The sequence below is a fragment of the Diadema antillarum genome, unplaced genomic scaffold (genome assembly GCF_040938485.1).
Source record: "Diadema antillarum isolate AM-2024a unplaced genomic scaffold, OU_Dant_1.0 seq00000546_RagTag, whole genome shotgun sequence".
NCBI lineage: Eukaryota > Metazoa > Echinodermata > Echinoidea > Diadematoida > Diadematidae > Diadema > Diadema antillarum.
Genome location: NW_027271492.1, coordinates 551,458 through 695,636, shown reverse-complemented (window position 1 = coordinate 695,636; position 144,179 = coordinate 551,458). Strand labels below are relative to the sequence as shown.

Below are 144,179 nucleotides of genomic sequence, written 5' to 3'. Positions count from 1 at the left end.
TTTTGCGGCCTGGCCTCTGTCATGCCTCGTCTTCTGTACGTACGTACGCCTGTACTGTATACGTGTACCACATGGTCACATCACGCACGTGGTTTTGCTGCAGATTCCACGGTCGACGGTCGATGCTACACTACAGTGAATGCGATTGAAGGATAGCGAGCTTCGCGATGCCGCGGGCTGTATGTGATGATTTTAATCACAAATCGTGTTTGGTAGTGTGGTTTTGGAGCAAATTTGTGCTCAAACTTTCTGAAAAGACCTTTAGTCTGACATCAGATAGAAAAAGAAGACATACGAGAATGAAGTGAGTATCAGTATGTTATAATAAAACTGAATGAAAATTGTGTCATTTTCGCGTTTTCAGGAGCCGGTGAATTCGGCCAGCTCGCGATCGCGAGTTTGTTTTATTCTGTTACGGAGGGATACCATGCAAGAAGCCTCGCAAAATTACATGACGGTCCTATTAACGAACCTGTTGACACACTCTGGTTAAATGACCGACTATGACGCACATAATGGGTCAGTATTGTGACGGACATTTTGCTCCCGTGACGGTACCACGCGTCATCAAATTGGTGGTACTTGACGCGACCATGACGCACATTTCCCGGGGGTCAAGAGGTGCGTCATACAAATGACAGCTGCATAACATTGTATCATTTTTCCCCTTGTTCTTGAAAAAGTTCTGTGTATTTTTTCTCCCTATAGTAATTGCGGTCCACCTCTATGATCCCGATCACTTCCTCATGGTCACACTGTGAGTGTGTGTTTGTGTGTGTGTGTGTGTGTGTGTGTGTGTGTGTGTGTGTGGGGGATCACATAATTTCGTTCTCATATACAGGCTTACATTATTGATCCCATTGCAGGAGTAGTTCTACCCGTATGAGTAATGCGTGTGGGTTGCAATGTAATCAGACAAAATGTTGCAGTGCACTTTTTTTCTTCCTTTTTTTTAGCTCACCTGAGCCAAAGGCTCAAGTGAGCTATTGCGATCGCCCTTCGTCCGGCGTCCGTCGTGCGTCGTGCGTCGTCCGTCGTCTGTCGTGCGTCGTGCGTAAACTTTTTACATTTTCATCTTCTTCTGGAAAACCCCAAGACTGATTTTCATCAAACTTGGCAGGTAGCATCCCTAGGGGGTTAGGAAGTCAATTTGTTAAAATGGGCACCATGCCCCACCCAGGGGGCCCCCAGGGGGCCCAAACCCCCCAAAATTAAGGAATCTGTCAAAATCTTCTTCTCTAGAACCAGAAGTGATAGAGCTAAGTTAGTACTATGGGTTAGTACATTGATGACTGTAGTTTCAAGTTTGTTCATGGCAGAATCAGGGGTGCCTCCCTTGGGACCCAGGGGAGGGGGTGAGGTGGGGTCCTAATAGGGCCTAAATTGTACATTTTCATCTTCTTCTTGAGAATCCCATGACCCATTTTCACCAAACTTGGCAGGTAGCATCCCTAGGGGGTTAGGAACTCAATTTGTTAAAATGGGCACCATGCCCCACCCAGGGGGCCCCAGGGGGCCCAAACGCCCCAAAATTAAGGAATCTGTCAAAATTTTCTTCTCTAGAACCAGAAGTGATAGAGCTAAGTTAATACTATGAGTTTGTACATTGATGACTGCAGTTTCAAGTTTGTTCATGGCAGAATCAGGGGTGCCTCCCTTGGGACCCAGGGGAGGAGGTGAGGTGGGGTCCTAATAGGGCCTAAATTGTACATTTTTATCTTCTTCTTGAGAACCCCATGACCCATTTTCACCAAACTTGGCAGGTAGCATCCCTAGGGGGTTAGGATCTCAATTTGTTCAAATGGGCACCATGCCCCACCCAGGGGGCCCCAAGGGGGGCCCAAACCTTCAAAATGAAGGAATCTTTAAAAATCTTCTCTAGAATCAGAAGTTATAGAGCTAAGATAATACTATGAGTGAGTACATTAATGACTGTAGTTTCAAGTTTGTTCATAGGAGATCCAGGGGTGCCCCTCTTGGGGGCAGGGGGGGGGGGGGTGGTTGGGAAGGTCCAAATGGGGGCCTGAATTGTACATTTTCATCTTTTCCTGAAAACCTCATGATGTATTTTCGTCAGACTTGGCAGGTAGCATCCCTAGGGGCTCAGGATCTCAATTTATGAAAATGGGCACAATGCCCCACCCAGAGGGCCCCAGGGGGCCTCAATCTCCCCAAATTAAGGAATCTTAAAAAACTTGGGCCCTTATTGTACATTTTCATCTTCTACTTGAGAATGCCTAGTCAAATTTTGGTAGAGCTGTGAATGATTCAGATTAGTGACTGCGTGAAAGGTGAACTTGCGATACTCAGGTGAGCGCTAGACCCGCGGGTCTCTTGTTTTTTATAGAGCTACTGTACCTCCTTTACTTGGCACCAAGACCTTCATGCTTAGTTCTATAAGGGTGACTCACTCCTGATATCTACCAGTCTGTAGAATGACCAAGAAATGAACACTGATCTTGTGCAGAACTCGTAATCAGAGAGGAGAGTGGCTATAGACTTTTTTTCAAGCATTCATCAAGGTAAATCTTTGAAGGAATTGTTAGGAAAAAGTGAGAGAAGACAAAAGCTGTCAAAAAAAAAAGGGAAGATGATTCAGGGAGGAATGAATGAAAAAGAAGTAACAAGTGAGTCAACAAAGAGAAGGAATGAAACAGTGAAAAATTACTGTAAATGAAGGAAAGGAGAATTACATGCAAGTCTGCATTCATCATCTCTCACATGTGTGAAACGCATTTCAATACTGTATAAGCTGTGATTTTCGGGTTCAGATATTTTCGCGAATTAGGAAGTCACAGACATTTTCATGTGATGTTTTCGTGAATCGACACCGAAGCTATCATAAATGCATTAATTGCTACCATAGAGTATGGCAACATTTTCGCATGTTATTAAATTCGCGATTGAATAGTGATTCGTGAAATTCACGAAGATTAAACCCTTGCAAAAATGACAGCTTATACAGTACCCACTATCAAAACATGTTTTCAAACGCCTTTTGGATAGCGTTTCTCCAGTTGTTGCATTTATCATCTTTATCGTGAGTCGAGTGGAAGGCCGTGTCACTGCTTAGCTCCATTGCGCTGTTTGACCCGAGGAGCAGAGATGTGTAGTTGGCAGTTAGTGGTAGGCAAAGGCAAATCCAAGCTACAAACGCTTTTCAAAATGACTTTGCGTTTATCATCTCCACAGAAATGCATTTCTGGCTCGAACGCGTATCGCACATTTATCGGCATTTCAGAAAGCCGTTTCTCACCCCAAAATGAAAAGAGCTTTGTGTTTATCATTTATCCAAATCTCCTTGAAAGTGTGTTTGGAAACATTAATTCTACATCCTGGAACTGAGTTCATAAATGCACCCTAAGAGACACACCCCCCTTGTTCAGACGCAAGCCACTTTATGCCAAAACTCGATAAATAAACAATGTGTAAAGAATCATTGTATGCATGTAGCGGACAGACCGCTCAGGCGCTAATCTAGACCGTTCTGGAAAACGTACTATAGATGTGCAGTTTCCCACCGCGCATGCTGTTATGGTCATGAGTGACAGCTATGGGGTCACCTTTCATGCGCGCTCCCATGAAGCCCCGCCCAGTTATACCATTCTGTGGTCGCCATACGTTCAGACGCACAATGGACACGATGGAATGCTAATTCATTATCCAGTTCTAGTTCAAAATGATGCTCTGACCTTCATTTTTATATACGTCGTTTCGTTGGTCAGTGTTCAGACATATGAATTCATCATATAGCTATACCGTTTTGGCTGTTTGCGTCTGAACACCTTGACAGGGAGATGAGTCAAATGGGCACCTGGAATGTAGACAGTCAACATCGCACATCATTAACACTGAAAAACACCATCATTCTAGTCACGTAGGAATACTCGCCAGTCACATTTATTTGTATTTGGTGTTTGTGATGAGAGAGAGAGCCATGCAAAATTTTGATAAGCTGGGAAATACAACATGTTGTATGTCAACATTCGTGGGGAAAGATCGATTACAATAACAACATGGAGTAATCCATGAATGTCATTATGAGCCACTGGTGAACAGCACGTTCATACACTTATTCATACTTGTCAGAAGTTTTATCAGCGACATGGGACCGAGGTGTCGTGAATAAACATTTAACAACTGCATATACTCCAAATTCTGTGTAGAGGCATTGTTTAAAATCAACATTTCCAGTTTGAAAAATCTAAGTGAAAATATTCATGGGCCTACATGCTACCAGTATCACTGATAATAAATCATGACCATGGTGTAAAAAAAAAAAGAAAAGAGAATAGATAAATATCATATGATGAATTATATGTAAGTTTACATATAAATATAGATGAGGTACATTGTACAATAAATAGGATCTGGTAAGTACTGATGGGAAATTGAATGTTGTAGGGTTAAAAATGAAAAAAAAAACCCAAAAAACCCACAACATTCTTTTACAGTAGTTACAGTGTACAATCTGTGATAGATTGAAATATCCATTCCCAATTTTGCTTATGCCTAGTGAAGTCCTGGCTAGAAAATGTGGAACAAACACTATGAATTTGCTAAAACAGGTACTATAGAGTAACACTAAAGGGTCTTGATGACAGACATGCCATATCAAATCGTCTCATATCTTGTCATGAATTTTGAGGGAGGGTGGGGTGAAAGAGAGAGAAAAAGATTGAAAAAGATAGAAGCCTTTGAGCATGAGATGTACATGTTCAGTTGTTAAGATGTACAGTAGTTCTTAGCCAGACAGCAAACAAAGCCAAGGTCAGCTCTATCCTGATTGGCTGGAGCTAAGCAAACACACCTCCCATAAGGGCTTTTTACACTTGTGTTTCTTAACCCCGGACTTTCTCTGACCCAGGACTATCGTTAGTCCCGTACCAATTTTTTCAGCTTTTTACACTCGCCAATTAGTCCCGTACTATCTCTTGTCCGGGGCTAAGGAGAAAACTGACCTTTTTACACTCGTATTTCTTAGCCCCGGACTTTCCAAACCACATGAATATTCATAATTACGCTGTGTACTGTACACGTACACGCACGCACCGGCAGCACTTGATTGCCTCGTTTCTGATTGGTCAGTGAGGGTCGGACTTCGTCTCCGTCGCTTAGCCCAGGATTATTTTTTCGTTCTGTTTACACTCACTTGCTTGGCACCGCAATTGCGGTGCTAACCCCTGCTATTTTGCAGGGCCAGATAGTACCGTACTATCGGTGGGGCTAGCCCACTTTGGCAAAAACGAGTGTAAACAGAAAGTGGGCTAAGGATAGTCCCATACCAACGGTGGGGCTAAGGCCCCCCCTTAGCCCCACCGATAGTCCGGGGCTAAGCAAAAATTTACAAGTGTAAAAAGCCCTATAGTGTATCAAAGTTTTAGATTGTAGAGTCCTCCCTAATGCCCTGTGCAAGCATCGGATAAGCCACTTAAGATATGGCTACCTGTTCTCCTTTTCTTTTCTTCTTTCTTTTTTTTTAGTAAAGTAACATTTGTATGTGTGTGTGTGTGTGTGTGTGTGTGTGTGTCTGTTTATCAGTGGAAATACATTCTTCAAAAGTCTGTGTGATTGATAGGTATGACCTGACATACATGTACATGATATACTTTTTTTAAAATGAAAAATGTGCAGATTTCTAGTATGTTGTGTTGCTGTACCACATTGTAGATTTTATTGCTGTTCTATTGATTGTTTTTATTCCTTATCTTTTCAAGTTAACCTCCCTCTACATTCTCATTGGTAATCAATTTGCTTGAATTGGATAACCACCTATTGGCATAATGATTTGTTACAGTTCTCCCATATTATCAACTGAAGGAACAAAACTCATTGACACAAAATTTAGTGACGTGAACTTCTGAATATTTTTAATATCATTTGACCGAGAAGGGCAACACGGGGAATATAACAAGACAGAAACAAAATTAAGGAACCAAAGTTGACACCGGAAGAGGAAAAAGTTGCGAGTAGATTTCTCTCCCTCCCACATATTTTGTTGTCATTTGACTGGAATACAATTCTTACTACAGAATTGTTTCTTTTGTAAATGATACAATTTAAGCGGTAAGACAATACAAAGTTTTAAAGAAATCCAAGCATTTTTTTTTTTCAAAGTATCATGGCATGTTTACAGCAGGCAGCTGGAAGGTCTTGGAAATATCTGGCAAAAAAAATTGTGAAGGTATATCAGTTTCAGTGTCAGTGCTTGTGTTGAGAGAAGTCTGACAAGTGGAGACAAAGGTACGTCAGTTTGCAGATCAGAAATTCATCTTCATGGCGTCTCTTGGGGACCTTAACATAATCCCTATTTCCTTTAACTTCGTTATTGTTTATTACATTATGACTTTAATATCCCTGTATGATCTCGCCCGCCCCGTGAATTTTCCTGGAAATTATTTGAAGGATTTTTAACTCCCATATATTGGCCTTAAAATGATGTTACATGACATTATGTCCAAGGTGCATCGTACGAGTTTATCGTGCCAGAAAACGTGACTTCTCAGGAAATGCTAAAAAAGGCCGAAAAGGGGCTGAAATTTGAGACGGGAAATGAATTGGGGGGTATTAATGTAATGAGTGATGTAACATTGATAAGACGATGCTGGCTCTTCTCAGCATGCCCATTGTCCGTCCTCTTTCATTATTACATCATCCAAACATTGAGAATGGAAAAATTATGTATATTTTCCAGATTCTGCTCATACACCGTGTAGCATCACCAATCTCTATCAAGCATGTTTAATTGCGTGTTTGTTTCATTCAGGAGATATATGGGGACAAAAAAAAAATCTTTATCTTACATTTTCCCTTAAAATTCAATTCCAACCAAGATTGAATGCAGTAAAATTAGATCGACAGGATTGCAGAAACTTCTTCAAATTGGATATGAAATCAAATAGTCCTGGAATTTTTGAGCTTTGTGGGGTGTTTTTTTTTTCATATTAGTTTCAACCACCTGCTCAGATTAAAAAAAAAGTTGATGACATAACCATGTACAAATGTAACTCTTTCATTAAAAACAAAATATTTATTTATAAAACTGACCTTCCTGTTGTTTGTCATTTGTAATGAAACCTCAGTCATTTTGTTTAAAATCAACTTAAACATGATTTTGAAATTGCACGTAAAGTGAGCTGGGGGTCAGGTGGGCAAGGGGATGATCTGTTTTCTATAATAATTGCTTTTGCAAGGAATTTAAGGACCTGCCATTTGTATGATAATATCCCTCACTTCGTTTATGCATCTCAGTGTTATAACAAAAACGAGTTAACTACCTCCTTACTCCCACCCCGCCCCCCTTTCAGTGCAGCTGAACTATGGGAATTTTGTGACCTCAAAATGTCAATTATGGTACAGGAAAATTCATCTAAAGAAACAGAGGCTGATGAGAAATCCATTAGTGTTTTGTGAGATTTTTTCCTGTACTTTGCAGGCTTCTCCTTGCATAGTCTACCATCTACAATTGTACTTGGCTAGGATAATGGAAGGTCAATGCACTTTTTGTAGTTACCTCATTGCCTGATGGTTGACCCTTAACCTTTGTCCTGAATATTTAAAGCATGTGTGTATCTTGATGGAATAGTACAGTATGTACTTTGTAAGCCTCTCCTTACAGCTAGTCTATCATCTACAAGTGTACTTGGCTAGGATGGTGGAAGGTCAATGCACTTTTTGTGGTTACCTCACTGCCTGGTGGTTAACCTTCAACCTTTGTCCTGAATATTTAGAGCATGTGTGTATCTTGATCGAATAGTATGTGATGGCAGGGAATTGTGAATAAACCGAAAAACAAAAATGAAGTTGGATTCTGATGAAAGGAGCCAGCTATATTTGATTTGATTTCATTTGATTTCATTGTTCCACATCTCTAATCGATTGAGCATAAGACTGGACATAGCATCATAATTACAAAGAATAGAGATGAAGACAGTTTTACAAACATGAAATATATACGGCTGTAACAGCAGAGCTGCTTTAAACATCTCCCTGATTCCACAAGAAGCTTAATTCCTAGAAACTTAAAGTATCTCTTCACATCCAGATAAGGCAATCCAATAATCTTCCTGATTCATAGATTTTTTATTTTTTTTACCCGTACAGTAAACTGCATATTAAAAAAAAAATGCACACAATTATCTCCCAGATTGATCATTGGTATCTCGCTGATTTTTGTGGGTAAATGTTGGCAGCCCTGTAATAGGTTTTTTATATTCTTGATGTTTTGCTTTTAAAACTTTGAATTCGATTTTAATTATGATAAAGATTTATCCCCTCACTTGTTTTTACTGCACGTACAATTAGGACATGATCCCTGTTTATTTTATTTATTTGTCTATTTGTGTGTGTGTGTTTTTTTTTTTTTGCTTTCGTGTCTTTCTAATGCATCAATTTCAAATCTATTTGCTCTTTGAATTAGAGTCAGTGGTTCTTGGACCTTTGAGTCCAAATTTACTCAAGCATGTTGGCTTTCAACAGGTGAATTCAAAATGATTCAAATTTGTAGCCGCAGTGATATATGAGTAAACATATATGCAACATATTTTCTTGTCTTCACCCAGGAAGCTGATGTGTTCAAGGCCTTCTGTCTCTGAATAAAGATGAAATGATTATTCTTTTTTTATTTTTGGCTTCATTTCATTTGTATCACCTGCTGTTGTATGTGGTTACCATAGATGGTGATGTAATCCACCCGCTGTTTCAGTGCTTCCTTTGTGGTTGGGTTGTGGGTTGTCAAATACAACCTTTACAGTAAGAGCAACACTTGCTCAGTGGCCCCTCAACAATTGATGCCAGGACTTCGAGATGCTATCATGTTTTAAGGACTAGAAGGGCATTGATGCAACACAATGCCTGTAATGACAGGAATGCCTTTTTGGCTTTAAATGGCAATAAGCATAGCATACGGAAGTGACCTGACAAAACAACAGAAATTAAGAAATATGTATGTAAAAGAGGGTATCTGATTTTCAATTTTTCGTTTTTCTGTTCTTTAAGATGGTAACAGTTTTACAATGTGCTTTCAGATTACCAGCATTGCATTCAACAGTTTGACACAGATAAATTTTGCTTGATGTGTCATTTGCACAGGTTCTTATTAGGTTATAAGTCCACATTTTATAAACTCTTCTTTTCAGTAGATCACTCTTTTCCACCATATAAATCACTTTCCTTTCAATTCAATCTTGCAAAGTATGCATTGTTTCTCTTTTTGTTTAATTCCTTTGTACATATACAATATTTCATAATTCACCCTGTACTGAATATATGTTACAAATTATTGAAACAAAATGATTTGTGAAATGTGTTCTTTGTATAACATTTCCCCTTTAGATGGAATAATTTTTTAAAGATTATTATTATGTCTCCGTTTTCTGTCACAATGATTTGCTTACCTTTTATGTGCAAAATCAGCCATGAATTATAATGAACCATGTGTATATTTCTGAAAGTGATCATCGTTGATTATATTGTACCATACAGAAACAATAAAATGAAAATGAAATGAAATGAAAGGTGACTATAATTGAGTCAAATAGAATTGAATATATTTGTTTGGTCATACATGAATACATACATACATACATATGTGACTACACGCAAACACACACACGCACGCACTCGTACATTATCTCTTCTATAAACATTTTAGAATTGAAGGAAGGTAGCTCTTTTCTGTCGTCACTAATTTAATAATGTGTATATGATATCCGGAATTATGAATTTGTAACTTGTCGCACTTGGAAAAACTTAGCTGTAAATGGTGCGAGAAATAATTTCCGAAGGTCTCATGCAATCTTGGCGGCTCACAGGTGTAGACCGATCCCCTCCCATGCTCCTATGACAGTGCAGCGACTTTGGCAACCGTCGTCCGAAACTGAAAATGGAGGTTGTATTAGGAGATGTGGAGTACGATCAGGAGTAGGGATTATGGCGAGGAATTAGTTCCGCTGATATGTGATACAGAGTGCAGATGTCCGCGTCTAGTCGCATGGGATAGAATGCTTGACTTAATTCAGAGCCAAGTAAGATGGAGAATGAGGGAAATAGAAATGGGGGGGGGGGGGGTTGGGGGTTTGGAAAGAGGTGATAGAGAGGGGATAGGTAGTTCAGTTTGCTCTTGTAATTTTATCACAACCCCTCCTCCACCTCCCCCTTATTCATTTCATTTTTTCAAATGAAGTTATCTGCCAGTAGCTCAGGTATGAAGACTCAGGAAGAGGGATTACTGTTAAATCCAAAGCGACTGATGAAACTCCTTGTTTTAATAACCTTTTCCCAATTTGTCCCACTTACCAGTCCGGATGTAGGTATGATAGCCTTCAGAGAGATTATGGCAACCTAGGAAAATTGTCAACTTTGTCACTCATCATAACTTTCATTAAAAAGAAAAAGAAAATTAAACCTTGAATGATACTGAGAAGCCTTTACATAATTGCTCTGTGTCCAAATTCATCACACGAAAGATGACTGAAGTTTTTTTCATTTAAAAAGAAAAAAAAACAGTATTAAAATGTACTTACATCTTGTGCTTTTCAATTCACTCATCCTTAAATACATTTATCTTTGCTGGCTTTGATAGCTTTGTAATTAGATGCTTCCTTTAGTAAATAGGCCCTAAGTATTTAAACAGGGAGCAGTTTTACATTCTTTAGACATTTCAGTTGATTTTTTAAAGCTCAGAGATGATGGGGCATTATGGATTACCTATTGTGTTTTCTGTTTATAAATCTATGTTTGATGTTGTATTACTGTGTGACAAGATGACTACGGGGAATGCTGATTTCTGAAACAGCTTTTTATCACACATGTTACTCTGAACTTTGCAATGAATGTAGATAGACACTTAAACATCCAAATATAGACTATGTAACTTTTCCTGAAATGATTAGTGCGATGTAGTCTATCATGCTGTTGCAGCCTTAGTTTTTTTCTATTCTGCTAATCAAAAAACACATACACCTTGCTTCAAACATTCACACATGTACTTGACTTTGTTTCCTTTTATCAGAGCGAGATTGATGATCATTTCTGAAAAGACTCAAAGTTTAGAGTGCTGTTCTAGTTCAAGCATTTTTCCATGCAAATTAAGAGCTACTGAGTAATGAATGTGTAGGATTCTATATAAAGTTGCTTCCTCAGTGACTCTGCATTCGCTGCCCTGAAAATTTGATGTGTCTATACTCTCTAAAAAAAAATCGAGTGAAAATATTCACTCTTAAAGGAGTGAATACAAAAAAGAGTGAATTTAGATCGAAATTGGAGTGAATTTCGAGTGAAAATGTTCATTTTCACTCATTTTGGAGTGACCTCAGGGATCACTCGAAGATTTTGGAGTGATCCCTGACGTCACTCTAAAACGAGTGAAAATGAACATTTTCTCTCCAATTTCACTCCAATTTCACTCTAAATTCACTCTTTTTTGTATTCACTCCTTCAAGAGTGAAAATTTTCACTCGATTTTTTTTAGAGAGTATAAGGCAGTTTGCCAGTAGCTTACTCAACGCAGGAGCACACTCATATAGATATCGTCAAAAATGGAGTTGGACCCCGAAAACATTTTCACAAGCTTCACCGATAATCCGACACAATTAGATTACTTGGCTCAGACCCCAGCAAGTTTTCTGAAAGGTCGACGGCCACCGCTCCTCGTCAACCACCCATACGAGTGCAGAGCAATCCTTATCTATAATCTGCGATGACAATTTGTGTTTCCAGAATGCAGACGATGCAAAATTTATGAGGATAAACTTTTTTTTTCTCAATTCTAAATACATTTTTATTGCTTTATTTGTAGGAAGTGAGTTGCGTTTAGCATGTAATGATGAACAATTAACTCTTCCTCTCAAAATGTTTCAGGTGCCATCACACTCTGTTCAATTTCCATCAGTTCTAGACCTTCAAAATTGCACATATAGCACAGTTTTTTGTTTTTGTTTTTGTAACAAATAGGCAATGTCTGCTTTAATCTATTGACTCTGCAATTCGTAGTTATTTCTTGTCATATAGGCCCATATAGACTCATGAAGTGTGAATGGAAATGACAAAAATGTATCCAAAATAGACCAGACATTGAAATGTGCCCATTTTAGGGTGGGGTGGGGGAATGTTTCATTTTATGTTTTTGTTTGCTTCAGAGAAAGATTATGTCTGTCATTTGATTGTCAACACATATAGGTCCTGGAATGTATCACACCAGACACAATTTGTAAATTTCTTCTATATTTCTCACGAATATGAAAAGAAAAGCACCACTACTCAACTACTTTGTTCATCCTTTTTCTTTTTGCATATCATACTTGCCATTCAAGGTATATTTTTTTTATTTAAATATAAAAAAAAAAAAAAATAGCCAAGCATTTTAGATTCAATTGCTATAGACTTTACCAGTGAACGAGAAGATCAGTTTTTCACTGTTAAAACACAGTGACCCCACTTATATTTCTGTTCTGGACACCCTGAGGCACTGTCCTTTTAGTAGCTAATGAAGACCAGTTTAAAACAAATTTGCCACCAGAGAAAACAAAAATTACTCTAATTTTGATTAGATCCCCACCTGGCACCTTCATTTTGCTTGATGGAGTCCAACTTGTCAAACTTTAGGTCACCTGGGCCCCGTTGCTAGAAACTTTGCGTTTAAACGCAACTTGCAACTGATTGTCACTGGCCAATCAAAATCATTGTTGCATGCATGTCTTCGTAATAGGGCAGACCCTGAGCCAATCAGAATGGTTGTTTCAAAGTTAGCAATTATTTGCAATTGATTGCAACTTTCTTGCAACACCCCCCTGGTCTACCCCCTGTCTTTCCTTTGTGAGATGAAAGAGAAGTAATTTTCATTGTAAAAGGCTTCATAATTTATTTCCTTGGATTAGCCTTGACCTGTTAAGAGCTGACAGCGTGATAACCCACTGGTATGTCTCCTTGTTTTATGAAAAACCGGCATTCCTGTCAAGAAGAATCATCAAATATTAATAAATCAAATTGACAGAGTTCCCTTGCCAGTTTTGCGAACCATGAGTGCAAAATTGAACACTTCTTTGAAGCACCCAATTCTCACGCAGCTTCTGACACATAATAAAGGTGAGATGTCGTTACATCACTTTGTAACAAAGAATAGGCATTTTCACATCAGCCTGATGTTTTGAAATAGCGCGCTATTTTCTGACTTGGGAAATTAACCCGATCACGAAATAGCTCGCTATTTGATAATGCGACACTGTTTGCGCATGCTCAGCTGTCAAATTAGCTCAAAAAAAAATTTGGGCTAATTCTCTTCGGGCTGATGTGAATAGGAAATGAAATAGCGCGCTAATTTGCGATCGCGAAAAATATCTCGAGCTTGGAATTTTATCAGGCTGATGTGAAAACGCCTAAAGAAGTCCGGGTTGAGGTCCTTTGGAAGTGTGGAATGCATTTAACATGTAGCCATGAATGTCTGAAAATTCTTTGGTAAACCTCTTCTCTGTATCTAGCATGTTTTCATAATGTAAACCCCCCTCCCCAACACATACACACACAAAAATATATCACATATCTGCCTGTGTACTGAGTCCATCTGCAGTATACTGGTACCCATTGATGACTTAAAAAAGTTGTAGATTAATTATATTGTTGTCCCCCTTTTTTTCCCACCACAGTAAATGAGGCCAAAGAATGGGTGAATAATCTGCATTGTTGTGTCCTCATTCTACAAATGTGGACACCAGACTACAAAGGCGAATTGAAGCATGTCACATGAAAAGATTTCTTTATGAATAAATGCAGATTCTATAGGCATCTCAGTTGGTAACATGTCATTGATCACTTTCAGAAATTAAGTGATATTTTTTCTCCTCCTCCTTCTCTTCTTCCTCCTCTTCCTCCGATCCTCTTCCTCCTACCTCTGATCCTCTTCTGTTTTTGTCTTCATCATCTTTCTATCTTCTTCCTCCTCTTCCATTTTTTTTGTCTTCTTAATCTTCACCTTCTTGTCCTCCTCTTTCTTTGCCTCGATCCTTCTCTTCTCCTTATTTCTCTCCCTTCTCTTTTACTTTTCTTTTCTGTTTCTGTTCTCCCTCTCTACCTTTTCTTCTTTGCCTTTTTTCCTCCTCCTCCTCCTCCTCCTCTCTTCTTCCTCCTCCTCCTCCTCCTCCTCCTCCTCCTCCTTTCTTCTTCTGCTACTCATCTTCATCTTCTGTCACCTCCTCCTACTTTCACATCTTCTTCTTTCATTCCTCAAGAGATGAATCAGTGTACACCACGCTGATTTCAAGTGACAGGTAGCTGGAAGATACTGAATATCCATCCATTCATCCATTGACGGCAAGCCTGGATTTCCCCTATTCTGATTGTATCTGGATGGTAGGAAGACATCATTCAGTGGATAGGGTCAAACATCTTCCTTCATGTCTTGTTTTGTACCATTTTTCTTAAAGTTTGTTTGTTTGTTTGTTTGTTTTTTTTTTTTTTTGGGGGGGGGTCTTTAAATCATATAAGGTTGTCAGATAAGATACTGTTTTCATGCCACGCTATTCTGAATTTCTCTGACATGAGTTCTTGAGATAAACAGCAGATAAATTAGAGGACTGCATTAGGAGCAAAGATGGGAGATTTGAAAGAGGAGACCAATATATCAAAATGTGGTATATGAACATATAGTCCTACCATTTATCTATCTATCTATCTATCTATCTATCTATCTATCTATCTATCTATCTATCTATCTATCTATCTGTCTATCTATCTACAGTTATATCTATCTATCTTTATCTATCTAACTATGTGTCTCTTTTTCTGTTTATGTATAAGAAGACATATATAGCATACACACTGTACATTGTACATGTGCATGTTCGTATCACATTGTACTTTAATTGAGTTTTTTCAATACCACCATTAGAACCAGTCACTTCTTTTGTTGTTGCTGCTGCTGTTGTTGCTGCTGGACAATGCAGGTATACATGAAAAGTGAAAACATGCTCTGAGATCAGAGTGGGGTAGGAATAATGTCATTTGGTGCCTTTGGTGATCTGAGGGCTATGATAGGTATTGCTTTTGGTGATTGACATCTCAGCTGGCACTCAAATGTTGTCTTCTTTTTTTTTTCTCTCAGTCTTGCTGTCCTATGATCTCTCCTTTGCTCCCTCATCATCTCCCTTTCCTGGCTGTAGTAGGGTTTGTGATGACATTCCATCATTCCGTCACCGCACCATTTGGCACATTGTTGGTGAACATGTCAAATTTTCTCTACCACAGAGTCATAGGCCTACATCGTACATGGCTGTGTGTCTTACCTGAGAGTTAACAAAGCAAAGCAAAGCAAAAAAAAAAAATCCTTTCTTGTTCCCTCAAGAAAGGTGTAATTGATGTATGGTAGAATTCACAGATAGAGGAATGATTCAGACAGATGCCAGTAGTGAGCTTCATTTTCAATTTCTTCTTGTTGTTTAACAGAGAGCAATTTGTATCAGAGAAAACTTTTCTCACATCTTCCAATGTAAGTGTTGACTGTCCAGACTTCCCTGACTTCAATCAATGTGCTTCTAAAAGGAAGCTATCTGTAACATCCACTCAGATACTTCTGTTTGTGAGGTCTTGGCATGTAGCTGCACTGTACAATGTATACCCAGAATTGTTTCCAAGCAAATGAAATCTGTTCAAAGAAACAGTTCCTCAGCGATGTAGTTCTTATTTCTGTCATTCGCATTATTTTCAGAGCATGTTTGTTTCTTGTTGTAGCCTTGGTGTAGAATGTAGAAAATTTGCCTGGTAATACCCTGGCAGTCTGGCCCCACCCATCTTTTTTTCTTTTTCTTTTTCTTTTTAACCAGTATGGTTTGATTTTATGATGTCATACAAACACTTCAAATGCCCGCTTTGTGTCGATTTAGATGAAAGATTATTTTTTTCCATCTTCTGAAGGTCATTGCATGGATATGGATGACATCCAGTGCAAGAGCTCTTCAAGCTTTCTTGAGAACATAATGCCAGCTCTAGGTTTGTTCTTTCGATTCCTCCATTCGACATCAAACCTAGCGTGTCTCAATTCTTCATGCCCCGGTGACCCGGGAGATGCCAAGATTGTGTGAAAATTGGAAGGATTTACGATTTGTGAAGACAAGCATAACACCCTGTCCGAGGAACGAGGGGACTGAAATGGCGCGAAATATGTTACAAGAGGAACGTCCCTAATGTCAGCCATCCCCCTGGATGCGGGGGATCACTCATTGTCTCCCCTGGATCCATCCGGATGTCTTCCTCCTGTCACAAACATTGGTGGAGCGAAATCCTCCGGCTGGTGTCTGGGAGCTTGAGAGAGATGTTTGGTAGGACGTGAGGGAATTTTGGAGACCGATCAATGATGATGAAGAAGTCCCATGTTTATTATGTGGCTGGCGTAGGTGTAGTTTGTGGATGCTTTGGACTTCGAGCTTTTGTGGGCTCTTTTTCTCCTTTTTTTTGGGGGGGGGGGTGGGGAGGGGAGGGAGGAGGGGGGTTACCCGTTGGCACAAGAGAGTGTGGGTGTTTTCATGATGACAGATGAAGTTCATGTGAAGCTTTGTTGAAGAAAAAAAAATGGGGTTTGGCCCTGGAACTTTTATCTTTTTCCATTATAGACACCACTTTTCTGACTCCCTGTAATTTGTTCTCCTTTCATGGTTCTTCTTCTCCAAATCTTTCTTGCTGTCTGATTATGTTGCTTTCTTTTTTCTGTCATCGTCTTGTCTGTGTTTCTTGAAATAAAGAATTTGTGAAATGGTGTGTATTACACTTCGAACAGTGGCATGTGCATGTATTGCCACTCACCTTTGTCCTGACTTTGTTACAGTGTTATATGAGAAGACACACACACATAGCTACTGTATGTGCACACATAACGAGAAAGGCAGGTGGGATATGTTATGTGTTTGTACATTTCTCTCTGTCTCTCTTAAACGTTTACTTTTAAAAACACGCACACACACACATACACTAGTGCGAACAGTTTTTTATTTGGTTAATAGTCCCAGCTGCTGAACCCCAAATTTAGAATTTCATCCTGTTTTCTAATCATTTCACAAATTGCTGTTCTCGGTTCTAATTTCTTCAATTTCATGCTTACTGCAACTGATTAACCTCTCTCCACTGCTCAGTTAATGTAGTTCCCCATATCAGCTGAATGCATAAAACACCTTTTTTTTTTGTTCCGATAGGCAGAAGATGGGTTAAATTAGACCTCCTCCTTCACAGCGTGACATTGAACTTCCCGTGAAAAGCCTTTCACAGCTAAAGAGAGGGCCATTATTTGCAGCACCCATGAAATTGCGAAAACGATCCTGAGATGGTAGAGATACGAGATGTTCCTCCGGACGACAAATACTGGACCGAAACTTTGGCGGAATTTCATTATAGCTTTTGTCTGAGAGGATGCGGAGCCGTCAGAATAATGTCGCTACCCAACTACATTAGTCTTTGACCCTGTTAACATTGGTCCTTCATCATCTTGATGAATGTGGTTGTGAAAGTTTTTTTTTCTTTCTAGGTATACCAAGTTTGTCGTGCCATGGAAGGTATCTGAGGCACGATTGTTTGTTCCTATTGGACTGTGATTTGTATTTTGTGACTTAATGGTGTTTGTCTGTATAATGCGAGTGCATAGTGGGTCTTTTCCTGGGGTACAGTAGTTTGCACATTTCATAACATGAGTTCCGTGCATACATCACAAAAGAAAGAACAACAACAAAACAGTCATAATCAGCAGTATCTCCTTATAGTAAGCGTTATGCATTAAAGGTAAAAGTGTTCTAGTAGACATTTTGTTGTTGTTTTCTTGTTCCTTCTGTTTTGATCTGAGAAATTAGTTCCATCGGGAGGAAAAGAAAATATGGTGTCAATCCAAAAATGACAAATAATGAGACAAAGGTACGTGTGATTCTTCAGAATAATGTACAATGTTTTGAAAAGTTTTATGATAGTCTTTTTTTAACTTGACTCCCTGCCAGCTTGTAAGCATGATAGCAACATCATATTTGGTGCATTCACATTGGCCAAGAAATGCTGTGGTATTTAGTAATGTGATTATTGCATATAAAAAATTCATTGCGCAATACCCCACCAAGTACATCACAAAATACCGTGATAATCAAGGTGGTAATTCAAACTTTGCACAAGGTATGCATGCGAGATTTGAGTGTGAATCATGTAGCGAAGTAAGCACCAATTGTACAGTGGTATATTTCCTCACAAGACCTGACATGTCTTCTCTCTCTCTCATGATAATGGTTCCGTGAAAATAGACCAGAGTGTGAATTTCCAGATATGTCTGTATGTCTGTAATGCTATGCATCAGCATACAACCTCTTCAGATGCATGAAAGATGTTTTGCATCTACATTTAATACAGGCGCCTGTCAGCAGGTATTATCGGAAAACACTACCGCCGAGCATGGGTTGAATTACTTCCGTCCGCGCCTGATTAGTCCCACATGTACATCTTAGTGTGTGGTTGTTCCCTCATGGGTCCTAAAAAGTTCACCTGGTGAGAACTTGACCATGAATAGTGTACTGCCTACAGACAAAATTGGGGGAGTGGGAACTGTAGAGAGATTCTGCCCCTTAGTTGTTGTTTTTTTTTTCTTCTTGCATTTTGTGGAAAGCAGCAACAGTGAGAGCGAATAATATCTCAGATTTTATTACTTCCCAATATCTGAAAGCGCTTGCCAGCAAATTCATTTTGAGGAGTCGACGCACACTGCATGAGCAGAGTTCTTTTCTGGGATCTAGAGATTTGTTTTTTGTTTTTTTGTTTTTTGTATTGAGAGACTTCATGAGATTTTTTCATGATAGATAATGTCGTGACAACACTTGGCAGCAATCTTGAGGGTATGTATAAGCTCTTATTGAAAGGGAGAAGTCAAATTTGTGCAACTGCAATGCCACGTTTTGGTTGCATATGACTGCAGGGTCTTCAAGAATTAAGACTCTCATGGGCATCCGCAGCTTGTTTGCATTACAAAGTCAGTGGCAGTCTGAGACAATTTTCTTGGGAGGGATAAAGGTAGTAGTGAGTGCCCCTTGTCAGCTGAACCGAAAATCCATCTCTCCATATTTCCACACTTCTACATTATTTTCTGTCACCGCATGAAGTGCTTATGATGCTTTAGCGTGTACAGTGTTTGTTAGTTTTTAGCAAGTGATGCTGGCCAAATCCTAACAGTTTTGTCAGATTTGCAACAAATCTCAAAATATTTCTCTGAAGACTGCTTCTTTAAATGCCTCCTCAACAGTGGAGGAAACAGTCTCTTTCAGGATGCAACCAAGATGTTCGTTTGTTTTTGTTGTTGTTGTTATTTTTTTTTTTGATGATATGCTTGTTGTGAGATAGCACCATTATTTGGAATCAACAGATTTCCAAAGAGGTGTGGACAAAACTCCCAAAGATGTTTTGTGAAGAGCACAAAACATGCAGTTGGCGATTTCCTGTGACAATACTCAAGGTCGTGTCCAATTATATGTGACAATCATATTTTCCCATCCAGTGACAGAGTGTTAGGTATCTTGGATAAAACCTACATAGATTCAGACTCTAAAAAAAAAAAAAGAAGAGGAAGAAAAAAAAAAAAAAAAAAAAAAATATATATATATATATATATATATGTGTGTGTGTGTGACATAAGGGCATAAGGAGGAAATGGCTTGAAACTCCTACAAAATGGTGAGTGCATAAGCGGCAGTTTGAGAAGCCTTGTGACAAATGTTTCATTTGAGTGACGTTCGTCATTCAGAAGGTTGGGTAATCTGAAAATGAAATAAGGTTCGTAATTCCAAAGTTTCATTAGCATGCACCCTCTTTACGTTTTCGGATTAATGAACCTTAAATCATTTTTGGATTAACAAACTTTTTGAATAAGGAACCTAATCATTTAATTTTTGGATTATCAAACTTTGGAATGATGTACTACCTAATTCAATTTTCAGATTAACAAATATATGGAGTACCGAAACTTATTTTATTTTCAGATGATTGAACCTTATTTCATTTTTGGATGAACGAACCTTCAGAATAAACGACTGTAACTGTTTCACTTCATGCCTATTTGTTCAAACCCAGGCTTAGGTGTGATGAAACATGGGACTTTGGAAAAAGAAAAAGGAATATTTGGAGAGCAATAACAAAAGTGTTTCTTTGTCATGAAAATTACAATTCTCTATTTAACAATTTACAAATGATGATCTCTCAACTCCATGTCCTTGAACAAAACATCCAAATCTACCTGTTCAAGGTATACAATGTGGGCCTGCTGTGTGATATGATATGATATGATAGGGTTGCATGTACCACGTGGCATGCTAGCTTGATACTGAGTGCTTAGAGTCTCACTCCAGTAAACATCTGAATTAACTTGGAATGAGGAAACTTGGGACGAGTAGAAAATAGAGCCTTGGAATGCAAGGAAAAACAAAAATTTACGGAATGCCAGCAGGGGCGGTCATAGAGGTCTTGTTGGCCAGCTAATTTTTGCTGACTCAAGGACTGACCAATCACCATTACCCTTTGAGAGAAGTTGGAAAACTTTTCTTTTTTTTTCAGATTCTACTCTGTCATCTCTATTCTTCTTTCTCCATTATTTTTAGGGGGGGGGGTGTGGAGTAGTTGAAACTCAATAAATTCATGAGCTTGAAGAGTAAGGGTGTGTTCATGCTCAATTTATGAAGACAGAATCAGCATTTTGAATCGCTGTTCAATAGCATATTTTAATTGTGGGGATTAATTTTTATACCAAATTTTTTTCGAGCTCGAGAAAGCCAATTTTGATAGCAAACATGCACTGTGCTTTGTTGAAGAACTATAAACCCCTATTGTACTGTAGCTTGCTGTTCAACACTCATTATTTTACATATTTATACTTTCCCAGTAAATGTACTTGGAGAGAATCGCAGTATCATAAAAATGCATCCCCAGTAAACGTGGTTAGAGAGAATGGTCAATTGTAAATGCATGTTTTTGTGTGTTTGAAAAGTTCATAGTAAAGTAAGTCAGGACACAACAGTGGTTTTGATTGTAAATGCATCTTTTTTTCCATTTTGAAACGTTCATATCAAAGTAAGTTGGGACGCAACAGTGTTTTGTACTAATCATGTTCCAAAACACTGATTATGGCCAAAAAAGGTTAAATATAACTACACCCCAAGTTTGTCATCATTTTTCCTCTCTTTTTTATTATAATTTTTCTCTTGTGGGGGTGAGGGGGGTGGAGGGGAGGGGGAGTTTTGGACTCTTTGGCCTGAAGACTAAAGTAGTGAAGTCTCCAAGGTAGAGCCCCCTGTAATGAAGTTTTCTCTCCCCATCCCACCTCATTCACCCTGACATCTTCCCCAAACCATCCTCAATCACGGGGTCAGAGGTCATGGGTGTCTCTCGCTAGATCTCTCTCTCTCTTTCCGATCTGTCTCTCCTGGGTGTCTTCCTTCACATCAATTCCATCCCAATCTATCTCCTTTACTAGGCCCACAATCATTGCACTTGAAAACTCGCAAAGTTAAGGTGAAAGTTGCCTTGCGGCATCACTGAATTCAAACTTGCAGACTCGCAAGTCAGGAGTTTAAACTTTATAACTTTACGTGGAACTTTGCAAGGTTTTCTGTACTCAGAATGCACAGAGCAGTGAATTACGCCACAAATTTATCAATGTAGCAAAAAAAGCTGCTGAGAACTGCTTATCCAATAAAGGCGAGCCAATGGAGTAAAATGGAGTCAAAGGGGGCCTGAGCTTTCGATCCTAGCAGAATCTTCGTCAGAGGCAAAATGAAAAATTTATCAATGTGACCTCAGCATGTTGACTGAGTAAACTGGGCATGCACAGTTCTTCCAGAAACATTCTGATTTCTTTCCTTGTTTTTCAGCTAACAGGAGTTTTTGAAGTAATGAAGGCAAGAGCATGAAATATCACGGGTTTTCATCTCACTTTTTTTAATGACAATAGCCCTTAAGCTGCAGTTTTCTCTAAGCTAAAAGTCCTTTCTGCTAGTTACAATTCTGTGGGCTAATTTACCTATGCTTTCAAATTTACATTCGTTTTATTTTTTTCCCTAAGGATGTAACAACAAGCTACAGCTGTACTCACAACCCATCTTGGGAAATGCGTGAAAATTTCCACACCGCAATAATTTTCTCTCGTTCAGTATTTGAAGCATTTTGTAATGAATGCTTTCGTCAAGATGAATTGTCGCGTCAGAACGTACTCGTCTAGAAGGCAAAGAAACTGAAAGAAAATCTGAATTGGGCCTTTTGCTTCGCTACCTTGAGCTCTTGAAGTCTATTGAATTCTGATAATGTACCTGCCATGCTTTTGGGGATAATGAAATACAATTTAGTGCCTGGAAGACAGACTAGATAGAATGTGAGTGTAATGCATTTTGATAACCCAGTGTTTTGAAAAGACAGGGGGCAGTATTCACACAGCGTGTGTTGAATGGTGTAACTGATTAGGTGTGTGGTGCTGTACGTCATTTGCAAGTGTGTCCCACAGTCTTGGCAAAACAAAGTTATGAAAGATCAGTCAAACTAAGCTATATTTGATATTATAGTTTCCTATCTTCTTCTTGGGGGGGGGGGGGGTGGGTGGGGGTGAGGGATATGGAGGATAGGGGGAAGGGTAGAGGTGGAGGTGATTGGGGTAGCCTCCACACTTTCATCTTTCACTTCAAGCAAAAATCGTTTTCAGCAATTTTTTTTTTTTTGGTTTCTTCTTACCCAATAACATATGAGAAAGAAAATATGATGGGAAGATAGTTAGTTCTGCTGGCTGTGATGCGTGTTAGAAACGAAGTATTTTGTCAACTAATCTGTTTGTAATTTACAATGAGAGTAAAAAAAAAACCTAAAGGGGGAATGCTACAACTTAGAACCTAGACATGAAATGGCACGTGACCAATGACCTCAATACACAATGTAATTACCGCAATTTTCCTTCTGTTGTTTTTAAAATGTAAGCAGAGGACGTTGAAATTTACAAAGTTTCCTTGGATGCCAATTATTTTGTATCGCATTGCAATGTTTGCCAGCACTTACAAGGTCCCTGCGGAGAACTATTCCCCCCCCCCCCACTTTATGTTTCTTTGTAAACATTTTCTGAATGGTACTGTAAAAGAGCAAAACTTAAAGGGATCGTATAGTTTTGGTTGAGACCTAATTTCAGGTTTCTAACATTTTTGGTGAAATAATGAGAAACCTCTCGTGAAATATGAAAGAGCGTGTAATTCCACGAGGAATTCAATGTTTATTTGATGAAAATTGGTTTTGAAATGGCTGAGATATCCAAAACAGAGCAATTCTAGTAAAGTGTGGGACCCACATTTTATTACGATCGCTTTGTTTTACTTTGTTTCTGGATGTTTCAGTCATTCCAAACCCGATTTTCATCGAATAAACTTTGAATTCCTCCTAAAATGGTATGCACTGTACTATTTTGTAAGTGTTTTCTTGGTATCTTGCAAAGCAAGCTCAAACTCTCAAGAACTGAATCATTGAAGTTTTTATTTTTTCATATTCACTTTCCGCTGAGACAAATTTTTCCTGTTTATAGTCTTTTCAAAATGAGTTTTCCTTTCCAAAGCCGCTTTGTGAGTCTAATGTCATCGAGGTCTCAATGGCATAATATCCATTTGTCGGGATGGCGGTTGCTTTATGGATCATTTTACAGGTGGGGGTCGTTGCCTGTTGTTGTAATTGGTAGGAAGGGGAGTTGATGCAGATTTTTGCTAGCCCTTTTTTTTTCATGTATTTTACAGGTGTACAGGCAGCAATTACTCCAGATAAGGCAACTTGTATTTGAAAATATCACCATGAAAACTGCACAAACAAAGTCATAAACATTCTCGGGTAAATGGCGTAAAGATGTGAAATTGGCTACTGTCACCATCAATTTTCCTGCTTTGCGTTGACAGAGGCAAAACACAAACTTTTGCCAGCTTTGTACAGGGAAATTTCAGTTAAAATAGAACATGAACATATACAAAAGAAATACAGTAATGATCACTGGTGCTGATTTGATACTTTTGTGTTTGTCTGCCACCAAGAGGTTGTTGTTGTTGCAGTAACTGTTAAAGTTTTTGTCTGAATAGCAAATTTAGAAGGACATGAGAGGGCCTCATGGTAACAAAAAGTTGTTACGACAGCATGATCCACACAACATAAACTAGATCCCTACTTCTCAACCAGTGGGTCCTGAAGCTCTTGCGGGTGGGTCGCAATGGCGGCCAAACATGAAATGAAATGAGATTCGTATTCAGTCTTGCTGGGCCTCGAAAAATTTTTTTAGGAGCCGAAGGGGGCCTCAGGTTGAAAAAGGTTGAGAAGCGCGGAACTAGATGATTCCATTTCTTATCTTTTCAAATTTTTTTGGAGTTTTTTGGTTGCATTTTGGCATTTTCATCATCGTATCATGCTCTGTGACTGTGGCGTTCATGACAGTAATCATCACAATCTTTGCCGACACCATCATATTGCAATCAGCCTCATCACTATGGTAGTCCATCATTTACAGCAATCATTAACAAAATTGACATCACCATCTTCTTTGCTATCGTCGTCATCTTTGTCATCAACATGTTCATTATTGTGGTCAGCATTATTGCAAATACATGTACCTACCAGAGCAGGGCTTGACAATAACTTTTTCACCTGGTGGCCTGTTTCAGCCATTTAAATCTTTAAGACTGAAATTTTGGCAGCCTGAAAAGATTTGCAGTGGCATGAAATAAAAGCAAAAGTAACTATCCATTTTAAATCTTAGTTGACCCATAGGACCCCCCAGATAGATTTGGTTTCCCCATACCAATTTTAGTGGCCATGGGCCAGCAGACCACTGCTCATGTTGAGCCCCGAAAGTGACACCACCACTACCAGCTCCATCATCACCCTTGTTCATCTATCTCCTCTATTCCACATCATGTGGCCATCATATCGCAAGTATCAAAAACACTGACATGCCTATCATTTATCATCATTATTGTTGGCATCACTGTCATATTTGTCATCATTATCATCATCATCATTATCGTCATCATCTTCATCATCATCATCTTCATCATCACTATCATCAGCATGACAGTCGACATCATCTCTGTCCTCTCCCTCCTCCTCCTCCTCCTCCTTCTCCTCCTCCTCTTCCTCCTCCTCCTCCTCCTCATCATCATCATCATCATCACCATCATCATCATCATCTTCATCATCTTCATCATCACTAGCTTCAGCATCACAGTCAATATCATCTCTGCCCTCTTCTTCTTCCTCCTCCTCCTCGTCATCAACATCAAACTCTGCTCATGTTTCATTGAAGGGCATCCTTTGCGATAGATGTTCCACAAGCGGGAACCTTTAGATCATACTCCGCCTATCACGGAAGGTGGTTCCTGTCTCCTCGAGCGCATCTCTATCTGTCACATGACCTTGAGGTAATGGAGGAATCTAGGCACTTTTTCAACAAGGATTGTCGGTGTTTGGAAACACCTGCTGGAGCCATTTGTGGGTGGACTGTGCATGAGAATGTGCAACATTTTAACCTAGGATGGTGATGGGTGTGGTACGGGTGTTAGCCACTTAACCTCTCTCCCTTGGAGGGCACGTACAACCATACCCACATTGTTCTCTTCAGTTACAGGATCGATAAAGGAGAAACATTGGACTCAATTCTTGCCAAAACATGAATGCTCCCCCGTGTGAAAATACAGAGTCCTGTGGGAGGATTGTTTTCCTGAACACAGAAAACAAGCGGAAATGTTTTGTCTGGGGGCCAATTAGTTCAAGTTGCGATCAACCCTGTCCCGATTGATCGAGCTAATCGAAACCCCCGCTCCATGATCACTCAGCTACCTGTTAGGGTGCATTCAAGAAGTCCTGATTCCATAACTCCATCCTCCAGGGAGGCAAAGTTGGGACTGGCTCTTAAACATATTACACCCTGAAATGATATTAGTCATCAGGTTAGGAGATTATGCACAAGGCAGATAATTCAGGGTCATCAAATAATGCCTGTATGTCTGCTGTGAAATCACAAGAAATTGAAGAAGAAATAGAGACTAACTGTTGAGGGATGTAATGTACAAACTGTCTGTCATCGTACATAAATTGTAAGGTCAGATCATAAGACTGGAAGTGGCAGATGGCTGAAAAGTTAGGAATGGACACCAGACGTCACCAAAAATGACAGAATTTAAGAAAAATATGTGACAGGATTATTTCAAATACAAGAGCTGCAACCTTTAAATTCAACAGCAATGTCACTGTCTGTCTGCTTGTACAAAGTTTGTATAACAAGATTTGATTCAATTAGTCGTGTGAGGGTTAACTGTATCCCATCAGAAAACATGAATCTACCTTGCAAACTTTTGTCCCCCATCCTGCAGATTTCATTTTACAGGAGGAGCAGTGAACATCTATTCCTTATCACTCACTCCTTGATTATGGTTGCCATAGAAACATTGAAATTGTAAAGGAAAGTGCCATGTTCTTTGATCTTCCCTTCTTGTTCTTCTTCTTCTTCTACTACTTCTTTTTCTTCTTTTGATTTTGGTAATACAGATAAGGCCTTGAAGCCCAAAAGTAGATGAGGAATTGATGATAGAATAATATGGGCTGCCTGAATATTAATGGAGTTCATTTGAGTAGTTGAATGTGGAGTTCAAACTAATTTCCAAAACAGGCCCAATTGAGTTAAAGTTTGAAATAGGAATTTCATGATATGAAACTATTAGTATATCCATTATGAATAACACTTCTTTTTTAAAAATCAGAATATATAAGATTGGGTGACTGCAAAAAAGAAAAAAGAAAAAAAAATAGCCCTCACATCATAAAGCCCATCTTACATTATCATGGTTTCTTTACTCTTACAGTTTTGCCCCCCCCCCCCAAAAAAAAAAGTTTTATGTTTTGAAAAATTCTATGAAACATACCTCAAACTGTGTGCAGTGTCTTATCACATTTTCCCCTTTTTTCAGGATTCGATGATGCAAAATTATAGCACTGATGTTTTTGATAATGATAACGAAATTATTGATGTTGATGATCATAATGAGAGTGATAGTGATTATCATTATGATTATGATTGTGCTAGTGAAAGTGAAAATGAAATGGATTGTGATCTGCTCATCCTCCATTTTTGATCCAGGTTTATCCCCGATAACGGGAATGACTAGAGTTCCATCACTCTCACAACGATCGCTCTCACACCTTCTTGCCATCTCGCCCAATTTGGGGCATCCTCCTTCCTCAAGCAAGCCTCCCCAAGCTGCTCCTCCACTCGGCTCTTCCACGTCCTCTTTGGTTGTGGTGGTGGCGATGATGATAATGATGATGATGAAGATTGCTATTTCATACACAGCTTTGTTTCATCACATTGCTTTACTAACAGCAGATAGGTTGACATATTAACCTGTTGAGGACGAGTCCTGAATATACTTGGACAAATGTCTCTGGGAAATGCGTGTTGTAGCGAAATCAAACCGTCCTCAACGGGTTAAAACCTTCCAAGGAAGGACAGCATCTTTTGTCGTCCCTCTCTCTTTTGATGAAAGGAAAAAACTAGGTCCAATGCCCAGCATCTCAAGGGCACAGGAAGCCATCCTATTAACCTTTCTGACTCTAACAAGGACACACGTGAAGAGTTTTAAAGACACTTTCCATATGTTGTTTTACTGGTGGTTGCTGCAAATTTTCCACCCTGCGCAATTTGTGGTTGCCTGGACGCGCACCCCATGGAGAATGGTGAAGACATGCAGGTTTATCCCGTAATGATGAGCAATACACGAAACTGGGCTTTGCTATTTTATGGTGGTATGGTAGGCCTATCTGATGTATTTGGTAGGTTGAATTTGAGTCACAGCCAGGGTGATAACCTCTTCATTGGATTTGTCTCCTTGTTTTCTTACAAGGTTAGACAGGATCACGGAATGGTCAAACCAGACCTTACTAGATATTATAAAAGCAAGGTTGATAAAATGATGATTTTAAAGTAAACTTCATCAAAATCCACATGGGAGATACTGTATACGCCATATATTTTAGGGAGTCTAAATTTTCGCGAATCAAGACTTTTCGCGAGTGGTTAAATTCGCAATCATAGAGGACTGTGCTGAATATAATGTTACGGGATCAGAGTCATTATTTCTGCGTGTCTTTAATTTCGCGAATAGCACCTGACTTGCGATATTCGCGAAAATAAAAACCTCGCGAAATATTCGGCGTATACAGTATTGCTTGCAGCAGGTACGTGTATACAGATCAGGGTTGCCCTCTCTTCATTGTTTGCATTGTATTTTATAGAATCTTCCAAACTCCTCATGGGGTAAATGACACACTTTGCAGTATTGTCTCATTAGAAGCGTTGTTTGTGTATCAGACAACACTGCCTGGTAGTGTCTGAAAACTACATGTACTGTATACTGCCATTTACAAATACCTATATTTCACTCTCTTTTCATGCAGTGTGTGTGTAGGATATTCAGAATGTGTCCTCATCAGGTCGCAGTCATGGGCTCCTGTAGTCTACAATTGCAGACTCTGTTTGAACTTTTGACAACTGCCCCAGTTTTAGCATAACAATCGACTAATTATGTAAAGAAAATGTAAAGAAATTAAAGATCTTTAATAGGACACAGTGCTGAGTGTGGACGTTGTTCGCACATCAACTGATTTTTATTTATTTATTCATTTTTTCAACTAGAATATTCTTACCTCAGTATTCTATTTCAATATCGACAGTTTGACAAATGCAATAATCTTGTACCAAGTGTTGGTGATGGCAAATACATGCACTCATCTATTCTCAACTGGTTCCCCATCATAAAGATGAAGTCTTTTGCATGAACCAGACATGGTGTTGCTGGGCAGAAAAAAAAAAATCATTCAACATAATTACTTGGACAGTAAATTGGTTTTGAAGGCACTGCAATGCTCGTATTGTTCCTCCTGGCCATTAGTGATTTACAAGTCCCCTATATTTTACACTGTACTTGTGGTAATGCCTTGTCTGGTATACGGTGTACTGTACGTCACCTCGGCATCTGACTTACCAAGTTGTGAGAGTCAAGCTGTTTGCTTCCAATTCCCTATATTCCCTAAAACTTTCCATACCCAAACCAAGTTTGGAAAAGTAGTAATGATGATCCTACTGACAAGCAGGGAACGCTAGTTTAGGAAATGTGCTGCATCCTGGCAGAGCATATCTGTGGAAGATATTCTACTGCACTCAGCGTAACAGGCAATAGTCAGCAAATGTTATCAACCGGACACATTGTACCACACATTTGCATGAAAGAAAGAAAGAATGAATGAATGAATGAATGAATGAATGAATGAATGAATGAATGAATGAATGAATGAATGAATGAATGAATGAATGAATGAATGAATGAATGAATGAATGAATGAATGAATGAATGAATGAATGAATGAATGAATGAATGAATGAATGAATGAATGAGTGAGTCAATGAATGAATGAATGAATGAATGCATGAATGAATGAATGCCATGCATGAATGAATGAATGAATGAATGAATGAATGAATGAATGAATGAATGAATGAATGAGTAGGCATTTTCACATCAGCCCGATGTTTCGAAATAGCGCGCTATTTTCTGACTTGGGGAAATTAAAAAATATCTCGAGCTTGGATTTTTATCGGGCTGATGTGAAAACGCCTAATGAGGAAAGATCTGCTTATGTTGAGTACAGCAGAATATTTTCCATAAGATGAAATGGAAAATAAAGGGGAAAAACGAGAAGGAGAGAAAAAAGAAATGCAGCTGGGCCTGAGGTAAGCTTGGCTTGTCCTGTGTTTGACAGCCATCCCTGCCATCCTCCCCCCCCCCCCCCCCCCCCCCCCCCATCGTAACCCAAGCATTCTTCCTGGTGTGCTGAAACGAAGAGGAAAATCCACTCCTTGGCATCCTACCAGCTCTTCCTCCGAAAGAGTACGCGATAATCAAGAGAACCAACTAATCGCTAATTCATGTTTATTACAGGAAGGAAATACATGATCTATGCTTAGACTCCCTACGGAGTGATTAAAAAACAGAAAAATCCTGAGACATGTTGTGGCAGCCTTTTCCTTTGTTTTTAGTGAGCAGGTACAGTGTAGTAGTTGAGCAAAAGGGAGCAGAAGTTCAAGAATTATTTCTTCCTATAATACCCAGTTTTCAATTTCACTCTTCACTGCTTGTTGATAGGCCCTTAAGGTTGCCATGGCGATATTTAGGGTTAGTTCATTGCCGCAAAATGTCAAAGAGCATGGTGACACTATGTGGCAAATATCATGGAGTTCCCTGGACAGTCCCCATCGCAATAATTCTTTTGAGAGAGAAATTAATTGCAGACGATTATGAAGGCAGACCATGAAATGGTCTACGAGCGAAGTTCACTGCGATGGAGCAGAGATATCAAGGAGTTTGGAATGTCCATTAGATGCTTTTCTGAATACAATGATTTAAATTAGATGCCATGCTCTGAAACATGTATTACATCTTAAACAACAAATTGAAAATGTCTTTTAATAGTTGTGACCAGTTCTGGCAAAAGCATTGCCCCAGAAAAAGACTCTCACAATCTAGTAAAGTATAAAGTATAAAGTAATGTAAACGCACTCAGAATTGAAAATAATCGAGGATTTTACATTTGCTTGTGTCCGAAAAAAAAGAAGAAGATATAAAAAAGCAACTGGAGTATAGTCCTATGACAGACCATGTTGCTCCATTGTAGACATTGTAGCATCTGGAAGTAAGGCGAGAGATTGTCTGCACATTCTTTCCATCTTCAAAGAACATTTCAATCCATTACACGGTGTGGGAGACCCTCCTAGTCTATAAATATCCATCCCAGGAAATGAACTTCATGATGTCACCCCAAGTGCCAATCTAGCAGAGCTACAGTTTGTAGATAAGACTTCCAGTTGGTCTTGGAATTTTTTTTTTTTTTCAAATACAGGGAAAGGACAACAGACAGAAAAGGAATATATTTGAAACAGAAAAAGGACAGGAATATCCTTTTTTTTAACAGATAAAAGTCCATATATCCGCATGCATAGAAACTTTGCCACTGTGATTTCAAAATGAGGTGTAATGTCAAATGCATCGGACCACAATCCAACATGTACATTGGCTGATTATCTGATAGGGATGTGGACTTGACATACATGTATTTCAGAATTCTGCTCTCTGAGAGGTACATGTAGAAATGCAGAAGCATACTGCCATGCCAATTACTAGCCAAATAAGATTGTAGTTCACTGCCTGAAAGAAAGTCTATGTGGTATACTTGATAATTAAGTTCAGTTTAATTTTGAGTGCCTGTGAGGGCAGTTTTGTTCTAACCTCAGAGCTCTGCCTTGTCAAACAAAACAAAATGCATTTGGGAAACTTTATTTTGTGGTGTAAATATTTATTATTGATTTATTTGTTGTCAATACTTGCCTGTCTCTTTGCTTACTATGCAAATATATAGAGGGATGATGGACCTAGGATATTATCAAAAAAAGGAAAACAGGCTTGAGTGTTTACAAATTATTTCTTTTATGTTTTATCACAATGGCAGAAATAATTCATTTCTATTCTTTCACTGCAATCAGCTTTCTGTGCTTTACAGCTCCTTTTGTCCACATACTTTAAAACACGATATATTCGCGGCATGAAAATTTTGCGAATTGGAGCCGACAGCCTTTCTTGTGGCATGAAATTTTCGCGAATTGCCACTGGCATCCAATACATATTGTGTGTAGGCAAGAACTTTCGCATGCAATTTATTTTCGCGAATGTTGGCGCTCGCGAAATTAAAATGCATGCGAACATTCCTCGTTTTAAAGTAATTCAAAATGTGAATTAGCTTGACACATTTTTTTTTTTTTCATTTGGTCACATTTGGTATAGATGGAAGACTCCACATTGAGGTTATTCTCACCAGCAATGAAAAATCACATCCTTTCAGTGACAGTTGCAGGGCAGCTGTGCCAAGAAGTCACCTGAAACATCGTCCAGATGGCTGTGATATTTTATGGTGAGGATTCTCACCGCAAAAAAAAAGCTAACAAAACAAAGCAAAACAAAAACAATTTTATTTGTGACAAGATTTCAACTCAATATTGAATTTCTCCATCCTGCTGTATGCAGAGTGTGGAGTAGCCCCTCAGGCTATCATGACATCATCGAACATGGACGTATTTGCATACAGCAGCATCTGAAGAGATGTGGCAATATTTCTGACTTCGGGACTTTTTATTGCCGTGTGAATGAAAAGCTCAACCACTTTTGATGTTTCAATGTTTTCCCCAGTGAGAACTGGCCTGCATGCACATTGACCTCTGTCTCCATTTCTATCAGTCAGATGACTAATGATAACCCACAAATAGAAGAGATGGTTCCAAGGAACCATCAAATACTAGTAAATCATCATTTGTCACCATGCCATAGCACAGAGACAGTTGGTGCTGATTCACATTTTGACCTTTATACCCTCATGTCATAGACATTAGTTGATGGTTCTTGCTTGAAAGGGGATCCCCAGTATGTGTTCTGCCCTCATTATTAATCATTCTCTTCTCTCAAAAGCTTGGACTGGCCCCATATATTCATGATGTCATAAAGGGACGCCATGCTGCCAATCCATCATATGGGCGTCGCCTCTCCCACCCCTATTCTGGAATATCAACAAGAGACTCATTTACCTCTGATGTACTTTGCAGTAACATAGAGACATAGCACCTTTTCAAGACACACCCCAGATCATAACACAAAGCTTTTTGTCAATTTTCTGTGACCTTTAATTTCAAACATCTTTTGCAGCTTCACTCAGTGTGACAGTTATTGAATTACGTTGCTGTATATGCACAAAATTTAATTGTAGTGAAATGTTGGTTGATGTAGCTCTTTTTCTTTATACTAACAGCATGCAACACTATCTTTACCTTTGCACCTTAAGATCTGAGCTGTCATTTTAGAATAGAGGAGCATTAATGACCCATCATGGACAGATTGTGAGCAGCCCTCTTTTTGGTCTTCAGTCCTGTGATGACATGTGTGTACATGTATCATTAAAAAAAAATCACCCATCTCTGGTGGAATCAAAAGTGCACCCATGTCAACTCTAGAGCAAAGATTTCAAACACTTTATTGAGAGATTGAGAGCCCAATACGAAGAATGTGAGGAAGAAACAATTGTCAGTTTAGGAAGAATCATATAGAACTTTTAAACTAAATATCAGGGTGACATACTGTAGGAGGAGTGCAATGAAGGTGAAATGCTATAAGTGCTAGGCTCACTAAAGGTCTTTTGTTTTATGCATTTTTTTTTTTTTGGGGGGGGAGGCACGTGGGGATGAGGGATTGCATTGTAAGAAAAACTAGAAATGTGTACTTCTTGTTCTTGGGATTTTTGCAACATTGCCAGGTGAGTTATCGCACTATTCAGTATGAATCGTGTGAGAGATTTTCGAATGTTGTCTTGCTTTACAACCTGGTTCCAGGACATAAGAAAGAATGACATTTCCAGCACAGCAGGTGCAAAGAGCTGTAACTATCATGTGTCCTGACTCAGTGGTTCGAAAGGGATCCTGGAAGCCTGGTCTTTCTGAAAAGAAAAGATGCCCCAGTTCTCTACCTCGCGAGAGGAGATGGTTCCGAAAGATAATGTTCGGCATCTGTCACTTCATCAAAGCCATCCTCAGATGTTTGAGAGGAAACTATCTGTCCGTGCCCCCAAATAAAGAGTGAAACTTGTTTCTACTTGTTCACTTTGTGTAGTAACCCACTTAGGAGGATTGGATGTCAGTGTGATAGCCTGTCATCAAATTAGCGATTGTGTCTCGAATTTGGGCACAAGTTGCACTGGGAGAGGGGCAGAAGAGTGACCCGCCCATCAGGTTTCTCCTTGATATAGGTAGGGAAAGTATCTGATTGGGCAGGTGATACAGAAGATGAACGGACTTGAGGATAGATAGAATTTGAGTGCAGTGGATGGACATTCTGTATCATGAATGATGTGAAGTAGATGCATAGATGAACAGATGGATGGATAGATAGATCAATAAATAGCTGGATGGCTAGATCAAAGGAGATAGATAGAGAGAGAGAGTGATGCAACAGCACACATACATACAATGTATCTATATAGATATAAATGGATGGACAGACAGACAATTATATTTCTTTTAAATATAAATACAATACATAAATGCTATTGACATAAATGGTACATGATGTTGAAAAAGGAAAGAGGGAATTTCGATACTGCAAGAACTGAAGGGGTACCATTAAATAGACAAAGTGGAAGTTGATAAACATACAAACAATATGAAAAATTTGCAAAGAAGGCCCTTGCCAAGTGTAAAACATATTCTGTTGTTATCTGAACACTGTTAACCCATCAAAGACTACTCCCTAGTATTCCCGGGCAGGTGACAGTAGGAAATATATGTTATCGCAAAATTACATTGTAGCTCATCCTCAGTGGGTTAAAGGGATGGTACAGTATTGGTGGAGATGAGAATTGGGCTTTTAACTTTTTGCGAGATACGAAGGAAAAAAATCTATGAAATAGTACAGAACATACCATTTTAAGAGGAATTCAAAGTTATTTGATCAAAATCGGGTTTAGAATGACTGAAACATCCAAAAACAAAGTAAAACAAAGCGATCGTAATAAAATGTGGGTCCCACACCTTATTAGAATCACTCTGTTTTGGATATCTCAGCCATTTCAAAACCAGTTTTCATCAAGTAAAAGTTGAATTCCTCATGGAATTACAAGCTCTTTCGTATTTCATAAGAGGTTTCTCATTATCTCACCAAAAAATGTTAAAAACCTGAAATTAGGTCTCAACCAAAATTTATACAATCCCTTTAAGTGCTACACTCTGTAGTTCTGAACACTCACATTCGTAATATAAAGAATGTCCATCAACATAAAATTAAACTATGATCACTGGCTTAATATACGTGTAGCCCCTGAATTAATAGCATACATGACGAGTGAATCTATTAGTTTATTGCTGATGGTGCCTGTCTGGGAAATCTTTCCAAGAATATCACATATCTAAACTGTCTCTTCTAAAATCATCAGTCTGCGCATTTGTCTTTGTCCTTAAATTAGCAGATGTCCGGGCACCAATGAGTCGCATAGCTCAACTATGTTCTCCAGCAACATGTTTTCAAGCCGAACAGTGATCATGTTGTATATGTGCAGATGGGTAGACCAGAAATAAACTTGTTGAAACTCCCAATGATTATAGGTTCGTCTCAGGGCCACACTCATCAGAACACGGAAGTGGAGCTACAGTCCTCTTGACATGCAAGCATTGGAGAATAATTAAAGGGGAATTTACTGCAAATAACACTAGTAGACTGAGTGAATGCAGAAATATTAAAGGTACACATTAGTGAAGAAGACAAAAATCAGAGGATCTGTTCTTAACTTATGAATTTTTGAAGTTTTAGGTAAATCCATGTGCATTAATTGCTGGATAAGAAGACTACAACAGTCTGTGATGTCTCAGTAATAAGTAGAAGGAATTTGTATTTTCAATTGAAAATGAATTCTGAAAAGAATTTTCTATGTTCTTTATCACATTACCTGACTGTAGCAAAACTATCATGACAGTTAGCGATGAAACAAATTTTGGGAGTGTATTACGAAGTTCTGTCTGATCATGTCATCAGGAATTATAAATAAGATGTACAGAGACATAGAATTGGTTGTTTAGATCAGCACTGTTTAAAAGTTAGGCATTTCCAGCACTGCCTATGGCATTTACAGTGATGCCAAGGTGCTTATTTTTTTCCTTCATCAAAGTATTGAGAGATTCAAAGACTTAGTTTGGAATGCCCCCCAAAACACATGCCAAGAACTCAGCATGGAATTATCAAAATTGTAATCTCAGTGTAGTTTACAAATTATACCGGCTGTCTGCTCTGAAATCGTTAATACGATTCCAAAAACAAACTGTGATGCTGTCATTGAGGTATGAACCAGCCTTAATGAGAACTTGATGCGCCATGTGTTTAATCTATGGAAAGCCAAACTATTTCTTGGAGTCAACATTAATGATGCCGAGTGTAGAAAGGCAATGACCTATCCAGACATATTGGCATGGCGAGTAGATAAAAGCAGTCCATGCGTTGTCACATACATCTACAGAGGTAGCTACGTACAATGTAGCATCTCCTTTGAAGTGTTTTCATCTGGTTGCCTGGAGACCAGAATATCATCCAGCCAGTCCTCAGGCCAGTCATGAGGTGGGCGTGTCTCTTGGCAAGAGGGAATCTGTCTTTATATCAGTGATGTTCATCGAGGGAGCGTCGTAATCCGGAAGGGGTTTAGGGCAGCCGAGGGCTGTGGAGCGTGGGCAGTGAATCGCCAGAGATATCCTTCATTTTCTCACTCTTTAATCAGTTACAAGTTTTGATCTACAATTCACCCTCCCTCCCCCCCCCCCCCCAAAAAAAAAAAAGAGTGGCAAGGTTATTAGTCAGTAGTTCTCTGGCTGTGCGTGAAATAATTGCCCACAATATTGCATCACATGTACTGTAAGTAGCAGTGATGCATTCTGGATTTGGAGAGGCAGTTTTATATTGATGCAGTATATTAAATTTACACAGTCTCCTTGGTAGACATGAATCAAAAGTACTTGCACTCCGCCCCCTCCTCTCCCTCTTACACTTGCGAGATATATCCTGAATCATTTTGGATTTCTCCTCACATACCCATTTCCTGATGGAAGCCTGATGACGTCAAACCTAGCAGCTGATGCTGGAAAGAGGAGCCACTGATGCTCAAACTCTCTTGAGGAATGCTGATGGGGGTACTGAGTGTAAATGACTTTGAATGAGGTGTCTGGGGCTAAGACATAGAAGTGAACTGATAGAAAAACCAAAGTGATATATCAAATGCATCAGCAAAGTGATGGAACAGTTTAGTCAGACAATCTGTAACATTTGACCCTGTAAGCATAATTTTCATTTCTTTTTCTTTTGTAAGTCTCTCTTTTTTTTGTGGGGGATGGGGGGATAAACATGGAGGAATGGGTTAACAAAGTCTCGACGTACATATCATATATTTTCAAATGTATGAACAATTGATGCTAACATTTCAAATATGTATAATATAAGCATCAGGTAATCACACATAGAATGATTCTACAATAGTGACAAAGATTCCCAATTGATTGCCATAAATTTCAGTAGAATGCAGAGTGAATGGATGCCACTCTGTCTGCAAAGACTGGAACTCCACTGGTGTATGGTAAGCCAAGTGTGCACATGCTATTTTCAAGCATGAAAGTTAGTAAAAACAACAAATGTAATCCTGTCTCTAGGTGAAAAAAAAAAGAAAGAATTCTGTGAAGGAGTTGACAACACATGGCTTTCCATAGACAATGAATGGCTGACCAATCCCTCTTTCAGGGGATTGAACTCGTGTTTATATCTCTTAGAAATCCAAACCTTGGAACATAATTTGTTTTGAAGCTCCTAGAGCTCACTTACAGGTGGACTTAATTGTTAATAATGACCCAGGGCCCCATCCCATAATCAGCAATTATAGTCAGTTGCAGTAATTTGCAGCGTTGCCATGACGACAGCCATGATACATCCAATTAGCTGTAAGCATGTACTGTGGTACCTGTCTTCATTGCAACTGGCAATGATTGCTGAGTTTTGTGTGAAACAGGTGCCACAAACACTGACCCAGCAGAAGAAACACAAGATGTGCCTCTGCCAGTGTGTTTGATTGATTTAAATCAGTTATTGTTGGAAAAAAAACCCTGAGATCCAATGGAATTTATTAAAAACAGTGAACCCATTTGCATATGTGGCAGTAACATGTAGACTCATGTAAGCACACCACATATATAGTGAACGTTTTAGCATGATGCTTGTCTGAGTAACCTAAAGTTTTCACTGAGTCCTCTGTTTTTCTTCTTTTCCTTTTCCTTTTTTTTTGTGCTTGAAGTGCTCATTTGCTTACATGAGCGATAATCTGCTGTCACAATTTACTTCGTGGCAGCATTCCTCAGATGACAGCACACGTGTGTGGATGCTGATAACCAACATCCACGTTGTCATCACGTATCATCTGGGTGTCAGTGCTAGCGTCCTTGCTTCCCCCTCTCCACACCAACACCGCGATGGAGGCCCTCTATTTGCCTGATCCCTTCCATGTCGTCTTCATTTCTGTCCCCATCTCACTCTAGCACTCTTGTTTTACCCAGTGTTCAAGGGACAGATTTTTTTTTTTTTTTTTTTTTTTTTTTTTTTTAAGGGGGTTAGTGATTAGATGATGTTCACACTCACCCTATTTTGCTTTGAAGAATTTTAAAGCAAAATATCCCTAATGGCTTTGCATCGCTGTAGTCCAGATCTCTTCATCTCATTATTCATCCAGTATTCTTTGCAACTTCACCCTCCCATTTCTTGAAGTGTATAAGCTGATTCCATCCAGTATTACAGAAAAGATATAAATAACAATCACATAATTCAATAATTCTGAGTTATCAGAGTTAAGCAGTTCATAAGTTATTTCCCAGGTACGTTGTAGGGGTCCTATATCCCAAAATACATGTAGGCCTACATGCAAAATTTTGTCACTGAATCTGAACAGGAACTGTCCACAATTACATAATTATGCTTGTGCCCTTGATATTCTCAGATGAGGTCAATCATTGCAACATTGCAGTACGTTGTACAATGTAATTTCAAAATAATGTCTTTGTTTCAGAGGGCCCATAGATTGCTTGGACTATTGAGTTATATACACAGAGACACTCATACACCCACACATACACACACATGTATACACACACAGAGTACCATAGCTGATTTTTGGCATTGTCTGCAGAGACAGTGTTATTAGCAAAAAAAAAAAAAAAAAAAAAAAAAAAAAAGAGAGAGAAAAAACACACACCACAAAATAACTTCTTGTGAGGGAAAATTTGCCCACACTTTAATATTAGTATTGGTGGAGATGAGAACTGGGCTTTTAACTTTTTGCGAGATACCAAGAAAACACTTATGAAATAGTACAGAGCATACCATTTTAAGAGGAATTCAAAGTTTATTTGATGAAAATCGGGTTTGGAATGACTGAAACATCCAAAAACAAAGTAAAACAAAGCGATCGTGATAAAGTGTGGGTCCCACACTTAATTGGAATTACTCTTTTTTGGATATCTCAGCCATTTCAAAACCAATTTTCATCAAATAAACGTTGAATTCCCCATAGAATTAAATGCTCTTTCATATTTCATAAGAGGTTTCTCATTATCTCACTAAAAAATGTTAGAAATCTGAAATTAGGTCACAACCAAAACTATACGATCCCTTTAAATGCAAAAAGCCCATTAAGTGTCACAGCTCATCTAGTAGGCCTCCCAATGATAAACTGTTTGCCTCATTATCTGAGCTCATGACCATGAGATGCAGCATGAAATGATCAAGTCAGAAATATGTGCAGTGGACCAAAGATTGTTTCGCAGTTACTCCAAGAACTCTAACCTTGATTGAAATGATCTCCTTTGCTCATTATTAAAACTATAGTGAAATTCTTTCCTTTCGTGTGCTTCCTGTTTTGTGGACTTTTGCATTGTGTGATGAATGACTTTGCTGACATTAGCCTTGGTGCCAAAATACTTGCCAGGTGCAGGTGTAGATAGTTTATTATTACATCTCTTTCCAGCCCAACTGGTTCAAATCAATTGATGTTGAGTTTTTGTCCATGAAATGTAAAGTCATCTGTCACGAGCAGAATTTTACTGGAATTCTCTAAAAGGCCATCACAGTCTTTATGGCAGTCATAAGATTAAAACCTGAAATTTGATGTTTCAGTGGAATATTAAACATCCTTCTGTTTCTGATTATGTTAATCAGTATGAGATGCATGCCAATGTGCTGATTTATGTACAAAATGTATATGGTAGTACAAATGTACCTTTGTGATTTATAGTTTTGTAGGCCTGCAACTGATGTATTTTCATCCGTTGTTGTTCATATTTATTCTCACCTCAAATGTACATACTTCTTCATCCTGAAAATCGATCAGGGAGCTCAAGAAGCTAGGCCTATATCCCAGTCATTCAAATCTGCGATTTCTCAGTAGTGACCCTGTGCAGCACAAATAAAAGGGTATACAACCTTCAAATACCCCTCGTCAAACACTAGACACTGCATGAGGGGATGTTGTCATATGTGTACTTCGTTATATTCCTGGTACTCGGGCAAGTCCCCCCTCCCCCCCCCCCCCCCCCCTCTTTTCTGCTCTGTTGTCTGGGCCCAAGATGTGGTTTCCCTTTCAGAGATGATGTGACTCGCCCTCAGCGATGGTTCTCCTCACAATGATCCATTGTTGTGTGGGGATTCTTCTCCTTTGCCCTGGTGGGTGACTTCCCATTTGAAATCTCTCAAGTTTTCTTTGCGCTCATTGTGCGCCAAATTTGACGAAAATGGACCGGATTGAATGCTGATGTTGCCACACAGAATGTGTAATTGTGACAGCATTCATCTGAGGCATGTTGTCGCGTAACCCAAGTTTCTTTCGCATTTGCAGGGTACAATGGATGCTCTGTATACGTATGATGGCAAAGCTTAATGTTCTTTCTGGCTTCAAGCGTGTCCCCAGTGTATGTATGCGGTTAGGTGAAACCCCTTCAGAGGAAGACTTGCCGCACAGTTTCCTTCCATTCTTAATGAAGTTGAATTCCTTTCACGAAACATGTAGGGTGCATCCCTTCCTATTCCTCTGACCCTATTTACTTTTGAAATATATTTTGGGTTGGGATGTGTTGACAAAGGTGAAACTGTACTGTGTTCTTTGAGTTTTTGTTGAGGTATAGTGAGTAGAGATCCCCAAGGGTGGGGCGGGAGGGCCATTTTAAGTTTCCATGAATGTTTGGATTGGGAGATATTGTGAAAATTCACTGTTTTGTTTTGTTTCTTATTAGGAAGATTCTCCACATTAAATTTAGGGATGTTTTGTTGGATTTGAACTTTGAAATGTGTTGTGAACCTAAAAGAAAAAGGCCTATAAGAGTGTTCTTTGTCAAATTATGTCATCTACCAGTGAATACTCACATTGGATTGTCATATGCACAAGGTAGAGTTTTTTTTTTTTACGACAGCAATTTCAATGAAAAAAGGCATTGTTATTTGGGTACTCCTTTTTTTTATCATCTTTATGTGAGTTTTTTTAAACTTTCAAAGTATGCAATCAGATAGAGATGCAGCATGTTGTAAAGCCAGAAACATTTACTACATGAAACTTTGCTATTTGCCACTGGTGTTCCATTTATTGTGTAGACAGAATCTTTTGTGTGCATTTCTCTTTCGCGAATCCTGGCTCCTTGCAAAGTTTGAGAAAGTTTCATGCATGCAAAAATGTTTGGTTTTACAGTACTTGTGATTGTCAGACATTCGAGAGACATTGTATGTCACCTTAATTACCTCCTACCTCTGAGATAATGGCTATATCTCACACGGTAACGACAGTGGGTTGTAAAACCATCTGATATAACTATTAAAGGAGAGAATAAGAATGATGATAAAACAAACTGTCGACCATGTTAATATGACTGTCGTCCCTCTGACGTTTCATCATTTATACAGATCAGTCACACACCCAGAGAAAGGGTGTATTTAAGGCTATCTATTAAACCCTTCACCTCCCTGATATTGCTCTACCCCATACGGTGAACTCACACCATGTCCCATCTCTGTATTCAGGGGGTTAATCACCAAGCATTACTGAGAAGAAGAAGAAGAAGAAGAAGAGAAATATAAACGATGATAAAACAACTGCTCTTCCTGTAAACATTGCTGTCCCCGCTCTGACAGTTCATCATTTAAGGATCAAGGTCACATACTGGAAAATGGTCTGTGTTTGTTTAAGGAAGTAATAGATAGCACCAGCTGTTTGGTCGTGGTATTTTATCACCCGGAGTCCACGGAGAAGGTGCAGCTTTTTGATGGATGAGAGCGAGGGTTAATCAATTATGCTCATATTTAAAGGAAACCCAAACGCAAAGAGCAATGTGGATTGAGTGAAAGCAGCAACATTAGTAAAAGTATTAGTGAAAGTTTGAGGAAAATCAGACAATAGATGCAAAAGTTATGAATTTTTGAGGTTTTGGTTTTGGAACCGATGGATGAGGAGACTACTAGAGATTATGATGTATGTGTGGACAACAATATAAAGAAAATATAAAGAAAATTCCACAACTTTTCTAGCATCATGAAAGAGCACTTGACTAACTGCTTTCAGAAAGCATGGGGAATAATTGCTACCCTTACATATATATGTCAGTATCAAGTTGATGGAATGTGTAATTTTCATGAAAAAGGAATTTTTGTGAAATTCCCTTTATATTTTTTTCATATTGTCATCCACACAGACCTCATAACCTCTAGTAGTCTCCTTATCCAGCAGTTCCAACACCAAAACTTTAAGAATTCATAACTTGTGCATCGATTATCCGACTTTCCTCAAACTTTCACTGAATATGTTCTAGTAAATTTTGCTGCTTTCACTCAGTCCACATTTCTCTTTGGGTTTGGGTTTCCTTTTTAAAGTTTCGTTTCATGTCCAGAGTTGGGGATATAGACAAGGTCGTGAAATCCGTGCAGAGCTTGGGAAGAGAAGTGTTCGATCTCCAAATGATATCCTCAAGAGTAGAAGCAATCCACTAGATCGGTGTCTTGAGGATTGCCTGCCAATAAAAGAAGGAGCCGAAATTATGATGTATGATTTCAGTCCAGTCCATGATTAATGACTCCAAAACTTTTCTGACTCATGCAGAACATTCTGACTGATGTTCCAAAGAACAGCCTTTACAGAAATCTCAGGAGGAGGAGGAGGAGGAGAATAGGAGGAGGAGGAAGAAGAAGAAGGGTGGAAAAATGTGGGGAGGGGACAGAATTAGATTCAGCAAGAGGGCACATGGCATTGTGTGTGCTTGCTTTGAGGGTTAGCATGGTTTTTGTTAACTCATTTTTTTTTTTTTTTTTTTTTACTCTTTGCCAGTCTGGTTCAATTCAGTGGATTCCTTTAGTATTGGGGGAAAAGCCCAGCTATTCTATAGAAAAGATTCAAATGCCGATTCCTCCGTAGTAGATTAATGGCAGCAATATAATTCAGTTTCATGTACAACTCCCATGGCAACCAGATGAATGTCCCTTTTAATATGGTATGGAATTTCGTGAGAATAGCGTACTTTGAGAGACAGGCGGCCAGTTGTGTTGAATGTAGATATGATTTATATTGATTTCTTGACGTACAGTGATATATGCCTTCCGAAACTCACGTTAGTTGTATTCATTACAATTACAGCCCTCTGGCAATGCAAGATAATGACAGTGTGTTTGTTAAAGGAGAATGAAACCCAAATATTGTCAATCTGAATTGAGGGAATGCAGCAAATCTAGTAGAATATACATCAGCAAAGTTTTAGGAAAATTGGACAATCCACTCAAAAGTTGTGAAGTTTTGGTGCAGCCATTGCAAGAAGAGAAGACTGCAACACTTTATGACTTCACATATGGAAATCGATGCAAAGGATATATAAAGAAAATTCGACATATTTTACTTACTCTTGTATAATATTCTTTTAAAAACAAAGAGCACTTGACTTTATAATTCGTTCAGAAAGCAGGGGGAATAATAACATTATCAGTAACAAGTCATCCCATCTTCTTGGAGTTTATTGGATTCCACAGAGTGTCACATGCAATAACAATACCAAAAGTAAGACAATAAATTTACTTTACAGTGCCTGTATATGTGACCCGCTGCAACAAAAGGGTCCTAAAGTCGCGCACGGTCGAAGCCGTGAAAATCGAGTTTTAAGTCAGAGCATCATAATTGGTCAAAACTTACGATTTTCTGATTTTGACATATTATTGGAGTCTGACATGTCTTCTATCATCTGTCGAAATTTTGAAGCAAAATGATGAAAGGAAAGACCATAAAATAGCGTTTTTCTGGGCCATGTTTTTTGGCATTTCAACGAAGCAGACACTGGTTTGAAAATTTGGATTGAGCGCCACAGATAGGCTCCGCCCCTAACAATGACCAGAGTGATCTCATTGGTCAGTTTGCTGCTTGCCGCTAACCGAAGTGTGAAGAGTCTGCCCAGTCGACTGGTGCGTGCGGGCGGGGTGCGCTATGCCCAGCCGCTTCTCCTGGCATCCTGGTCACTGATTGGTTAGTGAGGAGACCGCCGACGCTGTGCTTGAATGAGCATTTCGGGGGTTGCTAGGGCTTACCTTCTATTGTCCGTAGGTGAAAACTGACTTGCGTGTCCCTTGATCGCGATTGCGTCACAAGGAAAACTTTTAGGGGGCTTTTCTTGAAATAGTGATTTCCAAGACGTCTCGACATGCTCTCTTTTAAACATCGATATCTCCGCAGCTGATTATATTTATAAGATGTGTTATATATCAATATAAAGCAGAAAGATTAGGGAATTTTGTCATGCAATTTTCAAATAATCGACTCCGCCCGACTTTAGGATCATTTTGTTGTAGCGGGTCACATATGGCCCCAGAAATTTTCTTTGTGCTTTTGGCAAGGATTTTTAAAATCCAATCTAACGTGGCATTCCACCTTCAGAAATATTCTTCTCCTGATTTTTTTTCTTTCTTTTTCTTTTAAATGTAAACACCTGTTTCATGGAATTTACTGGATATACAGCCAATGAGTACCCAGTTGGAAAGCCACCACAAACTGTGCTTTGGAAACAACTTGACCCTTCATCGTTTATTCAAGACCATTATCCTATGGAATGCAAGTGTCCTCTGTTTCAATCGCTATCATTCTACCCATTTATATACCCCCCTTCCCCCCCCCCCCCCCCCCCCGAGATTTTTTTCTCATTGGTCACTCAGCAGAAGAGTTTTGTGAATCCAACTTGTGTTAGTTGACTACCAGGTCAGTGTCGGATGTGATCCAATGAAGCAAGATCTTCTGATGAAGGAACTAAGCTCAGAGCTTAGTTTGCCATTGTATTCCATTTCCAGTCACAAGCCCATTCAGTGTCAGATTAAGTATCATGTCAATCAGATGTGTGTCCAGTCAACGTCCAAATCAATGACAGTCTGTTATTCAAGTTTCTGACAGTTATACAGTCATCGTACAGGTTAATTTGAGTCTTGGTTCTAGCACTCTTCTTGCGTTGGTATCACCGTCAGTAAACCTCGGTGCGAATCTCCTAGCTGAGCTTCTCAGATCAGATTTCACCAGAACTCATCAGACCACCTGAAATTTTTGCATTTTGGCAATCAAATGAGTCTCTGATGGTCAGTGGAATGGGGCCTTTACCTATCCGTGTACCAGAACCAACAGCAATGATAAAATAAATTGCTCCTTGAAGAGTGCAAGGTCATTCATGGAAAAGGTCTGGTTCTTTTGATCGATGAGCACCTCTTGATGATAAAATCCAAAAGTGTGGTGCATAGTGTGTGGTGTAATCGAGGTGTCTGTGAGTTTACCTGAAACAATCCTGTGGCTGTAGGACCCTTGATTATTATTTACAGGGACCAGTTTACTATGAGATCAATTATAGGCTCCCTCGCTTAAAATTCACCTCCCTAGGAGTGGGTTAAAGGGATGGTACAGTTTCGGTTGAGATGGGGCCACAGGTTTCTAACTTTTTTTATGATGAATTTTCTTGAGCTAGTGAGAAACCTCTTATGAAATATGAAAGAGCATGCAATTTTTTGAGGAATTCAAAGTTTATTTGATGAAAATTAGTGTTGAATCGGCTGAGATATCCAAAACAAAGCAATCCTACAAACCACCTTTTATTAGGATTACTTTGTTTTACTTTGATATTGGATATATCAGCCATTTAAAAACCGATTTTCATCAAATGAACTTTGAATTTCTGTTAGAATTTTATGCTCTTTAACATTTCATAAAGTGGTTTCTAAGTATCTTGCAAAAAGTTATGGGCTGAATCCTCACCTCAACCAATACTATACCATCCCTTTAAAGGTGAATTCAAGACCAGTTAAAAGTTAGCCTGAAAAGAAAGAGTAAAATTTTACAAGCACACAAACAGTGAAAATCTTTTTCAAAATTGTTTCTTTTTTAAAGCTCTGACAATTCATTACCTCTGACATTTTTACCACTGACATTTTTATACCCCCGCCAAACAAAGTTTGAAGGGGGTATATAGGAATCAGCGGACGGTCGGGCGGTCGGGCGGTCGGTCGGGCGGTCGGTCGGGCGGTCGGTCGGGCGGTCGGTCCGTTGCAAATCTTGCGTCGCAAACTACTTCCTCAGTTTTCAACCGATTCCCATAAAACTTGGCACAGATGTGTGCCTTGGGTTGTAGATGTGCAAGACATATTTTTTGACAGTACCCAAAAGTACGTTGCCATGGTAACGGCATATTATGGGCAAAAATGGGTACAAATCTTGCGTCGTGAACTCCTCCCACAGTTTTTGATCAATTTTTATGAAATTAGGTACAGATGTTCATCTGAATATGTTAATGTGCAAGACACATATTTCTGCAGTGGCAAAAAGTGCGTTGCCATGGTAACGGCATGTTATTGGTAAAATATAGGGCAAAATGCTTCATGGCAAAACTGCTTCATCAGTGTTCTTCCAATTCTCATGGAATTCATATTGAATGTTTGTCTTAGGATATAGGTCAGCATGACACATTTCTTGACAGTGACAAAAAGTATGTTGCCATGGTAACAGCTCACATATTATGAGCCAAAATGATGGAAAATTTTGTGTTGCAAACTACTTCCTCAGTTTTTGCCCAATTTCCATGAAACTTGGTACAGATGTGTGCCTTTGGTTGTAGATGTGCAAGACGCATTTTTTGACAGTACCCGAAAGTACGTTGCCATGGTAACGGCATATTAATGGCAGAAGATCAAGGAAAGATCTTGCGGATTTAACTACTTATCCTCAGTTTTTTGACCAAAGCTTATGAAATGTGGCACACACCTTGATCTTGGTGGGAAGATGTGGAAGACATATTTTTCGGACGTGTCGGAAGCTGCGTTGCCATGGTAACGGCATATAAATGGCAGAAGATCAAGGAAAGATCTTGCGGATTGAACTACTTCCTCTGTATTCGACTGAAGCTCATGAAATGTGGCACACACATTGGTCTTGGTGGGAAGATGTGCAAGACATATTTTTTGGACGTGTCGGAAGCTGCGTTGCCATGGTAACGGCATATTAATGGCGGAAGATCAAGGAAAGATCTTGTGGATTGAACTACTTCCTCAGTTTTTGACAAAAGCTTATGAAATGTGGCACACACAATAGTCTTGGTGGGAAGATGTGCAAGACATATTTTTCGGACTTGTCGGAAGCTGCGTTGCCATGGTAACGGCATTTAAATGGCAGAAGATCAAGGAAAGATCTTGCGGATTGAACTTGTAAGATAACAACTTTTTGACGAGTACAATACACATTAACCTCTGTTATTGCATGTATTCTGTTTTTGAAATAAGTTATCTCAGTGTGTGTTATGCCATGTCATATACTGTCTTCAATGCATGTTTTCACCAAGTGCTGTAATTTCCTTGGGTAAGACTGTCGTCACGGGGCGGGGGTATTAATCACCTTCAGTGATATTTTTACCTCTGACATTTTTACCAGTGACATTTTTACACCGAAGCAATTGATACAGAACACCACATTTATTGCTTTCTTTATAGGCTTACTCCATGACTTTGATAAACAAAGACAAAATAATGCTTCTATAGCAGTAACACTTTATGTCCAACTTAAAGCATGGTCTTCATAGTATTCAAAGAATAGAATCTGTAAGAGACAGTAGTATACAGTTTATATATGAGTTCAACTTGATGGAATCTGTGCACCTTTGTAGAATTTCGTTATTGTCATGTACTAAGTCTGAGAAATTTTAACCCCCCCCCCAAAAAAAAAAAAAAAAAAAAAAAAAAAAACGCTCAAAAACAAACAAGCAAACAGGAGGGATGGGATATAAGAAGTACGTAGAGTAGATCGTGCTGGACCAAATTTTGATGAGCAAATCATAGAGTAGTGACCAAAATAGTTTGCATCATATATCCTTAAAATTTAGTCAACAATTTCAGTTGGGATCATGAAACATTCAGGCCAAGTGCATTTCCGAAAATAATTCTCCTGGGAACAGTGCGTGCAAAGTTGCACTATTTCAATACCTGCTAATTTGTGCATTGCCAAAAATAATTCTATTAAGAACAATGCGTGCAAAGTTGCACTTATTTCAATACCTACTAATTTGTGCATTTCCGAAAATAATTCTGTTGAGAACAATGCGTGCAAAGTTGCACTACTTCAATATCTTCTAATAAAGTTCTGATACAAATCATTATGTATTATGTATGAATTACCTATTGTTGGTATATTTTTGCTGTCAAATAAATGTAAACAAAATATATAAAACATCTGGATATTATCCAATACTATAAATAACATTGAACATTATCAGAGTATCATGGTGTAAAATCGGGGCATTTTATGAATTTACCAAAGATTAGAAGTGCATTGTGGGGGACCTGTTTTCCCTCACTCCACAAGCCTGTGACTGTATAAGCTGTTATTTTTGCGGACAGATTTTTTTGTGAATTAGGAGGTTAGAGACATTTTGGCGAGATGTTGTTTATGCAAATTGACACCAACACTAACGTAAATGCATTGCTACCCTAGCGCATGGCAACATTTTCGTGTGTTGTTAGATTCGTGATCTAAAATGTTATCGGTGAAATTTGTGAAAATTAAACCCACGCAATTGATCCACGGAGGCTGGGGCTTTTGCTTTCTATTTTTCTAATTGTTCAGAGAGGGAATGGTGTTATGAAGGGGCATCCTTTCGGGAAATATCAATTTTCCACCAGGGCAGGAAGGAAGAGCAGAGTTGAGTTCACGGAGGATCTCATTTGTGGTTCTTGATCTATTTTTACAAACTGTGCAAATGGTTAAAAGTGGGGGCCAACAGATGCAAGAGACTTTAATGCTATCTTTCTTTTTTTTTTTTTTTTTTTTGGAGGGGGGGGGGGGAAGGGAAGAAGTATTGAATGTTGGTAATGTTTTATGTGTGTGGTCCCATGAGTAATGATTGAGACCCTGTTTACAGTGCGAGACTCGGCCGCGGCTGAGCCGCGGCCGAGCCCGCTTTCATTTCAGTGTAAACGCGCAAAAGGCCAAATGCGGGGCCAAAATTGGCCGCGCAGGCCGCGCATTTGGCCACGCTCTGGAAGTGGTCTCAGCCGAGCCCCATCCTTTTCTCAGTGTAAACGCAAACTGGGCCAAATGCGCGGCCAATTTTAGTCTGACTTCCAGACCCTCTGCCCGTACTATTTCGCTATTCAGGATATTAACCCCCTCAACGTCGAAAACTAGTGTAGTTTAAGGTGGTTTTGTCCTACAAAGGATTTTTCCTTCGGCAAAGGCCTTTGCCCGAACGGCGACTTCGTCGCCACGGAATCCAGTAGGCAAAGGGTCTGAAAACCGGACTATACCAAATTGCGTTTTTTTACAAGCAGAGCGCCACTGCGACAAAATATTGAAAGGTTTGAATTAAAAGCGCGGCCGAGCCCGGCAGTGTAAACGGACGAAATTGCGGGGCTCGGCCGCGGCTCGGCCGCGGCTCGGCCCAGCCCCGCACTGTAAACGGGGTCTCAGTCTACTTTAGCATGTCCTGATGCTATCAACCCAAGTATATAGTATTCGTGCTGAATATACGAGCAAGGAATGCCAACTGTTCATCCAAGAGGGCTACAAAAGCCAGGTCTGGAATTTATGAAATGTTTTTGTTCGTTGTTGAGGTGTTAATGAAATTTGGAAATTCCCAGTGATAATAGGATGGAAGCTACCACGTCTTAGGATATCATATGCGGTGTTGAAACACACTTCCTATAGCATGTTGTGTGTGATGTTGCTATGGTAATATCTCCTACCAACTACTCAGGGAGAGAAAGATAGGGGGAGGGAGGATGAGAGCTGTCCGTGACAAACAGCATTAATTATTGCATCGTTTAGCTGTTATTGTCGTGACCACTTGAAGCCTACCTAAGTCATAACACATTTCATATTGGCAATAAGTAGCGTGGGATCCGTCATACCCTTGTGACAGTTTGATGTGTGATCAGGACATAGCCAATTCAGAAATGGTGCTAGCTGATTAAGCATGTGACAGTGCAATGTCTTTGTATGATGTTTGTCTGACAGACCATTAATAGAATTATTTGGGATCATACAAAGAGAGATATAGAGTTAGAGAGAGAGATGGAGTTCGAGAGAGGTGTAGAGTCAGAGAGAGATATAGAGTTGGAGAGAGATAAAGAGTTGGAGAGAGATATAGAGTTAGAGAAATAGAGTTAGAGAGATACATAGAGTTAGAGAGAGATACATATATAGAGTTAGGGAGGGATATAGAGTTAGAGAGATAAAGAAAGAGAGATATATGGGAGAGATAGCAAGTTAGAGATATAGAGTTAAAGAGAGATGTAGAGTTAGAGAGAGATGTAGAGTTAGAGAGAGATGTAGAGTTAGAGAGAGATATAGACCTAGAGAGAGATATGTAAAGTTAGAGAGAGAGATATATAGTTGGAGAGAGAAAAAAATATGGAGAAAGATAGAAAGAGAAAGGGAGAGATGGGGCAAAAGAAATATGAACAGAAGAAGAAAGAGGGGGAGAGAGGAGGGAGACACAAATTCAGAAGCAGTTTTAAGCTGCTCTAATCCTGTGTGGTCAAGTAATTCTATATCTGAATATCCTCCCAGGGGTATTTGAGGCATGAGAATGATTGTTACTCTTCATAATCACAACATGTGATGCCACAAACATGGGACAGTGTATATGATATGTATGCTTTGAGAAAACAAGGCATAGTGTTGAAATATGCTATAGTCATGTTTGTCACAAGATTTCACATTATATCTCTTCAAGTTTTTTTTTTTTTTCAACTTATGGCATAGAATTTCCAAGACTTGTTCAAATCAAATTTTCATAATCTCAGTAATATAGAAAAGAAACTATCAGCAATACCCTGAATTCAGTAGTGCATCAAATTGTTTTGATGTGGCATTAGTGTACCCACTGTACATTTAATGTCACAGTGATAAAATTACACTGAAGTAGATGAAGATTCCAAGTTTTGATAACTCTGTCTTTCTCTTTTTTGTTTTTCTTCCACCTCCCTTCTTTTCTCTTCTTCTTAATCATTTTTCTCCATTCTCTTTTTCTTTTCCTTTTTCTACTTCTTCTTATTCTTTGGCTTCTTTTCTTTCTCCATCTTCTTCTACTTCTTTGTCTTCCTCCCTTTCTTATTGATCCTTCCCCCTCTCCATCTCTCCTGGTGCAACAGGTGATACCCCAGCTGATAGCCAGGATTGATACCAGACAGCTTGTGGGTCGTCTCATCCAACAGCTCCTCATAGACATTGGCAAGCAGCATCCACAGGTAAGGCCAATTTAGGAGGAGCCTTCTAAAAAAATTAATATTGGCAAAATTTGGGACATTAAAAATTGTAACATGTGTGCTTTCCATTTATACTGCAACAAGATATTGTAAAGTCATGGCTGAACATCATTAGGTTAATTGTTTTTTTATTGTTTTGTTTTGTTTGTTTTTTGTTGTTGTTTTGCATATGCCCAATCAGCTGGACAATTGAGTGCACACATTCACAATTTTGGAAAACCTGACTAAGATCTTGTACATCTTGTGCACAATGATGAAAATGCAAAATGTGTGGTCTCCCCTTCATCTTTCTTTTCTTTTATTTTCTTTTTTTTTTAAGGGGGAGGGGGTAGGGGGAGAAGGTAGTTACAAAAGCTGAGAGCTTGATACAAATGATTTTGAATAAGAAGACCATTCACCTTGTCCTGCTGGAACTGTGTACTAATCATATCTGTTTGTATTTTCCATTTCTCAAGGGGTACCCACCATTTGCATGTTTAGAGAAGAAAATGTTGAAGTCATTGAAAGTTTTCATGCTAAAAGGCAAAAGTGTCGTAGGTCTGGCTGAATCTTCGAGTTTCTGATTTGAGATGTTCCTTGAGCATATAATCAAGACCACTGTACCATCATTTAGTGTCATCATGTGTAGTTATTATTCTTTAAATCAATGAACCAGTTGTAAATATCTTTAATATCTGTATCCCCTTTCCTTCTTCTCAGGCCCTGATCTACCCCCTGACTGTGGCCTCAAAGTCGCAGAGCTCTGCCCGACACAATGCCGCCAACAAGGTGCTCAAGAACATGTGTGAACACAGCTACACGCTGGTCCAACAGGCCATGATGGTGAGAATGTCCATCAAAACTTTTCGCTCACATCAGTGATGTGAGAGTTTAGAGTTTAATCTGATTTCAGATTTTTTTTTTTTTACTCTGCCTAAAACCCATTCTAAAGACCTTTTGCAGTTCAAATGCATTGAAATGTTTACAGTTTAATGCACTTCGTAGTTTTCTACGTAAGTTTCAGATTTTTTTTCTTACATTTTTCTGCAAGTGCTCTCACAACCCTGTCACATCTCTGTCATGTTTTTTTGTTTTTCTTGTCACTGTTTTGCCATTCTAAATTATCCCTTCTCTTTTCCGTTCATTCACTTTTACTGCTACATAATGTTTAAAGCCAGTTTTGACTTCTAGAAATGAATGACTAGCATTCTTCCAGTGGAGGTTCCTCCCCCTATCTTGATTGAACTTTGAGCTTTTCACTTTGCTTGAATTTTCTGTGAGTGTTCATGAGACAGAACACCTGTGTAGCATTTAATGACTCTATTCCAACAGATGTCTTAAACTGAATCCACAGAGCCACACTGTTCTAAACTAGAAAAGCACTCTGAAAGTGTAGACCTCCGCCAAGCAGCAAATTTTCTCCCATACATGCGTGCTGAAAATCTTCAAATTTCCCAGTACATAGAAGCCTTTTGTTTACGTCATCAGCTTGCAGCTACGCGATGCCTCGCATAAGCAAAACATGCACTTTATTAGAGCACATATGCAGAGCTCAAATACACACAGCTTGAACTCTCAAGTTCATTGACTGTATCTCGCAAAAGATAAAAAATCTGTCAAAAATCCACACAAATTCCTGGTTCACTACAAAACTTAATCATCTGTTCCTTCTGTCATTATCAACTTTTCCTGCAAGTTTCATTCAAATCCATTCACAACTTTTTGAGCTATTTTGCAAACAGACAAACCAACGCCAATGAAAACATAACCTTCCTTTAATAGCGAAGGTAACTAATCATGAATAGTCAACATGGTATCACTGAGACAGGGCAAGCAGAATATGAGTGTTTCATCCAATTTTACTACAAGTTAATATTTTGATGACAGGAAGATGTTTTTTGCACTCTGCAAGAAGCACGTATTTCCTTTCTATACAGAGCTGAGATGATGCATAATGCTTTTGGGGGGCAACAAAATCTTGTATCTCCAAAACTGTCGTATGTTCAGGTGAGCAAAAAAGCATGGCAACCAAATCACTATAAATGACATCTCCTTTCCTTTGATATGCTGTTTTGGCTTCATTTATGGGGGTAAGACAGCTGGGTTTTGGACTAGGACATCACTGTATACGCCATATATTTCGCAAGTCTAAATTTGTGCAAATCTGGAATTCCCAACAATTTTGCAAATGGTTAAATTTGTGATCGTGGAGTCCTGTTTTGAATGGAGAAATGTACATGCGTACGTCACATCCACATCAGGATCAGAGTCAATATTTTTATGTGTCTTTAATTTCGCGATTAGCACCAGACTTGTGAAATTCACGAAAATAGAAACCTCGCAAAATATTTGGCGTATACAGTATTAACTGATTATCCAGCAATTAATCCCAAAAAGTGATTTTCTCCAAAATTTCAGATACAAAGTTTTGTCACCCCAGCAATGATGTGCTTTTTGTAGATGCGTTTCCAGGCTCGTTTAGTTGCATTTCACCTCAGCAAAAAAGAAAAAAAGATTGACACGATCTCCGTCTTTGGTCCATCAGGTGAGCGAGGAGCTGATCCGCGTCGCCATCCTCTGGCACGAGCTCTGGCACGAGGGACTGGAGGAGGCCTCCCGACTCTACTTCGGCGAGAGGAACGTCAAGGGGATGTTTGCGGTCCTGGAACCGCTCCACGCCATGATGGAGAGGGGACCCCAGACCATGAAGGAAACATCTTTCAATCAGGTACTGTAGGAAAAGTCTGGCGGAGAGAGACTAGTCTCATCGAGGGTGGGAATGGCTCAAAGAAACCTGAGAAGGTAGATTGATAGGTGTAGGGATTGATTTGTGGATGCGAAGCAACAATTGAGCAGTTGCAGGTGACAAAATTTGACCATTGCAAACCTGTCATGAATGTTTCTGTTTGATAATGTGTTTTAACCCTAATCAGGCTGGGGGGGGGGGGGGGGGGGGGGGGCGGAATCCGCCCCCCCTCGACGTTTTGCGCAATATCTTCGCAGCGCGATAAGCTCCCGCCGCGATGTTTCATGACTTTTTTCTTTCAAGTATCGCGCAACTTTTGAGACCAAAATTGTTGCGCCCGCGCGTACCGTTTCGACGTGACGCCCGTTCGAAAAAAATTTGTCAACCCCAAAATTGCTCCAAAACGTGATTTTGTGTACAAATCCAATGCAAATTGTGTTTTTTCAATTAATTCACATAAAAAATCATATCTTGACTTAGAATGGACGAAATTAATTTTTTTTAGCATAATAAAGCTTCGAAAAATGTGTGTGACAAATTTTGGCCAAAAAACAAACAAAAACAAAAGGTCGAAAAACAATGAAATACATAAGAAATAAAAAAACAATCAAATACATAAGAAATTGATTTCGATACAGATTTTTTTTTATCCTATGTCTCAGGAGAATGATATAAGAAACATTTTTAAAAAGAAATTAGCTTAATTAGAGCATTAATAAGTGATTTAGAACCCCAAACTGATTTTATGCATAAATTACAATGATTAATTAATATAAAATATAAGACCAGTTTTTTGGAGAAAGCAACCATACGTTTTGATAGTATACGTCGCGGGCGTCGCATGTGCCGATTTTCGGCGCGATCACGCGTTCCATAGGCGAGATCTGAAAGGGGGGCGGAATCCGCCCCCCCCAGATATGGCATAGCCAAAAAAGCCCAGCCTGATTAGGGTTAAAGAATAATAGTATGTGTTACTCAGAACGAGAATAATCTTCCTACTGACACTAACACATGCAGGTACATGTAGGTAGGTAAGTAGATAGATAGATAGATAGATAGATAGATAGATAGATAGATAGATAGATAGATAGATAGATTCAGTGTGGATAGATAGATGATAGATAGACAGATAACTGGATAGATAGATAAATAAATAGAAAGACATTCATTGGTATATAATTTGATAAATGGATGGATGAATTAAAAATGCTCAAGTAGATAGATAGATTGATATGTAGATAGATAGAGAAATAGATAGATAATAGATAAATAGATGGAAAGATAGGTACAGTGTATATTGATCAATCAGAGAGAGGGAGACAGATTCTAAAGTAGAGAGGTTAGGAGGAAGAAGAGAAATCAAAGATGACAGCGTTGTGAGAATGTGAGTGATCAATCAGCCGACAAATTCCTCTGTTTGATTAAAAAAAAACTCAATTGAAAAAAAAAGTGAAATTCATGATAGATAGTAATTACCACATTGTACCTACCTGTCAGTGTAATCACAAACACTCAGTATATCATGCAGAAATTTCTATGCCACCAATACCAGTGCAAACATGATATCTTGTTAAAGATCGGTTGACCTACTTCTAGACCTGTATTTATGTCATCACAAAATTGCATATGGTGACAAAGACACCCAGGTGCCACCAGCCCAGAAATCCAGCCTGACATGTCATGTTTGTAAACCTTGCTGCCTGAAACCCCTGCAGTTGAAAGATTGTTCTAACCTAGGTCTCCCCTTCCCGCTCACCTCCCCTCCCAAATGTCCCTTTCTCTTGCTATAAATGAAATGATTATGACAACTTTTAACAGTCCTCTTCAATTGGCATGCATAATCCAGACCCCCCCCCCCCCCCCATCCTGCACCTCCCTAAGCTATTCCATATTATGTCGCATGCCTGGCAAGGATTTGGGGGAAAAAAACCAAAATGTAGAAGTAAAAAACAGAAATCAATATACAATGGGACTTTGGCTGCAGCCATGCTACCACAAGACTTTGGCCTAATTATATCTTTATAAGGATAAGGCTGTTGTTTATTTTCAGGCACAGCTTTTTGGCAAAGTTTGCAGCAGATAGATTGGAAAATGATAAACATGGATGTACGGCAACATTAAAAATGTAATTCCTCTGTCACAACATTATCCCATATCTATTTATGTTTCATGTCTGGCAAAGTTAGGATTTTTATTTTTGTTTTATTAATATGTTTTTCAAATTGAGAAATTAAACAGTAATCCATGTATGACATTGTCTTGGCTGCACTCACACACTCAAATATAGTCCCAATTAAATGTTTATATTTTATTTTCTTATACATATATTTGGCAATATTTATCAGTATTTAACATGGAAAGAGTTGAACAGCAACATACAACACAAATTGCTTTGTTCCAACATTTAAATTTAGCAGACTGTTGGCCAGGACCAGTGAGTGCACAACATGTTTCAGGACACGCACGAATATTCATTGCAGGAAAAAAACTCCATCACTCAACTTGACCCTCCTGTTGTCTGTATATTTGGCAATAATAAACATTTCTTATTTTTACCAAGGATATTTACAGAAGACTTTTCTACTTGTTTAGTTACGTGCTAACTCCTAGGGTCATTGGGAAAGTGCACACCTACCTGGGTCAGATTTTGTTTTCTCCTTTTATCCAATGTTGCTGGAAACAGTTAGAAATAAGACTTAAAATAAAAAGAAATGGAAACATGACAAATTTTCAAACAGTAAGCCAGTTAGTTACCCTGAGAATAGGTTTATCATTATATTGAGGAAGAAAAGCAGTGAAAACTAGCCAACATGGTACACATTAAAACAAAAAATTAATCAAAGCTAACAGACACAGCAAGAAGTATGGTGATCATGTCAAGATGACAATATTCCTAATTCTGATTATGTCAATAGTGATAATGATGATAAATAGTGATGATTATAGAAGAAGAAAAGGTAGTCACAGTACCTGTAGAATAGTAGCAGTGGTACGTAGTAATAGTAGTAGTACGTGTAGTTAATAGCAGTAGCAGTAGTGGCAGTAGTGATGGTAGTGAGAGATTGGTGGTTGGAAGGACAGTAGGAGTACATGTTGTAATAGAAAGTACAGTGCCCTCCCATTATAATAAACGTGATTGTAACAAAATTTCAGTTACAACGAAGTGAAAATTCAGGCCGCAACCATATCTGCTTTATAATTTTTTATTGTTTATTTGTTTGTTTATAACGAACTTTCAATAGATTGAAAGAAAACTGAAGGTCCTAAGGACTTCGTTGTAACAGGAGTTCACTGTAGTGATGATATTGATGTAACTAGTAGTAGTGCTCCTTGTAATGACTGGGATACGTTCATCTCCACCAGGCCTACGGTAGGGACCTGATGGAGGCCCAGGAATGGTGCCGCAAGTACTCCCGGTCCAGGAACGTGAAGGACCTCACCCAGGCCTGGGACCTCTACTACCACGTCTTCAGGAGGATCTCCAAGCAACTACCTCAGGTAGGTTGGAGAGGGGGTTGGTTGAGCCTCTTTAACATTGGTCATCTCAAATCTGTACTTCTGCATGTTTGCAGAAAGATTTGAAAGTAGCCTGTTGAAGACGAGTCCCGAGTATACTCGGGCAGGTGTCTGTGGGAAATGTGTGTTGTAGCAAGATCAGCCCATCCTCAACGGGTTAAAGATGCATGTGTTTGAGCAATTGTATGCGAAAGAAAGCGACTTCACATTCCTGTTTCATCTTGTAACTTCTGTATTTTTGCGGGACAAAGTGTTTGCAGCTTTCCTGACAATGGCTTGGCAACCACAGGCCAACATCCCAGTATTTACAAGCTTGTACATTACTTCTAAAGACCCATGTGTGTGTGGATTCATGGGTGGCCCAATTACATGTGTAATTCATGGGTGGCCCAATTACATGTGTAATTCACTGCCCACTGGGGTACATTTCAAGCCATATATAGCACCGGTCAGTGAATATGTGCATTGAAGTGTACGCTCATTGCTAATGTTCCCATCCAGTCGAGATTCTTCAGCTTTGTGTATACTTAACTCTTAATGTGCCAGGCCCAAAACCCCTAACGTGCCAGAGGTTTTTACCTAACGCCAGAACGTTTCGATACTGCACTGACAATGAAATTTAAAACCGCCATATCTCTGAAACTATTGACTGTTTTGAATTGAGTTCTACACAACATATATCAAGAAATGTTTGTTCTTTCATGTCATGTAGTCAGTTTGGCATGGTATCTATCTGAACCTGAAATATTGCAGAAATAATTGATACATCAGAAAAATTATTAGCAATTTCTGTGTAGTATGGAAAAAAAGAGTCAGTCATGTTTTTTCTTCAATAGAACGCTCCCTTGACTCTGTGAGAAAGTTTTAGAGCAACATCATTTCAAATGATTTCAAAATTGCGTTCTAGAATTGTATGATTCCAAAGATACTAGCTGTTTATTTTGTCTCAGCAATTTCTCTTTCTGCCTCTGTAATTCATTCCCAAATCTGAGTCCTTTAGTCCCAGATCCTGTATTTGAAACTAAAGTGATTGTCCCGGGCCCTGGAAGAGTGTCTTTTGTCCACTTGAGAAGGAAGAGCCTACTAATCCTTCTTTTGTCTAAGCGGACCACGGGCGCAGGTACTCTATTGAAATCGGTCTTTGTCCACGTGCAATTCCTATGCTAGCGTGGGGACGATTAGTGACGTTCACCAAAACAAAAGGATGAAAGACTTGACCGATGACCCTCTTTGAAGGACAAAATCAAAAGAGCTTCCTGCAGGACAGCAGCCAAGCGGAACAATGCGACTGGAACCGCATAGACAATACACGCAGATTCAATAGCATACTCACGTGTGGTTTACCAATGAGACTTTTGATCCATACACATCTTGCAGAGGGTGCGCTCTCTGCGGATTTTCCCGACACGAAAAAAATACATCTAGCTGAAAAATCGTGTAATTACTCAAAATTTTCTAATGTAAGCATGCTCCCATTTTTAGTGGAAACGATGGCTATGCTAATCAGCTACTACTACATATCATTAACAGTTTCTTGGTGTAACACATTACGGTACCAGAAGAACTTAAATGATCAATGTTTTTCTCGCTCTTCTTAGTCGCCGATCGGCGACCATGGCACGTCAGGACTAAGGTTGCCGTTCGGCGACCATGGCACGTTAAGAGTTAAAGGCATAATCTACCATTTGCAGATGAAACAAAAACCCAGCATTAGCGCTTTAAAGTAGTTCTAAAATGTGAGTTAGGGACAGAATCAATCACTGTAAAAATTTGAATTGGTGAAATCGATGTTAAGTATTGTTAAATATACAAAATGTGAACAATAGTTATGATATTCTTATTATTATGATATTATGATTTCCAGACTAAACCGTCTACAGCTTGGGTTTTATTGAAAAAAATACAGATATCTCCTTATATTTTAGGCTTTATTGCTAAAATTGTATAATGATAGGATGTTCTGTAGTACAACAGACCTACACATATGCATTAATTGTCACATCTTGAAATTCTTTTAAATCACTGTTCCCAAAGGTAAACAGGACCTTTAACTTGTCGAGGATGAGTCCCGAGTATGCTCGGGCAAGTGTCTATGGGAAATGCGTGTTGTAGCAAAATTAGCCAGTCCTCAATGGGTTAGTACACATAGATCAGTTTTGAAGCTTTTCAGAATATGTTACAGGAATTCTTGAATATATCCGAGCCAGGCCTGTAAGCCTTTCCACTCGATGGTATCCCCACACTTCTGGATCTGTGAAGCTGATAATTTCTTTGCTAAGTCAAGGTTACTGTTGGCCATGTTACCTTGACTTGGCCAAAAGGGGGCAGCATTCCATTAGCAAGAAGGGCATGTTCAAGAAAGACAATTTAAGTCCATGCATCTGGCTTTACCGGCGTGACTGTGACTTTAAAGTGTACACTGCATAAGCAGGTATTTTTGCATACGGTATGTTCTCACGAATGAGGAGGTCACTATCATTTTCATGGGATTTTTTAAAATGATTTAATACCGAGGCTATTATACAATATAAGTACACTATTATCCAAACGCAAGGGGACATTTTCACATTTTTCTAATTTTGCGGTCTGCCACTGATTTGTGAAATTTGTGCAAATAACAGCCTGTACAGTGCCTTAATTCCAGGAAAGAGCTTAATAAGATTCAATGAAGATATTTGTATATATTATATCTATTTGTGTGCACACCCACACACACACACACACAGACACACACACACACACACACAGACACACACACACACACACACACACACACACACACACACACACACACACACACACACACACACACACAACCTTTGCAAACATTCTCTCCCATTCTCTTTAACTCTCTCCCTCTCCCTCTTATGCTCATTCTTTTCTCTCTCCTTCCCTTCCTCTTTCTTTTTCCTTTCACACATACATTGTAAACACATGCTTACAGTTACACTCTCATTTTCTTCTTACTCCTTTCCTTCTACCCCTCCAGTTAACTCAGCTGGAACTCCAGCTGGTCTCCCCCAAGCTCCTCATGTGCCGTGACCTTGAGCTGGCCGTCCCGGGCACCTACGACCCCAACCGGCCCGTGGCCAAGATCCAGCGGGTCCAGTCCACCCTGCAGGTCATCACGTCCAAACAGCGCCCTCGCAAGCTCAGCATCTTTGGTAAGATTAAGACGTGGTTTGAAGATAGGAGATTATTGGAGAACATAGGTTTGTAACTTTTGATATCAAATGTAGAACTTGCAATCCCAGAACTCGCACAGTAACAGTTTCAGTAGGTTCTTTCAGAGGGAGATATATAGATGCATTTTTACTTTCCATTTATTGTCTCTTGCGTCAGGATATGCTTGCACTAACAAATTTATTGATTTCTCCCAGCATATTACCACTTTCAACGTGCAATTGCTGTCATAGAATTACAGAGAAGACAAATTCCATTCTATTCCATTACTACTATTCAGCATAGTAGGTGTTGATAATAATAAATGACTTTATTGAAAAAGCTGGCATGGATGATATACATTATCAAATATGATCCATTACTGATTACTGATTCGATCCACTTGAGGTAGAACAGTGCAGAAGTACATTGTCAACTGCGTTGAACTTCTACTTATTGCACATTTACACTAGTTATTCGATTTCTACTCACTTCACATTTATGTAGTACCAGTTTCTAATGGACTTTGGGAGGGGTACCCAGATGCTAATTTAAATGAATTTCAAGCTGACGGGATAATCCAGGTTTCAATCTACTCTATGTGTGGATAGATACAAATACAATTTGTGTAGATTGTATGGCGTGGGTCTGATGTTTGTGGGATTCATGAAATGATCTGGTATCCATGTTTCTCCTTTCTCATAGGGAGTGATGGGGCAGAGTTCATGTACCTTTTGAAAGGTCATGAGGACCTGAGGCAGGATGAGAGAGTGATGCAGCTCTTTGGCCTGGTCAATACCCTACTGGCCAACAACCCGGACACCTTCCGCAGACATCTCAAGTAAGATCTGTGTTCTGCTCTACATATCCATCATGGCCGCCTTCTTGCTGCTTCTTATTATCTTTCCAGTTTTTTGTTTTGCACATATGAGTTTTGCTTATTTGTGCTTGTAACAACACCACAAATTTTCTTTTCAATTTTCATAACTTCAAAGTCATTTCATGAAAAACAGTAGACAATTTCTGATAATATTTTCAAGAGTAGCCATCAGTGAAGTCACATTTGTTCATCTATTTTTGATGTTGTTTTTCACGCTTCCAGTTACTGATTTTATACAGTAGAATCTTTTTCTTTGACACATCTCAACGTCAATTCTTTCTTTATTTATTTCTGTCTCACATCATTCCTTTTTATTGGCATCTTGTATCATTCCATGCACATTTGTTACACTGTGAATTCAGGTTATCAAATTTAGTTGAGAATACCATCGTGATTTTCAGACTATCTAGCTGCAATATGCTGTTGAATATCTGTTTCTGTTCATGTAGCATTCTTGAAATCTCTGTGGAGATATCATGAGGTCACTTGTTTTCTGCCTTCTTGCGCTTTTTTGCTTCTGAACTTTCTCAATGCAGTCACACTGCAAGTTTGTATCTCTGTAACCCTAACCTTACACAGTGTAGGCCAGGATAGTCTGTTGCAATTACAAATATATAATCCTCACATGTGGGTGTGAATTTAGGAGAATTAAGGCACATGTAAAAGGGTACCTGCGTAAGGATGTGTAAAAAAGCTTTTCATTGAAAATAAAAGATGATTTTTGTATCACAAATTTAGTGGATTCTTCCATTTAGAAGTTGACAATTTTAGCAGTCCTTCGGTGAATGCATCAAAAGAGTGTAATGATAATTCTAACTTACTGTTTGTTTTCTACATCCCCTGAACAGTATCCAGCGGTATGCAGCCATACCCCTGTCCACCAACTCAGGTCTGATCGGCTGGGTGCGTCACTGTGATACCCTCCACACCCTCATCAGGGACTATAGGGATAAGAAGAAGATCCTCCTCAACATTGAACACCGCATAATGCTCAGGGTACGTTACCTCAGCCATATTATGTAATGAGTTTAGCATGCTTGTTATTTGCTTACAGTCATGTACTTCTACAGAAAGAGGTACATTTCAAGTTAAGACCCTTGTTTCATCTATTTGCATCGATTTACAGTGATTTTTTGCATTTACATCAACAACAAAAAATAGTATCGTGTTCTTTCTTTCATCAATGTGATGCACTTGCCAAAAAAATATACTCATATCCCATATCCCAATACTTGTAGAGGGAAACATCGATTGATAATTTTTATGTCATGGTCATATAATGTTCTGTGATGTTCAGATTGCAGTTTTGTTAACATTTATAATGAATAGATTATCTTTTTGCAACTGATTGACAAATTGCCCTACATCGACATAAATAAGCACTGAATTGATCAGTCTTTTAGTAGTAGCCAGGATAAAAAATCATGGGCGTACATATTCGAGCAGGATATTTTTTATCTTGGCTATTACGCACTGATCAATTCAGTGCTTATTTACTTCGATGTAGGGCAATTTGTCAATCATTTGCAATGAAAACATCTCGATGGAAGAATTTCATGAATTAGAGTATCAAAACTGCTTGAAAACTAGACAGATTTTAGTATCAATTCTGTGGTTCTGCAAATCATGAAGACATCAATAAGAAAAGCCCTTGCATGACCACATTCTCACAGTCATTTTGCAAGTTTTATCATAGCAAGGTCTCACACACTGTACCCCCTCTGAACTATAGATGGCGCCAGACTACGAGCACCTGACCCTCATGCAGAAGGTGGAGGTGTTTGAGCACGCCCTGGACTACACCCAGGGTGATGACCTGGCTAAGCTGCTCTGGCTCAAGAGCCCCAGCTCCGAGGTGAGATAGAGCAACGTGGTCCTAAAATGAATTCCTCCAGTAGATATTCATTTCACTGAGAAATTCCTACACAGAGTTACAAAAGCAAAACTACAGACAAACCAAAGCAATACAGATCACAAATACACATAATAGTCAAGAAAGGATGATATTAGTGAATGGCCACAATTCTTTGTATTCATATGCGTCTTTTGATGGAGATAAGAAGTTTGGGAACAGTAGAACATACAGATGCTTCCACAAACCTACAATACCCTTGTGAATACATTTGATGTTTAATAGGGCAAGAAGGTCATTGATGCAGTAAACACAAATCCATGAAGTTTGTACTAAAGCAGCTGATAGTGTGCAGTGGGGGTAGAAAGGTGAAGAGGAAGAAGAAAAAGAAGATGGAGAAGAAGTTGTCAAAGAAGAAGAAGAAAAAGAAGAAGAAGAAGAAGAAGATGGAGAAGAGGAGGAGAATGAGAAGGAAAAGAAAGAGGGAGAGAAAGAAGAAGGAGATGATGCTATGCACACATTGTTGATTGATCATTCATGGATATCACATACCACTGTGCATTTACATGGCATGTGGTACGCTCTGCATATTTTAGACTTTCCCAGACAAGAATAGATAAACAGTTATTGTTGCTGTACAACAGAAATTATGTAAGATTTGCTTGACTCACCTAGTATAGATACTGGTAAGATGAACAGAGTAAGCTATAATACAGACTGCTTCAAGCATTGTTCTAATATTTGTCATGCTCAATGCCCCCTCCACCTCCCTCCCTCCCTTTCCCCCCAAGGTCTGGTTCGAGAGGAGGACCAACTACACCCGGTCACTGGCCGTCATGTCCATGGTGGGCTACATCCTAGGGCTGGGTGACCGGCATCCCTCCAACCTCATGCTTGACCGCCTCACCGGCAAGATCATCCACATCGACTTCGGCGACTGTTTCGAGGTGCGGTGTCCTAGAAGACCTGATCTTTCGATGATGATGATGATGATGATGATGATGAAACAGCATTTACAGTTTATAGCACCATTTATCTGTAGAAACATTCAAAAACCCCAGCTTCCACAATGTGTCACACATCATCCACAAAGTTGTTGAAAAAGATAAGTCTTCAGTTTGGATTTGAAGGTATTAAGGCTGTTACAATTCCGAAGCGAGACTGGTAGAGAGTTTCACCGCAAATGTGTGTTAAAACAATTCATAGACTCTGTGTACAGTGTTAATGCCCTTCTGGCAACAAGCCAACAAAACATGATACTAGATCCAAGTTTAGGGGACTTGTTTGTAGGACTGCCAAGCATCAGTTGAGTTTATGGTGGAGCTAGGGCAGTCTGGACTATTAACCTCTTTATGTGCCATGGTGGAATCTGTTTTTTCAAATCAATATAATATTTATACATTTTTGTTAAATTGTAGACGAAGTAAGCAAAGTTGTAGTGAAAATGCCAAGCTTTGCATTGATGTAAATTCTGTGATACATCTATAATTGTTTTTCTTTCAAATGCCCGGTAGATACATTACTGTAGATGTATGACTTTTGCACACAAAGCAGTGACAGAAACTTAGAATTTGCACGCAAATCCAGTATAAAACATTGCTTGTTAGTCATTCACCACATAAAATGCGAGCTGTAGACGAGAGGAACGCAATCGCATGAAATGCTTTCGTTGTACTGTGGCATTTGGCAACTTATCGATCGGATTGGGCGGGTTTGTGCATTTGAGCAGAATATGCGAAGTTGGCACACTGTCGACTGAGTTGGGTGTGCGAACATGGCACATAAAGAGTTAATACCCACCACAAACACCATCAACTTTTTACATAATTTCCGATTTGATGAAATATGTACCGTTTAATTTGTTTGGTTTGGCTGAATTTACATTGTATTTGACCAAACTTGTACTTGGAACTAAATTACCCTTCAATATGAAATGCATGTGGATGGTCTGTACTTTAATTGATGACCCTTGCGGTGTTGTCTCATGGCAGTGGAACATGAGGCAGGATGTTGTGATGGTGGTTGTTGTTGTCGTTGATGCAGGTTGCCATGACGAGAGAGAAGTTCCCGGAGAAGATTCCCTTCCGCCTCACCAGGATGCTAATCAATGCGATGGAGGTGAGATGACATGTGGAATTTCCCTTCTGTCTGTGCTCCTATTGATTATGATTGTCTGTCTGCATATCTGTTTCTTCTTCTCTGCTCTGCCCCCCCCCTTTCTCTCCCCTCCCCTCCTCCGTGTCTGTCAGTCTGTTTTGTCTCATCTTGTCTTCTGTCCTTCTGACTCATGAGGTTTCATGGAGACAAGATGTTTAAATATATTCAAGTTTCCCTTTGTCTCCTAATCTTGCTTGTCAATTAATTTATATGTACATGTATCTACTTCTCTCTCTCTCTCTCTTCTCTTTCTCTTCTGATGTATCCCATGATATCAACAGGAAGAGATGCTCCCCTGTTAATGTTCATCATCTGTTTCTCTGTTTTTATGTCTCGTCTAATTCTTGTTTTTCTCTCACACATACATCTTCACTCCCCCTTCCTCTGTTTCGTTCTGGAGTTTCTCGTATTCATCTCATGAAAAAAAAAAAAAGTTGCTCATCTCTCATTATCTGCTTGCAACTCACATGCAATACACAGTTTGCCTTTCAAAGCTTTGTGGATCATGATAAAAGATTATGAATCCGTTAAATATGACACATGTGTTCTGTTGAAAAATGAACAGATTGTGGAATTGGATTGGATTGGGTTGAATTGAATTGATTTGAATTGAATTGAATTGAATTGGATGGGATTGGATGGGATTGGATTGGATTGGATTGGATTGGATTGGATTGGATTGGGTTGGATTGGGTTGGGTTGGATTGGATTGGATTGGATTGGATTGGATTGGATTGAATTGAATTGAATTGAATTGAATTGAATTGAATTGAATTGAATTGAATTGTTTTCTTTTCCATTCCACCCCCCCCCCCCCCCCCACACCCCAGGTGACCGGTATTGATGGTAACTACCGCATCACCTGTGAGAGTGTGATGCAGGTGTTGCGGGAGCACAAGGACAGTATCATGGCTGTGCTGGAGGCCTTCGTCTACGACCCGCTGCTCAACTGGAGACTGATGGACAGTGAGTGAACTTTCCGCTCCGTTCCAGCATTTGACAGATTAGATTTTCCCCCCAGAAGGCCAGTTCTGGATGTGCTCTTGGTTGGACTGTTACGAAAAAAAATGCATGTCGTAACAACTTAAAATCATTGTCAATGATTTTTGTACATAGGCTGCTTCAGGTTGTCCATGGTTTGTTTTCAATATTTTAAACGTACTTGACCAATCTTTATGACCTTGCAACACTGTCGTTGTGCGAAGCTTGACTCCTCTTTATTTGAATGTTTGTCACATTATCTTTCTTCATCTGTAGCTCTGTCTCTTAGTGAGATTTTTTTCTGTTTATTTTATGTCAAAGAGAGACAAGCAAAATAAAAGAGAAAACTTGCCATGAAACGGGAAAGACCAGAAAATGGCAAATGATATGAATCACTATTCTTAGACTTTCCGTTGTTGAAAGTAGATGGAATGACTAAAAACTGGCTTGACTTGTTGAAGACTAGTCCAGAGTATACAATGTACATGGTACTTGGGCAGGTGTCCATGGGAAATGTGTGCAGCAAAACTCTTACAGTAAAATCAGCTTGTCCTGAACAGGTTAAACTCCTAAATGGCATTATGCTTAAGATGAGAATGAGCATTTCATGTATCTCCCCTTCTCTTTGCCATTTTCATTGCTCCACAGCTCCTAAGGGCAAGAGGTCAAAGGCCAGGTCAGGTGCTTACTCCACCAGCCAATCAGGGACAGGAGGTGAGTGGTTGTTGAGACCGATCTTTAAACATCACCGCGAATGTGCGTGGAAATAGTCACACATCTGTATCTCCTGACTTTGCAATTTTCAAATTTTTCATAGTCAAAAACTATCCATTAAAGTATAATTTATCTCACTTTGTAGTAAAACACACAGACGCACACATACCATAGAAATGTTGACAAAGCCAGCAACCAGAAGTAACATTATTGCAGGGAGTGGACAAAGATAAATGTGCGTGATATATCATGTTTCTCATGTAAATTTCATCATAAATGCAACTATTACTATATTATAAAGCTCTGAATATCGGACAAAAAAAAAATGAACATCAGAAAAAGAAATTATGTGAAGTCTTTATGTTCTACCATCCAAATTGTGAATAGTACTTCTCCTTTAGATGGCATTCTAAGCTCTGAATGTAAATGAACTCTTACAGACTTGCTGGACAACGTTGATATGGAGACACCCAAACAGAAGAAGCTGACAGGACAGGCAGACTCCAGCGTGCAGTCCCAAGGTAAGGGAGAAGAACGGGGATACCCATGAAAGATGCTAACTTCTCTCTCTCATTCAGGTGTCCTATGGATGTTGTCCTTCCTTATGCTGTTTGGCTAGTTGTGTTGAGCAATATGTACATGTATTTAGAAGAAAGAGAGAGAGCATGTACATGTAATGTTCTCAAAGCTCTGTTCTTAAATTCCCCTTAATAGGTAGGAGTCCTGATCAAGAGATAGTGAACAGTTATTGCAACAGACATGAATTTGAATTTACCCAGGGATTCCAACTTCGATAGATTTCCCTTACCATAATACAAATATAGTTTTAAATAGCCGTGTATGTTTATGTAGATATCACTCTTATTGTATTATTCTCCCATTATGTCTCATCAGTTCAGACACATTTGATGCTTCACAATACTTAATGAACTGTAAGCAGTTAGATTGATATTAGATTTTCTGTCTTTATTTTGGGGATAACTAGAGATACTAATCATGTTCTGATCTACATTTGTGCCACAAAAATAGGACAGGAATGTTTTTGCAGTCCTATAATGCTGTGTACTATACCTCCACCATGGGAGGAGGTTATGTTTTCATTGGCGTTTGTTTTTTTGGTTTGTTAGTTAGTTTGTTTGATTGTTTATTTGTCCTTGTGCGGAATAACTCAGAAAGTTACAAAGGGATTTGGATGAAACTTATGGGAAAGACTGACAATGACACAAGGAACAGATGATGAAATTTTGGTAGTGATCGGGGAATTTTTATGAATTTTGTGAAGGATTTTCGTTATTTTGGCAGGTACCAGTGTAGGGTCAGTGAACTTGGGAGTTCAAGCTGCACATTTTTTAAGTGTTTATATGCACACCAAAGTGCGTGCTCTAGTTTCTGCTAAGGCAAGGCGCACCGCGCAGCTGCGAGTTGATGACGTAACAAGGGCTTCTGTATTGGGAGATACTTGCAGCATGCATATTACGTATAGGTGGAAATCACTGGTCTGTATAGAAGAACAGGATCTGTGGTAGAAATGAGCTGCCTGGCGGAGGTCTAGTGTTTCTCTAATTTCGGTTGTTGTTATGTTGTATATTTTATTTGCTGTCACTGTAAAAGTGGAAATTTTCGCGCATTTCGCGCAACCAGAAACTAGCGTGAAAATAAAAGCATGCGAATATTTTTGCTTGCCATATGTTCCTGTGCGTGATGTCTTGATTCCGCGGAATTAAAAACACGCGAAACTCTTCTTACCCGGCCAAGCGCGAAAAATTAGTCACGCGAAAATATCCACTTTTACAGTACTTTAGTTTCATAGTGATACTATGGATCATCGTTTCCATGTCTCTTTCATGCTTGTCTGACAGACGGAGAGCCAGGTGTTCAGCCTGAAGCCCTCAACAAGAAGGCCATCTCCATCATCAACAGAGTCAAGGATAAACTGACAGGTGAGAGCCTTTAACAGACCAAAACTCCATGATGTCCAGGTGACATCAAGTCCATGTGTTATCTACATGGAGCAGTAATTATTATCTTACTGGTACGCTGTGTCATGAATATATTTATTTGTACAAAGTAACTGTGGCCCATTCGGCCCATGTTGGAAAAAGATGGATCGAGACTGGGACGCAATGGTGCTTGAGGCGAGGGAAGAATAACTTTCACTAATGCCAACTTAAAGTTATCATTCATATGACATCATCACAACATCAACAGAAATACAAATACACAACAGTCTACTTGTCCCAGAATACTAATTCAGCAACTCAACAATCTCTTGTTGAAGAAACAGTGTTAACACTTGTCTAGATCTTCCTTAGTTAACAAAAAACTTTTTTTCTGATTGTTTTGTATGATTGATGTGTATTATTAAATTTATGTTCTCAATCAAACTCCTCTTTTAATACTCCTCCATCTTGCAGGATGTGACTTCTCGACGGACGACCCAGTAGACGTACCCACCCAGGTGGAGCTTCTCATCCAGCAGGCCACCTCCCACGAGAACCTGTGTCAGTGTTACATCGGATGGTGAGTACCAAGGGGACCCAAGATTTCCCCCACCTCCTCATCCCATCCCCAGCCCCTGCCCTTGGCACATTGTTCATTAGATCACCCCCTCATGTATATTCTCTCATGCACTTGGCCATGATCCAGAAACCTCTTATTATCTCACGCACATTATCATCCCAAAACTGAGCAGTGATTGTGGAGAAATTGTAATGGGATCTAGTGTGATTTCAAGAGTCAACAAGTCTACTTCTAGAGAAGTTCACCTTAAAATGGTAGGAAATATATATACATGTATTTAGGTTCTTTTGCCTCTAATGTGTAGTTTGGGTTTAAAGGGTTAATGTGTATGGTGAACCCCAAAGGGTGCTGGTAGAAGCCCCCCTCATAGGACCTTCCCTCTTAGAGACCTACAGTGTAGATCTTCAGAAACAACTGTGCCTGGAAGTTGTGTTTGAAGTTGTTTTCAAACATTTCGTCACTGATTAACCGACTGCAGAGCATACAGTGTTTTGACTAGTGAAGCATGTCCAAGTTAACCATAAATCTTTTGCGTGTGCCATTCCCACAAATTGAATTTCAGTTCGATTTTGTCTTTCTTTGTGCCTCTGCACTCAAGAAACACTGCAGCACAGAGACATAATACTGCCTCAAGTACAGCCTTGTCTGCTGCCATTTAATTCCCCTTATCCCTTTTTATCAGCTTTGCTGAAGATATTAGCAAGCATACAAACCTTTCCTGTAATCAGTCTACTGACAAACATTTTTCTGTGTGTCTTAATGAGTAACTGATTGCTTAGCATCAAACATTGAGAGAGGAGGACATAATGGAGATAGCATGTCAATTACACTTCAGATGGTAGAACAGAAAAAAAAAAGAAGAAGGGAAAAAAAATGATTACAGGTATAGGTCTTTTGGTATTTTTCTTTGTCTTTTTTATGTCTTTATTCATAAGTAAATTACCATCTTTGTACTATGTTTTACAGTGATGTTGTTTAGAATTTCAAAGCTCTGCATGAAAAAAGCAGAAGTAGATGAGTGTTAAACTGTGGCTGAATTATTTATTTCATTTTCTTTGAAGAAATACTCCCAAATGACATTGCTTTGACCCATTCTGCCTCAATTGGTTTCACCTGGCAATGCACGTGTAGGTGCTGACTGTCTTAGTAGACAATGCAGAATGAATCAAAGATCTTACCAGGGTTTGTGCGTAATATGCTGTGATTGCGAGTTTTTCATGTTACGTGTTGCTTTAGAACCAGGATGACCATCTCTTCCATGTTTCGTCTGTGTCTTGACTGTCTCTTTCAAAGACATGCTAACAGACTTGACATATTTCCTCTGCGTTTTGTTTTGTCTCACTATAAAGGTGCCCATTCTGGTGAGGAGATCGAAGACACAGACCATCCTCCCCAGAATTCTGGACTCCATCACATCCGGTGCACCTCACACCTCACTGGGGTCTGCCCCAGTCACTACAACAAGTGTGCAATGAAGCTCTTCAGCAGAATGGAGAGACATTTTTTATGTCTATGTTAAATGTTGATTTACTTCAAGAGTTGAAGGAATGAAGATGTGAATGTGAAAAGTTCTTACAGAGCAGCAATATGGTGCTCCAGGTATACTCAGAAATCTGTACAATACCAGCTCTCTCGTTTTAAGGAAAACAACAATTTCTGCACCCATAAGTCTGTAGGTATCAACGGTACGGTGTATTCGAATTAATTTCAAGGGGGGGGGGGGGGGGTTGCTCTGTCTTTATTTCTTATGCACAACATTGGCATCAATGTAAATCGAAGGCATTGACCACCAACCAAGCAGCAGTAGGACGCACCTGTTACGTTTTCCTATGTCAAGATGTCATCAACATATTAGGGAAACTACGTAGAAGCTTTAGGGTGGAGACAGTTGAAAAAGTGGTTTATTAACGGGATCCATACTGAATTCTGAAATGCCTATAGACTTAATATGCAGGACGCAAGGTTCCCATATGGAACGGTTTAAGATGATAGCATTGTTGACTTCCATGTGAAGATAAGAAGCACTGATATTCCTCTACAGAAGTGAACTAGCAGTATATGAATTAGAGCCATTTGCCTGTCTCTTTTGTCGTGAAACCATGTTATATTGTACCTCTCTAAATAAAATATTTAATATTTTCTTTTTTTGTGTGTGTAAGTTTACAATTCCTCGGTCAACTTATTAATGAAAGATTCAATGTACTTTATGTTTATTTTCTGGGAACTACTTAACCCTATTTCAGAAGCCCTGACAACTTTTTTTCTTCTTCTTCTTGGGGGGGGGGGGGTGCCTGAAGAGTCTCATCTTTAACATTTGTTTTGTTTTGTTGCTTTTAATATCAGCAGTGCAAAGTCTAGTCATAATGAAGATGCTTTGTTGAGAAGATTGTAAAATAGAAGATGGGAGAGTGGCAAGGAACCGATCAAATTGTTATGAGAGTAACTCTGCTTGTAACTATGATGCATCAAAATTCACATAAATAATTAGGAAATGTAATGTACTGTGAAAGCTGTTACTCTCACACACAAATATTTTTTATGCATGAGAAGGCTCACAGAAATTTTCGGGAGATGCTGTTTTCGTGATTTGACTCCAAGGCTATTGTAAGTGCGCTAATGTCTGTAAGTTTGCTTTGCAAATTTGAAGCGATCAAGATGAGGTGGTGACATTATTGTGTGTTGCTAAATTTGCAGCTCAGCATGGAATTACAAAATTCACGAAAGTCAAATCCTGGCAAAAATTACAGCGTTTACAGTACTCCCCTCTGTGCATAGCTTATTTGAAACCTTGATTCCTGCAGCCTTCAAACCTTACAGCTGAAAGTACCGTGTAAATTAAAACACTCTGATGTTGAGATTCTGAAAGAAACTCAGTCCTTCTTGATCAAGAGTTGACTAGAGTGGGAGTGTGTGTTCCGATTGGATATGCTGCTGATCATGCCAAAATAACGCCACACATATTTGCTGTGTTGCACACGCTTTTATCAACAATTCCTGCTGAGTAAGAGAAAAATTTGAGAAGAGTTTTGAAGATCGTATTTTGTCATCACAAATTCAACGATAAATATGACCTGCTCTTGTCAATGTACATACAAGAAAATAAATGCACTAACAGACATGAAAGAGTCCGAGTGGTTTCCTTATCTGGAATGAAAGACAGACAAACAAACAAAGCAGAAAGAGAGAGGCACATTTTCAACTTAATTATTCACCAGACTTTAGTGATATCCCTGGTATGTTTAACAACCTTGATATCATAACTTATTTCATTTATTCACATCTGTTGCCTATATTTTATCTTTCACTTTAAAGATTGTACATGGTTTACACTGTACAGTGTACATACACCACCGGTGCATGTAGGGCCTACAAATAATGAAGTAATTGTAACAAACTTTAAAGGCACTAGTGAAGCATAGATGCAATGAATAGATGAACTTGTTTGTTTGTTTGATTTGCTTGGTTTTAATCCAGTTTTTTCAACCCCGACAGCCTGACATGAAGATGTGATGAAGCATGATTGGACTTCTGTGCAATCTGGAATAGTATCACATGCTTCCCGGTATATAACATGCAGAATTTCCCCAGATATGTTCTTCAAAGGTTGCCAAATCCCATGTACCCCAGGCTTTCATCACGGAGGCACGACCACTCTGGCATAATCTTAAATCGTTCTTTGTGTGCATAACTTGTTTCACAGTGCTCAGTTTGTGGATGTGTTGTCAGCAATGATTTTGGTGCTAGAGTGGGGGGGGGGGGGATGAAATGCCTTCACAGAAACATGCAGGAAAAAAGAGGGGTTGGAATGATAGAGCCTTCTTTCTTTCTTTCTTTCTTTCTTTCTTTCAGTTTTGCTGTGCCATGAACTTTGGACAGTTTGTACAGTGTTATGGGGAGTTTGTGCTGATTAGCACTTTAAAGCCCAGGAAGGATTAAAGAGAGGAGTAGTGCATTTTTTTGTGATATACTGCAACAGTGGAAATTTTTGTGAAATTGACTTTTGAGAGTGCAATTTGATAATGATATGAAATTCATAAATTTTGTACATTGCTAACTGTTGATGCTGTACAAGTTATAGCATTGATTCACATAGACGCTGAGTAAAGGAAAGTATAAGCAGATAATTGCACGCTAATTCATGTTGGCACTGGTATCACAGAGCACGTAATGCGCCAATGAGGTTTCGAGAACTGCAAAAATGTTGTGTGAGTACGATATTTGATATTTGAGATACATCAGTCACTGAGTGCATTCTATTGAGTTTGTCAAGATGGAGAAACATATAGATACATGTACTTAGTAATGTGGATTATGCGCATTTCAGGGTGTTCAGTGATATTTTATGCAGTGGAATAGACAAGAGTAAGCTTCAGTACAGATGGAAGAAGACTTGAGGGGGGAAAAAGAAACAATTGACCGGTATTGTCAAAGAGATGATGTCATTTTTTTTTTTTTACAGTGTAAGTGTCACACTCTTTCGAAGAGTATAAAAGCACAAAAATGGCATGTGATACTGTATAGATAAAAAAATAAACAAAACGTAACAAAAGGCACACACACACACACACCCACACACACACACACACACACACACACACACATACTTGGAAGCTTCGTTTGATGCCAGTTTATACAGGAGAGATGCTCGTCGCTTTGTATCATCACAAGAACAAACGTCAGAATTTTTTTTTTCCTGTTAATTTTAAAGTAAGACTGAATGAGAGTGATTTATGATTGGCTGCAGTCACATTGGCTCAGCCTCGCAGGCTTCAGAATGCTGTCTTTTGTTGGTTCATCACCAAAATGATGATTGTTATAAAAAATTGCTTGTGTATGTTTTGTAAAAGTATCCAAATAAAAAGCGGTATCTTGCTTATCACCATAACCATTGAGTGTTTTTGTTTCTTCTTTTACTTGTCTTGCTTGGAATTGACCTTGCAAATGTTTTTATAAAATGTCTTAAGTCAGAGGGAGAAAGAATGCTTTTAATAAATAATTGTTATAAGCCTTTGATATCCTGAAATGTTCACACAGTCTCAGTCCAATTGATGACTATGATGACATTTTGATAGTGATAATTGTAATCATAATGGTAATTGTGATGGTGATTATGACGATGTTGATGATGAAGATGATAATAAAAGTGTTATTATTACAATTTCCTTGAATTTCCATGCAAATTATGGTGATTGATAAGAATATGATGATTGATGATGACAACAAAAATTATGATTGGTGCTATATGATTCGTTACACCAACCATCCAATTACATGAGAATCTATTTTTTGTTATGTAGTGAAGTTAAATATATTATCATAATGATACACACACACACACATACACTAGAGAGAGAGGGAGATAAGTGTATATATGTTCACTATATATTATTTACATGTATATACATGTATATTATGGATAGAGACATTCTGTATTTGAATTAAAAAGAAAAGAAAAGCACACATTCTATTAGTGGACAGGCTGTTTCATGACCTCCACTCTCTTGAAGGTTTAAGCAGTTACGGGCCCCAGGTTTTATAACAGTTGCAGAAAAATAAAAGCCAATGACCTAATTCCAGTCCCAGGGTAGGGTATACACCAAACAGTGTGCACCAGACTTACATCATTGCCCATATGTGTACCAACTGACAGAAATCTAAATATTTACAGAGATGGCAGACCTGTGATTGGGGATCCTCTTCATCATAAGATATACAAAGAAAATATTGAAGATAATTGGGGTGCTGTGGTATAGTGGATATCAAGACGACTCCCGACTCCCAATCGGAAGACCCGAGTTCGATTTTCGCTCAGTGCTTACGTCTTTGGACAGTATGTGTTTATCCACCATGTCCCTCTCGACCCAGGTGTAGAAATGGGTACCTCGCTAGGGTAATGATATTGTCAGGGATCTCTAAGGTAGAACAGTGTCAACACTGAATAGGCTATACCCTGAATGAAGAATACCCAAGAAGACATTTTTTTGTATTTTTTTGTTTTAACCATAAGGTGGTTGCCGAATAGTTTTAGGTATCACACACACTCCCCAGCCGACAGCCATCTCCACAGTGGTGTAAAATAAACCAAAAATCAAGCCGCAATCCAATTGTGGTAATCAATCAAGTTCTTATATACCACGAGTGTGCATAGTTTTGGTACTGTATCATGATAAAACATAAACGCCTGAATTTATGATTATGATAGCGCTTTGCGAAATTATGAAAAGATCGTACTCATCTCTGCTGACCGCTCTAAGAGCGAATGAGAATAGCAATAGCTCCAAAAGCAGCAGGATGTGTACCCTATGTGTATACATGAATGTTCATTGTGCTTAGATAAAAAAGAAAGAAAAAAATCCTAATATGAACTATGCAGAATGGTAGTAGGTAAATAAAACAAAAAACAAAAACAAAAGCGCAGTACTTAAGTGATTGATTTTTAAAGTGATTTTTTTTTTAAGTGATTTGAATTGTTTTGGCATAGGAGGTCTCTGCTTTCGAAACTAAACGCATAAGGATTATTTACATCGTCGGACCCCAAACATTACGTAATACGAAGAGACGACCTCTGCACATTGAACACAATATTCTTCCCGCCCTGTTTGCGCTAGTGATAAAAACACAGAAAGACAAATCCAGCTTTTACAGGGATTCTCTCAATTCTGTAGCATCACGTGACAATAGATTACGGCATATCAACTTACGGGACCTGTTCCTCCGAACGGGTCTAGGGCAATTACCCCCTTGGCAATTACCCCGGACCCTTCCCCTGGCCCTACTTCTAATCCTAATCCTGAACCTAATCCTAACCCTAACCCAAACTCCTAACCCTGAACTTAATCCTAACCCTAACCCAAACTCCTAACACTAAACCTAACCCTAACCCTAATCTTTACTCTAAACTTACCTCTAGCCAGTATTTAGCCGGGGGTAATTGCCCTCTGGGGGTAATTGCCCGGATACGCCTCCGAACCATTATTTTTTTTGGGAGATTTTCCAGTCACGATTGTAAGGCACAGTAAGCTGGACAGGAATCTGTGACAACGTATTGTTTGCATTCCCTGTGTAGCAATAATGGTGGTATCAATGAAAATAATAGTAGTGATGAAAATAAGAAAATAATAGTGATAACAACAATATTACCATTGTTGATATAATAACAAGTTGTATCACTGTCATTTTTGCTACGCTGATGATGATTATCATTTTGACATTCGAAGATAGTGATATAAGTGCAACGGACCATCTCCATCTATACTGATGCTGCGGGGGGGGGGGTTGAGACGACCTGTTGTGCAATTTAAAAAAAAACAACACTGTTGATGGAAATTTGCCTATAATGTATATAGAATTGCACCAATAATATGGCATAAATGAGGCGATTTAGCGTACAAATCGATTGCTTCGTTTACGTAATGTGTCAATAGGGCGTTATCGTTGAAGAAGAAAAAAAGAACCTCTACCCATACTCTACCGAATGTGCGTGTGCAAGTAAATATTTGCTGGTGTGTGTGTTGTCCGTTGGGATCGTGTTCTTATATTGGAATCTTACGTAATTGAGATATCGAAGAGCCCCGAATTCTGGTAACACTGGAGGTTCTCATATATAAAGCCAGCCGACACAAACGGACGTCATTTCTCGTTGGTGATTTTTATCTGGAGAGAGGTATACATTTGCTATCTTTCTGGCGTTATCGGTAAGTTTTATATTGTACTCGTGTAGTGCTGCACCACTATGTAGTTGGTTTATCCAGGGAGGTGGAAGAGAACCACCTACCTGGCTTATTGAAAACATGGAAATCGTACGTATCTCAGATTCTGTTTCTACTACAGAGTAAAATCGAATGAACAGGATGGGAGGGAAATTTACGGGAGTTTAAACCCCATTTTTGTTTTTGTTTTTTATGAATCCGCCACGAAGTGTCGCCGGATATGTTTTTGGATTGTCCGCCCGTCCGTCCGTCCTTCGATCCGTCTTTCCGTCCGTCTTTCCGTCCGTCCGTAATCAATTTTGTGGACAGCGTAACTACAAAACCGTAGGAGGTATCCTAATGAAACTTGACATATATCATGTATGAGAGGGCGAAGTTGTGCCTGTCAGCTGTTGAGTGCACATGGTCAAGGTCAAAGGCCAAAAGGTCGAGATCAAATGCTCAAAATGTCACTATTTCCCCCATATCTTTGCAGTGCCTAAAGGTATTTTCTTGAAACTTGGTGTATACATGTACTACCAAATAATGATTCTCCAGAGAGAGTTTCAGGTCATGCAGTCAAAGGTCAGAGGTCAAGTGAAAATGTCAAAATTTCCCTTTTTTTTGGTCTATATCGCAATAGTTCAAGGTATCTTCATGGAACTTAGTGCATATGCATGTACTGACTGGCAGTAATTATCTATTGAATTTGGGGTCATGGGTCAAAGATCAAGGTCAACTCCTCAAAATTTCACTATTTTCCTCATACACTGTATTTATGCAATACCTGCAGGATAATAAACTTCATATATACATGTATTACCCAATAGAGATTCTCTTGGAAGTTTCTTGCAAAAGGTCAAAGGTCAGAGGTCAAGTGAAAGTGCTAAATTTCACTTCTTCGTCCATGTCTCGGAAGTGACTCAAGGTATCATGAAACTTACAGCATATTTATGCATGTTCTGCACCTGACAGTGATTCTCTAGGGAATTTTAGGGTCATAAGGTCAAAGGTCAAAGGATGGGTTACATGCTAAAAAAATTTACTGAAATTACACTTTTTGTCCATACCTTGAAAATTACTCAATGCATGAACTTATAAAAGGGTCAAAAGTCAAGTAAAAATCCTCACATCCACAAATACCTGTACTATTAGACAGTACGGCCATTCATCCAATTAAACCTAGTTCAAGGAAAGTGAACATTCAACACATTTGTGACAAACATGTCACTTTAATATTTTGCCAGTTATGGGAAACTATTATCACACATCATACATTGTAGTATAAACCTATTAGGAGCATTATGCATTATGGCGGAGGCATACCAGTCGCCATGTGTCGACATTTCTAGTCTTTTTAAAGACAGTGGGATCATTGGTGACATTCAAAGTGATGTGCACATTTAATGGGATGATGATCCACGATCACGACGTCGTATCTACGTATCAAAATTGTCTCAAATTTACACTGTCAATTGTTTGGTTGGTGGTAAGGGTTGTGTTCTCTTTTTCTAATTTTTGAATAGTAAGAATAATTGAATTATTTGGTGCAGACTTCTTCTCGGATCACATTCGGCATTCTGGAGTTGCTTATAACCTGGAAAAGTCGACTCTTTTTCAGGGAGAAGCAAAATTAGTTAGGGCCTATAGATGTATCAAATTAGTAAGATTAGATAACTGATAATCATATCGCGCCTCTTTTCACTTGATGCACAAAGTGCTATCTTTTAAGACCAGAGAAGGGAATTATTTTCATGATTGCTAATGTGTATATATATATATATGTATTGTCTTATTTATTTTATATATATTTTGTATGATTCAATCTCGACAGCTGCTCCCTATATTCGACATGAAGCTCCACGTATTTCTCGTCCTGGTTGCTGCTGCTGCAGTCAGCGCACAGAGGCCATGCTGTTCTCCGAAACAATTCATGGGAGGAATCGGTAATAAGCTGCTGACAACAGCATAATCAAGGGCCTGTGGAAATAAAATTTAGCCAAATTAATGAAGTTTTCAGTTATTGCTACACGTAGGTGCTTTTTTTTGCGACAACGGAATTGTGTTTTGGCTTTGTCAATGATGAGGATAATGATAATGATAATGATGATGATGATGATGGTGTTACCAATTAATCATTTCAACTATTTAGGCCTGTAATGTTATCATCCGTGCAGGCTTCAATCCAGTGTTAGCTCTGCCTCTGGGAAGCACCGAGATACTTTGGAACATTAAAAATCACTGTTCCACTATTTCGTTCGCTTTATTAAATCAGATACAATTGTCGTTGATATCATTGTTGTCGTGCACGTAATCTACGTTGTTTTACGTCGCAATATATGTCTGCGTATCATTATGCCTATAGTTTTTTCTCTTGTATATCAGGTCGTTACACTCTATAATTTTGAAGATATCGAGCTACTAGTACATTTACCTCAACCTATTTCTTTCGAATCGATGGTATTGGGTAGGTGTATTCTTTACGGATAAATGACAAATACATTCCCCTATGCCTTTAACATCAGGCACTACTAGTGTTTATACGTCATCCGAGGGTACTCAGCCATCTGCTTCCTTCCTCTACGGGGCCTTTGACTTTGAGGAAAGAAAATTTGGTTTCGACATGTCGATTGACTACCTCAACGGCACAACGACGCTTTTCAAGATCATCCAACACTACGGCGAGGTATACTCTCTAAAAAAAAGAAATTAAAATAAAAAAAAAATTGAGTGAAAATTTTCACTCTTGAAGGAGTGAATACACAAAAAGAGTGCATTTAGCGTGAAATTGGAGTGAAGTTTGTGTGGAAATGTTCATTTTCACTCTTTTTAGAGTGACCTCAGGGATCACTCCAAAATCTTCGAGTGATCCCTGAGGTCACTCCAAAACCAGTGAAAATGAACATTTTCACTCAAAATTCACTGCAATTTCACTCTAAATTCACTTTTTTTTTGTATTCAGTCCTTCAAGAGTGAATATTTTCACTCGATTTTTTTTTTAGAGAGAGTGTGTAATGCATGGCTCGTCATTGGCACTTGTCCGCTCGACCGGTGCCAGTAAGACTGTATGTCGTGCAAGTGAAGATGTAGAATTATGCTGCAAGTTACTTGCCAGAGGGGCAAGTAAACTTTGGGCTTTTATACACCTGTATATGAAAATCGGAATCTGATTCTCATGTCAATTCCGCAACAGTGTTTCAAAGCCGCAATTTACCATTAGGAGCAGTGATTTTTTTTTTTTTTTTAAAGTGCGAGTTGCAGCAGTTTGTGCATACTCTCTAAAAAAGATCGAGTGAAAATACTAACTCTTGAAAGAGTGCATACAAAAAAGAGTGAATTTTGAGTGAAAATGTTCATTTCCACTCATTTTGGAGTGACCTCGGGGATCACTCGAAGATTTTGGAGTGATCCCTGAGGTCACTCGAAAACGAGTGAAAATGAACATTTTTACTCAAAATTCACTCCAATTTTACCCTAAATTCACTCTTTTCTGTTATTCATTCCTTCAAGAGTGAATATTTTCACTCGATATTTTTTAGATAGTAGCTCAGCAAAACATCCTATATCTCATGAATTCTTTGCAAAAAAAAAGTCTCGAATATAAGGAGATTGCACTAATTTTCTCAATAAACCATAACTGCAGACGGTTTATTCTAGAAAGTATTTTAACAAAAAGTTTTATTGTTCACATTTTGTACGTTTAACAATACTTAATATTGATTATGCTGATTAACATTTTTACATTAGTTGTTTCTATGTCCAATTCACATTTTAGAACTATTTGAAGCACTAAAACATTGATTTTTCCATCTGCAATATCATGGTACATATAGTAGCTTGACTGTAGGTCCCGTAAAACGTGTTTTCATTTAGGGCAAGCAAATACGTGAAAATGAATGATTTTACTTGTCCGATGGGCAAATGAAGGCAGAATTAATTTCGGACCTGCAGAAAATGGTTGAGAAATTTATTTACCCCCTTTGAATCCTCTGTCAATGGAGAAGGAAACTATTAATGCCACTAGCCATTTAATATTTAGTCACAAGGATGCCTACAAAAAATAGTAACAGTCTTACTTTCGTCTGTGTCTTCATTGTGATAAATCTTTCCAGAAGAACTTGATTTCTGTGACTTCCCGTGTTGTTTGGCTGCATGGATTTGATAAGATATGCAATGTTCTGTTTCTGTTAGTTTAATCCGTTTCGTGCAATCAACCGCATGCAACATGGATTTTTTTCATCTACTCTTCTAACTTTGACAGAAAACTCAATGGGTTATACTTGCTAACTATGGACTCTGTTTGGAGCAGCCAGCCTTCGAACCCGAACCAACTAACTGCGTCCACGGCAAGTGAATTCATTCATTCATCATTTAATACAATAGACTTCTTCGCAGTTTACATAGGTAAATCCATTTGCTTTTGTGTTAAAAAGTTCCGTGGATGTTTCCGAACGTTCTTTCACTACAACGTAATGCAACCGTTCAGGCGCTGCAATGACATTGCCCATTACAACTGTGTGTCTCATGACAACTATATATGTATTTCATCACATCGTATTTCTCAGAGACACTTTATCTGATCATGGGCAGTATGTATATCCTAACTGATTAGCGAAAAGAAAAAAAAAAGAGGAAAAGTAATGAAGTATCACAACGTATATTCATGCATGCGAATATTACAAAGTGCATCACGCCAAAACATTCAAGCGAATGAATGACCAGAGATGACGATTGAATATGATAATGATAATGTATTTTCACAACCAAAAAGGGATAGCATTGCAACTATCTTATAATTATTCCACTCTATGACGTCTCCGAGTTAAGAGGTTCAACTCTTCTACACGAGCTGTAGAGTGATTTTTTTTTTTTTTTTTGGGGGGGGGGGACGGGGATCACCCGTGTTCAAAGATTTTGGCAGGAATTGGAAGTATGACCTCTGCAATTATCATTGTTATTATAATTATTATAATTATTATTATTATTATTATTATTATTATTATTATCATTATCATTATCATCATTATCATTATCATCATCATAGTAAGTCGTTGCATTTTTCTTCAGAGGGTTCTAGATATGGCGGTAATTTTGTGATGGGCGGTCCAAACGGACTCAAGGTGAAGTCGTACAGCTACGAGTACCATCCGTGGGAGGCTCTTCAGGGGGTTTCGACCGCCACGGTGACAGAGGACTCGTGCTTCTTCGTCGGCTCTACTTTCCTCGGGACGAGATTCGACCTACCCAAAGGCAGTAAGTATAATGACAATGAGAGTGATGGTGATGATGATGATGATTATGATTATGGTAATGATTTCATAAGGAAAATAAGGATAAGGATAATTAGACATAATATACATTATAATATGATAAATTAGACAGTTATGTTACTAATGCTATCGTTCACGCAAATCTTTATTTCTAAATGTACATGATCAACCTCACTCGATGGGGGTTGTTTGACAGTATCGAATAATACTCACATTTTTAACGTTGGACAGATTCACACACAAAAAAAAATGTAGGCCTAATCACAGCCCTCTTACGGAACATGGTATAGCTATGAAATAGTGCTCCATGCTCTTATACCAAGGACCATATACTACTGGGGTAACCCCATAGCACGCAGGACGCACATTTCTTATAACTTATAAATGTGTCGAGCGGGACATTAATGGTAGGCATTAGTACACATAAACCGTTCGAGTCAAACTGTATATAATCTCCTTGGATGTACTAATTTAAGTCCAACCAGGGAGGAGGCCTTCCGGTTCGATTCATAAACTTGTGCTTAAACACGTGCTTGAGCCTCACGCGGCATATTAAGGTGCCTTTCACTTAATAAACTATAACTTTCATGTGTATTAGAGAAGGGTGAAACTCCGATGCATATCTATCCCCTGAATTACGTTACATGTTAACCCAGCTGCTTTTATTATTGACTTTGTTATATGATAGCTTCTCTCTTCGAGACATCCGGATCAATCAACATCACAGTGGGAATTGAAGAGCCAGAACGATGGCTAAGACTTCCCGAACTTTGCCGGAAACAGGTTAGGCATCATCCTGATTATCACATTTATTTTTGCAGCATCGTGTATTTCCCCCACCTATATTTTGCTTTCATAGTACACACTATTTTTGTTGCCTTTCTCCTGAATTCATTAACAACCGACGTTCTTTAAATCAGAGAATTAGAGAATTCGCACGTTACTTTCTTTTTCTTGCAGCAAAGTGGTGATTTTCCTGTCACTTTTTTTAATATTTTTTTTGTGGTTCTAGACTGCATAGGTGATACAAGAGATTCCTTATCATTGCTTTAATTTTCATGTATTAAGTTTTACCCGTGTCTGTAAAGGAATTCTTAATCAATCTAATAATTAGGACAACTAAGCTGTCTTCTCCGCTTCGTTGATAGTCTAAACAATGAAGGAATTCTCTGTCTATAATCGCTCTAGAGCCGTAACTTCACGGCTCTGAGTCGCTCATAGTCGCATCTCCCTCCGCGCTCATTCTACACCATACTTTTTGTTAAAATACATGTAATTATGACTCAAACGCTGCGTAATGTCAAATGCATTTTCCCCTTCAAGACTCATTTACCGGTACTTCCCCTTTTCACAGAGCAACATGACGTCATCAGCCCTTCCCAAAGACATGCCGGACCTTAGCAAGATCCACATCCCGCGTTTCTTCTAGAATTGAGGAGGAACATATGGCACCTACACCATCAGTAGACCCTGACGTATCATACCTGATTCAAGTTGATATGATTCCAATAACAGTATTGATAATTTGACACCATGGTTTTCGTTCATACAACATTACGACTGAACGGTTCAATTTACTGTTTCTTTATCTAAACTGATTAAAAAAAACCAGACACACACAATAGTAACCAAGCTTACATGTGGTGTTGGTGAACCAATAGTGTTCTCACAGCGTCTCATCATCGCAGTTAAATTCATCATCGCATAATCGGCCTAAACGTACCTCATACACATATCAAAATATTGTGCAGATCAGTTGTAGGCCTACACGTTAAAAAAAAAGTGTGATTAGAAGGAAAGCTGTGCGTGCTTTAAAAACTGAATAAACTGACCGAAGATCAGACTAAAGCTGTGTCTTTGACTCTATTTCTTTTTTCGAAGTAAAACTAGCTGCTAGAGTTCCTGTCAGCAAGAGAGAGAGAGGGAGAGAGAGAGAGAGAGAGAGAGGGAGAGAGAGGGAGGGAGAGAAAAAGAGGGAGCGCGTCGAGTGGGGGCGCTCTTTATTGTGTACTGAGTATGACTGAAATCCTAACCGTGTAGAGTGAGCATTGTCTTCATGATCTTTGAGCCTCTGTCTATTCTGTTTAGAATTATTGTTTTCCATTGGGAGCAGTGATTTAAAAGTAGACATGTTCCAGTTATCAAATTTCATGCCTATGTGTTAAAAGTAGGTCAATTGCATCACGATGCATTCTAACATATAAAACTTTCGCAAAAACGCATCAAGTATAAAAGAAGAAAAGGAGACACTTTTTTTTCCCTTGATAAATCATAACCGTAGACAGTTTATTCTAGAAACAATTTTGATAAAACAAATGTTTACATTGTGTATACTATTACAAATATTTCAAGGGGGATCGTATAGTTTTGGTTGAGACCTAATTTCAAGTTTCTAGCATTTTTGGTGAGATAATGAGAAACCTCTTATGAAATATGAAAGAGCATGTAATTCCATGACGAATTCAACGTTTATTTGATGAAAATTGGTTTTGAAATGGCTGAGATATCCAAAACACAGCTATGCTTATAAAGTGTGGGACCCACCTTTTATTACGATCGCTTTGTTTTACTTTTTTTAAACTTGTTTTTGGATGTTTCAGTAATTCCAAACCCGATTTTCATAAAATAAACTTTGAATTCCTCTTAAAATGGTATGCTCTGTACTATTTCATAAGTGTTTTCTTGGTATCTCGCAAAAAGTTAAAAGCCCAGTTCTCATCTCCACCAATACTGTACCATCCCTTTAACATTAATTATAAGGCCTACTGATTGACATTTTTTCTCTCTTTTTTTCTATCCCTAACTCACGTTTTAGAACTATTTTTAAGCACTAAAGCAGTTTTTTTTTTTTTTAATCTGTAAAATGGGTCCTGAGATTAACATCCGCCTTCAAAGTGGTCGAGGGGTTGGTCCCAGCCCTGCCTGTTGAAAACTTTCTTTAAGACCAAAGCGAAATATCACAGCAAAGAAATTGGAAGATTGTAACGTAGACAACATTGAAGAGAAATACATTGCAAATCATATAAAGTGTTACTCGGTAAGATATTGTAATACAGAGCAACTGAAAAAAAATTCTTTTTTGTGAAAACAACTCTGGCTGGGAACCAGCTCCCCTCCGAAGTTGTCAATAGCATATCACCTGAAGCATTCAAAGCAAAGATTGAGAAAAGTTATCTTCGATCAGACTATTCAAAGTACCACGCGCCCTCTCTTGTCCGGTGCCTTACACCGAAATGTCCCTGCACTGTACTACATCCAGATCCAGATCCAGGTGGTAAATAGTACCTCGAAACTCTGTTTAGGACATGAGCGTTACTTAGGATTTTTATTGAGTTTAGATATGTGATTTAAGTTCAAGATTATAAGAACAAAAAAATGGATTTACCCATTTCTGAGAATCCCAGCTTAATTTGAGATTAAAGCTAGTGAGAAATAAATGGAATAATTAGAGTGTCAATTTGAATACCTTCAAAATTATTTCTTGTTATAATTTGCAAGTACAGTATTATTAGAAAAAAATCTCTATTTAATGATGACCTATAGAAAATTCAAATGACATCATCTGTTTTTGCATTCAAAGTCTTCAAGGAATATATTATTTCTTTTATGTATTAGTACACATTATCAAACTTAAAACAAACAGAACAGTGCGTGCAAGTGCAACTGAAACAACCGAGTTCTGGTTTCACATGTTTTCAGAAAATAATATATTGTGTACAACTACAAAAATACATAATTCCAATTACATGCGTTGATGACGAAATAACCTCATTATTTCGTTAATCTTCGGAATTTCACACTTCGCATTCCCTGTATAATGATGATATCAATAATAATGGTAATGATATCAAGACGGATGATAGTGATAACGGTATACATTATGATTGTTGATACTTTTATCATTATCATTTTTTTCTGCGCTGATGATCATTACCATTATGGCATTTATGGGCCATCTAGATCTATACAGATGCTAAAAGAGCAATAAATCAAAAAGACGTATTACGTAATATAAAAAACTTGTAATTAAAATTGCCTTTCATTGACAGAATGAATAGAATTGCAATTAAATAATAAATGATTGTCATACAATAAGAAGGCCATTTTTGTGTTTTGGGGGTAGTTAGATGATTATAGACTCAGAAGAATGATCGAGGCATGACTGGTGCTGCTTCTCGTTGGATTCGGAATGTTAAGAGTCTTTCTTTATTCACTATTCCTCGATATGATCCAATGCATTAACACTGTACATTTTTACAAAACATCTCTCCCTCGACTTTCCGGTGTTGTTTATACATTGATTTTGTATACGTCGCTTATATTATGAGATGTGGTAAAAACAAATGGCGGCGGGGGGGGGGGGGGAGCTGAAAGGAAGTGGGAATAGAAAGTGGCTGTTAGCATGTCAGAAGATTAGTTGATCTTGACCGAGAGAAAGGAACCAGAAAACTGATAAGGAGCTTGACTGAGGAAGGGTGGCTGTGAAATGGATGTAGTGTCTGGGAAGGATGACTATGAAATGAATGAGACATGCAGTTCACAGCTACCCCATATAGACACAATACTTCTTGTACACTATGCAGGCACAATAGCCATTTAGCGTACAAAAGCGATTGCTTCGTCATGATTGTCCCACATGACCAACATTACGTAATGTGTCAATATGGCGTTAGACTCTACCGAATGTGCGCGTGCAAGTAAATATTTGCTGGTGTGTGTTGTTCGTTGGGATCTTACGTATTTGAGATGACGAGGAGTCCCGTATTCTGTTAAAAAGCCAGCCGCGGCTTAAACGGACGTCATTTCTCGTTGGTGGCTTTTATCTGGAGAGAGATAGGTCTATATACATTTGTCATCGTTCTGGCGTATTGGTAAGTTGTTTTTTTTTTTAATCGTATACTCGTGTATATAGTGCTGCATCACTATGAAGTTGATTATCGAAGACATTTTGCTGCTATGAATGGAAATCGTACGTATCTCACCGTTTCTGTTACAGAGTGAAATCAAATGAACAGGATGGGAGGGAAATCTAAGGGGATTTAACCCCCATATTTGTTTCTTTTTCTTTTTCTTTTCTTTTTTTTAAGACAGTGGGATTTGTGACATCCAAAGTAATTGGCACATTTAATGGGGTGATGATCACGATGTACGTATCTATGTATCAATTGGATGTCTCAAATTTCCTCTGTCGTTTGCTGGTGATAGTAGTTGTCTTCTTTTTCCCTAATTTTTGAATAGTACGAATGATTTATTGGCGCAAACTATACTTCTCGGATCACCTTTAGCATTCTGGTTTTGCTTATCACCTGGAAAAGCCGACTCTATTTCAGGGAGAAGCAAAATGAATTAGGGCATTTATGTATCAAATTAGTAAGATTTGATAACTGACAATCATATTGCGTCTCTTTTCACTTGATGCATAAAGTGCTACATTTTTTGTGACCAAGGCAATTACTTTCATAATGGCGCTTATATGTATATGTATGCATGTATGTATGTATGTAATGTATGTATGTATGCATGTATGTATATATATATATATATATATATATATATATATATATATATATATATATTCATATGTATATAATATTGTCTTATTTACTTTATATATTTTGTTTGCCTGATTCAATCCCGACAGCTGCTCCCTATATTCGAGATGAAGCTTCAAGTATTTCTCGTCCTGGTTGCTGCTGCTGCAGTCAGCGCACAGAGGCCGTGCTGCTCTCCAAAACAATACATGACAGGAATCGGTAATAAGCTGCTGAGATCAGAATAGGACTTGTCAAAATAAAATTTAGCCAAGCTAATGAAGTCTTCAATTATTGCTACACGTAGTTGCTTTGTTGGCGACAACGGAATTGTTTGGGGTTTTTTCGGGGGGGGGGGGGGGAGGGGGCTTTGCCTGCACAACTTGCATACAAAACGATGATGATAATGGTGCCCCTAAAATGAAGAAAATGATGAGGATAATATTAATAATGATTATGATACAAATAATAATAATAATGATAATAATAATAATAATAATAATAATAATGATAATAACAATAATAATAATGATAATAGTAATAAATAATAATAATAATAATAATAATAATAATTATTATTATTATTATTTTTATCATTATTTATAATAATCATCATCATCATTATAAAGAGGAAGAGTGAAAATGATGGCATTACCAATCATTTCAACTATTTAGGCCTATATGGATCCATGCAGGCTTGAATAATCCAGTCTTAGCTCTGCTTCTGAGAAGCACCGAGATGCTTTAGAACGCCCAAAACCTTCCACTATTTTGTTTGCTTAATTAATCCTTTGGAAGATACAATTATCGTTGTTATGATTGTTGTCGTGCACGTAATCTACGTTGTTTTACGTCGCGTACCATTATGCCTATAGCTTATTTCTTGTATATCAGGTTGTTACACTCTACAATTTTGAAGATATCGAGCTACATGTATATTCACTTCAACGTATTTCTCATGTATCGATTGTATAGGGTAGGTGAATTCTTCACAGATAAAAGAAAAATAACTTCCCTTATCCCTTTAATAACTTCAGGCACTACTGGTGTTTATACGTCACCCGAGGGCACTCAACCTTCCACTACGTTCATCTATGGTGCTTTTGATTTTGAAGAACGAAAATTTGGTTTCGACATATCGGTTGACTACCTCAACGGCACTACATTGTTCTTCAAGATCATCCAACACTACGCCGAGGTACATATAGAGTAATACAAGGTTCGGCATTGACAGTTGGGTGTCCGTTGAGCCGGGGCTAGTAAGATTATATGTCATGCAACTAGATATGCTACAAGTTGCTTGCCAGATAGGGGCAAGTAAAATATTAACTTCAATATGAAAATCAGTATCCGACCCTCAAGTCAATTACTAAATTGACCCTATAATTTGACATGATAAGTGCTTGTGTATTTCGGGGACGTGAAAATGTGAAAAATTATGATTTACTTGTGCTATCGTGAAAGATTTACTCCCTTTGAATTCATTTGAAACAAATTTGAAACTAATGTGAAACTACTTATGAGACATGAAAGAGTATACAATTCTAAGATGTATTAAAAGATAATTGATGAAAATCGGCTTTGAAAATGTCTGAGACATAAAAAAAAAAAATTTTGATATAAATAAATAAACAAAGTGATGATCTCAGTAAAAGGTAGTCCCCACATTTCATTAGGACCTCTTTGTTTCCGGATATCTCCAATCAGGAAAAAAAAACAACAACACAATTTTTGTCAAGTAAACTTTGAATTGCTCTTTGATAATAGAATTATTGTACGCTCTTTCATACTTCATAAGAGTCCTCTCATTATCTAAAAACAAAAACAAAAAAAAACAAAAAACTCACAAAAAAACAGGGGCGGGGAATTCCCTAAAGGGGCGGGGGTTGTCGCAAATAATATTTCTGGTGCTACTTCCGGGTTTCATCTGGGTTTTTTTCTTTTTATTTCTTTTGTTTTAACAACATTCAATAAAGAGGAGCGCGCGCCGGTGCGTCCCCTCTGGATTCGCCACTTTGAAAGGGTGAACCAATACTATGAATTTGTGCGGCAAGTCAAGGAAGGAGAAAACTAATGCTACGTTTACACCATGTTTCCGGCGAATCGTAGTGCGACGTGGATAGCTCTTAAAAACAGCCTTAATTTCGTTAGTTCTGTGTCTGCATTGTGTTAAATCTTTCCAGAAGAACTTGATTTCTGTGACTTTCTGCGTTCTTTGTCTGCATTGATTTGATGAGGTTTCCAATGTTCTGTTTCAGTGAGTTTATTCAGCTTCATGAAATCAGGTCCGTACAGCGTGGAATTAAATTATAATGTACTTTGCATGTTGCAAATGTTGAAAAATGTTTTGCGAAATATGTTTTGCCTGTATTTTTTTCTTATTCTCTATTGAGTGTTTTAAGTCATTTTTTTCTTTTTCTTGTTTTATTTACTTTAATTTTGTACTTTAGTATGTAACTTTGTATTTTGATTGATTGATTGATTTATTGTATTTCTGAATTTCTTTTCATACAAAAATCAAAATAATACAAAGTCAATTGAACGAACTAATTGAATACATTATGATATAATTTGAATCTAATGGTTAAAACTGGTAAATGATTAATTCAACATTTTTTTAACACAATGCAAAATGAAAACAAACAGGCATTATTTCATGCATACACTTGTGCAATCGTAGGATCCCGTGTATCTGTCGTTCAAAGACAAAATTAAGAAACTCTAGGTGTAGCAGAAGTACAGGGGACCATCATCACAAGCAAACGCTTGACGAGGTCAATGGCCTCAGAAATGATTGTCTGAACAATACCACATGGCAAGAATATAATATTCTATGTTTAATTATAGTTGTATCGTTCTTATGCAGGGCCCCATTGTAAATCAGTTTGTTTGTTTTTTTCTAACTAAATGGGCTACCCTGTGAGAATAAAAAGAATGAGTAAATAAATTAGTGAATGAATAAATAAAAAATGAATGAATTAGAATAAATAGATAAATAAATACATAGGTAAATAGATAAATAAATAAATAAATAAATAAATAACTAAATAAATAAATAGATAAATAAATATGTCTTCCTGAAATACTCTCTAACTTTGACAGAAAACTCAATGGGTCATCCTTGCCAACGAAGGACTGTGTTTGGAACAGCCAGCCTATGAACCCGAACCATCTAACTGCATTCACGGCAAGTGAATTCATTCATTCATTAAAAGACCAGTTCGCAGTAAGCGATGATTCGAAAGACCCCGAATTTTACACCATTGAAGCAAATCAGCTGTAAAGCTATAGATATCATCTATTTTTTAGTATGTAAATCCATCTTGTGTTTTTTTTTTTATTAATGAGCTCACTCGGAAATTTAGAAATGTGAATAGTCCAGGCGATGTCCACGAAATTGCTCATTCAATCCAATTCAGTTCAATTCAATTCAGTTCAATTCAATTCAATTCAATTCAATTCAATTCAATTCAATTCAATTCAATTCAATTCAATTTAGTTCATTTATTCAATGCTTTCTTTTTCCATTAAAACATAATACAAAATAAATCAGGAGTTATAACATAGGCATGTATTCAACTTTCAATAATAGATGTATGTATTTTTGCTACCAAAAAGGGATAATACTATATTACAACTGTTTCATATTCCTTTCGTGTGGCGTCGCCGAGTTTGGAGAGTTCATCTCTTCGAGCGCGCTATGACGCCATTTTCAGCATTGATACTTTTTTTTTTTGGGGGGGGGGGGGGGATCGGGAGTATTCGTGTTCAAAGATGTTCAGATGTTGGCAGACATTGGAAGTATGACCTCATGTAAATGCGCTTTGTGATTATTATTATTTTTAGTAGTAATATTATTGTTTTCATTTCATTGTTATTGTTATTATTATCTTCACTATCATTATCCTAGTGAATTATTGTATTTTTCTTCAGAGGGTTCTAGATATGACGGTAATTTCGTGTCGGGCGGTCCAAACGGACTCAAGGTGAAGTCCTACACCTATGACTACAAGAAACCGTCGGAGACTCTTCAGGGACTTTCGACCATCACGGTGACCGAGGACTCGTGCTTCTTTGTCGGCTCTTCTTTCCTCGGGACGAGAAACGACATACCCAAAGGCTGTAAGTATAATATTAAAGTGAGCTGTCAGATTTTCGGGGCGGACGTTTAGACAACGATTGCGTTCGTCCGTTCTCCTCTGTACCTACGTCGACGTGCTGCGAAGTAGGTTCAGATTACGCAAGGACGCAGCCTATTCGAAGTACAGTGTAACTAATATAGCGCCCCATAGGATCATTGCATCAACTAGCTCTCTGCGTCGTGATTTGAGCGGACGCAAAAATGGCCCAGAACGCATAGTGAAAACTCAGACGACGCGAGATCGATTTTTGATAAGCGATTTTGTGCGGATGCGCTGAACATTTTTTCCCCCTCTGAACGTCCGCGTCGCGAAAATCTGAAGCTCCCTATATTGATGACATTGTATAGTGATGGTGGTGGTGATGTTGATGATGATTATGGTAATTTCATAAGACGAAAGAGATAAATAAGACCCCATTATCATGATACTAATGCCAATGCTATTGTTCGAGTAGATTTTTATCAATGTGCATGCTCAATCTCCCTCGATGGGGTTCGGGGGGGGGGGGGGAGGTTTACGGACCACTTTCACTATTTTGTTTGACAGTTTATCAATTTTAACAGTCACATTTTCATCATTGAACAGATTCACAAGTGTAATCCTAATCACAGCTCTCTTATATGGAGCGTATCATTAAATAGTGCTCCATGATAATCACCAAGGACCCTATGCCATATTGGGCTAACTCTAGCACTCTACATCAGGAATCACATTACACTAAACTGTATACTGCGTCGAGAGGAACAACAATACGAGTACATGACTGTATCATATCTGGTCCTAGCAATATACATACTGTTTGAGTCCAACTGTATAGAGATGTAGGCCCTATAAGTCCAACCATGGAGGTGACCTCTCTGGTCGAACACAGAGAACTAATGTGCTTGCACTTTAGCTTGTTCAGGTGCTGTTCCCTTATATAACTTATTTAAAGGGGTGGCTAGTAACTGATCAGTGGGAATCAGTGGGAATGCTGCCGGATGATTGTTCCAATTCTTGTGGGATTCATTTAAAGATACGTTATGTATCTATTGTTGTGTGAAAATTATTTGCGGTCTTATATTCAAGTAATGTGCAGTTTAATACCCCATCACTGTACAGGCATGCTAGCCTGGAACCATTAAACTGCACGTACATTACTTGAGTATGAGACCATTCTGAAGCAAATAATTTTCACACGACAATAGATACATAATGTACTCTTAAATGGATCCCACAAGAATTGGAACAATCATGCCCCAGCATTCCCACTGATTCCCACTGATTCCCACTTATCAGTTACTAGCTATCCCCTTTAAAGAAGGGTGAAACTCCGTTGCCTCTATCCTCTATTGACATACATCACGGTGCTAATCTAGCTGCTTTTTATGCTGACTTTGTTACACTATAGCTTCTATCTTCGAGACTTCCGGATTTATCGACACCAAAGTCGGAATTGAAGACCCAGAACGATGGTTACGACTCCCTGAACTCTGCCGGAAACAGGTCAGACATTGTCCATTTTTCACCTTTTTAATGTTTTTTTTTTCCCAACTTTATTATATATATATATTATATATGTATATATATATATATATATATATATATATATATATATATATCGTTTAGCATCATGTTTCCCCCCTTCTTAATTTGCAATCGTATAGCAAAAGCTCTAAATATTTTCCATACCTGTCTACCAATTTCATTGGTCCTTGTCATATTTTCCCGGTACACGTGGTTCAGTGAACAGTGTCCGGGCACTATCATTGGTATTCTATATTTTTTTTTCCCAACCGGTGTATCTCAAAATAATTACATGTATATTGTTATAGAATAGTATATCATTTACTCATTATTTATCTAGCGATCCACGTCCGACAAGCCGCTTTGCTTTTTAGTGGATCACTATTTTCCATAATCGAATTTATTTTCCGCTCGCCCACGAAGTATTTATACAGTGTTTTTCCTAATTATTGTACATAATAAAATATGTTGTTCTATAATTTGTCTCGTATATATATTACATGAATCTTTTGCAAACGTTTGAACAATATTATTTCATCACATGTATACTTTGTACTATGTTTTTGATTTTCGATGATTGGAAATAAACTATGATTGAATTGAATTGATATCATTAACATCCGACGACGTTTTAATCAGATGATACGCACGTTGTTGTTGTTGTTGTTTTCTTGCAGCAAAGTTGTCATTTCCTTGTCATTAAAATCTTTGTGGTTGTGATTGCTTAGGTGATACATCCTACCAATAGAAGAATTCCCCCTTTTTTTTATTAGCGCATAGTCTCAGCGCCCTCTACGCTCATTCTACACTGTACTCTTTGTTGACTACTGGTATATGAATTATTAAAGATTTTACTCAAAGCTGCGTAATGTCAAATGTATTTTAACCTATAAGACTCATTTACCGGTACTGCCCCTTTTCACAGAGCAACATGACGTCATCAGCCCTTCCCAAAGATATGCCGGACCTTAGCAAGATCCACATCCCGCGTTTCTTCTAGAATTGATGGAGGAATCTATGGCACCTACACCATCTACTCGTAGACCCTGACGTATCATACCTGATTCAAGTTGATACGACTTTAATAACAGTATTGATAATTTGACACCATGGTTTTCGTTCATACAACATTACAACTGAACGGTTCAATGTACTGTTTCTTCATTTAAGCTGATAAAAAACAACGCACACACACACACACACACACCCACCCACCAGAAATCAAGCTTACATATTGTGATGCATATAAACCAATAAATTGAATGTTCTCAGTGTCTCATCATCGCAGTTAAATTTATCATCGTATAATCGGCCTACTACACGTACCACATACACAGACGGATGAATAAAATATTATTGTGCAGATCATTAGGCTTACACGTTTCTTTTTTTTTTTTTAGTGTATGATGAGAACGGAAATCTGTGGCATGCTTTGAAAAATGAATAAACTGACGAAAGATCAGACTACATCTGAGTCTTTGATTTTATTTTATTTTCGAAGCAAAACTAGCTGCTACAGTTCCTGACATCAAGAGAAAGAGGGAGAGAGAGAGAGAGAGAGAGAGACGGAATGAGGAAGGGAGAATGTCAAGTGAGGGCGCTCTTTATTGTGTATCAAGTATGACTGTAAATCTAGAACAGTGTAGAATGAGCATTGCCTTCATGATCTTTGAGCATCTGTCTATTCTGTTAAGAGCTATTGTTTTCCATCAGGAGCAGTAATCTAATAACATTTTCGAGTTATCAAATAGCTCATGCACATTCTTAGGTCAATTGTATCACAAAACATCCTACCATGTAAAACTTTCGCAATAACGCATCAAGTATAAGGAGAAAAGGAGACACTTTTTTTCCCCTCAATTTTTATAAACCATAACTGCGGACTGTTTATTCTAGAAATAATTTTAACAGAACTGTTGTTAAAATTGTGCTCATTTAAAGATACTTTACATTGATCATAAGGTCTACTGATTGACATGTTTACATTTTTCTATCACTTACACACCTTTTAGAACTATTTTGAAGCACTCTAAATAAAGCAGGCAATTTTAATCTACAAAATGGTAAATAGTGCCTCTAGTCTCTGTTTTAAGCTAGCACATGACGTGAGCGTTACTTAGGATTTGTTTTGAGTTTAGATATCTGATTGAAGATTGAGATCATAATCCAATATAGATTCATCCATTTCTTTGAGTCTGAGCTTAATTTGAGATTAAAGCTTGTGAGAAATAAATAGAATAATTAGCGTGTCAATTTGACTACCTTCAAAATTATGTCTTGTTACATGTTGGAAGTGCAGTATTTTTAGAAAAAAAGAAACAAATTTCTCTATTTGAATGATGACCTTTAGAAAATTGAAATGGCATCGTCTGTCTTCCCATTCAAGCTCTTCAAGGAATATACATGTATTTTTTTTTTAATGTACATTGGTACACATAGGAAACTCAAACAAACAGAACAGTATACCAATGCAAATGTAACTGATACAATCGAGTTCTGGTTCCACATGTTTTCAGAATATAATATGACATTGTGTACTCCTACAATATCATTACAATCACATCATCACATGCATTGATGACGAAATAACCTCATTATTTCGTTCTTCAGAATTATTCTGAGTTTCGAAGAGATTGTCCTGTCGTCGATAAAAAATGTAAAAAACTCCACAAAACCACCTATTGGCTTTGTAAAAGGGAAAAGGGTTTACAGGGGCGGATCCAGTATTCCGTAAAGGGGGGGGGGGTGCAAGAAAAAAAAGGCTTCAGTACAATTTTCTGGTGCCACCAAAGAGATTCTATAATCTCTTTGGGTGCCACTACAATAAAAAAGAAGAAGAAGATAAATGGGGGGGGGGGGCACAAGCACCCCTTTCATTCTCTTTTATCTTATATTTCTTTTGTTTTAAGAAAAAATAAAGGTGCCACCCCCCATCCGCCACCGATCTATCGTTTTAATCAAATTTTCGACAAAGAAATGGATACGATGATGTTATTTCGATACAATAAAACCCCATAGAGTGACTTGAGAGGCAATGTAATCACTTGTGTCTCTCCCCATAGATTGAGACTCCTAACGCGAATATGCGCAGAAACTCCTCAACCAAATTTCAATACTTTATTTTTGTCCTATATTTGATAAAATCTTTACTAATACATTGATGGCATGGAGTGTCATGTCATTGAATCTCTATGACCCACTCAATTTTCTTCACAAGTCAACAGTGCTTTTATCTCAACTTGGGACATTCTCTTTGGGAATAACAATTTTAAACTTGCGGAAAAAACCCCCAACACAATAGAAGATTTTGAACCATCTGTATCACCCATTACAATTATACATGCATGCGATAAATTACAGGGATGGTATAGTTTTGGTTAAGATGGGGCTTTGGGTTTACAACCTGTCTGTGAGATAATGAGAAACGTCATTAGATCATTATGAAAAAACATACAATACTAATAGAAATTCAAAGTTTATTCGATGAAAATTGATTTTGAGAGCAAATACATAGTACGTGATCCTAATACAAGAGGTGAGACCCACTTTTATCAGGACCACTTTGTTTTACTTAAAAAATAATATCTCTACCTTTTCAACAACAATTCAACGGAATCACTCAAACTTTGAATTCCTCTTAGAATTGAGTGCTCGTTTATATTTCATAACCTCGCAAAAATGTTAAAATCTGAATCCGCCAAAGGTTATGGATTCAGACTGCAGCAGCTAGGGTGTGGTCAGTGGACGATTTGAACAGTGGTGGTAGTGGTAGGGCCGGTTGTAGGAGTGGTGGGACTGTAAAGCCAAGAAAGTACCGGGGTGGGGTTGTAATTAAAAGCCTGCGACTGTCGCGACAAAAAAGAAAAGAAAAGAAAAATAAATAAATAAATAATATGTCAACAGTCCTTGCCAATTATCATGCTGTTCAGGGCCTTTCACATAGCGCCAATTACTGCTCTGTATTGAACAGCAGGCGTTCTCATTGCTATTCTGGGCTGTGATGGTTATACAGGTGGATTGATCAAACAGTCGCTTCAATCTGCTGTAAACATTACGTCACTTCTGCCGTAAACATTACGTCATTTCCCAACTTTAGACGAACTCGTGACTGTATACTCGTATCGCATACTGACCGCTACCCTGGAAGAATTTTGCTGTATTCGAGGGGAGCTGCTTGTCGCCCCCGCCAAGCCACCGGGCCGCCAGTACTACAGCTGGGTGTCACACTTGTTCTACACTCAGGCCCGGACTCGACTCCCGTGTTAGACCCATGTACTCAGGTACTCTGTTTCAAGACGAATGTTGGTAAGACTGCTTCGCTCTTATTCAACGTATTTTTGTTAATATACCAATAGATTATCTAGTTTTATACTTCATTAGCACCAGAGTTCTCCGTTCACAACCCTGTAATTCATACTAATTAGACTGTCTACCTGTCGAAGTAAATCCTGATAGGGATCGATCGGCAGTGTAATAACGTCGGGCGTATGGGGTTAACCGCACAGTTGTGTGTGTGGCAGCGCTCTATATAGGTGGGGTAAAGGGTAACCAGCCCGAATACTGTATAACTTATCGTGTACAAGGAGCGCCCCGGGGATAGGTAAAGAGTTACCTCCTGAGTTTGAGCATGGATGTACCTCTACCTCCTTTTGGTTTGAGCGCGAAGTGGGCTGCAGTGCACCTAAACTGACACGATATTTCATGCTTTAGATTTTACTTTGTTATGTACAATTACAGAACTATACTACTTTGTTATGTTTCAATTACCTAAACTAAACTGACACAATATTTCATGCTTTAGATTTTACTTTGTTATGTCTCAATTACAGAGGTGATAAATCGGGGGGGGGGGGGAGGGGCCCCTTTTTTTGCACCTGAACCTAGGAATACATAACCACTTTGCCCCTCCCCCTCCCCACATTTTTCTTTCACCCCAGAAGTGACACCTAGAAAAAACAAACATACTAGTGGTGTGGTATATTGTTTTTGTGCCACAACCCTGTTGAGGGGCGTTCTGTTATAAAAAGTTGGGGGGGGGGGGACCAGCCTTAACTCTTAATGTGCAATGGGGGAAACCCCTGTGTGCTACGTTATTCTGAGACACGAAGGTAGTCAAGCTTTGAGAAAGAATTCTGCTTTTCCAATTTGTATAACTTCTACAAATTTCTGTTAAGATGGACATATATATAGTAAGTGAAGTTAAAGAGGAATGCCAAACTTTGCCTCTATATAATTTGTATGAAAAATCTATTTTCAATTTGTCTTCTGAATGACCAGTTGCTACATTACTGTAAATTCATTACTTTTGCACATAAAACCGTGACAGAAACTTACAATGTCACTTCTGACCAATTTGGAGGCTTATGCCATAGATGCTGGGGATGCTTTCTGCTGTTCAAAGGCAACTGCCACCATCAGCCAATTGACTTTTGGGCCTGCACTTGCAGGCCCAATATCGTCACTAATCACCATTATCGGATAGCATTACCACTGCTTCTCTGAGAAGTGAACCCTTTTGCTACAAGATATTCACTCTTTGTAGGTGATATAATGAAGTGATGATTAAGTCATGTGGTGCAGCTATACTCCAAAGATGACAGGCAGGTAAAAACCCTCTAAACAATCTTCAACTTCCTGTTGTTTGTGATGAAAGTTGTAGGAAAAGTTTAAAAAAAAATACAGCAAGACAAAATTCCTCAGCAGTGGAAATAGAGCGCAAGTTTTGATTTTTCACATATAACCGAAGCTCTGCCCCAATATCTTTGTCAACCGGATCTTTTCCATGACTAGTAGCACTGAAGTTCCACACTACATTGTAGGTCAATGTTGTGTTTCTCTATCAGCATAGGTAGGACACTGATAACAAATCTATTTTGAATTGGCTTGCAGGACCATCTAACCATATTTTGACCAATTCACTTCTCTGCTGACCGTCATGACCGTTGACAGAAGCTCATCCACAAAAACTACAGTGTACAACATCATACTGTTTTGTCATGGTCTAAGTAGGCCTAATCATTGATGATGATAATTTTCTCCTGGGGCCACATTATTGATGCATAGAGAGCTATTTGCACCTGATTCCAAATGGCAGATTGGACTTCATCTTAACTGGAGCATGAATGATTCTCAGGGAAGTCAATTTGGAGGACAGCAAAATCTGTAGGAAGATTTGAAGCCATTTCTTGTCATATTCATACAATGTAACTCGCTGATTGTTGTCTCTTTATGAAGCAATCTTCCAAGAACTTCACAGAAGTGGAGCTGACATACAGTGCAAGTAGTTGTAAATTTCATGAAGAATTCCTGATGCATTATACTTCAATTTTGTTGACGAGGCGGCCACCCACCTCCTACCATTTTATTTATTGACCAACCAAACGGAAGTTGACAATTCGAGTTATTTGTAGCTATATATTACTTATCATAAAACTACTTATTTATTAATTGACATAAACCATTTACCTTAATTGGGCAAATTAAACATCTTACATGATTAGCATCAAGGCAGATTTTTTTTTTTTAAATCTCAATCATCTGTTCTTTAATTTTGTCATAGGTGTTTTTCACATTGAAGGGGTTTACAAATAGAAACCTTACTTTCTGGTATGATTGAGGACTCTGAGATCCTCATTATTTACCAGCTACAATTCATACAGTCGACTACTTTTCAAGCAATCTAAAATATACACATATTTTTGTGACTCGCGAGACACATTTCGAGGGTGTTTTCAATCTAAAATATTGTCAAACTCATTACATATAAATGAAAAAAACAACTTGATATGGAAAAATGGGTATAAAATTAGGGCTTATGTGAAAAAAATATGAATCTATAGATAATAGAAATTGCCTTGAATAGGGAAATCAAAAAAAGTACCAAAAAGGAATCAGTTTTGTAGTAAATGTGATCTTTGTTCTGGGAGGTGTAACTCGGCTGTTAGAAAGTGAAAAGACGTGAAAAATTAGATTTACACCCTTTGAACATACCTACGCAAATATAAATATTTTTTCATAATTGCTTGAACTTGAAATTTTAAGGTCCTGGTGTCTAGTTACATGGAATGGCTGTTCTGGTTTTAGATTCGAAATGAATATACAAAACTTAGGGTATATACAATTTGAAAAGAAATAGAGTAGGTAGAGTGCATGTTTAAACATCAGCTGCACTGTAGGTGATGTGTATATTTAAACATCAGGTGCACTGTAGGTGATGATGTATGTATGCTTTGCAGGGAATAATTTTCCAACTCAAATTTGATTAGCAATTTCAGCTGATGAACAAATTGTTCAAATTTCAAATGGTATCTTGCACACTTCTATGGAAGAAAACTGCTTCACAAAAGATAGTTTGTGTAGCAGTGTTGTAAAAATGCATAGCAAATTGCCATGCGTTACCAGGAAAATTATTCCCTGCTTTAAAACAACTTCTAGTATGTAAGAGGAACATTCAAATATGTAAATATCGTATCTGCCAAGACACTGAACTCCATGGATATTGTAGTGCTGAACTAAAGTCCATTACTGTAAAAGTGGATTCTTTCGCGGTGGTTTTATTTTCGCGCTTTTCGCGCTTTGAGGTTGAACCGCGAATTTAACATCACGCGAAAATGTTTTGAACTTGTCGCTTGTACAACGCTATCATTGCCGACCGCGAATTTAAACACGCGCGAAAAAGTCTGAACCGATGGAAACCGCGAAAGTTTCTGTACGCGAATGAAACCACTTTTACAGTAGTTGAAATCCGGCCCAGTGCAAACATTGCAATATGATACAAGATGTGTTAATTTTGCGTCTCCCTGTTTATCTGCATTGTGAAAATGGATCCTGATGATGGAAGTGTACAATGTACCAAAGTGACCCTTTTGAAAAATAGAATAGCTTAACAAGGAGAAGGGTACCCATATTACATGCAAGACTATAATGTACAACTTGTATTGATTTCTTATCATCTGTATGTTGATCACAGCTAATTGGATGAGTTTTTGATTTCTTTTTTTTTTCCCCATTTTTCTTCTTCTTTATAGATCTGGTACAGCTTGAAGATGAAGCTATTTGCCATCACCACTCTCCTAGTTGCTGTGTCGTCAGCCAATGCTCAGTCAGCTTGCTGTGCACCCCTGCAGTACATGGCAGGAATCGGTAAGTGGAGCTTGTATGTGAATCACTTTGAAGGGATGGTGTGGTTTTGGTTGAGGTAGGAGATTCAGATTTGGATTTTTTTGCATGATGATTACAAACAACTTGAATATGAAACATTAGAGAGCATGCAATTTTAAGAGAAATTCACAGTTTATTTGATGAAAATTGGTCTTGAAAGGCTGAGATATCCAAACACAAAATAAATCAAAGTAGTACTAATGAACAGTGTGTCCCACCTTTAATTAGGACCACTTTTCCCACCTTTTAATAGGGCTTCTTTGTTTTTGGATATCTCTGCCTTTTCAAAACCAATTTTCATCCAAATAGTAAACTTTGAATTCCTCTTAAATATGCCCTTTCATATTTAGTTACAGAAACAGTCAAATTTATGATTGTAGGAAGATGTTCTAATGCATTTATAAGAAAACAACACTTTAGTACAGAGAATTTTTGAGAATTAACCATGTACTAGCAAGACATGGGTCTACCTCAAATACCAGCAGGATGTGTGCATACTGACTGTTTATTGCAACCCCTGATATATTCTGTCTGTTTGAAGATTGAGTGTGATAAATATTGTCACACAGATTTTTGCATTTTTTTTAGAGTTTTCTTTGTAAAAAGTAGCATTAATTTTTATCCTCACTGTAATCGTAGTTTTATGTTTACACTATATCAGAGACTCAGTCTTGGACCAAGCTGCACAGATTTTTAAAATGGAAAAGAGTTCTATAAACTATACATTATTTGAGAAGAAATGCTCAAAACAGTTTTCTGCGAACAAGGTAATTTGATAATGCCGCCTTATAAATGAGGGATAAAAATGCTACATGCCAACAATGAATTTGCTCTGACATCAGATCTCTGTTACCTACTGACAGAGTAATTTCTATCTTAAGTATCATTTTATATCACATTATCTCAATGACGTTTACAAAAAGACAGACTTCAGTATACTTATGTATATTCCAATTGTTCCCATACAATAGTAATACCTGTTCAATTTGAATTCATTCAAGGTGATATCATGCAAATTTCAAAGACTTTGACTTATACTATATTTCTGCTTTTGAAAATGTGTTCATATTGTGTGCTTCAAATTGTAGGGACCTCCATGGGGCAGTATGAGTACTTCAAAGGCGGCTCTGGGTTGACTAGCTACATCTATGGCGCCTTTGACTTTTCTGCGATGACTTTCGGCTTTGGCATGTACATCGACTACATGAATGGGACGCAGATCTCTTTTCGAATAATCCAGAACTATACCACAGTAAGCGAACGCCAGTTAACCATATCTGTGCCAGTAAGGGCATTTAGATAGTGTGCTCACTGATAACAGGTTTTGTGCCGCACCAATCAAGCAAACATACAATGTAGTGGCAATAACAATAAATTGCTTTTAATGAGACACTGGAAACCAACTGTGGTGAAGTATGAGTGGAGATAAATATTAACTGTTTACCGTACATGCGTTTCTAGTTGTAGTTGAATCTCATATTACAGATAGTGTTTCTCTTTATTTCCCCATTATGCATAATTTTTATGCTGTATGTCTCACTTAGCATTTAGGAGTGTGAATGTAATCTTGGCATATATACAGTCTACTCGTGCAGCAAAAATTGGATCATTTTTTAACCCCAAAGTCACTAATTGTAGAGTTTTATCGCAGGACGAGCTAATTCCTTTCTTGTTAAGTTGAGATATTTTTTATTATAGCTGCCAAAAACAAAGAAATGATAAGAAAATACAGGATGACTTTAACCATAACTTCTTGAATATTCATTGTTGTGATACAAGTGAGATATTGCTGGAAAGGTTTAATTTTGCCCTATCTGCAGGGGAGTGAGTTTCTACAATGTACTTTTCAAGGCTTGTTGATACAGTTTTGACCATATTTTTGCCTTTTATTTAGATTTCAAGCAGTGCTAATAAGTGTCATCCTTTATCCACCAGATTGTCTTACTATTGCTGAGAAACATAATCCTCCTTGGCAGAGGTGATATTAGTTACCCCCTGCTTGTTCATGAAATACGGGCAAATACCTACGGCTTGGTGCCATATTCCATGAGGCTGAAAGCCGAATCGAATATGGCACCAGACCATAGATATTTCCCATATTTTGTAAAAAAAGCAGGGGGTAAGGATTTTAGCTTTAAGTGTAAGTGCTAACCGTCTTCTGGCTGATTTCCTCTCGTGAATGATGTTGAAATCGCCAGCTGTCAGCCTAGCCATGTTGACCTTATGTCTCGCGAGCTGATTATGCGCGCATACATACACGCACAGCTAGCTGTGTAATATCATGATGTCATATCACGGAATACGGAAAATATATTCAGTGGTTGGTCTGAGTGTGATTGACCAATGAGATTACAGAATTCATGATCACTAAAAATTAATAGATAATGGTAAATTATGGAAAGACATTTGATACTTTGCATGGTTAGCAGAACTTTTTGTGCACCATACAAAGGAATACATAATACGGTGTCATCACTTTGGCAGAAGAAATCTGGAAGTGGAAGGGGAGATATGAGCTGAGGGCCCCCTTTTTTTTTTTTTTTTTTTTTTTTGGCTTGTTAGCTCATCAAACCCGGAAGTGCGCCCCCACTTTTGAAAATGCTCTGCCGGCCCTGCTTTGATTCTCATGTTCACTTTTGTTTCCTCTCCATCTCATTTCAATCTCTACCAATTCTCACCAGGACACTCAGTGGGCCATCTTTGATTCGTACAAGGTGTGTGTCAAGCAGCCCGCCTTCAAACCTGTGCCTACCAGATGCATTCCAGGTGAGTATACACTGCCCCAGGAGCATGTGAGATGTGTGTGTCTAATGTGTGTGCTTGTGAAGAATTTGGAGCTCTTTTCCTGGACAGAAGATCTATAAGCATGGAATAGTTAACCCAACGCTTGGGAGAAGCACACATGCTGACACACTCTTCATTTTCATTTTGTTTCATTTTATATCTTATGTAAATTAGTTTTTATTTTATTGATTAATGTACACTGTAGTTCTACAGTCAGTTAGTTAGTTAGGTAGTCAGTTAGTTAGTTTGAGTAGTTTCTGTATGTGTGGAGGGATGAATTTAAAAAAAATATATTTGAATTGTTTGTGAGGTGTGTAGATGTTTCAGTTATGTACGTATATTGTTGGTTTAGAATGTTTTATGTTTTATTTGTTTATCTGTTTATTTGTGTATTTTTTTTTTGTCTACTTAGTTTTCTAGATACGAGTTGTTGATTGTTGCAGGAACTTCTCACCCAAGTCCTGCATTTTGATGTAGCCTTGAAGTGAATATTAACTACTGGGACATATGGCAAGCAAGTATATTTGCATGTCTGCATGAATTGCACAAAAATTTCAAGATCGCAAAAGAAAATTTCACTTTCACAGTAGTTCTCACCTTTGGTCTGTTGATCTTTTTGATAAACTTTTTTTTTACGTAACCAATTTTCAGATGGAGCTGTGCCTGTTGGTGATGGCATCATTGGAGGAGTGGATGGGATAACGGTCAGCTCCTTTTATTACTTTCCTGGACCCGATGACCCACGGCAAGGGATTGTGAATCTCGGGGTGCGGAAGACCAACAACTCAGGAATATGCACCCCTGTCAGCAGTCAATTCCAGGGGAGCCGCAGTGACATGCCTCTTGTAGGTCAGTGAGCCTAAGGTTTCCTTGTCAATGTATTGACCACCGACCCTTACTTGAAATCAGCTTGGATTCCAAAATTCTTCAGAGTACAAAACTGTATGTTATGTATATTTTTAGATTAACTCTTTATGTGCCACATTCGCACCTCCGACTCAGTCGACGGCATGCCAACTTCGCATATTCTGCTCAACAAACAAAGCCGCCAAGACCGATCGATAAACCTCTAATTACTGCTAATCCCGCGGCAAAATGAAAGCGTTTCTCGTGCTTTTGTTCCTCTCATATACGTCGTGTACGGCTTGCATTCTTTGTGGTGATCGACTATCAAGCGATGTTCCCAACTAGATGTGCTCGTACATTCTAAGTTTCTGTCACAGTTTAATGTGCAAAAGTCATGCCTTTATAGTAATGTAGCAACTGGTCATTAAAAGACAAATTGAAAATAGAGTCGTCATACAATTCATATCGAAACAAAGCTAGGCATTCCTCTTTAACTTTGCCTACTATTATGCCCATCTTAACAGAAATTTGTAGAAGTTATAAATACAAATTGGAAAAACAGAATTCTTTCTCAAAGCATGACTGCCTTCGTGTCTCAGAATAATGTGGCACACAGGGGGTTTCCACCATGGCACATAAAGAGTTAATTCTGAACAGATGTAATTGAATGAGTGACAGCATGAAGCATTTTCCTTCCCTTTGTCCCTCTCCTTTCTTACATTCTCTCCCTTCACCACACCCTTTCTTACCATTTGTCCTTTCCCTTCCCCATACTCCACCCCTTTCCAACACCCCTTCCTTCGCTTTACCCTTTCCCTTGTTCATACCCCTCCGTTTCACATAATCCATTCAATTTCCCACAACCTGTACTGACCTTTACCACCCCCTTTTCTATACTCCCTCCCTTTTGTCATACCCCTCCCCTTCTCCATACCCAGGAATTCTGTAAAAGGGGGCACAAACAATATTTCTGGTGCTACTTCTGGGTTTCATCTTATTTTTTTCTTTTTATTTCTTCTGTTTAAACAACAAATAAAGAGGGGGCGTGTGTGCGGTGTGCTTCCCCCCCCCCCCCCTCCTCAGGCCTCTGGATCCACCACTGATAGATACCCCTCCCTACCCCATGGGCTACATGACCCACCTTTCCAATATCCCTTCCTCTCCAAACAACCCACCTTTCTCATGCCTCTTCCTTCCCCATACCCCCTTCCCCTGTTCCATGAAATTGCTTGAATAATCTTTATAGCATATTATATACCACATTCACATTTCAAGTTATTAAAAGTGTTTAGAAAAAATTCTTTGCCTTAAATTATCATCTACTCCAAAGAATATCTAATTATCAGTGCAACATTATGTCCAACACCTTAATATTACCTGGTATAAAAATCATAATGCCACAAGAAGAGAGTGTTCATTAATTGCTGCAAGAGGAGAGTGTTCATAATGTATTCTTCTTGATTTTCAGCTGGCATGATGGAAATTTCAGGGTTTTCAAACGTGACTGTTGGCATTCCAGACCCTGGCAAGTGGTTCAATCTCCCCTCGTTCTGCAATGAGGTAAGTTTCATTAAGAAGGGAAGGTATAGGTTTGGTTGAGATGGGTATCCAGGTTTTAACTTTTTGCCCCGATAATTGGAAACCACTTTTATGAAATTTTAAGAGCATTCAAAAGGAATTGAAAGTGTATTTGATGAAAATTATCTCAAAACGAAGTAAAACAAAGTGGTCATGATAAAATGTTGGTCCCACTTTTTATGAGGGCCTCTGAGGGCCCCAAAACCAATTTTCTTCATATAAGTTTCTAATTCCTCGTATAATTGTATTCTATTTAATATTTCATAAGTGGTCTCTAATTATCTCTCAAAAAGTTTAATATGAATCCCCTTCTCAACCAAAACCATACCATCCCTTTTATACTTACATGTACATCCTTCTGGCAGATTTTGACAGCTCATTGCTCTCAGTTTACAAACTTGTCATCACAATGAATTTGATGTAAATAGGGATGTTTTCTTGAACATGTAGTTATTCAGTAGATGCAGGGAGATTAGTATAACACAGCAGTGAAAGTTTGCTTGAATAACACTGTCATGGTGTATCTAATAACTTTTTTTTTTAAATGTGGTTAAATCTGTGTTACACTTCTGGATGGGAACTTCACATCAACTTGCCATGTCACAAAAGTGCAGTAGAAGAACATGAAGGAAATGAAGAGTTTGTTCGCAAAAATCGATAAGTCCATATTTGTCAAATGGAGATATTTGCGATTAAAGGTCAAGAAAAATAAAGAGAATAATAAGGAAATGTTTGCTTCTTTTGACCATAACTTCAAACATGTACCTTTATGTGTAGTGACCAATGTACGTATCATTCAAAAGGTATTATTTTGTACTTTATGACAGAGACCGTACTTCAAAATCTTCAAAAATGGACTTATCGGTTTTTGCGAACAGACTCTTCAAATGCAAAAAGAATTTAGATAATTTTTTTTTTTTTTTTTTTTTTTCCGGGGAGATTGAAAGAGCGCTCAACCTAGCCCCTCCAAAGGGCATGGATATCTGTGTGTGTGTATGTACATAAAATTTATTTAACCTAACATGATTTCATCTAACTGTGTTTTCAATTTGATTCACTACTGCTATTAAGTTTAGCTACAGTCACTCTCCATACCTTCAGAAGGACTCTTAACTATTAAAAATACATGTACTCCTTTGAGATATTGAATTGTGGGAAATTCTTTGTATACTTCCTGTCATATGTCATTGTAATTTTGTCACATGAGAGAGTGTGTCAAGCAGAATTAATCACAACTTGTATATTTTAGAACACTTTAAACTTTCACTTTTTGTGTTTCACAATTCTATTGCTGCATTCACTGTTTTCTAAACTTCATATGTTGCTCTTTGTACGTACTTCCTCTTAAAACACATTGCTGTAGAATGTTGACTGAGAGTTTGGCACAAAGTGTATTTGGGCATACATGAAATTGCATTGGTACATCAGTTCACAAGAGATCTAATGATCACTTTCAAAAAAACATAATGGTTAACCCATTGAGGACAAGTCCCGAGTATACTCGCGCAGGTGTGTATGGGAAATGGGTGGTGTAGCAAAATCAGTCTGTCCTCAGTGGGTGAAAAGACTATGTGTTGAGCTCTTAGTATTTCTTTTTTTTTATGGAATCAAAATCTCATATATAGTAATATCTTTCTTTTTTTTTCGTAGGATAATTTTGAAAAGAAATCGTGATAAATGTGTTCTTTTCTGCATCCTGGTAAAAAAAAAAAGTTTGATTGACCTTGATAAACAAAAAAAATGTATAACTTTCCATGTGCATTGATTTTACATTGATGCACTGTGTATGAATTTGATAGAATAATTATCCTACAGTGACATGACTTCATACCTTGCATTTAAGCACAACACAACAACCTCCAATTTCAGTACTCAACCAGGGCCCTGTCTCATAAAGCTGTTTGTAAAGTTGTGAACAACTTGCGAGTGAATGGTGATCAGTTCTTGTGCTGAATTATTGAAAATAGCATATTAGAGCTGATCGCCAGTCGCTCATAAGTTCGTAACTTTACAAACAGCTTTATGAAACACCCCTCCCCTCCCCTCCCCCCCCCCCCCCCCCCCCCCCCCCCCCCCCCCCCCCCCCCCCCGGAAACTCACCCAAAAATAGATTCTAGCTTTAATGGGCAATTTATAGCCCTGATAGTTTTGTTGCTGTGTAATATGATAGCATGTCATGTGCTCTTGTGCAATATGAGTGATATGAAAGCCATTACTTCCTTGAATTCTAAAAAGTGTTCTGTGTCTGTGCAGGCCATGTGAAGTGATCGGAAATGTTCTCTTTGATGAACCTTTTAGACATTGATCTTTCAAATAATGATCATTATCTTGTAACTGTTATCAATGTTGTCAATATTGAGGTTTTGCTGATGACAACTCTCGAAAAAAAATATGTATTTGATGGGATATTTGAATGCCAATTTCTTTTCTATTTTTTAAGTATTGCAGGAAGCATTGTGTCTTCGGGTTGTCCATCTGTCCTTCCCTCCATTGCCCTTGATCATACCATCCATCTGTAAGCACTGGCAATCAGGCCAAAGTTTTGAAGTCTAGTGGGCACCGATGTCTGTCTAGTAATCAGGAGGTTATTGGGTCAAATCCGTCTGGAGTATTATATGTATACCCATGATTTTTATCATGGCTGCTACTAAAAGACTGCCTGTGATTTTTATCATGACACTACTAATTTACTGTCTGTGATTTCTATCATGGCTACTACTAAAATACATGTACTGCCTGTGATTTTTATCATGGCTACTACCAGAACACTGAGTACTGTAAAAGTGGATATTTGCGTGCGACTAATTTTTCGCGCTTGGCCGGGTCTGAAGAGTTTTGCGTGTTTTTAATTCCGTGGAATCAAGACATCGTGCACAGGAACATATGGCAGGAAAAATTATTTGCGTGTTTTTATTTTCGCGCTAGTTTCTGGTTGCGTGAAATGCGCGAAAATTTCAGCACTGCGAAAATTTCCACTTTTACAGTAATCAGTTGGGCAATGAATGAAATGAACCACCCACAAATCCCCCAGACTACACAGTCTTTAATTGATTGAGCAAAGATTAGTAAATCTATAGCTAAAGATGATTTCATACATGTACTTGTATCTTGTATCTTCAAGCAGGACGGTCACATGTCTTCCAAGAGTGGTCAAGAGTTGCTGGACCTTGGCGACTTTATCATCCCCTCCCTCTTCTGAGACGAGGGGAAGAGGCTGCATTAAGGTAGAGATGGAGCTGGAATTGGAGCTGGAGGTGGCATGGTGTAGTTAATAAAGGGGCATTCCAAATGATTTTCGTAATTTCACGTCATGTAATACATAAATCGACAACTCCATGCATAGATTTGTGGAATTTTTTATGGTTCTTGAGCAGAGAAACAATACTTTGAAAAACCTAAGACAAATTACACTGAACTGAACAAGGATGATGACATAGGAGGTTCACATATTTCAGATATGTAGCAGTTTTTCCAGTACAATACCGCTTGCTTGTGAGTTCACCTATGTATAATCTATGAATGCCTTCTTCTTTTGTTCTGCTTCCTTGATCCCCAACTCATGCATTCTTATGGTGACTCTGCCATGTCATCATCCTTGTTCTTTGCAATTTGTTCTAAATTTTCAAAATGTTCTTATTCTTTATCCCAATTATTGTAGATTCTAAAACTCTGTCTTCAGTATAACTATTTTTACAGTTGTTCAAATGTAAAAATCAGAAAATCCTCCAGAGGCCTCCTTTAACGTATTGGCACAGATGTCATGTCATTGAATGGTGGCATCAAAAGGCATAATCTAGCCAAGTAAATCTTTATTGTGTTACAAGTGAGGTTGGATCAAATTATGTCATTGGTACACATATGAGTGTCTCCATCTAACATACGTGAAGTCAGGCCTATTTGTGTATGTATTTTGTTTCGTTTGACTTTTACCCAGGGGATGGGCTCAGGCTGACTCTCTTGTATGTGTAAAACAGGGATCTTTGTTTGTTCACTTGTTTGCTTGCTTTCTTAAATTGTTTTTCAGGGTGATATCAACCGAACACCAATCTTGGCAAGTTATGGTTTATGTGTGTTCAGTGCAAGGGCACATAAAGTGTCTATTAAAATATATCTTTTATTTTAATACGTAGTAGACTGACATAAGATCGAGTAGTTTAAGATTGCGATCTTTAAGACCTCAAAGTTTTGCCCGTGTGACCACAAACTTTGTGCGAAACTTTCCAGTCCAACTAGGGATTTTTCCCCCACGCCCTCCAAACTTCTCGATCTCTTGCCAGTGTGACTGCACCTAGTGAGAAAAAAAAAAGATATCGAGTTGAGATGGGTCTCACTCTTTGTGTATTTGGGTAAACAAGAGGCTGATGTGTTGCTCCTGTATACCAGAGATGAAATCACCTTTTCTTTCCCTTCCCCTACCCATTAAAAAAAAAGCACAGCAAAACAAAAACAAAAACAAAGACAAAAATAGAAACAGAAACAAAACAAGGAAAGCAAATTAGTTATGGCGGAGGAGCAAAAATCATACTGTTGTTGTGATTGCTATAGTGTTATTGTTTGCTTTTGACTGCTTGTTACAAATGTATAAAACATTTCTATACTCTGCTGTTTAGCTAGACGTGCTACAAAGGAAGAGAATGGAAGAAGGGGAGGTGAGCAATAGAGAATAATAATATACACAGAGATGTATAAGGACCGGCAAATTAATTGCCAGTACTGAGTTATATTTTTGACACCATTTGTACTATGTATCTTTTCTTGTCTATCATGTATTTTGCACAGAAATGGATTCTGTGTACCAATACAATATATGATAATCTCTTGTCACATGCAGAACATGGAAGAGAAATTTATATTTTCTTTTTTTTTTTGGTTCTTTTTTCTTTCTTTTTTCGGTAGACTGTTGCTCATTGCCACATGCTTTGAATACTGCTGGCAAATTTCGATTTTTATAAAGCTGAATTTGCACTCAAACACCTAAAAAAATTTTAATAAGTTAATGTTTACACTACATTTCACTTACATGTTTTCTTTCTCTTTACATTCTATTCATGTATGCATTCATTTTTTCGTGGCTGAAGTTTATAATGAATCCATAAAAAAGTACTCTGTAATATGCACGTTTTCTACACCTACTGCAGATCGTAAGTCTTTCAGATAAATATTGTTATCAAAATAGTATTGTAACCGTATTTTATAGTTTTGATCATTCATCTGCATCTAATTCAATAAATTGTGTACAATTTTCTAGGAATGTTATCGTTGTCGACTGTGTATGCCTTTCTGAAGTCAGGGATGACATTGCCATCGCGAATTTTTAGGAACTTGGTTGACCTCTGACACAAAGTTTGATATGACCACGATCGTCATTAAATAGTGATAGACTCATCAGAACCAGATTTTTTTTTTTGACTTGACGACGTGCATGTTGTTACATGTTACCCCGATGTCATGAATGCCACAAAATGAGAGGGAATATATTTAACTCCCTGCATGCATGGCACATTCTTTTATGTTGGGGGGGGGGGGGGGGGAAGGGGAGGGAGAATACATGTGACGACACAATGTGTGCCCAAAAAGTGAATCGATCGGCACTGTCATGTGAAGGGCTGTTTCTATGAGTGAATGATAAAAAGGTGTGTGCGAGTGTAGCTTTGTGTGTTACTTTGTTGCAATAGTAACAATTTATAATATTGCCTTTGTCTTGTTTGAACGGCAGTGACTTAATACCATTAAAAAGGAGTGTGCGTGGTGTGTGTGTGTGTGTGTGTGTGTGTGCACCTTTGTGTAATTGTGTGCACCATCAGTCGCATATATACACAGTGCACTAATTTGGATTGGTAGGAAATGACGAGTTACAGAGCGCGTCGCTCCAGTGTGAAAGAAATCTGACAAGAAAGTAGGAATACTGATATTGATGTAAACAAGGAAGTTATCTCACTTGATGCGATTATGCCGTCAACTCGCAGCTCTCCCATTTGTTTGTGCGCAAAAATAGCGTAATGACATTTACATTTTCCTTTAAAAAATGTCGCCGTTGCCGCGATATTACAACACGACAAAACTTATTTTCATGTTACTGGTATGCTTAACAAAAATAATTATTTCTTTGAAAATGCAAGTTATGTTCACATTTTGGGTTAGCTGCATTCCAATATCTTTTGATGAGCATAAAATGATAATAATTGATGATAATTATAATAATATGTGCTGATATTGCTAGCACCTTCGCAATGTTTGACAGATGATGCAGGGGCAGATCCAGGAATTCTGTAAAGGGGGGGGGGGGGCGTGACTGATATTTCTGGCGCCACTTCCGGGTTTCATTTCATTTTTTCCTTTTTATTTCTTTTGTTTTCAACGAAAAATAAGGGGGGGGGGGCGTGCGCCGGTTGCGCCCCCCCTCTGGATCCGCCACTGGATGATGTCACGGCGTATCCAAGATAATATACATGCGGAAAATAGAACAATAACATGTATCACATAATTAAGATATTCATTGGACCACATTAGTGATGTTGAGCGTATCATGAATCCACACACGTCATAGTTCTTTTAAGCAAGTTAGAACGTTATGTGGAATCACACCTTGATATTTTGGTATTAAGGCGAGTGTTTCTACTCAAAAACTTACTCGTTCACTTTAAGCAGTAAATTCTCCATGACCACTTCAGTGTGAAAAAAATAATTCCTCTTCCTTTATTCTAAATATACACGTCCAGGAAATGTTACCCATCACAAAACGAGGAAGTGAGATTGCCTATATGACTGCAAATTTGTTAGCATATGGTTAGTAGTATGCTTCATCAATAAAAATCCTCGTATTAGGCTGCTGTGTATCAACGCTTCCTTGTTTGTATTCAGCTTATGCCGTTAGGTCTGTCCTTTTACGTTCCAAATTAGGCCTACATAGAAACTTAAAAGATGAATTTTAAATTCCCCATAATTAAAACATCTTCACGGTCTTGTAGCTCACAACCCACGTTAACTCAATCAATATTGGAGATGCGTAGTATCTTACTATATTTAGAAATGATGCATTGCAGATCAGTCTCACTCATAATATTATTATACATTGTATTCTCCTGTCAACATCAGCGGCATTACGGTTAAATCCGCTTAAAAATAAAAATCGCGGAAAATTGCCACCTCGTGAAGCATGGCGGTCGGTATATCAGGACGAGAGTTTTTCGGAATTTGTGGCTACTCCCCTCAGAAAATGTACAGTACTATACTATCTAAAATAATCATTCCTTTCCTCCTCGGAATCCATAATTACGAAGAGCCTCTCAGCACAAAGTGTATGTGTTTACTGTGCCATGATTCTGACTGACAAATACACGTTAATACTGTACATAATATCATAGACATGTAGTGGAAAATGCTGTATAGCCTACCCTTGACTCAGGTATGACATCCTGCCACACCAAAAGATCTATATGCGACAGACACTTCTGCCGAGCAGACATTTTGTTAAAGCTTGAGGAAGACATAGATGTCCAAAGCTTCGAAACATCTGGCCTCCAAAGAAATCCATTGTCATCACTGATTCTATCACCTATATGTAACAATGATAATAAGAGCAGGGGCGGATCCAGGGATCTGTAAACAGGGGGCGCCTTTACAAAAATAAAGGGGGCGCATGCCCCCACTTTCTTCTTTTTATTTCTGTTGTTATTACAAAAAATAAAGGTGGGGGGGGGGGGCGGTGCACACCTGCCTGGATCCGCCACTGTGAGAGAGTATAGTATCATTAATGGCAGTAGTACTAGGTCGTAGTAATACTAATTATAACAATAATAATCATACTAATAATGATGATCATGATGAGATAATAATAATAATAATAATAATAATAATAATAATAATAATAATAATAATAATAATAATGATAATTACAACAGTGATAAATGATAATGGCAGCAATAAACAATCTTTGGTATCGCATACCTTCAGTCAGTGTCAGCAATTATGATCAATGCGCTTGTCACGATTAAACCGTATCTATATGACAAGGTTAAAACGAATATATTATTCTCACATCACCATTATGATCAGAAAGCTGTCAGTTTTATGAGCTGTTAAGACAAAAGATTAGAATCTTTCTATTCATTACAGATCACGCGTTGCTGCTTACACTCCTCTCTTCAACTGACATATAGTGCTGGACTGTAACTTGCCCTTCGATATTGAGTCGCGTTTTTACTTTCGGATGCAATTAGAGCCCGTCAACATAAGTTTGATATCGGAAAGCCTACACAAATCTCGAGGAGTCCTTCGTGTTCATGTAGTCTTGTGCTTCGAATTCCACTTGAAAAGTTAATATGACGTTATGATGTAAAGAGGAGACACTTTGTGCCTGGCGCGACGGGCCAGTTTCGGTTTTTGTTGATCAATAGCGACAACAGAGACATGCCTGTATCATGCGCGTGTATTAATGTTATTTCGATACCTCACTTCAGCGCATGCCCACTGTAGTGTTTTCAGTGTGTTTGCAATAATTCTATAAATCTAATGACGATAAAAAATTTCCGGCATAATTGACCCAGCGCCACTTCGGAACGTGACGGAGGGGAACCAACATATCCTTTCAAGTCCTCTGCAGTTAGTTCTCGATTCTTAGGCGGAAGCAGATAGGTGAGTAGAAGGAACGTTTTTTATTCATCATGCTTCTTATAATATGCTACTTTCTGTGGTTGTCATAAAGAAAATTGAAAGGACGACAAAAATCTATCATGATTTGTATCATATCAGTAGAGAACAAAGCATAGTCGACCAGCTTCTTGTGTAATATACCAGCTTTATAATTGACATGATCGATGGAGGATAAAGTGTGGGGGGGGGGGGGAGGGATAAAGTAGCTGTAAGCGGCTCTTGAATATAATAATAATACAAGCTATAACTGCATCATTCAAGAAAGCAATGTGCATTTCCTGCTGACCTGAAACAGACCATAGGACTATCAATTCAATTCAATTCAATTCAATTCAATTCAATGTTTTATTTCATTTTCGACAAGAGCATAGACATCAGGTAACAATCAAGGCTGGTGAGAGAAAATTCCACATTCTGTAAGTTCTTCGGAATGGGATGTAAGAAGAAAGACGGGGATATAGGTGTTCGACTTTGTAACATGGACAGTATTTTATAAGCACTCGGTGGTATGGCTATTAATACTCGCAGAAGATCGTGTTACGCGTACGTTTGCTGTTCCATAGATAAAGGAACGTTAGGCAGGATTCGCCGAGCTATGAGGAAGCCAAACATGCAACAAGTGCATGGTAATAGTGCTGATTCCTAATGTCATCCTATCATGATATTTCTTGACTAAGGAGAATGGAAATGATAAAGAAGGGTATGATTAAAAAGAAATGGCCATTGTTTTCCCCATACTCCATTTCATGAGATGTTATAATGTAAAGTTGGCCAACAGATATACAAGATCAAGATGAGTGAAGTCTGGTTTCTATATATTATGAAGACGTACTCATTTAGTCCATTGATACTTAAACCAACTAGAGTAACTGAATATTCAAGTTCACTGATTGATAATATTTTTGTAAGTAGACCTGAAATAGTCAAAAGGGCAGGGATTATAGTTACAGATGTAAGCGACCATTTGCCTGTATTTTGTCATTATGATTTCGGTAATATTGAAAGTTCTGAAAAGATTTATAAACGCAAAATTTGTGATAATAATATGATGCAATTTTGTGAAAAGTTAAATGAGATTGATTGGAATAATGATGTAATGCAGGGGAATGTTGATGATCAATTTGATAAATTTATGAAAGTGGTAACTCAATTTTATAATCAGTGTTTTCCATATATTGAAAGTAAACGGAAGTGTAATCAATATAAAAAAACATGGTTTGATAATACTCTTAGGAAAATGTGTAATAAGAAAAATGTATTGTATTCGAAGTATTTAAAGAACCCAACAGAGTATCGAAAGGCTGTTTATATTGCATGTAGAAATAAAGTTAATGCTGTGTTACGTCAAAAGAAGCGAAATTATTATCATAATAAATTTAAGAATGTTCATAATGATATTAAAGGTACGTGGAAAATTATAAACAGGCTTCTTTGTAAGGTGAGGGAAAAAGTGCAATATCGCATTTTGCAACCGAACGGGCAATTTCTGTGTGATCAATATGCCATTGCTGATACATTTAATGTATTTTTTAGTAATATAGGTTCAAAAATTGTAAATACAGTTCCATCTACCTCTTCACATTTTACGAAATTTTTATCAACAAGTAATAATCCTCACTCTATGTTTTTAAGGCCTATACAAGTATGTGATATTCTCGAAATTGTACAAAATTTAAAAACAGGTAAAAGTCCTGGATATGATGATATTGACAGTTATGTTATAAAGAGGAGTATTATTTTATTTGTAAATCCTTTGTGCAATATGTTTAATACATCTTTAAAGGATGGTGTGTTTCCAAAGTGTTTAAAGATAGCAAAACTTATTCCTGTCCATAAAGGAGGTGATAAAGATCTTTTAACAAATTATAGACCTATTTCTCTTTTATCTGTTTTCTCGAAGATATTTGAAAGGTTGATATATAATCAGCTGATGAAATTTTTACTTGAAAGAGATATTTTATATTCGAAACAATTTGGTTTCAGAAAAGGGTATTCTTCATACATGGCTTTAATGGAATTAAATAATATGATAGCACAGTCTTTTGAAAATAAGAAGTTTTTGATTGGATTATTTTTAGATTTGTCTAAAGCTTTTGATTGTATGGATCATAGTATTCTTATCAAAAAGATGGAAATATATGGTATCAGAGGTACTGCATTGAATTTATTTCGGAGTTATTTATGCGATAGAGTGCAATATGTGTCCATAAATGGTATATCGTCTACATATCGTTGTGTAAATATTGGTGTTCCTCAGGGATCTGTTTTAGGGCCTTTATTATTCCTTATATATGTTAATGATTTGCATTTTTCAAGTAAGTTACTTCACACTATTGCTTTTGCAGATGACACTAGTTTATTCTTGTCTGGTAATGATATGAATGTTCTTTGTTCAACTTTTAATCATGAACTTTGTTTAGTTAATGATTGGTTTCAAGCAAATAGACTTAAATTAAACGTGGATAAAACATGTATGCTTTTTAAGCCTAGAAACAAATATATTGTAAATGAAGTTGATATATGTATTGATAATTGTAAGATTTCTTTTGTTAAGTCAGTGAAATTCTTGGGTGTAGTAATTGATGAAAAATTAATGTGGAAGGAACATATTGATATGGTTTGTGTGAAGATAAGGAAAACAATCGGTGTTATGAATAGGCTAAAACATATTTTACCGTTCAACATACTTGTTAGACTTTATCAAACCTTGATCTTGCCGCACCTTACCTACTGCAATATCATTTGGGGGAACAGCGCAATATGCCATTTGAATCGAATTTTAGTTCTTCAGAAGCGTGCAATAAGAATCATAACGAACTCGAAACCATATTCGCATTCCAGTCATCTATTTGAAAAATTAAATTTTCAGAAAATATTTGATATTAATAAGTCCCAAACTGTCTGTTTTATGTATCTGTTTAGAAATAATATGTTGCCATGTTTTTATGATTTTGATTTTGTAAAGAATAATGAAGTAAGTAGATATCGTACAAGACGGGGGGAAGATTATAGATTGCCCAATTTCAAGTATGAGTTCTCACGATCCACAATAATACATATTGGCCCTAAGATGTGGAACAGTCTCCCAAATAATATTAAGCAGTGTGTCTCTATATCTGCATTCAAGAGAAAATATAAAGAATATGATGTAAATTCATATACGTGCAATAATGCCTTCCTGTAATAATTTCCTTTATGCTAATATATGTACATATCAGTAGTTTTCGTTTTGTCTTGTTTTGATTCGTTTTGATTTGTTTTGTTCTTCTTCTTTTTTGTATTGTGTCATAATTGTTGCTGTTTACTAGGGAGAAGCCTTGACAGGTCAATGGCCTTTGATTCTTCCTCCACACCCTGTATTGCATATTATGATTGACATGTTGTCCTGTATCGTTCATTCTTTTTTTAACCAGTTGTGCAAGTTGTGGAAATAAATGAAATGAAAAAAATATATATCATTGTGCCTGGAACTCATCTAATGCAGTGATAATACCATGATCACATCTTTATAAAAGTAATTACTGTTGTCCTAGAGTCGCTTCGGTGAGTGATTACAGGAGAGATGATAGAATAATTTTTCAAACGTAAATTTCAAACGATTTTTAATGTTGCGGCTTTGGGGAAGTCCAGAAGTTTCCTTATAGATGAACATGTGGATTCAATGAATAAAAAAAGCTTAGAGACACAGTGAATGAAAGTTTTAGGAATACACATAATCAGATGATCCCTTGAGGAGTTGCACATTGTACGGTTTTGGTTGGTAAGGACAAGCTTACCTTCATAGACATGTGGATCGAGTGAATGCAGCAATATTACTAGAACACATCAGTGAGAGTTTGAGGAAAATCGGACAATCCGTTCAAAAGTTACGAATTTTTGAAGTTTCTGCACACTCAAAGCTGGACGAGAAGACTGCTATAGCTTGTGTTGTCACATTGTATACAACAATATAAAGAAAGAATAGAGAAATTCAACATATTTTCACTTTTCTCGAATAACAAAAGAACACTTGACTTCTCCTTTTCAGAAGGCAAGGGGAATAATATTACCCTTAACATATGTGAGTAAAAAGTCGAAGAAATGTGCATTTTATTCAAAAAGTGAAGTTTTGTGAAAATCTCTTTTCATTTTCTTCATATCGTTGTACGCATATAACATCATACACTGTAATAGTCTCCTCATCCAGCAGTGACTGCGCAGATACCTTTAAAAAATAATTTCATATCTTTTGAACAGATTGTCCGATTTTCCCCTAAACTTTCACTGATGTGTTCTACTAATATTGTTGCATTCACTCAATCCACATGTATAATAATTAAGGTGGTCTTGTCCTTTTAAATGAGCCTGCCGTCCAGAAGGACGCTTTTCACTTAACCGTCCACCATCGAGGCTGGTCTCGGACAGCGGCTTTTCAGCCTACGTAACCATGGTAACAAGACTAGAAGCACACGTCCCTGGTATCATCATGTTTTCCTCCTCCTGTCTGAATTCCATGCAGCAAGACCCGATCGAGATGCACTTGATTGTCTTTCTGGTTGCGGCTGCTGTAGCGGTGGTCAACGCCCATAAACCGTGCTGTGCCCCCGACAAATTCATGTCCGGACTCAGTAAGTTTTTACAATCAGCGATTAAAAGAATGAACATCAGAGAAGCATTCTTTATCAAAAGTTACGCCCTTATGAACGAAGACACACGCACACGGACACACATTAGGGTTAACATAAAACAAAAGTCAGATTTATTTTGTGTGTTTTTTCTCGCTCTCTCAAGAACCGAAGCATGAACAAAAGACTGCTAAATCTTACAGAAGAAAACTACTTCAACCATCATATTATGCCGAGTATTGGATGTTAAAATAGCTGCAGAGAAAGAGAGAAACAGGACAGTATGCAACTTGCTTTGTCTCATAGAGGGATTTATCTCTTGTCATTTTTATTAAACATAATATCCTTAAGATGCGTGATTATTAAGTCCATCCGTTTTTCGGTACGATGGCCCATCTAACCACCCCGGCTTTGCCATTTTGTCTATTCAAATCAATATACAAGCCGGATTTTGGAACGTCGCTGAAGACAAAAGCATACAAGATAATTTCATCATTGATTGCTTTGAAACAGTGTTTATATATTCTCTGTCTCACTTTTCTCGGTTTTTTTAACGAAATACCTCTTTTCTAGTTTTCTTTCAGACTTCAAAGATCTACATGTATTCCAATTACGAACCTCATTTTTTTAAGGGGGGGGGGGGTTATGCTCATTATCGTATAATACATTTCAGTTCAATCCAGCCTATCTCTGCATTTGTGTTTGTCCTAGTATATTTGTGTTTTGTCGCTGTATATTGTTCATACGAAGGATATTAGTATGAATGTACTCGTTCCGTCTGGTTTGACCCATTCGAATAACTAGCATGATCCGTAGTAATACATACATTATTATGTACACATATACATAATAACGCAGGTATGGTATGGTCTGAGACGGATCCCAGACACGGTACGAGGAATGGGGAAATGTATCTGTATGGAGCTTACGATTTCGCTGCTCGCGAGTTCGGCTTCTACATGATGAGCACCATCGGATTCCGAACGTCGTACTCCCGGATTATCCAGAAGTTCGCTCAGGTATTTGCAGCTAATGATGTTCGTTGTTTGGAAGGTTCATTGATCCGAAAATAAAGTAGCCGGTTCGTTATTTCGAAACACACGAATTCTGAATGTAACTAGATGTTCATTAAAACTAGTCAGAAAATTAGATAGGATTCGTTAATCCTAACATTGTGACATTATTCTGAATTTTCGTTATTCGGATCCGAAGGCTCGTTAAATCTGAAAATGAGATAAGGTTCTTTATTCTGAAGGTTCGTCAATCCAGAAATGAAAAAGAACGTTTTATTTTCTCAGGTTCGTTAATCCGGAGTGAAAATATAAAGGCTCGATATGTGCAAGGTGCGTTAATCCGAAAATGAAAGGCGAAAAGGAGAACGTTTTTGAACTCACTTTCGGCTAAATAGAGCTCATTTTCAAGTTGACGAAAACACTTAGAATAACGAGCCTTTTCGATATTTCACTTTCAGGTTGACGACCCTACGGAATGACCATCAGCAGTTGAAATACTCATTCACTTATAAAATATAAAAGAGCTTACGATCCTGAGAGGAATTCAAAGTTAATTGGAAATCGGTTTTTAAATGGCTGTATGAGATATCCAAACTGAAAGTGGTCTTAAAAAGTTGGAACCAAGCATTCGTTTAGAATTGTTTGCTTTATTTTGTATTCATATTCTTACCTTCTCATAATTTTAGACCCCCTGATATAAACTAAAAAGTAAAAAAACCTTGAGCCCCCATCTCAACTGAATACGATACCATCCCTTTATAGTAGACGGCGAGTTGTAATGTTCTTAAAATTTTATGTAGGATTTTTTTGGTGCTATTTCCCCTATTTTGGGGGTGCTGAACACGAATCAACTTGTTGTCATTTTTCTAACCGACGTCTTCACCCGTTGCCATGGCAACGCATTATTTTTTCCTTAAAAGAACATGTATTCTTCATCAAACATCATGAAAACATGATGTAAACATCGAAATATGTCATTATAAATCCTTTTAAATCAGATTGAGAAGGAATACAATTTTCATAATGTCATGGTTACCTTAAAGCAATGACCGTTACCATGGCAACACCTATTTATCAAGAAAAAAAAATCACATTTTTCCTGAAAAAGCAAGAAAACATGACAAGATTGAGTGGAATGTTAATCATAAATTACTTTCTTGATTATCAGCTTATTTTTCCACTCTGTTAATTTCACATCAGTTTCGTTGCTATAGCAACAACATGACAAAAGCTGCCTTTTAAAGAAAAATAAACACTGCGATTGGAAGAAAAGCAAGAATAAGATACGTCCATAGAAAATAAATTTCTGTATAGTGTTATTTTTTGTGCTTTCCCTTTATTTTGTCAGTGCCAAACACGAATCGACCTGTTGCCATATTTCTAAATGACATCTTTAGCCGTTGCCATGGCAACAAATTATTTTCTTTGAAATAACATGTATTCTTCATTAAACATTACAAAAGCACGCTAAAAACACCAAAATAGGTCAACATAAACGTATCGCTTCAATCAAATTAAAAGATCACAATTTCTGACTGTCAAAGCAACCTCATAGCAATGACGGTTGCCATGGTAACAACTATTTTTTTTTAAAGAAAATTATTTTCTTCATAAAAAAGCATGGAAAAATGAAAAATTTGAGTAGCATACTCATTACAAATTACCATGATAATTATCAGCTTTTTTCACAACGTTCATGCCACATTATTATCGTTGCTATGGCAACAACATTTTTTCCCTAGAAAGGAGAAGTATCCCATTAAAAGATAAAATAGATAAATGAATTATTAATTTTGGAGAGTTTAATTTTTCGGCTTTTTTTCTATTTCTGGAATGCTGAAAAGGATTCCACCTACGACCATTTTTCTAAATTATGTCTTCAGCCGTTGCCATGGCAACATATTATTTTCTTTAAAAGAACATGTGTTTTTAATTTAACATCATAAAAACATGTTGTTAGGGCCAAAATATGTCAATATATACATTTTCCTCAATTAATTATAACATTCCTTTTATTTTTCAATTACATTGTTACCTCATAACAATGACAGTTGCCATAGTAACAATTCTTAAAAAGAAAATACTCATATTTTAATGAAAAAAATTGAAAAAATGACGAGATTGAGTAGCATATTCATTACAAATTACTATCAGCTTTTGTTTTCACAACGTTCATTCCACATCATTTTTGTTTGCCATAGCAATAACATGAGAAAAATGTTTTTTAAGGATTAAAGTTCTATAGCAATCTGTTGGAAATCACTATAGAGGAAGTATCAAAGTCATTTAAGGTTATCAAATGTCTTGGAGACATTACTGCTAAAACAGAGTACTGTTAGTACATCATGACGAGAAAAATTGAACTTTTGGGGAGGTTTTTACACATATGTATTGCTTGTTATTTGTATTTTATATTCCCTAGGTATATCTATGGTTTGAAAAAAAAAAATCTATTCCTCAACATGTTGTTGCGATAGGAACAGAAATGATGCTCCATGAACAGAATGATATATGGCTAATAGTCTTGCTCATTTGTTAAACTTCAAAATTTAGGCATGATTTACTTCTTTTCTTGTAGATTTTTTCCTTAAAAAAATCGATGCATTTCCATGGCAACCATTTTAAATATTAATCATTATTACGGATATTTAAGGTTTTAAAATGTGCAATGTGATCAGAAATTTAGGAAGCTGACTAAACTTTGTGTTTTCACTTTTTTTTTTAGTGTACCATGGCAATTGTCATTGCTATGACGTAACCATGAAATTTTAAAAATTGTGATGTTATACTAAATTAAAGAGGCATGTTTGTCTTGACACATTTTGGTGTTAACAGCATGTTTTCATAATGTTTAAAGAAGAACACATGTTCTTTTAAAGAAAATAATTTGTTGCCATGACAACGGCTGAAGACGTCATTTAAAAAAATGACCACAGGTCCATTCCTGTTCAGCATCCCCAAAAGAGATGAAAAAGCACAAAAGATTTAAACTTAACTGAAATTGACCATTTGTTTATTTTTTCTTTCCTTTTTTAATGAAACAGTTCTTCTTTCTATGAAAGAAAGTTTTCCTCATGTTGTTGCCATAGCAACGATAATAATGTGGGATGAGCATAAAAAAACCTGATAATCATAGTTAGACTCTAAGTGGTAATGAAATAAAATTTTCAATCAATCTTTACATGTTTTGATGCTTTTAGATGAAGTCATTATTTCTTTTAAAAATAGCTGTTACCATGACAACCGTGATCACCATGAGGAAGCTGTGATATTCGGAAATTGTGATTTTTGATTTAATCAAAGAAATATGTTTATATTGACATCTGTTGGAAATTACATTATGTTTTTAAAATGTTTAATGAGGAATACATGTTCTTTAAAAGAAAATAATTTGTCGCCATGGCAACGGCTAAAGATGTCAATTAGAAATATGGCAGCAGGTGGATCGTGTACGGCACTCCCAAAATAAGGGAGAGAACACAAAAAATCTAACTCTTACAGAAATGTATTATATACCGATTTATTTCATTCTTACTTTCCTTTTAACTGAAATACCTATTTTTTTTCTTTAAAGGGCAGCTTCTGTCATGTTGTTACTGTAGTAACGAAAAGGAAGTGAAATGAACGTAGTGGGGAAAAGCTGATAGTTATGATAGTCAAGATAGTAGTTAGTAATCAATATTCCATTCGATCTTGTCACATTTTCTTGCTTTTTCATGAAAGTATTACTACTTTCTTTAAAAATAGTTGTTACCATGTCAACCATCTTTGCTATTAGGTAACCATGGCGTTATAAGAATTGTGATTTTTAATTTGATTAAAGAAATGTTATATTGACTTATTTCGGTGTTTACTGCATGTTTTTATGATGTTTAATAAAGAATACACATTCCTTTAAAGAAAATAACTCGTTGCCATGGCAACGGGTGAAGACGTCAGTTAGAAAAATGGCAACAAGTGGATTCGTCTTCAGCACCCCCAAAAAGGGGAAACAGCACAAAAAATCAAAATCTACAGAAAATTTTAAGAACACCCCAATATTGTGACACCTCGCCGTCTACGATTAAACCCAGACTTGTAAATGACTACCAACAGTTCATCGACAGCAACAGTACCTTGTCCCCACTTGAATATTATAGTAGAGAAATGTTGAAAAAGTTAAGGAAAAGTTGATTTGACCAGAACGTTTCAGGATGTACAAGAGAATGAACTGAGGAAGTGATATTAGTTATTTTCTCCCTCTCTCTCTCTCTCTCTCTTTCTCATAACCTTTGACCTGTCAGAAATCCACGTGGATCATCTTGGATGATTTACAGTACTGCGAGAAGCGCACGATGTCCTCAGTGAGGGAGCCCTCCAACTGTCTGCGAGGTGAGTGATATCATTATAGTGGAGGTCATATTTCTTATTCAACTTTTTAACATCATAAATGTGTTTTTGATGATATTTGCCCCTACATCATATGAGAAATTACACATTCAAGGGTTATGAAGCTTCTCAAAGGGACACATTAAAAAATCATGCCCTTTGAGTTTTTTTTTTCAAAAATAGATCTTGCACTGTTGATCAGTTCTTCATAAGATGAATACATAGATGCAGGCAGTTATCCTTGATTATGGGGATGTCATCCTCACCTTATTGCCTACAAAGTATTTGAAAAGACTTTCTTTTGTCAAACAGACTAACTTTATGTATTTTGACCTGTTTCATAGTGGTAGCCAAAACAAAGAAATACATTAAAATAACACAGTCATTCAAAGTTGTGTGATACTGATGACTGCTATGTACAAAGATCTAGTACCACAACAACATAATAAGAAAACAAATTGTAGCAAAGCAGAGTTGGGGGGGGGGGATAGAGGAGAGGGGGGGGGGGTAGGAAAGAGAAGGAGGGAGGAAGAGATCTGACACAATAGATCAACATAAACCAGCTGAGCTTGTATGGGAGGAATACTTCCCATAGACTTGTGTGCATTGCGTGCATTCTCTATACACACGGGTAAATAATTCCCCATAGAGACTTGTGTTAAAAATCAAATTTCAAAATATTCTGTAAAATAGCTGGGAGAAATGAGGTGTTTCAGTTTCACTAACCTGGATAAGTGAGATATACCCTTTCATCCATCAAATTAACAGGGTAGGTTCTTCTGCTCAAATTCTGTCCAAGGGTCCGCAAAACCAGACTGCATGTTTTTGTCACCCCCAAAATCACACATTTTCAGTACACGTATATACCCTATGAAATATAGCCCCCTCAAATTCCATCAGAAAAGCTTTCATCTTCCAACCAAAATGCAGTTTGTAGAGGTATTCATACTTAATATCTGCAGCTATTCAGTTTTTTGCCAAACTACATCATTGATTTTTAATTAATTGTTTTTCGTCATTTATTTTGGTATCTTTGGTGAAGGGGTGTGGGACAGTCCATTTTATTTACAGGTATGAGTCCTAATACATGTACCTTTCGTATACTGTATCAATATCAGAAGGTGGAAAGATAATTCCACCTCCCTGGTAATAAACTTGCAGGACAGTTCTGATGTGACTGTGTTGGCTTGCAGGTACTCTCCCCTCCGAAACTTGTTTTTGTTGTTATTCAATAAGAATCACGGTTGAGTGGGGAGGGGTATCTATTATTGTCGTTGTTGTAATTATTGTCATTATTATTATTACTACTACTATTATTATTAATTTTTCATTTCATTTATTTCCACTTTCATAATTGGTTTACAAACTTTGCATAAAAAAACAAACAGACAGACAAACAAACAAACAAAAATACATAGTGTCAAATATGATAGTGGCGGAATCATGAGAAGCACAAAGTAGGCTTATTGAAAATGATCCCTTAAGAAATATTGTGATGTAAATATATGTAATCATTTATAATCATTGGTTTGTAACTGAGTTGAAACAAACATGAATGCAAAATACGATAAGATTTACAACTTGAATCAATAAAAAAACGGATACGTGTAGATATGAAGGTAGAGAAGAAAAGAAGAAAACTCCATATTTAACTATTCCTGAACTTGTAACTTAATTGCATCAAAAAGATGTTGTTTATACAATCTTTTAAACTGTCTTACGGTCTTACTGATCCTGAAAACTATATTTAAATTATTTCATAAAATAGTACCTTTGTAAAATATTGATGACTGCGTACAAGATGTGCGATTTAATGGGGGATGAATACTTTGAGCGTTTCTGGTATTATAATCATGAATTGAACTATTGAGAGTAAAATAATCAGAGAATACATCAGGGAGAAAACTATTATTAAGTTTAATCATGAATATTGCAGACTCTAATGAAATTAAATCTTGAATGGGTAATATTTGAGTTTCTAAAAACAGAGGTAAACTGGGGGAAGCATATGTTGAATTGGTTATTAAACGCACTCCCCGTTTTTGTAATTTATGTATTCGATCAATATTCTTATTAAAAGTGAATCCCCACACAATATTGCAGTAATTAATATGTGGTGAAATCAAAGAATAATACAACATTTTAAGGACATTTCTAGGAAGATACTGTAATTTATACAAAACCCCTATGTTTCTTGATATAATACTGGCTATGTAATCAATATGATAATTCCAAGATAATCTTTCATCTATAATTACTCCTAAAAATTTTGTGCTTACAACTTTATCTATTTTCATATTCTTAAAATACAATTGCAAATTGTGGTCTGTTATAATTCGCATACCAAATAAAATATAATGAGTTTTATCTATATTCAAAATCAACTTATTGGCTTCCATCCAATCACTAATATTACACAATTGTCTATTAACAATATCAAACAGTTTACATGGATCTGAGCCTTTACAAAATACACTGGTATTATCAGCAAATAAAACATAACTTAAATGTTGAGTTGATAAAGGTAGATCATTTATATATATAAGAAAAAGAAGAGGACCTAAAATCGATCCTTGTGGAACACCACAATTAATTGTTCTGATATCAGATTCAATTTCATTAACTACAGTCAACTGTTGACGATCTTTAAGGTAACTACTTAAAAGTTTGAATGGGGGGCCACGTATACCATAATAATATAATTTTTGTAATAAAATGAAATGATCTATAACATCAAAAGCCTTAGTAAGGTCAAGAAATACTGTTACAGCATATTCTTTATTATCAATAGCATCATTTATTTTTTTCACAAGATCTAATATTGCTGTGGCTGTTGTATGACCCCTTCTAAATCCAAACTGACTTTTTATCAAAATACTTTGTTTATCTATAAACTCAATTAATCTATCAAATATACATTTCTCTAATATCTTTGAAAATATAGTTAACACCGATATTGGTCTGTAGTTATTAATATCATTACGGTTACCCTTTTTATGAATAGGTGTTACACGTGCAATTTTCATTTTTGATGGAAAAAAACCAACAGACATACAGTCATTGAAAAGAAAACTTAATGGTTCACATATAACAGAAATTACAAACTTTATAACTTTTATATCTATACCATCTACACCTGAACTTACATTACTTTTCATTTCCTCTACAATCGTTATTATTTCTTTTTTTTGATATTGGCTTACAAAATATACTATTTTTGTAAGGAGATTTCAAATATTTATCATATGAATTTTCATTTCTGTTATCATTACAGATCTGCAGTTTCTCCCCAATACTAACAAAAAAATCATTAAAACAATCAGCTATATTTTTATTATTAGTTATTTTTTCATTCCCAATCTCAAGACTTTCTATTAAACTACTTTTGGTATTTCTTGTACCTTTTAAAAGATTATTGATAACTTTCCATGTTGATTTAATATCATTTTTCACTTGATAAAATTTTTCATTGAAATATTTCTTTTTTGCTTGTCTTAATCGAAGTGTAACATAATTACGAAATTTATTATACACCTCTTTTCTATAAAAGGTTGGTTTCTTAACATATTTTTTATACATACTTAATTTTTTACGACAAAGCTTAATCAAATCCTTAGTCAACCATGGATTCTTATTCTTCTTCTTAAAATCATATGATTTATAAGGAAAACATTCATCATAAATATGTTTGAATACTTGCAAAACACTATTATACTTGAAATCAACACTTCCTACACCAATGTAATTTTCCCATTCAACATTTTTCAATGTGTTAAAAAAAGCAATCATATTTGACTGAGTAATATTACGTTTTACATAAATGGGAGGTGATTTGTTTGTACAATGGACAATGGATGAAGACATACAAAAAATTGGCAGGTGATCACTTACATCACTAATCAAAATTCCTGAGTGAGTACAAATATTGACATTTGTAAATATATTGTCCAACAAAGTGGCAGAGGTTGCAGTTATCCGAGTGGGACTGCTAATCAAAGGTTCCAAATAAAATCCATACAAAATATCCATAAATAAATCAATTTTGGAATTTAAACCTATTTTCACTAAATCTAAATTCAAATCACCCATTATGAAACAATTATATACACGCGGATTTACCTTATGTAAAAATTTTGCAAATTCATTCAAAAAAGTATCAATATTACAATTTGGGGGACGATATACCACACCAACAATTGTTTTTTTACATTTAGTGTTGTTATTTACTAACTCAACAAAAATACTTTCAAATGACTCAGATATAACTGTCAACTCTTGTCTAATAAATACATGTAAGGAATTATGAACATATACACCTGTTCCACCACCTCGTTTGTTAATTCTATTATTACAAAGTAAATTATATTCATCTAAATTATAAGCTTCAACTGAAGAAGATTCATTTAACCAAGTTTCAGTAAGTCCTATTACCTTAAAATGATGATCAATAGTGCTTATATACATATTCAAATTATCGAAATTTTTCGACAAACTTCTACAATTAAAGTGAACTAACGAAAATAAATCAGACAACTTGGTATCTTTATATTTTGAGTTAAAGGCGGGCACATCAAAATAAGATTCAGGTAAGTTTTGTTCGTCATGGATCGTATCATACATATACATATTTTTCATATAAGAATATACAACAGAAAGACAAAATATTCACATTATTGAACACAAGCAATTTGACATAGCTGTTGGAGTTTCGAGAAGCAGGAATAGAACAGAAGATATTGGAGACAAGGTAATGAATAGTAAAATACTGGTACATCGTGAAGTACATGACATGTAATAATGAACACAATTTATGACATACAAATTCTATAATCTTGATTGCAGTGAAATGATAAGAAGAATAACATAAATCGGAGTAGAGGATTGTATTTGACATGCATACTTTATATAGACAGTAGTAAACAGGTAAGTATACATCGTATTTAAGTAATCAAAAGTATATCATTGTAAGAGTGATTAAGTGTTACTATGAAGCAGCTTCATTCAACTATTATTGTCAATGTAATTTCTTGATGTCTTCTTCGCAGGTGATCAGTTTTGTGGCTGTCTTGCCACCTGAGGCACTGATGAGGGCAATTATCCGTCCATCAGAGGACCAGGCAGCTGTGATGTTCTTTGAAGCACGAGCCAGTGACAGCAGTCTTTGATTTCTTTTTGTCAGGTCTTCTGCGATGACAATCCCTGATCCCTTGAGCTTTCTACGATTGGTGGTGATTTCTTTTCTCTTTCTGTAGCTGTTTAACTTCACGATGATCGGTCGAGGACGGGCTTTCTGTGAGGATGAGCGACTAGACTGTGAGGCAGACTCGCGAGTGCCTCCAGTGCGATGGGATCGGTCGATGTCTTTCACTGGATCCAGGGACACGCCCAGCTTGGACTGGATGACCTCGGTGACCAGCGTGTCGGTATTCTCTCCTTTCTTTTCTTCCAGGCCAAAGATCCGGAGACATGATCGTCGTGAGTATTGTTCCAGGCTGTCTACTGTGTGCTCCAATCTGCTGATGTTTTGTTCCTGGTGAAGAACCTTTTCGCCAAGCCTTTTAACCTCTCTATCCTTCTCTTCCAGGTCTCTTTTCAGATCGAACACTTCCCCTTGCACTTGTTCGAGGAGCTCATTGAGTTTCTTCTCAATCGCATTGCCAACAATGCTCTCCAGCAAGTGAATGAACTCTTCATTCTTCACCAGATCAGCCATCACTTGAGTAGCGATAGCAGCTGATTGTCTTGTGGTGGTACTTGTTGAAGCTTCAGTAGGCATAGTGAATGAGAAGAGTAGCAACCAGGTACACAAAAATAGAAGGAAATAGGGTGTGCCTCTAAGTCTGGTATTCACAGGTGATCAAGAGAAAAGGTCTGCTTCTAATGGTACAGTTTCAAAAGGTCAAATTCTGGCTGAGCCCCATAGACTAGAGTGTGCACAAGTTACATCTCAGAGTTGAACACGTGGGACTAACCGAGTAATGGTGTATCAAAACTTACTTGAGAGTCACATTTCCAATCCACTTTTACTCCACGTTCCAGAAATATCACATATTCATTTTTGTCCAAGTAGGCTGACAACTGTTCCAGAGAAGTTGCTGAATATGTGGAGTCAGTGATGTCGAGTGACCAAGGATATAATACGGAGTAATTTGACAGCAACTTTGAGGCCAACTTAGCAACTATGAGTCCTGGGAGTTAATGTTATCATTGTTAGTATTATTGTTATTATTGTTATTATTATTATCATTATTATTATTATTTTTATTATCATTTTGCAGAGAACGGAACGTACACCGGAAGTGCCGTTATCGGCGGTCCGAACGGAGTGCCAGTGGATAACTGGAAGTACGGTTGGAACTCCCATCACTCCGGGCGCGGCTGCAGGGGGACGCTTCATCTCAGTGTTGTCCAAGAAACCTGCTTTCCTCTGGGCAAGATATTCACAGGCAAATTCAGCATGGGTCCGGGGCCAGAAAGTAAGTCTTTAATATTTCTTCAATCTCGATTTCAGTACCGATTCAAACAGAGCAAATATCTATCTGCAGAGCAATATTGAGCCCACATTATTTGAGACATACTCTGAAGGGAATACGTAACCCTTGTTAATATTGAGAAGAAAGACAAACGTGCACTTACACACAAAACAACCTTAATAAAAAGAAAGTAATTGGTCATGAAAGAAACACATTTTAAAATATTTTTCTTCTGCTTTTTTTTTCGCCGAAATGACCTTTGGCACATAGTTTTCGTGATGAACTCTGGCGGAATGATGAACATGACCCTTGGGATACCAGATCCAGAGAGATGGTTTACTGTTCCATCGTATTGCAGCGACGAGGTGAGACAATATTCAATATATTGGGGAAAAAATATTCTTATATTTTACAATATGTTATAATATTGTATACACCCCTTACAACAGTTTCAAATTGGTGGTGTGAGTGAACAGTCTGCATGGTATTATCTGCAGACATGGAGAATTTAACCTCCTCCTCCTCCTCCTCACACTTGGTAAAAATAGATAAATAATACTGAAAAAAAAATTATACTGTAGCGTGAAATTCTTCAACCAGACGATATTACTTTTCTTCTGCCCCACCACTCCCATCCCCAGTCTTAACCCTTATTGTCCTTATTCACTTATGTGTTGTACACACACACACACACACACACACACAGTCATTATGATTAGGCAAAAAAATAAAATGGTTTGTTTGCCCTTCGCAAAATCAAATTTCGGGTAGGGTTTTTTTTTTCTCTCTCTCTTTCAAGTTTATTTTTTCCTTAAATTTCATCTTCTGCAAATTTGTGAACGGTTTTAAACCCCAAATTATCCATTGTAAGCTAAAGAAAGAATTTAAAAAAAAAATAAAAATGTTTTTTCATCTAATCGACCCGTCGTAACCGTGTTCGGGCCGCGCGGGGCCGCAGGCTACATTTTATGGCATGCATTGCATGCTACCTATCTTTTTGGCTCACGTGCATAGGTAGTGCGCTAGCTAGCTAGCTACCATACCGGCCGCGGCGCAGCGCAGCGCGACTGCCAAGATGGTTATTTTTGCAGCATCCGTTACCAGCTGTCATGGCACCAAAACTGTTTGGAGTTCAGTTGCCAGCATCTCACTGGAAGGTACTTTTTTGGAGCTGTTTGCAAATGAACGTTATAGGTGTTTGTCAGTGAGTATTTCTGCCTCGCCTACCGGGCCCTGGCAAGACGTAAATTTGAATGAATCCCTTGGAGTTTTGAGTGCATTAAACTTGCGCCACATCCTGTACAAAGTTGAACTAGAACTCGAAGTATTGCCAGAAGGATGAGTGTATTACGAGATGCCCTGCCAAAGTTACAAAATTACATGGGTAAAAAGGGTATTAAAAAAACCCCGACCTACCGACCCTCTTGGGTTTTGACAATTAAGGGCAAACAAACATTTTTGTTGGCCTTATAATGTATGCATGCAAGTATGTATGTATGTATACATACGTAAGTTTATATTTATTCATTTATTCATATAGATATTCATACATCTACTTATTGACTGATTGATTAATTGATTGATAGATTGATTGATTAATTGATTGATTGATTTTCTGACTGTCTACACAGAGCATCGATATGCCTTCTCGCCGCCCGGTTGAGATGCCATCGCTGGACTTGCTTGGTCCTCTCTTTTACTAAGGAAGAATTTGGCTGTTACATCACACAGATGACAGCGATGCCATCTTTGCAGTAGACGAGCACGTTCAAAGGGTTCAGTGACATTTGCTCTTGTTACAATGCATTGCTCCCATGAAATATCTGCACGCTTTTACAGCCAAACCCAAATTATACCCCCAAAAATGTAACCCTAAACCTAACTATAATCCTCACATCAAACTAGACATAAAACTCTATCACAACCCTAACCTAATGTCCATCGAGGAAATAAGACCGGAGCAATTTTGTCGCACGAGCAAATGTTGTATCACCCACTCAAAGGTACACCAGAGAAACCATAAGAGATCTAAAGTCTGAGAAACAACTCTGGCAATAAGAGATGACAAATTCATGTATGAGGAAGAGAAAGGAAAAACATGCTACATGCAAATTTTTATTATCTTCATCGAGCAAGAGTCGAAAGTTACTACAACCCAGTGTTATGGGATAAAAATGTCCCTGTTTGAAATAGTTTATTTTGGAATTTAAAAAAAAGAATTCTGATAAACAAAGGTGATCTCCTGCTGAGAGAAGATATCCATTTTCGTTTGTAAACAGAGATAAAGCTGTAATTCAGTACATCTCTCAATGATGCTGATAAATCAACATTTCAAAAACATACAATGAAAACTATAATTGCTTCGTTAACGACGTACTTGACAAGTACGTCGTTAACGAAGCACTTATAGTTTTGTTGTAGAAATATTCACTTGGTTTTTGAGCGAATACATAAAAAAGTGGTGACACGTTAATTACGATTCCGCCTTTTCTCTTAGAACTTTGTATTTTTTCACATATTGTACTTCAAGATTAACGACGGATAAAATTGGCGTCTTTAGCTTTTTTTTTGGGGGGGGGGGTCGCCAAGAATGTCCGGTGTATAACAAGTATATACTTAAAGATACAAAATATTACGAATTCATCAATTATTATTTGTATGCTGTGATTTTGTAACATAACCATCAAGGAGTATTTAAAACGACTGTGTACAAGCGACCAGGAACTATCGCTTTCAGAACGGATATTCCTGATCGTCATTTTGGAGGCAGTGTGATATCACTTTCGTATATTCTTTTATGTGTAACGGAAATACATCTCTGTTTTTCAAGTTAGGCTATATCCTGCTGAAAGCAGACGATATTTCCTCGGCAATTTTAATGGGAAGGTGAGAAGGTGTGTCCAATCTATATCGGCCTTTACTGAATACAGCGACATGAATTGTCAAAAATTGCGAGGAAATAAACGAAGAGGTATAGCACAGGTTGTTTCAACGGTGGTTTTGTGTGTGTGTAGAGGTTTTAAGTTTAAATGTGTCTGAGTGAGTGTCCACGTGTTATAAATGGGGGAGGGGGTATTACTGTGACCCCGCCCCATCAACTTTTGGTTACCACTAATCTGAAAAAAAAAAATGCTGTGTGCTTTTAAAGGGCCACTGAAATCCAAATGCATATTGATTTGTGTTGATTTATGACACCCTCATCATCACTTTTGCGGTGATGCGAATATCTAGAAACATTCCATTCATTTTTTAACAAAATATTCTTCTATTTTTCTTCAGATTACTTGGGAACATCCACAAAAAATCCTTCCAAACCAATTCAAACCAAAGTAACGCATCTTATAGCTCCTTAGAATGACCAGTCTAATACAGGTAGGGCGCAACCTTTCTCTGCTAAAGGTACAATCGATGCCAACAAGTTGTAATCGATAGCGAAAACTGAATCGGATTCTCCGAATCTCGTTACAACATAATCAATATATATATATATATATATATATATATATATATTGATTATATAATATATATATTATTATTATTAATATTATTATTATTATACACACACACACACAGACGGACGCATCACAACTCCAGAAATCGGCATAATATCATGTGATCATGGTATCAATACCAGCAGTTTACAGTATTTGGAGAACAATTAAACCAATTTCTTGTGTTCTGCTCTGTTTCTGTTATTGATAATATCAATTTGAGCAAAACGTGGATTATGAATTACTTAACATATATGTTAAAATGTATGTGAATATAACGTCACGGATAAAGAATATACTCGATCAAAGAAAATAAAGGGCTTTTTACACTTGTAAAATTTTGCTTAGCCCCGGACCAACGGTGGGGCTAGGGGGGGGGGGGGGGGGGGGGGGGGCTTAGCCCCACCGTTGGTACGGGACTATCCTTAGCCCACTTTCTGTTTACACTCGTTTTTGCCAAAGTGGGCTAGCCCCACCGATAGTACGGTACTATCTGGCCCTGCAAAATAGCAGGGGTTAGCACCGCAATTGCGGTGCTAGCACCGCAATTGCGGTGCCAAGCAAGTGAGTGTAAACAGAACGAAAAAATAATCCTGGGCTAAGCGACGGAGACGAAGTCCGACCCTCACTGACCAATCAGAAACGAGGTAATCAAGTGCTGCCGGTGCGTGCGTGTACGTGTACAGTACACAGCGTAATTATGAATATTCATGTGGTTTGGAAAGTCCGGGGCTAAGAAATACGAGTGTAAAAAGGTCAGTTTTCTCCTTAGCCCCGGACAAGAGATAGTACGGGACTAATTGGCAAGTGTAAAAAGCTGAAAAATTGGTACGGGACTAACGATAGTCCTGGGTCAGAGAAAGTCCGGGGTTAAGAAACACAAGTGTAAAAAGCCCTTAACTGTCAAGTATCAGTCATTATACTCAATAGGCCTACATGGTATCATGGCAGGATGTAGCTGGAAATCAGAATAATGTTTGTGTAAATACGAGGGAGTTAATTTCTCCCGAAGCGGTCGGCGCTCTTCCTGCGAACATAAACCACAAACGACAGACTAAGAAAAACAAACCGACTGATGATCAAAACAGACATATAGGTTCCAGGATCAGCAGACATTACACCATGTATCTGTAAGGCTTAAATCACCTGCGCTCACTTTATTAAGATCCAGCGTTGGACTTGTCGTAGTCAGTGTGGATTGGTGATTGCTTTGATGACAATATCGCACACGACGAACTCAACAGCATGTTTTCTGTATTCGTGAGGCTCTACCCCGTGGTTTTCCTCGGCTTTGCACTGGCAGCGCTGCAAGGTGCCCAGGCCGGTGGTTGTGGCTGCCCACCATTGTGGACCGCATTCCAGGGGCATTGCTACAGGTGAGTGGTGATCAGATCGATGTTGACTTGATTTGATTTGATTTTTATTTTCTGTATGGCACTCCTTTTTACTATAAACATTAATTTTCCTCAATTTCATCATATATTGTATACACAGATATGACATTACTCAGCATGCACAGTTAATTGGGTAATTTCAACAAGTTTTGTTACACAAATAATCAGTGTATAGACCTATATATACCTGTTGTCTGTAATATTTAAACACATTCATGAAACATCGATTTTCACACAGAACGGTTCCCAAGAGTAAGCTCAAAGCACACTGAATATGAAAGTAAAATTATTACATCTTAAAGGGGAAGGCTAGTAACTGATCAGTGGGAATCAGTGGAAATGCTGGGAGATGATTGTTCCAATCCTTATGGGATTCATTCAAGAGTTCATTGTATATCTATTGTTGTGTGAAAATGATTTGCTTCAGAACGGTCTCATATTCAAGTAATGTGCAGATTAATGCTCCGTCACTGACCAGGGACGCTAACCTGGAAGCATTAAACTGCACATTACTTGAATATGAGACCATTCTGAAGCAAATCATTTTCACACAACAATAGATATACAATGAACTCTTGAATGAATCCCATAAGGATTGGAACAATCATCTCCCAGCATTTCCACTGATTCCCACTGATCAGTTACTAGCCTTCCCCTTTAAAGCCTCTTCATAACTGGTATTGAGAGAGTTCCAAAATATTGGACAAAATGAAAGCAAAAAACAAAAGTGTGTCGAATAGAGACTGCGAAGATAGTCCTGGTCCGTGGCAAGTGGAATTCATTGGATTGTACAGGGTGAGATATTTTGTTTTCAAGGAACATGGAATCTAACATGAGGGTCCGGAGAGAATTGGTTTCGTGCTGTATCTTTTCTGACATTGATTAATCCCTGTCAGTGTTCTACAATGGAGACATTACAGTACAAACTCTGATTTTAGGTAAATCCTGCATTTTGGTTATTAAACCATTCTTCGTTTTGGCTGCAGAATTTTGGAAACTTTATGTTCCCCTTTTAAGTACTGATTGTAATGATTATCAAGTTGGGCACACTCATTAAACGACTAAAGTTAGCAGGTAACTCTGTCAGAATAGGACAAATCTGTGTTTATTTTTCAAGGGTTTTGTACAGCTTTAATGAATTCAAGCAGTTAATCCTAGTCTTTTTCAATATATACGAAACGCAATGAAATTGATATTCTAAAATTTGATGAGTGTATACTTTTTTTTTGCAACAAATCAATGGCAAAAGTATGAATAAGAATGGCATTTTTTTTTTGTATGGAAAGATTGTTTTTATGACATATGATAAATCAAAAAATTTCAGAGAAAAGTTATTTTTGGCATTTTCTAAGACACAAAAGAAAAATGAATAACTAATTACCAGAACATTCTATTTAGTCGTATGAAAGATATGTTTAGAAAAGTCACATTCATATAATGGTCATGGAAGTTATATATATATATATATATATATATATGTAATATTAATGTGCATTTACGGCTGAATTGAAACAGAGTTTCTTGACATCGTGTAGTCTGGTGTTTGATGTATCTATGATATGTATAATTTATATCAATTTCACACAATACAAATAATGTATATAAGATTTTCAAATAAGGGCTTTATGCTTTTCATGTTAGCTCTACTTAAAGGGACCTTCCAAACGATTTTCATAATTTGACATCATGTAGTACATAAATCGACAACTCCATGTATAGATTTGTGGAATTTACTGTGATTCTTGAGCATAGAAACAATACTCTGAAAAACCTGAAACAAATTACACTGAACAAGGATGATGACATAGGAGGTTCACATATCTAAGAAATGTAGCAGTGTAATTCCATTACAATACCGCTTGCTTGCGAGTTCCCCTGCGTAGAATCTATGCATGCCTTCTTCTTTTGTTCTGCTTCCTTGAGCCCCAACTCATGCATTCTTATGGTGACTCTGCCATGTCATCATTTTTGTTCATTGCAATTTGTTCTAAATTTTCAACCATTCTTATTCTTCATCCCAATTATCACAAATTCTGAAACTCTGTCTTCAGCATGTTCAGTATAACTAATTTATATGTAGTTGTTTAAATGCAAAAATATGAAAATCATTCGGAGGTCTCCTTTAAGATTGTGAACATTTGAGATCAATATTCGAAATGTGATTTTCCTACTGGATCTCTGATCTAGCAACTTGGATATAATTTGGCTATGCGGCATTCGGTCTGCCTATACATAGTCTGATGTTTTATATGACTGTTTGCTTTGAACAGTTCATGCCCGTACATTGATATTGAACTGCCAAATCTGGTACAATTATTCTATTGTGGGCACTCATTCACCTTTATATAGCCGATATTGACAAATAACTGGCTTCAACCTGGGAGGTGGGTATAGTTCCACTTCAATGGTTTCATCCAGTGGACATTTAACATAGTGGACAAAACATATTAGAGTATATACGAAAGATTCCCATCAATTCCCATCTAATCCTACACGCATTATGAAGAGGCGCTATAGCTGTTGTCATTCTTTCACTGCTCTCCTAACAAGTTGAAGAAGAAAAAAAAAATGCTGTCACCCACACATCACGAAATTCACCAATGATCAAGCAATAGTTAATCCATGATACTTCTTTCTTTACAATACAGTCACTGTTATCTGATTATTCTAAGACTCCAAAGTACAATAGTTTGATGTGAAGGACGATTATTAAGCTTTCTTGATTCCAAGTCGAAATACAAATTTTGGAAAGATGCAGTGTGTTCAGTTCAGTTGGATTTCAATGAAGTTAAGACAGTGTTAACACTGCCAATTTAATCACATTTTGTGAGCAGTGGTGTTGAAACCAATTTCCGAAAGCATGAAAATTCGAAGATTCCAAACCTCTCTCGAGTCTGACTGTGATGAAACATCTTTCATTCATTCCTATTCATGTTTTTGCTCTTTTCCTCAACGCCAAGCTGAGCGTGGTGTGCAACTTTACAAAATTATACTTCGATTTGATTCGCCTTATTTTCGTCTCAGATACTTCTCGGTGGAGAACACAACGTGGTACGAAGCGGAGCTGCACTGCCGCTCTTTCGCTGTTCCATGTAATGAAAGAGACGGTGCACCTCAACTGGGCCATCTCGTCTCTATACACTCACAGGAGGAAATGGACTTCATTGTGTCTCTCTACGAAACGGTCCGGAACAAGCGGGTGAGCTCGACTTACAGTGTAGAGTAGTTGTGCTCTCAAATGAAGCAAGTCATAACAAATAACAAATAAACGAAGAATTTATATAAACGAGCGATTAAAAACAACAATTTTGAGAGAGAGAGAGAGAGAGAGAGAGAGAGAGAGAGAAACACACCTAGACTCCATTTACTGTTTACATTTAACCTTGATCAGCATATTTGTTATTATAGGTTTCAGATCCTATACAGTACTCTCGTCAAACGACACCTTTAAGCGAAACCTTCAGTGCTTGCTTCTGTGTAATGTAAACTATACTCTGATAGTAAGCACAATATTGTTGTTTGGGCAAACGGTTTTCCGACATTTCCGTGGAGGCCTACTTTTTTGTCATGTATCCGTTCTTCAGTGATTGCATCAGAGGAGAGTAACTCTATGTATTGGTATGAACACATTTGGTGCTCATTTAATTGCAGTTTCAATAAAGATATACATACATTGCACGTGTTATGCATTCGTAATGAAATGTTGTATTAGTATAATATGAATGTAGTCCTGCGAATTTCGTTAAAAAATTTGAAGTCGTTCAGTTACACCTAATGGTGAACGCACCAATGGCATTAACTTTTTATGTGCCATGGTGGAAACCCCCTGTGTGCCACATTATTCTGAGGTACCATTGTAGTCATGCTTTGAGAAAAAGAATTCTGTTTTTCAAATCTATATAACTCATATATTTCTGTTACTCTGGACATGGTGGTGAGCAAAGTTGCAGAGGAAATGCCAAGCTTTGCTTTTACAGAGATTGAATGACAAATCTATGATTTTTGTTTTCTTTAATTAGTAAATGCGTTATTATAAAGGCATGACTTTTACACATGACACAGTGACAGAAACTTAAGAGTTACTCGCAAATCGAGTAGGAAACACCATTTAATAGTCAATCACTACATAAAATGCGAGCTGATTGTGAGAGAAACGGAATCGTGTGAAACCTTTTCATTGTACAGTGTACTGTGGCATTTGACGATTTATCGATGGGCTTGGGCGGGTTTGTGCGTTTGAGCAGAATATGCGAACTTGGCACAAGGTTGACTGAGTCAGGCGTGCGAACGTGGCACATAAAGAGTTAAAGAAAATAATCATAGTAGGGAGCCCTACACATTTAGTTTTCCTTGTTCCGCAGCTGCACTGAGCCTGCATTGATGCTGTTTGCTCGTGGTCTCTCTCACAGGTGTCCACTAAGACCAGGGTCTGGATCGGATTGCACGACAAGGTCACGGAAGACACATTCACCTGGAGCGACGGCTCACCCCTTGACTACCGTAACTTTGCACCCGGACAGCCGAACAGCTACCAGGGCGAGCAAGACTGTATCTCCTTCTGCGTGGACTGGGAGCACACCTGGAACGATCTGGCCTGTGAACCCAATTTGGAGTTCACTGTCGAAGCGTTCATTTGCAAACTACCCGTTTGGTAACGTGGGTCTACGATGTACTCGTTGCCGCATACAGCCACAAATTGCTGTTGTTTTTACAGTACTTTGACTTGAGTGGGTGGTAGATAAAGAGTACCAGTTTCATCCATCATGCATCCGCAACAAAAGTTTGAGCTTCCATGTTGAAGATAATTTCCTCTCTTTTATTACGCTCTTATTATATCTGTGATGGAAAACCGTATAATTATGACTGGCCGCCACGGTCACGGTCAAACTTGAATACATGGGCAGGTATAATATAGAAAATTCTTATCAGAAAATGGAGGCAGAGTTCGAAAACAACCACAACAAAAAGGCGTGTTGGAAACAGCTGGGAAAGTAATCTACATTTCATTTCATTGTATCTATATACCCTTTTAAACAAAACAGACGTCTATTTCCCCTTACAAAAAAGAACCATGGTTTTACCATGGTAATACCATGGTATGGTAATGAACCATGGAAACCTGGTAATTTTGCCCTGGTAAAACCATGGTACATTACCATGGTATTACCATGGCAAAATACCATGGTATTACTGCTCTTACCATGTACCATGGTATATTACCATGGTATTACTGTGCTTACCAAATACCATGGTACCGGTACCATGGTACAATACCATGGTATTTCTGAGGTGATTTTACCCTGGTATTACCATGGTATTACCCTGGTATTACCATGGTATTTACAATTTGAAAAGAAAAATAACATTAATGGTCGTGTATTTACACAGCATGCAGTACTAGTATGTTACCTACATAACCTGGCATCGAATCACATACACCTGTTTCTACACTATTGTACAAGACCTACATCCTAATCTATACAGGTCTACCTATCTGTATACCTAGAGTATACATCCTATTCCTAGATACATTGCTAGTGTATCAGTTCTTTATATATGGGCTGATATCTGAAAAGGTTTAAGGCATGGTTACTAACTACATGTCATGCATGATATTAGTCCTATCAAAATATGAATATGCATTGTTATAACACAAGTTAAAATAGTTGGTAACAAAAGAGAAATTTCCCAACATACTTCAAAGTTTAAACCCAGAATATATACTTTGGGTTTTTATGTCTTTTATCTATTTTCTCACCTTTTGCATGTTAGATGCTCTCTCATGAATATTCATGAGCGATACAGAAACCAAGTCAAAACATGGTTCGTGCAACTTGAATCAACTTGTGTTACATTTTCCAGTTGGGTTAATGAGGTTTAAACTGCATGGGAAGAAGTCAGTTCTTGGTACCATGGATATATTAGTACTAACCGGGTGTTTGCACTCACCCACACCCCCCCCCCCCCACACACACAAGCACACACATACACACATACACACACTACACACATTCACACATATACTAAATACAGGCTGTAGTACATTTATTACATGAACATACCGGTATAATATTTTGGGTCGTACTTGGAATTTGTATGAGATAACACACAATGTGAATTAGTTCCAAAACTTTGCTTATCTTTAACGGGCCAGGCTTATTTGGCTATAAATGCTAAAAATTGCATTTTGGGAGGGAATTTCGCCTCCCCCCCCCCCCCACAAGATCTCGACCATTAGTATTACGATCGTAGCGAAATTTGGCCCAAGTTACAACCACATTGTAATCTACAAAATTATGTGTTATATATCTTATAATATTTTTTTTTATTGTCAATTTCTAATTTTAATTCATCAATTAATTATTTGTGCAAATTAGGCCCATCATCTTATTTTAGCCTAATTAAAAGCATTAAGAGTCTATTTCTTAATCATTTGTAAGTCTGTTTTTACATGTTTAAAGACCATGCATCAGACATTAAAGGACTTCCAAAAGCCAATTTATTGTGTATATGATTTTTTTTTGAGTTTCAAATGTATTTCTTTGTTTTTTTATTGTTTCCTTTGTTTTCTTATGAGATTCTCATTGACCACTTTTATACCATAATTAGCATAAGATCAATCAATCGCAGTGATTAATGTTACAGCAGTGATAGCTCCAGGGGGCCCCTTCTTTAATTTTTGATAAGATAAAAATAAATAAATAAAAAGAAAACAAAATGAAA

General features: G+C 37.8%; 6 protein-coding genes across 6 annotated transcripts; all 6 read left to right on the top strand.

Annotated features, from left to right (window-relative positions):
* Positions 1-51,337: 51,337 nt before the first annotated feature.
* On the top strand, positions 51,338-71,577 carry LOC139734719 (serine/threonine-protein kinase mTOR-like). Its single transcript, XM_071645512.1, has 16 exons — positions 51,338-51,431; positions 52,149-52,271; positions 53,974-54,156; positions 57,538-57,672; positions 60,680-60,854; positions 61,558-61,693; positions 62,581-62,728; positions 63,465-63,587; positions 64,376-64,531; positions 65,628-65,702; positions 66,572-66,707; positions 67,371-67,436; positions 67,877-67,957; positions 69,296-69,376; positions 69,851-69,956; positions 71,306-71,577. Exons 2-16 carry the CDS (start codon positions 52,230-52,232, stop codon positions 71,319-71,321), a joined length of 1,659 nt encoding a protein of 552 aa, XP_071501613.1. The 5' UTR covers positions 51,338-51,431; positions 52,149-52,229; the 3' UTR covers positions 71,322-71,577.
* A 7,919-nt stretch (positions 71,578-79,496) lies between these two features.
* LOC139734754 (development-specific protein LVN1.2-like) lies at positions 79,497-84,343 on the top strand. The gene is made up of 5 exons (XM_071645550.1): positions 79,497-79,590; positions 80,170-80,330; positions 82,714-82,897; positions 83,603-83,697; positions 84,269-84,343. The coding sequence occupies exons 1-5, from the start codon at positions 79,497-79,499 to the stop codon at positions 84,341-84,343; spliced, it is 609 nt and encodes a 202-aa protein (XP_071501651.1).
* Positions 84,344-88,573: 4,230 nt separating this feature from the next.
* Positions 88,574-95,093, top strand: LOC139734753 (development-specific protein LVN1.2-like). Its single transcript, XM_071645549.1, has 6 exons — positions 88,574-88,667; positions 89,483-89,643; positions 91,548-91,632; positions 92,379-92,567; positions 93,978-94,072; positions 95,019-95,093. The coding sequence occupies exons 1-6, from the start codon at positions 88,574-88,576 to the stop codon at positions 95,091-95,093; spliced, it is 699 nt and encodes a 232-aa protein (XP_071501650.1).
* A 3,273-nt stretch (positions 95,094-98,366) lies between these two features.
* LOC139734752 (uncharacterized) lies at positions 98,367-105,894 on the top strand. Its single transcript, XM_071645548.1, has 5 exons — positions 98,367-98,398; positions 102,121-102,235; positions 103,342-103,505; positions 104,935-105,019; positions 105,689-105,894. Exons 1-5 carry the CDS (start codon positions 98,393-98,395, stop codon positions 105,892-105,894), a joined length of 576 nt encoding a protein of 191 aa, XP_071501649.1. The 5' UTR covers positions 98,367-98,392.
* A 10,100-nt stretch (positions 105,895-115,994) lies between these two features.
* LOC139734718 (development-specific protein LVN1.2-like) lies at positions 115,995-134,583 on the top strand. Its single transcript, XM_071645511.1, has 7 exons — positions 115,995-116,095; positions 120,612-120,720; positions 121,576-121,736; positions 126,014-126,101; positions 132,377-132,574; positions 132,842-132,936; positions 134,203-134,583. Exons 2-7 carry the CDS (start codon positions 120,627-120,629, stop codon positions 134,272-134,274), a joined length of 708 nt encoding a protein of 235 aa, XP_071501612.1. The 5' UTR covers positions 115,995-116,095; positions 120,612-120,626; the 3' UTR covers positions 134,275-134,583.
* Positions 134,584-137,297: 2,714 nt separating this feature from the next.
* Positions 137,298-142,117, top strand: LOC139734717 (echinoidin-like). The gene is made up of 3 exons (XM_071645510.1): positions 137,298-137,438; positions 140,481-140,655; positions 141,866-142,117. Exons 1-3 carry the CDS (start codon positions 137,308-137,310, stop codon positions 142,109-142,111), a joined length of 552 nt encoding a protein of 183 aa, XP_071501611.1. The 5' UTR covers positions 137,298-137,307; the 3' UTR covers positions 142,112-142,117.
* Positions 142,118-144,179: the final 2,062 nt, after the last annotated feature.

Bases quoted from the DNA above. Each gene is read 5' to 3' on its own strand.
- LOC139734719 (XM_071645512.1), top strand. From the start codon at position 52,230: ATGTGTGAACACAGCTACACGCTGGTCCAACAGGCCATGATG. The intron at 57,673-60,679 runs GTAGGTTGGAGA...CTACCCCTCCAG, and splicing joins TCTCCAAGCAACTACCTCAG to TTAACTCAGCTGGAACTCCA. The intron at 65,703-66,571 runs GTGAGATGACAT...CCCACACCCCAG, and splicing joins TGCTAATCAATGCGATGGAG to GTGACCGGTATTGATGGTAA.
- LOC139734754 (XM_071645550.1), top strand. From the start codon at position 79,497: ATGAAGCTCCACGTATTTCTCGTCCTGGTTGCTGCTGCTGCAGTCAGC. The intron at 80,331-82,713 runs GTATACTCTCTA...TTTTCTTCAGAG, and splicing joins TCATCCAACACTACGGCGAG to GGTTCTAGATATGGCGGTAA. The intron at 83,698-84,268 runs GTTAGGCATCAT...CCCTTTTCACAG, and splicing joins CCGAACTTTGCCGGAAACAG to AGCAACATGACGTCATCAGC.
- LOC139734753 (XM_071645549.1), top strand. From the start codon at position 88,574: ATGAAGCTTCAAGTATTTCTCGTCCTGGTTGCTGCTGCTGCAGTCAGC. The intron at 88,668-89,482 runs GTAATAAGCTGC...TAATAACTTCAG, and splicing joins ACAATACATGACAGGAATCG to GCACTACTGGTGTTTATACG. The intron at 89,644-91,547 runs GTACATATAGAG...TAACTTTGACAG, and splicing joins TCATCCAACACTACGCCGAG to AAAACTCAATGGGTCATCCT.
- LOC139734752 (XM_071645548.1), top strand. The intron at 102,236-103,341 runs GTAAGTGGAGCT...TTCAAATTGTAG, and splicing joins GCAGTACATGGCAGGAATCG to GGACCTCCATGGGGCAGTAT. The intron at 103,506-104,934 runs GTAAGCGAACGC...AATTCTCACCAG, and splicing joins TAATCCAGAACTATACCACA to GACACTCAGTGGGCCATCTT.
- LOC139734718 (XM_071645511.1), top strand. From the start codon at position 120,627: ATGCACTTGATTGTCTTTCTGGTTGCGGCTGCTGTAGCGGTGGTCAAC. The intron at 120,721-121,575 runs GTAAGTTTTTAC...ATAATAACGCAG, and splicing joins CAAATTCATGTCCGGACTCA to GTATGGTATGGTCTGAGACG. The intron at 132,937-134,202 runs GTGAGACAATAT...CTGTCTACACAG, and splicing joins CATCGTATTGCAGCGACGAG to AGCATCGATATGCCTTCTCG.
- LOC139734717 (XM_071645510.1), top strand. From the start codon at position 137,308: ATGTTTTCTGTATTCGTGAGGCTCTACCCCGTGGTTTTCCTCGGCTTT. The intron at 137,439-140,480 runs GTGAGTGGTGAT...TTTTCGTCTCAG, and splicing joins TTCCAGGGGCATTGCTACAG to ATACTTCTCGGTGGAGAACA. The intron at 140,656-141,865 runs GTGAGCTCGACT...TCTCTCTCACAG, and splicing joins AAACGGTCCGGAACAAGCGG to GTGTCCACTAAGACCAGGGT.